The following is a 144,179-nucleotide window of genomic DNA, read 5'->3' as shown; positions in this document are numbered from 1 at the left end:
TCCTTACAACCAAATTTGAGGAAATTCATATGGAGGAAAATGAAATGTTTATGGACTTTTACACAAGATTAAATGACATTGTACACTCAATGTGGGGTCTTGGCGATAAAATCCCAGAAAGTAAAGTGTGTGCAAAGATACTACGCTCACTTCTTGAACGGTTCAACTCTAAGGTAACCGCAATCCAGGAACTTTGTGATACGGACAATATAAGGGTATAAGAACTAGTTGGTTCTTTACAAACCTATGAGTTAAAATTTAAAGCTCCTAAAAGTAAATCTATCACTCTTAAATCTTTTAAATGTATTTCTCAAGAAAAATTCGATTCTGAAGATGATATGGCTCTTTTAGCAAAAAAGTTTTACAAGATTTTCAAGAGTAAAAAGAGGGTTGATTTTCAAAAATCAAATGATAAGAAAGGATCAAAACCCAAATTTAAAACTTGAAAGTCTTTTAAAGATATTCAATGTTACAACTGCCAAGAATATGGGCATTTAGCAAACAAATGTCCTAAAAAGGACAAACCTAAAAAGAAGGGTATGTTAGTTACTTGGGAAAAATCGTCTGATTCTGAAACTTCTTCTGAATCAGAAGATTCTGAAACTAAGTTGGGCAGTGAAGTTAAAGCCTATATGACTCTAGCCAAATTCACTTTTTCAGATCATGATGATTCAACTAGCGAAGAAAATCTGAATAGTGATTATGAAAATGAAGATGATCTTCAAGACGCTTATAATGCCATATACAAGGAAAGTTGTAAAATTGCTGTTAAACTTAAACTTCAAAAAGAAAAGTTTTTTAAACTCAAAGCATGTTTTGAATCTCTTATTTTAAAAAAATCTCAAATTTCAGATTGTTTTGAAAAATTAAAATGCAATTTAGAATTCAAAACCTCCCTGGTTGAAAATCTGAAATCTGAAAATGAGAAACATAAAAATGAAGTATCTTCTCTTCTGAGTTTAAAGGATACATGGAGGTATGCCCAAGGAGATCCAAAGTTTGAAAAACTTTTATCCGAATCTAGAAAATGTGGCAACAGATCCCAGTTGGGCTATGATAAAAATGTTCCTCCTAAACAAAAGTATACTCCTCTTAAGTTTGTGAAAGGAGAGTCCTCTAACTCAAAAGGGAAAAATACTAGTCAAGGTTTTTCTAAAAATTCAAAAGCTTTTCAAAAACCTAAAAGCAGTTATGTCAACTTCAAATATCAGAACAGAAACCCACTAGCTGAAAAGATAGTTGATTTACTCAATGAGCTCTTAAAATCTAACTCAGTAGGTCATTCTTATAACAACAGACAGAAGAAGACCAACTATATTCCCAAACCCAAAACACTTCTGAAATGGGTTCCTAAGGTTGCCTGCTTGGTTGCCCACACCGCTTTCAAACCTACAAGTCATTCAAAGTGGTACCTAGATAGTGAATGCTCCATGCATATGACAGGCGACAAGGCTTTATTCACCGATCTTAAAGATATGATTGATGGGTCAGTTACGTTTGGTGATGGAAGCAATTGCAAGATAATTGGCCTAGATATGGTTCAACTCTATAATCTTCCCTTATTTAAGAGTGTTTGATATGTTGAGGGGCTAAAACACAACCTGTTAAGCATATCCCAAATATGCAATAACAACCATAGTGTGAAATTTTCCAATCAAGGTTGTGAAATCATAAACAAAAAGGGTTCTGTAATATTAACTAGTTGCAGAACTTCTGAAAACTGCTATATTGTAAGTGATGGTAGCTCATCTAATCAACAGTGCTACATGGTCCATACCGATGAGATAGAATTATGGCATAAACGCATTCGACATGTACACTATCGGAATTTATATAGATTGAGCAAAGGACAACTAATTAGAGGTCTACCAAAGTTGCAAAAAGTAGGCAAAATATGTGGTGAATGCCAGTATGGTAAACAAACTAGGAGCTCTCACAAAAAGTTGAACTCCAATACCACATCAAGACCACTCGAGCTGCTCCACATGGATCTTGTAGGACCAACCAGAACTGAGAGTCGAGGTGGCAAAATTTTCATCTTAGTTATCGTAGATGATTATACCAGATTCACTTGGGTTACATTTTTAAGGGACAAATCAGAAACCCTTGATGAAGTGAAAAAGATCATCAAACGAATCCAAATTGAAAAAGGTTCTCATGTTAGTAAGATTCGTAGTGATCATGGATCTGAGTTTGAAAATAGAAGTTTTGAAAAGTTCTGTAGCGATCAGGGAATATCGCATGAATTCTCTGCGCCCAAAACACCACAACAAAATGGAATTGTGGAGAGGAAAAATAGAGTGCGTCAAGAAATAAGAAACATAATGTTAAATAGCATGAAGCTCTCTAGAAATCTTTGGGCTGAAGCAGTGAATACCGCCTGCTATATTATTAACCGGGTTTATACTTGTAAATCTAATAATAAAACGGCTTACGAACTTTGGTTTGATAAGAAGCCTACTGTCAAATACTTTCGAGTTTTTGGCAGCAAGTGCTATATTTTACGTGACCGTGAAAATTTGAAAAAGTTTGACACAAAGAGTGATGAAGGGATCTTTTTAGGATACTCTTTAAACAGTCGTGCATATCATGTACTAAACAACAGGACCGGTGTGATTCAAGAGTCCATTAATGTGGTCATTGATAATCAATTGAATACACCTACCCCTAGTCCAGATTATGATGAAATTCTTTTACTTAACAAACCAAATAATTCATCAAAATCAAGTTAATTCTAAATTAAGGACTGTTAAAGATCATCCAACTGCTCAGATTCTTGAAAACCCTCTCACTGGTGTGCGCACTCTTAGACAATTAGAAGACATGTGTAACTACGTGTGTTTTACATCCAAATTGAACTGGCTAACGTAAAACAAGCTCTGTCTGACGAAAACTGGATAGTTGCCATGCAGGAAGAACTTAATCAATTTGTTCGTAATGATGTCTGGTATCTTGTTCCTAGACCTAAAGATAAACACATTATCGGAACAAAGTAGATTTTCAAAAATAAGTCTGATGAACTTGGAAATATAAGTCCAAATAAGGCAAGACTGGTTGCATAAGGGTACACTCAAATTGAAGGCATCGATTACGTTGAAACCTTTGCCCCAGTTGCTCGCCTTGAATCAATCAAAATTTTTATATCCATTGCATGCAATAGAAAATTTAAGATTTATCAAATGGATGTAAAGAGTACTTTTTTTAATGATGATTTACATGAAGAGGTATATGTTGAACAACCTAAAGGGTTTGAAGACCCTAAGTTTACTGATCATGTATACCGTCTTAAAAAGGCTCTCTATGGTCTAAAACAAGCTCCTAGAGCATGATATGAGAAATTGACTAAGTTTTTACTCAGTCATAATTTTCAAATGGGCAGTGTTGATAAGACGCTTTTTGTTAAGAAAAACAATAATGATGTTTTAATGGTTCAAATCTATGTTGATGATATTATTTATGGATCAACTTGTACTAACATGACTATTGAGTTTGCAGATTTAATAAAATCTAAGTTCAAGATGAGCATGGTTGGGGAATTACATTATTTCCTAGGGTTGCAAGTAAAACAACAACCTTATGGAATCTTTATTTCTCAAACCAAGTATGCTTTGAACTTGATTAAAAGGTTCGGATTTGAGAATGGTAAGAATTTTGATACTCCCATGAGTACATCTTTAAGACTCTCAAAAGACTCTACAGGTAAAGATGTAGATCCTAAATTGTATCGTAGCATGATTGGCAGTTTGCTTTATTTAACTGCTAGTAGACCTGATATAGCTTTCAATGCTGGTATTTGTGCTAGATATCAATATAATCATAAAGAATCTCATTTAACTGTTGTTAAGAGAATTATTAGATATGTTGCAAGTTCTATGCATTTGGGTCTTTGGTATCCATATGATACTAGTGTCCAGTTGGCTGGGTACTCAGATGCTAATTGGGCTGGTAATATTGATGATAGAAAATCAACCAGTGGTGGTTGTTTTTATATTGGAAATTGCTTGGTTTCTTAGTTTAGCAAGAAGTAAAGTTCTATATCACTCTCAACTGCTGAGGCTGAATACATTGCAGCTGGAAATGCATGTACTCAGCTTGTTTGGATGAAAAGTATGTTAAGCGATTATGGAATTACACAGGACTCAATGGTTTTATATTGCGATAATTTCAGTGCAATAAATATTTTTAAAAACCCAATCCAGCATTCACGTACCAAGCACATTGACATTAGGTATCATTACATCCGTGAATTAGTGGAAGAAAAAATAATATCTTTGGAATATATTCCTACCGAGACTCAACTTGCGAATATTTTCACAAAACCACTTGACAAAAGTAGGTTTAATAAATTAAAGTTTGATCTTCGTATGTGCAATTTAAATTGAATATTCTTGCATTATTGTATCATATTATATATATATATGTTTATTTTTCTTTTTGGTTGAATTTTAAAATTAGTTGTAAAATGTAATTTTTGGCCAGTACTCGACCAGCCGTCAGTATACACAACCAGTCTTGGTACGACCAGTCGTGGAACTTGTGAAATCACTTTAAATTGGAGAAAAGCTTCTACTTCTTCATTTCCATTTCACTCTCCAACAAGCCTAAGCACGACCGGTCGAACCCACCATCATTTTCCTTCAAAGTTAGTGGTTCTTTTACATTTTTCTTGTAGAATCTTTCTTATTGTATCTCATTTTTCACTCTTGTGCACTTTATTTAGTCTTTCAGTGCAAGATTGGTGTTTTTCCTTTCAAAAATCTGATCTATCAAAACCCATTCCATATTTTTTAAATCTAGTTGTTTTCTTGTATCTGGTATTGCAAATGGATCCCAAAGGGAAAAAGAAATCTTTCCGCAATACATCTTCTTCTAGATCAGGTCCTATCACACAATGCCATCTTCAGTCTCCCGAAAATGATCCATCCGATGTACGGGATTTGCGTATGCGCAATGTCATCGTTGAACGTCCAGTTGATCTTAACCACATTGCTCAATTTGGTATCCAACCTCTACTCTAATCTGTGGGTTGGGATAACATCTTACATTAGGGTGGGCCTGCATACCAGTCTATTGCTCAATCCATGTTAGCATGCATCTCTGATTTTTCATATGAGAATTTAACGTTTAAAATTGATACTAGGGAACGTCTATTTGAAGTAAATCAACATTTAATAGCTGGTCTCATAGAAATCCCTGTTAATGATGAGGGTATTCCCATTCATACATTATTTGAAAAACCCTCTGAATCAGAAAAATAGATGCTCACTAGAGATTTATGCAATATGGAAGTGTAATAGACCCATAAAGGAAATGCGCTCCCCTTAAGGTATTTGTTACCCAGATACAAGGTTCTTCATAGAATCTTTATCTCAAATCTATATCCGCGATCTGGCAACAAAATAGAACTAACTGCCTTTATGGTTCGTGTTTCGCATTGTGTCATTACTGTTGTAAAGATCTGTCTACCTTCCTTAATTTGTCATTCCATCATTTAGTTTCAAATCCATCCTGGTCATAGTGATCTTCCATTTGCCTATCTTATGACTGTTTTAGCTACTCACATGCTCGTGGCTTTACCTGTTGGAGAGGCCCCTATTCATCATCTTATTTTTAACAATGCAAATATTAACAAGATGAAATTGAGATTGGCTCCTGGCCAAGTGGATGTTGGTGGTAGTGGTACTGAAGCTGGGAATGAAGCAGAAGATGCTGGCAATCTTCCTGATGATATTGATATGAATGATATTCTTAATGAACTAGAATCTAACTCTGGTAATGATCCAAATTATCAGCCTTCTGACTTTGATGAGAGCTTGCATTCTCTACAAGAAGAGGTGGCTCAAATTCGTGTAACCCAAGCAACTCAATTTGCTTATATGCGTGAGTATATGCGGCGCCTTGCTAAGGGTTTACACAAAATAGATACATCTAATCCTGCTCCATCTTCTAGATCTCACTAAAAGTTTCTATCTGCTGGTCTGTAATAACTTTAATAATATTCTGCTCTTTCTAAGTTTGTAAGACTATTTTTATTTGTCTTTGGACTTGACTAGCCCATGTTCTATAGATTTATGCACCTTATTTCATACAGCTCCTAGAGCATGATATGAGAAATTGATTAAGTTTTTACTCAGTCATAATTTTCAAAATGGGTAGTGTGGATAAGACGCTTTTTGTTAATAAAAACAATAATATCCTGATCGTTCAAATCTATGTTGATGATATTATTTATGGATCAACTTGTACTATCTTGACTACTGAGTTTGCAGATTAGATGAAATCTAAGTTCGAAATGTGCATGGTTGGGGAATTAAAATTTTTCCTAGGGTTGCAAGTAAGAACAACAACCTTATGGAATCTTTATTTCTCAAACCAAGTATGCTAAAACTTGATTAAAAGGTTCGGATTTGAGAATGGTATAATTTTATACTCCCATGAGTACATCTTTAAGACTCTCAAAAAATTCTACAGGTAAAGATGTAGATCCTAAATTGAATCGTAGCATGATTGGCAGTTTGCTTTATTTAACGCTAGTAGACTAATAAGCTTTCAAGTTGTCGATTTGTTCTAAGATATCAATATAATCATAAAGAATCTCATTTAACTGCGCAGTTAAGAGGATTATTAGATATGTTGCAAGTTCTATGCATTTGGGTCTTTGGATCATAATACAGTGTATTGAAATGACTCGAGATGTAATATTAAATTTGATGAAAAATTCAACCAGTGGTGGTTGTTTTTATATTGGAAATTGCTTGGTTTCTTGGTTTAGCAAGAAGTAAAGTTCTATATCACTCTCAACTGCTGAGGCTGAATACATTGTAGCTGGAAATGCATGTACAACTGTTCAACAACAGCCACACAGAATGCTACTCCACTCCTAATATCCTCACACAGGGGATATTAGCGTTCACTAACAAAATAGGTTTCACAGGTTCACCTAAAACCTTCACAATTATGTCTTTTTAACTTAGGCTTATAGAATCCAAAAACCCACACTATCTGAGTTTTTTGGCTCTCCTCAGATAACCACACAATGAGATTTTTCTGGCGAATCTTAAACAAAAATCAAAATAATAGAAATTTTACATAAACGTAAAATACCTGGATTTCTCCTTTCGTAGCAACCCGGAAAAACCAATCGGAGTAGAAGTTCGAATCAACGTTCAATATCCAATACTCGCTAAAATGGTTCTAAGTTCTAATTGATTTTAAATTAAATCAAATGGGCATATCTATATTTGATTTTGATTCCAAGAAGAAGGAATACAGTAATTCCTCTTTTCAAATAAGATTGGAATATAGGAATAAAATCAAATAAACAAGATAACAAAAAGTGAATATTAATTATGCATAACGTAGCTTAAAATTAACAAAAACTTATCTCAGAATGGAGCTTTGATTTTCTTAAAGTGAGTTGTAAAACTCTGAGATTCATGTTCAATTTATAGTTGCAAAAATCACGTCTACGACTAGTCTTAAGAAAGCTTTGACTGGTTGTAACAACAACGGCATTTTGAAATTTTAAGCACGATCTTAAAAAATCGTTCTACGACTAGTTGTAGGGATTCTACGACTAGTCGTGGACCACCTATGACAGGTCATAGCTGACCCAGGACTGGTCGTAGGAAACATGATTTATATGCTATAGTTTGAGTCGTAGATACATGACCGGTTAAAGGTCGAGTCATGACCCTCCTACGACCGGTCAACTAGTTCTCAGGACTGGTCGTAGCTTAACCAAAAAAATTTTAAAAATCTTCAACAACTTAGGACTAGACATGGAATGTCTTGGACTGGTCAAACCAGTGCTAGGACTAGTCGAACAAGGTCCAGGACTAGTCTTAGAACAAACCAAAATCATCTATAAAGATTCATCTTGAATTATGTAACCAAAATGACCTACCCTAAGGTCAATCTAAGGTCTGTCATACCTGGAATATTAAGTACGAACATTGAACTTCATTCTTTTCAGATAATGGTTGACCTTTGAACCTTATGAAGCTTGAGATCTCTACTTGATGTAGCTTGATCTTGAGATCTTCTAAGACTTGAAATTAAACTTCATCTTGAGTTGCACTTGAGTCTTGAAATGTACTTGACTTTTGAAGTGTTTATCGATGTAGCTCTGAACATTGATGTTTACAGAAGTTGACAAAGTACATGGCTTGACTTGGCCTGAAGTAGTTTGTCGTTTTTGACATAAGCAATGTCTTTATAGAGTCAATGTGATGTCTTGAACAATGTCTTGAACATATTTATATCATCATACAAACACAAGACACAGATAGAGTTTTGGCACAACAAAATTTGACAACCAAAGGAGCATGAGACCATAGCACTTAGAAGGCTTGTGTTATTGCTGCCATTGCTTATGGATTGCTATTACTATGAGTTGCCTTTTGAGTAGCATTTTCTTTGTGATACCTGTGAGTGCTGCTACTCAGGGGGAGTAAGTTTAGATGTATGTGTGTGCTAGTTTGTCTATTAAAACTAGTGCATGATTCTTTGTTGAACATGTTGTACTTATCTTATTTTTTTTTGGAGTTTATTTTGTCACAAATTTGACAAAGAGGGAGATTGTAAGTGCTATGGTCTCATGCTCCTTTGGTTGTCAAATTTTGTTGTGCCAAAACTCTATCTGTGTCTTGTGTTTGTATGATGATATACATATGTTCACATTGTTCAAGACATCGCATCGACTCTATAAAGACATTGCTTATGTCAAGAACGACGAACTACTTCAAGCCAAGTCAAGCCATGCACTTTGTCAACTTCTGTAAACATTAATGTTCAGAGCTACATCAATAAATACTTCAAGACTCAAGTACATTTTAAGACTCAAGTGCAACTCAAGATGAAGTTTAATTTCAAGCTTTAGAAGATCTCAAGATCAAGCTACATCAAGTAGAGATCTCAAGCTTCATAAGGTTTAAAGGTCAACCATTATCTGAAAAGAATGAAGTTCAATGTTCATACTTAATGTTCCAGGTATGGTAGACCTTAGATTGACCTTAGGGTAGGTCATTTTGGTTACATAATTCAAGATGAATCTTTATAGATGATTTTGGTCTGCTCTAAGACTAGTCCCGGACCTTGTTCGACTCGTCCTAGCACTGGTTCGACCAATCCAAGACATTCCACGTCCAGTCCTAAGTTGTTGAAGATTTTTTTAAAAAATTTCGTTAAGCTACGACCAGTCCTGAGAACTGGTCGACCGGCGTAGGAGGGTCACGACTCGACCTTCGACCGGTCGTGTATCTACAACTCGAACTACAGCGTGCAAATCATGTTTCCTACGACCAGTCCTGGGTCAGCTACGACCGGTCGTAGGTGATCCACGACCAGTCGTAGAATCCCTATGACTAGTCGTAGAACGGTTTTTTAAGATTGTGCTTAAAATTTCAAAATGTCGTTGTTGCTACGACCGGTCGAAGCTTTCTCAAGACCAGTCGTAGACGTGATTTCTGCAACTATGAATTGAACACGAATTTCAGAGTTTTATAACTCACTTCAAGAAAATCAAAGCTCCATTCTGAGATAAGTTTGTGTTCATTTTAAGCTACATTGTGCATAATTAATATTCTCTTTTTGTTAGCTTGTTTATTTGATTTTATTCCTATATTCCAATCTTATTTGAAAAGAGGAATTACTATATTCCTTCTTCTTGGAATCTAAATCAAATATAGCCACGCCCATTTGATTTAATTTAAAATCAATTGTAACTTAGAACCATTTTAGTGAGTATTGGACATTGAACGTTTATTCGAACTTCTACTCCGATTGGTTCTTCCGGGTTGTTACGAAAGGAGAAATCCAAATATTTTACTTTTATGTAAAATTTCTATTCTTTTGGTTTTTATTTGAGATTCGCCAGAAAAATCTCATTATGTGGTTATCTAAGGAGAGCCAGAAAACTCAGATAGTGTGGGTTTTTGGATTGTGTAAGCCTAAGTTAAAAAGACACAATTGTGAAGGTTTTAGGTGAACCTGTGAAACCTATTTTGTTAGTAAATGCTAATATCCCCTGTGTGAGGATATTAGGAGTGGAGTAGCATTCTGTGTGGCTATTGTTGAACAGTTGGTGTACACACTGGCGAACCACTATAATTCTTTGTCTTGTGGTTTGAATGCTTGCTTAAGTGTTATATCTTTTATCATTCAGATTTGTGGAATGTATGTGTGGATGTGAATGTTGTAAAATTTACATTTCAAGCACAGTGGGAATGTTGTAATAATTTAGATTTAAATTCCTACAATTTATTTCAATTCCTTACTATTTATTCATTCCTCTCCGGTTTGAGTTTTTGATACAAAGGACGTTCTAGAAATAAGGTTGTCCTGCCATAAACCCTTGGTTTTTATGGTGTAAGGTTGTCCTTAGAACTGAATTCATATCAACCTCTCAATTCTTGTTTATTGAGGTTGCTTTTATTTCAGCATTGTGAATTGATTTATTTTATTTGGTTATCATATTCTTTTATTCCACTATTAAAGTTTTATTTTGGCATCGTCTTATTCACCCCCCCTCTAGGACGTATAGCTAGGTCATTTTAAACATATGTTACACACGAACAAACCTATTGAAGTACACTTGCACATACCATCATTCTATGGTGCATGAGTATGATCAATAACAACATGGTCAAGTAAATGAATTTCGTATGCTAGGAAATGGAACAGCATTAATCAAGATATTAAATCACATACTTCTATTAACCATAAAAACTAACATTACTAATATCATCCATAGTTATTATAATCATGAGCATTAATTATATTCAGAGTTACACCATATCCTTTGCAAGATAGATATTTCATTAGTGGTTTTGGCCCAACGTGATTTTCTTCTATTAAAACCGCATGGTTATACTCTAACTGGGCCTTATGGTTAATGAGTGGTGGTGACGCAAAGTACATGCACCAAGTGGTTATGAGATGAAAGGCATAGATATAACATATAGTAAATGAGCCACAGAATGGATGGTACTAGTGAAACTCATATAATGTAGAGGGCTTCACCTTCAAGTGGGGTGTTAGTAGAATGAATTTGCAAATAATTATAATAGTAGTTTTACAATGGTTTGGAAAGCATAGGTCAACCTTATAAGATACAGTGAGCCCTAAGTTGAACAACTTGGGTATATAATATACACATAAGAGTTAGTCATGGTTAGATGACGTGAATTTGTCTCATACAACGTAGTGGGTCCTACTTCCAAGTGGTAATGCAAGCAGATGGGTCCACACACAAACGTTACGGTGGGTCCCAACAAGTAGATAGTATAGGTAACTCACATAAATTGTGGTAGTGCAAGGAAGAACAGTTCAGATACACAAGACAGACGTGAGCGGGCTCCATCATCAAACTGTTTGGTTGGCAAAAAAATTGAACAGTGTGGATAAAATACGTACATAGAGTGGGTTCACAAGTGTTCAGAAGTTATACATTCAATTAACACTATTTCATATCGTCTGACTTATTTAGAAATTGGATGTAGGTCATTTTGTTTTAAAATTAGCTAGCCTAATGGATAAATGGTGAAATATGCAATACTTATATCAAGGTAGAGTCCATAATCAATTTGAGACACGTCTTAAGTTCACATACCGAAGAGGTTACACCATCAGCATAGTCCACGAGTCTGAGTAATCACATAATTCTCATATGCCCACATGGTCTTATGGCCATTCTATTATCAGAAGTCCATATGGTTGAGTGGCCACACAAATGTCACTCTACTAGTTATAATAAGGGACTTAAGGTTAGATGGTTATGTTCTTTCATTACATCATAGCTCACATAATAGGGCAACCGCTTTACTAAACTTTCACATGGTCAAGCGGCAAGTACCGCAATTTCATATAGTTTAGTATGTATACGATTACTATTATGATCTTGTGTCCACATTTCAAAATATCCAAACATAATCGAGCAATCATAATCCTACACACGAATACAAGGCTACACCAATTATGATAAGTCTTATACTACAACCACTTCACATGTTACATAGTTAATGACTCATATTCAGTGTTGCATGGTTAAGGGCCAAGAGCCACATTTCATCATACCATTTATAGTTTAGATATCACATCGCATAGAATCCAGGACCTTCATAGCATTAGCTTGGGTAACATAACCCTATATCACATTTGGTTTAGTGTACAACTTGGTCATATGTGATTTAGGTGGCGGTATTTATATCGATAAGCACAAACCTACATTGTTGAATGGCCATCAATGCCACTTGATTTCATACGGTTAGGTGGCCTTATACGTATTTCACATTCATACAATTAGATGACTACATATACTACATAAACTCCACCATTGCCTATGATTAGGTGGGTATTTATACATCAAATACCCACATGATTAATGGGCCAAACAAGTATATCACACCCTCACACCACTAGAGTCTACATATTTGTTATAATTAAACATGTTTAAGGGTTTAAACACAAATCACATGATCCTATTACTTGGGGCCACACTCTAACCAAAGTGCCAAGTGATCAAGGGCTGTCCACAATCAACCCATTTAAGGGATTAATCATCATTACTCCAAAAATTATAATACCTGTTCGTCATACATTCAACACATGGAGATTACAAACTCTTATTAAAGAGGCCCAATGGTTGGCTCAAACAAGGCTACCACTGATGGGCCCACATGGCATTCACTTAAAATGGGCCTTAACATTCTTGGGCCCACACATCAATGGAATTCACATGGGTCCTATGTGGTGGAGTCCATGGGGATTTCCCATGAGGTTGTGTTGTGTGTGACCCACCTAAAGTTATGATCCACTCCAGTAATTCGATGAAGTCGATGGATGGTATGGATATACATTGCATCATTAATCTCAGCCCTAGGAAAATTTTAGTGATAAGAGTTTGTTCCTTACTGTTTTAGGTGATACGATCTAGGTGGACTTTGGATCAGCTTGATTTTTGAAACCATACCATGCAATGGGCTGGTCAAGGATGATGAATGGACTCAATAAATCAGATACATCATGGTAGACCCAAAGGGAGTCTTTAATGGTAAATATTCAAATTCTACTATTCATGTGGTGCAGCCTACTTAAATTTTGGATCAGCTTTATTTTTTGGGCTCATGTACTAAAATGGTCTATCAAAGACAATGCACAGTGCAAATCTGATGTAGACATTACGTGGGCCTCTTGGCTTAAAATCAAGTCAATCTGTGGCTCATGTGGACCACACCACACACAAAAGCTGAGAGGGTTACCCTCCATTAAACATTCATACTCATTTGTTTGGTCACCAAGGTGTGGTTCACAAATCCAGCCCATCCATTATGTGTGTCCCACTTGGTTGAGGGTTCAGTCCAAGTTTCAGATGCATCCAAATTTCAAGTGGACGCCGGCAAGTGTTTTTATATGCATGGGCTCGCTCCGAGTTGTACAAACGGTTCAAGGTGATCAAAGTTACATGGATCCTAGAGTGATGTATTTATTATATCTACACTGTTAATCTATATTTAGAGATCATTTTAGAGAATTATCCAAAAATTAATCATATCCAAAGATTTTCTGGACCTTACCACAAATAGGAGTGAATATAATGATTTCACCATTAAACAATTTACAAGGCCCACCATAACGTTTATTTCCCTTTCAATCTGTTCATAAGGTCACAATGACCTGAATGAGGAAAAACAAATTTCGTATTGGTCCAAAACTCATATGACTCAAAAAGGGTTTCAATGGCAGACGTTCACCACTACTTTTTTTTGTAGTGCGGACCACCAGATATTTAGATTTATCTTATTTTTTCTTCTCAAGCCTTAAGACAAGCTCACCAAATGGATGGACGGTTTGGATATAACACATAACTCATGATCAGATTGATCCAGTTTTCTTTTTTTTTAATTATTAATTTTATTTTTTTTATGGTGTGGGCCACCTGAATTCCATGTATGGCTGATTTTTGGGGGTGACCCATTTTTAAAGGGGACCCATCAAGTGCACGGTGTAGATGGTCGAGATACATCAAGGTGGGGCCTATGTTGGGGCCCACTGTCCCTGCCTGTTCCAAGCAGTTGTTACTGCAACGTCCTTGGATGCTGGACGTCAGTAGCCAGGGGCGTCAGCCCCTTGGCTATATATTTATATATATATATATGTGTGTGTGTGTGTGTGTGTGTGTGTGTGTGTGTGTGTGTGTGGTTTTTTTTGTTTTAGTGTAGTTTTTCATAGGTGAGACCCACATTCTGACGATCCACTTCGACTACTGGTTTCTCCAACTCATAACAGGTCTAACGAGCCCAATATTCAATATTTTTTGACGTACAGAAACATCATAGTGGACCTTAACAAATTATTACTATTAAAACAATATTTTTGATAGTGTGGCCTACCAGAGATTTGGATTGGCTTCATTTTTCGGCTCAATGCCTAAAATGAGCTGGAAAATAGGATGGACGGTGTGGATCAGATACATACATCATGGGTGGGGCATGCTATGGTCCCACAGCCCCTTCCCTTTATTTAAGCAGCTGGACGCTGGCAATAACGTCCACTATTTTTTTTTTGGTGTTGTGTGCATGGCATGTGTTGTGCACATGTGTGGAATGGAGTATATGGCGTCATGCACACATGATACAACAATGATTCTTCACGGCGTATCTCACTAACGGAGTATCGTACAGATGCACGGGTTGTACCTCCATGATCGTGGCGACAGGGCAGTCGATATGAAATAGGTTTCAAGGTCTTGGGGTTCTGTTCAGTTAGGTGTGTACTATGAATGGCCAAATCAAGTCTAGCTAAGAGTGTCGATCATCGTGTACATAAGCATAGAAAGTCGTACGAAATAGACGGGGTCTTACAATTTGCTTTTGAAAATTTTATAAAACTTCTTGGCTAATAGTGTCATATCATCTTTAGAATTTTCACAATCAGAATTACTAGTATTATTTTGAGAAATATTTTTAGAAGACTTAAGGGCTATGTACTTACCTTTAGGAGCCTTGAAATTTAACTCGTAGGTTTGTAAAGAACCAACAAGCTCTTCAACCCTCATATTATCCGCATCATGAAGTTCCTGAATGGCAGTGACCTTAGAATTGAACCTATCAGGCAATGAGCGCAATATCTTTTGTACAAACTTTACTTTCTGGGATACTATCACCAAGACCCCACATAGAGTTGACTGTGTCTTTTAACTTAGTATAGAAGTCCATGAAAGTTTCACTTTCTTCCATATGTATTTCCTCAAACCGAGTGGTGAGGATTTGAAGTTTAGATTTCTTGACTATAGTCGTACCCTCGTGTGTCATTTCTAGAATGTCCTAGGCTTGCTTTGCAGTATCATAAGATATAATTCTTTTGAATTCATTCGGTGATAGTGCACAAGTGATTGCATTTAAAGCCTTTGCATTGGCACAACTCTCATTTTTCTGAAGTGTAGTCCATGAAAAATAAGGTGTAACTTTAATAGATTTAGTTCCATCAGTGCTTAGAACTTCAGTTGTGGGTGGGTTCCATCTAGTCATTGTGGCTTGCCACACACTCTCATCTATTGTAACACCCCGGTTCCCAGAACCCGAGTACACTACTCGTTTTCAAAAACCCGAGTGTTAACCCTTAAAGATAGCTAATTTCACGTAGATTTTTTTTCTTTTTTTAAAATCTTTTTATCAGAGTTAATGAACTAGTGGGATGGAAACAATTCAAGTATAAGGGGGAGTCCAATTATACATAACCAAGACATCAAGTGGTTACCCAAAAACTTATACAAACCAATGTCTTAACCTTTACAAAGATAACAGTATAAATTAAACACAATTAAAATCAGGAATGGAGAGTCGCAAGATCATCCGGCTCGTCCCATTCCACATGAACACCAACATAAGCATCCTCTACGTCTCCTGCACACTGAATATGGTTCGATAGGGTCAATGGCTATCCAATGAGGTATAACCCCTAAGATTTATCATACCATCAAGATAATTAACCATAATTATCAGAGAATGTATAACAAATATTATACAATGATTATCATGGAAGTCAGGTAAGGTTCATCAAATACGCATTCATTAAATAAATTACAGAAGATAATCTTGTTTAAATGCATGGATGTATGCACATCCTCATAGACCTGGGGATGCACATCCAGTTGGTAAAAAGTCACCCAAGGAGAACTAGCCACCTAGAAAAGTACTCAAAGGTATGCCTAAGGAGAAGCAGCCACCTGAAAAAGACTATGCAACAAGATCGCCCAAGGAGAACTAGCCACCTGAAAAAATACTCAAAGGTATGCCCAAGGAGAATTAACTACCCAGAAAAGACCATATAATATAGATTGCCAAAGGAGAATTAGTCACCCAGAAAAGTACACAAAGGTACACCCAAGGAGAACTAACCACTCAAAAAAGACCAAATAATATAGATCGCCCAAAGAGAATTAGTCACCCGAAAAAGTACACAAAGGTACACCCAAGGAGAACTAACCATCCAAAAAAGACCAAATAATATAGATCGCCTAAGGAGAATTAGTCACCTGAAAAAGTACACAAAGGTACACCCAATGAGAACTAACCACCCGGAAAAGACCATAATATATGCAATGAAAATGCATGATTATCTCAACCATTATTATTCTAATTTCAAACAATCATTTTAAGAAAGCTCGAAAGTCACTATGGGGGGTTTGTCACCCAGCATAGGCCGACAGCTCAGGCATAGTGTCTCATTCCACCATACCTGGCTCATGAGACTATTAAATAAGATATTTAAAGGTAACCTACACAACTAGTGGCCAATCGTAGTTCTACAAGTGCAACATACCACCGTAAGGTTATATAAAATAAAACATTAAAGCCTCAAAGGGCAAATATTCCATCAAAGCCACAAGGGCCGAATGTTCAATTTAATGATCCGATCAGAAGGGATTATTCCCTAAAAGCCACAGGGGCCCAAATGATTCATTAGATAGTAAATCCACACTAAACATTCCTTTTAGCCTATTAGACACAATGACCACTAATTCAAGGACCTTCAAGCATTCTATCAAGTAATCACATATAACAAATTAAATTACATCTAATATCGATAGCGCAACCAGGTTTGAAGCATTTATTTTAAATCAAAATAGAAGTATTTAAATCACATCGCATGTTTAAATATTGAATTTAATTCCAAATCATCAATCATTTATAAGAAATCAAATCAATAAGAGTGATGAATCACATTAAGCAATCAATAAGATAACTGAACAAAGATGAATGGACAAGCTAACTATTAAGATGAAGAAAAAGCTTGAAGGGTGATCCTCACCTTGAATGAGTGTCCTTCTTACTAATTTGGAATGTTCTTACGGGTGAATGTAAGGATCTTATTGGGACTCGTTGAAGGAAGGCGTGTTCTTCAAGTTAGACTATCTCAGGTGGTTTCCTGAGTAGAAGATTACAAATAACAGTGAACTGCCACCAAGTTGACTTGGTTGGGAAACTGGACGAGTCAACTCATGATTGAGTTGGGAGGAATTCTAACTGAAGTTAGTGGGTTCTTCAGCTTCATACCTTAGTGGAAGTTGTCTTTTATTAATAGTAAGATAGAGACCCGAGTCCTTATAGGGTGGATTTACAAGTTCCTAATTCACAATGATAAAATCAAATTCTATTCTAATTAATGTATGGGATATAACTGTTATGAGTTTATCATCACTTGTTTCAAAATCAGTTGAGTGAATGGTTGTTCCTCAAGGAGAGCTACTGTAAGTGGTACCTGGATAAGTCATTACAAGGTTTCAGTGAGTCGTTACTGAATCAACTAGGTTGGAATTCTTACCCAAGAAGTTATTTGGTTTAGAATCTCGGAAACTACTAGTTGTGGTATTTGGTCACTGGTTTTTTGGATTCGTAGAGGCACTTCAGGTCTCCACTAAAGAAGCTCTGATCGAGCTATTTCAGTGAGTTACTACAGAGTTAACTCAAGTGTTTGTAAAACGTACTCACCAATGAGTTAGGCGTAAAAATATGGCAGAGATGAATGTGGTTATACTAATTGTACTGGAGTTGGCCCTGCTTGATGGCATAACGAAGGTCAGATTCTGACCAGTCTAGATTGAATTCGAGAGTTGTGACTCGGCGTTTGGCTGAGTTACATGAAGGAGACTGATTCTGGGTTCACTTCAAATGCAATTGAGTCAGAAGTTTGGCATAGGTTAGGTGTTAGAGGAGATGAGATAAGAGAGCAAGGGAAACTGGGTGGCATAGCAGTTTACTTAAGTCAGCTACAACATTTCCAAGTCGACCAGGAGGTGGGTTTAAATCGCTGAGTGAAGCAGGGGCTGTTGAGGTGGAAGGAGCTTACTCTCCCTCCCAATCGCCTACTCTCTCAACTCGGACGGATAGGCAGAGGGCCCAACTATTACAACTACGGCGCTTCTGCCGCACTTGAACTCTCTCTCTCTCTCACTATCACTCTTCCTTTCCTTTCTCTGTATCTTCTTCTTATTTCTCTGTTGGAATGACCCGATGAAAACCCGGGACTCAGCTTGAATTGCAGCGACTCGAACCGAGTCGAGTCGGCTAGATGCGGCTGCTAGGTGCAGCACTTTCTTTCCTCTCTCTCTATCCTTCCCTTTTCAGAAAGGATGCCCTTAAAGGGTGCCTTTTATAAGGCTTTGTTAATCCTCTTCTAGAGGGTTCGGATGCGCCAACTAATCACAAGATTAGTTACGAGTTGTTTCTAATCCAAGTTGTGCATTTGGTTTATTTATCGCGTAATTGGTTAATCCTAGTAGACATGGTTTGCAAGGTCACCATATGTTGATACAAACAATCATCAAGTGTCGTGGGCCACCAAACGAATGCTCACCCATTGGTGATGGGTCTTCACAACTAAACGGAGAAGATAATCTAGCCGTTAATGGCAGATTATCAATGGATGGTCAATCTCTTGATCCAATGCACTTGAATAGTCTGGATTGGTCTTAAGATCTTTGTGGGACCCACTAGATGTATTGTCATTAACTTCTTAGTTAGATCCAAAACTTAGGTGAGCTGCAATCCCCTATATATTCAATAATCTGATAATTACATGTAGTTTAATGATCGTATTTCACCACAGTCGATCATCTACCAATTTATATGTCCCCAATGTCTTTTGGGTCGATCTAAACGATGGGTCCTGAGTAGATTAGTTGTGCATTGTAGTTTAGGAGTTTATTTACAACTAGGCTCTTTAGAATGTGATTTGCGGTGGATTTGTTGGTTCATGCTTCACAAACTAAAATGGATGGTTAGATTTATTCTAATTCGATTTAGGATGGTTGTAAGGTCATGAACAAGTTTAGGTGCATCTAAATAGTCAGTTTTGCATGATTCTTTAGTCATTTAATTCACAAACTATGATGTATCTAACCTGTTCAATCAAGTTATTTCAAGCAACTGTGCATCATCGCGGTTGTATGCTCAACTACGACATTCGCTCTAATAAGTAATGGTCAGATAGTCTGGTCTAAGGATGAAACTTCTTCAAATAATAAACTGAATGCTAGGACGAAGGCGAACGTTCTATTTAATTGGATTTGTGTTTATACTAATCCAAGTCTTCTTAGTGAAACCAAAGTATTGAAAAGTACGGAGTGTTACAATCTACCCCCCTTAAAGAGAATTTCGTCCCTAAAATTTAGTTCTTCTACCGCAAGTAGGAATAATCTAATTTGTGGTGTTTCTAAGAATTCACTATTTTTCATCAAGGTTGTGTATCTGCCTAAATGTATATGACTAACTAAAACTAAAATGGGGTTGTTACATCTATGGACATTAAAATGATCCTCATTCTGGCTTTCCAATAGGCATAATTAAAGCCATCAAAAGGTGGAGGCCTAGTAATTGAGAGGCTATCAAAATTTGACATCTTATAAGCTCAGATCGATTAGCTTAGGAAATGAATCCAAATAATAAAAAGGAGCTATTAGGCTTTGATACCACTTGAAAAGGCCAAGCTTAAAGTCCTAGAGGGGGGTGAATAGGACAAGGACTATGCCAAATTAAAAAATAAATGCAGAATACAAAGATAGATAACACAATCAAATAATAAAATAACATAAGTAAATAGCAACCTCAAATGTACTAGTCCTGAGAAGTTGATACAAACTGAGTTCTAAGGACAACCTAACACCAAAAACTAAAGGCTTATGGCAGGACTACCTTACTAAAACGTTTATAAGTATCAAAAACCCAAACCAATAAAGAGGCAAAGGAAATAAACTAAGTTATTACAACATTCACCACAAGTGCTTAAAGTAAATTACACCATTTACCACAAGTGCATAAAGTAAATTACAATATTCACACACATAAGCAAATACTATCATCCACCACAACTCCAGGAATTATAGTGGTCCGTTTGTGTGAACACCAACTATTAGAAAACAGCCACACAACTACTCCACACCTAATATCCACTCCCTCGGGATATTAACTTTCACTATGAAAAAGGTTTTCCAAGGTTCACCTTAAAACCTTCACAATTGTGTCTTTAGATGGGCTTACACAATTACAAAAACCCCATACTCTGAGATTTTTTGGATTACCTCAAACAAAACTAAAAATGAGATTTTCCTGGCACAACCTCATAAACCACAAAAGATAAACAAAGATTAAATGGTACTTATCTGAAAATTCTCATTTTGATGAAGCCCAATAGAACTAATCCGATGTAAACAAAGATGTTCAATGTCTAGTCTAACAAATGAAAGGTTCTAAATCTCAATGATTTTTAGATTAATTTAGCCTGGGCTAGCTTGATTTGATTTTGATCTCTAAAAGGGTAAAATCACGATTCCCTTCTTTAATAAAATAAAGTTGAATGGAGATCACAAAATCAAATACAAAAAGCTATTTAAGAGAATTTAAAATGAACACGATATAGCTTAAGAAATGCAGGAACTTATCTCTCAGAGTGATGGTTTGATATAGCTTGAAATGAATGAAAAACTCTGAGATTTGTCCTCAATTTATAGGTAAAAATACTGTTCACTCGACTGGTCTAAGGGTCGGTTCAACTGGTCGAAGGAACAACCAAATTTTAAAATTTCTGGTGCGATAAGATAAGGTCATTACTCGACTGGTCGAGTGGCCTGCTCAACTGGTCGAGCAATGCACTTGACTGGTCGAGTGGGACTAAAAAACCTTGTTGGACTTTGAGTCGAGCCTGCACGACTGGTCGAGCACTGTTCACTCAATTAGTCGAGTAGTCTCCACAACTGGTCGAGGGTCCAACAGAAAATTCTAAAAATTCACAACAAATCTTGGACTGGTCAAGCTAGAGCTTGGACTAGTCGAACAAAGACTAGGACTAGTCGAGGAAATGACTTATAAACTTATGAAATGACCCACATAGCATATGCAATGAATATGACTCAACCTATGGTCAATCTAGGGTCATCCATACCTTGTTTGTGAGTTTGAACAATTGAAACATCATTCGCTCGACTAACTCATACACTTGAAAATACTTAAAGCTTATCTTCAAATCTTGAACTTGAGCTAGAGTAAAGATTTGAGTTCTTGAGATTGTTTAAGGTACTGATCTTGAAGATTAAACTCGAACTTAAGCTTGAACTTGTACTTGTACTTAAGCTTGAAATCTTGAACTTCGACACTACTTCTTCAACTTGAATACATAGACAAGTTCTACGAAGATTTGGACAACTTTAAAGTGCACGAAGTCGATCAATTCATCTCATCAAAACATGATACAGATTCTAAATGATTTGGCACAACATAATTTGACAACTCTAGGTCCTAGATTTACAATATAGCATTACAAGGGCCTCGCATAGTATGCTTAGAACGAGATGCCATGATAGAAAATGACTAGATTTGCAAAAGAAATATTAATAATTGAAAGGAAAAGATGTAGGTCAGATTTCTATCAAAAACCCAACCAAATATAATTCTAAATTCAACAAAGATGATAAAGTTTACAATAATGCATAACAAGGAAGTTAAATCTAGAAGGAAACTCAAAAATATTCACTTACAAGAATACTAGAGTGATGGGTTGGCTGAAGGAATCCATGGGCTGACCAAAGAAGATGAGAATGGAACGAGGGTTTTAAAAAAAAATACCCAATATAAGCATTTGTGCATGGTTCAGCTAGCCTGAGTACGTCCTCAGCTGGCCAAACCAAGCGGGTAGCTCGGGGTTGGCCAAAAATATTTAAAAAATATTTAATATAAAATTTTAAAAAAATGACATGAATGCACATTATTCTATTAAAGAAATAACATAAAACAACAAATTGCAATATAGAATAATTAATTAAGTAACACTGCATAAACCAATATCATTTTTTAAATTCAAAAATCTGACACTATCAAGAGGTTTTGTCAGAATATCTGGAAGATGTTTTTCAGTATTAATATATTCAAGCATAACAGATTTGTTTTCAACTAATTCTCTAATATAGTGATATTGAATATCAATGTGCTTAGTGTGAGAATATTAAATATGATTTTTGGATATAGTTATTGCACTGGTATTATCACAGTATACATGCATTGTTTCTTAATCAATACCATAGTCTGCTAACATCCTTTTCATCCACATTAATTGCGTGCATGCATTTCCTATCATAATATATTCAGCTTCAGCAGTGGACAAAGATACTGAGCTTTGCTTCTTGCTCATCCAAGAGACAAGATAGTTTCCGATGTAAAAACATCTACCACTTGTGGATTTTCTATCATCTACATTACATGCCCAATCAGCATCAGTATATCCGGCAATTTGTAAAGATGTATCATGAGAATACCATAAACCTAAATTAACAGTACTGGCAACATATCTAATTATTCTTTTCACTGCAGCTAGATGAGATTCCTTAGGGTTAGATTAATATCTGGCACATACACCTACACTGAAAGAGATATCAAGCCTGCTAGCTGTTAAATATAAGAGACTACCAATCATACTACGGTAAAGATGAGGATTAATGCTTTTACCTGTGTCATCTTTAGATAATTTGAGTGTTGTAGCCATGGGAGTAGCAAAGTTTTTACCATTCTCAAACCCAAATTTCTTAGTTAAGTTTATCACATACTTGGTTTGAGATATGAAAATTCCATCTTCAAGTTGTTTCACTTGAAGTCCAAGAAAATAGTTCAGTTCTCCCACCATGCTCATCTTAAATTCTGATTTCATAGATTCTGTAAACTTAGAAGAAAGATCAGCATTCGTTGATCCATAAATAATATCATCTACATATATTTAAACAATCAACAGCTATTCATTAATTCTTTTGATGAGTAGAGTTTTATCAACACTACCATTTTAAAATTTAAACAGAGAAGAAATTTTGTTAATTTTTCATACCACACTCTACGAGCTTGTTTCAATCCATACAGGGCCTTCTTAAGACGGTATACATTGTTAGGAAGTTTAGGATCTTCGAAACCTTTAGGTTGTTCTTCATAAACTTCTTCATTTAGATCACCATTTAAGAAAGCACTTTTAACATCCATTTGATAAATTTTAAAGTTTTTATGACATGCAATGGAGATAAATAGTCTGATGCATTCGAGACGAGCGATTGGAGCAAAAGTTTCATCATAATCAACTCCTTCAATTTGGGTGTACCCTTGTACAACTAATCTCGCTTTGTTTCTTAAGATATTCCCAAATTCATCATATTTATTTTTAAATATCCATTTAGTTCCAATCATATATTTGTCAGATGGTCTAGGTACTAGATACCAAACATCATTTCTAAAAAATTGATTTAATTCTTCTTACATAGCTAAAATCCAATTTTCATTAGCTAAGGCTTCATTAACATTTAATGGTTCAATCTGGGAAGTGAAGCATATATGATTACAAATGTTTTCAACTTGTCTTCTAATTTGAACACCAGTGTAAGGGTTACCAAGAATTTGATTATTCGGATGGTCTTTGGCTATGTAAGAACCCGACTTTTTGAATCTCGAGAACCCAGGTGTTAACTAAGGATGCCACACACATGTAAACTTTTACAGTAATCAGAGTACGATGAATCTAAAAGCAACCATGATGAACCATTTCATAGCAAATCATATCTAAATCCTATTCCACTCAACTAGGGATTATTAATACAAACCATAAGATTCAAATGTTTTAAGAGCCACTAACTAGGAATGAAATAAATGCAACTATTGATTGAGCCCATAAAACTCTGTCGCTTCTTGGCGGGGCTCTTCTTTATAGAATTCTTCTCCCAATTCTGTGGGATCTGCACCCAAGTCCGCCCCATAAGCACCCCCATCTATACCCACATCATCTGTACGGTTATATATTCAAAGGATGCGTGGCCAGCTCAGTGGGAACCTCCCTCAAGATTACACACCACCACATTAACTAAGTATTGTTCCAGATAATAAAACAATCAAAACAATTCATAAATGTGATCTTATTTAAGTGCGTAGATGCATGAGTGCACATCAACTGGGGATGCACATCTAGTTGGATAAATGAATGGACCTTTCAAATAGTCAGTTCATTCATGCAAGAGAATGGGCCTTTCAAATAGTCAGCTCATTCAACTTGCAAGATAGTGGCCCTTTTAAACAGTCGGCTCACTTAGACATGAATGGGCCTTTCAAACAGTCAGCTCATTCATGCCTAGGGATGGGCCTTTCAACAGTTAGCTCATCCCTAATAGGGAAATGGACCTTTCAAATAGTCGGTCCATTCAGGCAAGAGAATCGGTCTTTCAAACAGTCGACTCATTCAACTTGCGAAGGAACAGGTCTTTCAAACAGTCGACACACTCAAGTAAGATAGTGGGCCTTTCAAACAATCGGCTCACTTAAGCAATGAATGGGTCTTTCAAACAGTCAGCTCATTCATGCTACGGGATGGACCTTTCAAACAGTCGGCTCATCCCTAATAAGGGAATGGACCTTTTAAACAGTCAGTCCATTCAAAAATATAAGTGTCATGAATGGATGATTAATCCTAGCCATTATTATTCTAATTTGCAAGTAGCCGATTTGGGTAGACAATCTAATAAGTGTAATGGTTCAAGGTTTACAAGCATGCATTTCATAATTATCCTTTAAGCATGAATTGACATATCACATATATATGTTTTCCACAAAATATTTATTGAGCATGTAATTAAATTCAATAACCAACGTAAATAGTTTTGAAGACAGAGTCACCAATTATTAGAGTTGAACTAACACATGAGTTAACATGGAAGAGGAAAGCTTAAGGGGTAGAATCCTCACCTTGGGAGTTGTTGCTCTTAGCGGTGCTGTTTGTGTCTGTGCTTCTTAAGGTGGAGCCCTATCTGCTCTCCCTATGATTAGAGTGAGGTGGTTGATATAAATTGGCTTTAAAAGGGAATTGCCTGTCTATTCAAGGACACAATCATGTCTTAGGTAACCGATTTAAACTTAATAATCCTTCAATGGTGGTTTATTTTTGACGAGACAACTTATTGTGTTCAAGGCGATTATAAAGAGATGATGGATCCACCCACACTTGGCTAGAGATCTAGCTTGCCATTTCTCATAAATGTTCTTGTCCATATGAACACAGTCGGATTAGTCCTACTTAATATTTTATGTATTTAATGGCCTACAAACTACCCATTGGAATAATGAGCCTTATGAGGTCTACCTGAAGGTTTAGCTCAAGTTAGGGGATGAGAAGCTGGGTGCTTGCTTCTGGAGGTGTTGCTGCTACCCTAGTTGGGCCGGGTTGGTGCAACCGAGTCAATTTAACTTGGTCGACTCGACTGGGATCAAACCAAGCCCCTCCCTAACTAGCCTTCTTCCTTCTTCCTTCTTTCCAACGGTGGTTGCTGGACTCAAGGTCTGGTCCGAAGAGCCGTCTAGGGTTGTGTTAATGGTCGAATACGCCCCTGGAATAACTGTAAACTTAAGTCAGCTTATGCGACTCGAGATGAGTCAACTCGGTCAGTTGTAACAGCACGACCCACCTCTGTTTGGCCGTGAATGGAGCTGACCTGGCCTAGGTTCTTTCCAGCGTGGGGCGACGAGGAGCTGATCAAACTCAGCAATGTTTGGACGGAGTTAAGTCTGACCAGAATGAGTCAGGACTTGTTCAGACTAGACCGATTCGGTCTAGGATCGTCGTGGGTTGGAAGGGATGGCATTAAATGGCCCGCACCAATCCTCCTTCTTTCTCTCCTATTTCCTCTCCTCTTTTCTCTCTTTCCTACCACGCTGCCTCCGGCCTACACTAACCTAACTCATTCTAGTTTGAACAGTCGACTTGGTGCAGTGCAGCACCAAGTTCAGTACCTACCTGTCCTCACTCTTCTTTCCCTTCTCTTTTCTCTCACTCTCTCTGTCTCTTTCTATTTTTCTCCCTCACAATGGTGTCTGCGGGCTGCACTGATCCAGCTCGATCCAATTTGGACGGTCGACTTGGTGCAGTGCGGCACTGGGTTTCACCTACACTTGGTTTTTCCTACTCTCTCTCCCTCTCTCTCTCTCTCTTCAAGTTTCGTGGTGAGAATCCCAAGGAGATAGGGCCCTATTTATAGGGCTAGGGTTATCCTACGGCCGCACTTATCCTCCCAACGGATGGTCCAGATTAGTGGGTCCATTTCAGGCTCTCTCCCTCTCTTTCTGTCTTACATGGAGGTGATCCATCAGTGAGATGGATCTTTCATATCCATGGCGCACCTGACGAGCCTCTTTGATCTGAGAATGGGCCCACTACATCATAGTGGGTTCTTTGGCAGAACGAGGAAGATGGTTGCCTGTTAATGGTGATTTTTTATTGATAATGAATCTTGTCAATCCAATCCACTTGGAGGGACCAGATGGGTCCTATGATCATTGTAGGGCCCACTAATCTCGTCCCTAATCGACATGCGATCATCACGTGAGATTTTCTCGCCGCGGCTCGTTTCTCGTACGGACGGAGGACTTCTCGCATATCTGCTAGGGTCGTTGTTGCCTTAATGCGAACGCTCGAGATTACCCTTGGAGTTTGGATGGGAGGCTCGAATTGAGCCAATGCGATTTCCCGAAAAGGAAAACAGTTGACCACCTTTTGCTGGTGGTAGAGTGTCTCCCTTTTCTCAGAGCTGGAAGAAGGGATGGGATTTGTGTTAAAAGGAGGGCTAGGATTCACGGGAGAGAATGGGCGCGGATTGCCAACGTGGCAGCCATACATTCCCTGTTTTGGGAGTTTACCGCACGAGCTTGCTTGGTTTTCTTGTACACACATACGCCTACATGAGGCTAAATGGACGATGTGGTTTTGGTCATCCGTGGCCCCCTTGTCCGATTGACGATTCGGATCAGAGGTCAAATCACCTAGGTGGGCCACCTGGTCATCCGATCATCAGGTACGTTTGAACCGTTCGCAGGTGGGAACAAAAAGGAAAGAATTTCTTCCTTTTTCTGGGACTTATCGGGTCAAAGGGGTTTTGACCCGAGTCCTTGGTCCGATGCACTGCTGGCGTGGTCCCTGCAATGCACAATCAACGTGCTATGGGGTCCACCTGGATGATCTTCATGGATCCGCTCCATCCATCTGATCATCTTGTGCATAAATGGCCATGATTATAAGAATGAGGCCGATCTAAAGGTCAAATGGACCGTTCTTAACGCCTGTGGTCCAATCCCTTGGTCTACACCGTTCGTTTTGACAGGTGAGCCACTCAGGCCAGCTTGACGTCATGTTGCTTAGGTGGGCCACATGGCCTTAGATATAAAAGTGATTTTAGCATGCTTTATTTGCCTATTGGGGTGTCATCTAATGGTTAAGTTCCTAAGAGTAAGTCTTTAGAGGTTCAATGTGAATTCTTGATTGATGCGATTGTCCAACCTAGGGTTCAATAGTGGATGGCCCGACCTACGGATGAGGATTCATCTAATGGTCAAGTATAGTTTAGATCATGTGAATGTTCAGTTGGACTAGATTTGTGTTTGTGTTAAGTGGAATTTTGTGGTAATGCTTGAGTACTGAAAGCGCGAGGCGTTACAGACTAGTCTATTCTCAATTGTATTTGATTTTGATGAAGGTGTTAATTAATTGAATATAATAACCTCATCATCGTGCTTATCAGCTGGAGTGATAGTTTGATCATCAATTATAACATTTATGGATTCTTGTATCACTCCATTCCTTTTATTTAGGACACGATATGCTCTACTGTTCAAAACATACCTTAGAAAAATATCTTCATCACTTTTTGCTTCAAAATTTCCCAATGTTCCATATCTCGTAAAATGAAACATTTACTTCCGAAAGTTTGGAAATATTTTACTGATGGTTTTTTGTTAGACCAGAGTTCATAAGCCATTTTATTTAAACCTGCTCTTACATATACTCAATTAATAATATAACAAGCAGTGTTGACAGCTTCAACCCATAAATTTTTTGCTAATTTTTTACTATTAAGCATAACAGTCCCCATTTCTTGTAGAACTCTCTTTTTCCTTTCAGCTATACCATATTTTTTTAGGAGTTCTAGGAGCAAAAAACTCATGTAATATTCCATGGTCATCACAAAACTTCTCAAAATTGTTGTTTTGAAACTCTGTTCCATGATTACTTCTTATCTTTTTCACTTCTTACCTTTTTCACAAGCAGTCCTTTTTCTATCTGGATGTGTTTAACTAACTTTTTCACATTCCAACCACATGTCCCCCATTTATTACTTGGTTTTATGAACATGATACTGCTTAATGTCCTATTTTACTCGTGTTTGTGTTGCAAGGTGAATTTAAGAGCTTGGATTGAAAAGGATGCTAAAAGTATGAATTTAATGCTCAAGAATCATTAAAACAAAGGATGGATCTTAGAAGACTAAAAATGAAGAATTCACATGTCAAAGATCCAAGAAAACCAAGTGAGGAATGAAGAGAATTGAAGACTTGAAGTGAAGAAAAAGAACCCTAAAAATCTGCTTGCTTCGACTAGTCTAAGCCCTCCTTCGACCAGTCTAAGGACCCTGCTTGACTAATCAAAAATTCTTCAACTTGAACTCCAGCAACATGCACTTTTAATTTCATGCGATCCTCAACCACTTAAAGACTTTCCTCGACCAGTCGAAGGTTTTCCTTAACTCGTCTAAGGTTACGTGGATAACACACGGACTGCTTAAATTTGAGGCTTTTTCCAACTCGGTGCGAAAGTTGGAGTTGCAAAACTATAAATAGGAGTCCCAAGGATGTTCCTAGGCATCTTCTAGGGTTTAAAGAGTGAAGCAAAAGGGTGGAGCCGCCGTCCAGGAGTTTTTCTTCTTCTTCCTTAGTTGATGTTTTGTTTAAGAGTCTTTAGTTTAATCATGTCTATGGTTGGCTAAACCTCTTAGCTAGGGCTAAGAGGTGAAGCTTATATCGTGATTGGGATGTTTGTTTTGTTTTGATTCATCTTTTGTTGAACTCTCTTAGATTCTAGTTTGATTATAAGGAATATTTTTAGTTTTTAATGGTTTATTGTGACAAATTACAATAGATCTGCGATAGCTTTGAATATCTTTTTTGTCTGATTTGAGATTGTGAAATTAGTAAGCTCATTGTTCACCATCGTCCCTTAAGCATGGTAGGATGATGGAATCCTTCCTAATCTTCACAATTCTCTTATGATTGGTTATGGGATTGGTAAATCCTGTTGTTTGCCTTGTCTCCTGGGCATCGTTAGGTGATGGAATCACTTCCAAATCCTCACAACTCTCATCCATTAATGATCAAATCCATGAGAAGTTTAGAGATATGACAAATCTCTTCTTACCAATTGGATAAGATAGGACTCTGATTCCAGTTGTGTCCTTGAATCAAGCAAGGTAGCATCCTGAGAACCTACAAGTGGATCCTTGGCACCCTAGTTACTACCTGTACATTTATAAGTTTCAATTACCTTATTCAAAATCACTTTCTCAAATATTTCAGAATTAGGTTTACATCTTCTTCTAGTTCTACTTCTAGTTGCTTTCAAAATTACCTATGAGATTAGTCCCTGTGGATTTGACCTCGATCTCACCGAGATTATTACTACATCGCGACCCTACACTTGGGGTTGTGAACAATCACTTCGACCCACCTAGTGACATAGTCTACTGCCAATAAGATGTAATTATTTTCAAAGGATTGGAGGAATGGTCCTATGAAATCGATGCCCCAACAATCAAATGCTTCAATGATAAGAATTGGGTTCAATGACATCATATTTTGACGAGACAATCCTCCTAATTTCTGACAACGCTTACAAGCTTTGCAAAACTCATGAGTGTCATAGTGGGCCAATAAAAGCCACACTACAGAATTTTGGCTGTGGTTTTTTATCAGAAAAGTGACCACCATAGGCCTGAGAGTAACAAAAGGAGATGACACTCTGGAGTTCATTGTCTGGCACACATTTCCTTAGAATTTAGTATGGGAAATATTTAAACAGATAAGGATCATCCCAAAAAAACTTGCGTACCTTGGCGAAGAATTATTTCTTATCTTGCGCAGTCCAATGTGTCGACATGAAACTTGTGGCAAGATAATTTGCAATGTTAGCAAACCAAGGTAATTGTGAAAATTTAAACAATTATTCATCAGGGAACATGTCATTTATTGGTGTTGGTTCAAGAGAATCAAGAACATCAAGCCTAGAGAGATAGTCAACCAGTACGTTCTCTACTCCCTTTTTGTCTCATATTTTTATATCAAATTCTTAGAGTAGAAGGATCCATCTTATCAAGCAAAGCTTAGCATCATTCTTAGAAAGAAGGTATTTCAGCACCGCATGATCATTGTAAATGATGATCTGGGATCTGATCAAGTAGGACCTAAATTTGTCCAAAGCGAACACTATGGCTAAGAGCTCCTTCTCCGTAGTAGAGTAGTTCACTTGGACAGAATTTAGAGTTATACTCGCATAGTAAATCACATAAGGCTTCTTCTCTTTTCTTTGGCCTAACACTGCCCAATAGCATAGTCAGACGCGTCGCACATAATCTTAAAAGGGATGCTCCAATCCGGTGGTTGCATGATAGGTGCGGTTGTCAACATGCTCTTGAGCTTAGTGAACGCTTCGTGGCATTGTTCAGTCCACTTGTATGGTGCATCTTTTTAAAGGAGATTACATAAAGGATGAGAGAGATGACTAAAGTCCTTTATGAATCGTCTATAGAATTTGGCATGTCCTAAGAAGGATCGCACAACATGTATGCTCTTGGGTGGTGGTAGAGCTGGGCTGAATCTGACCCGATCCGATCCAAACCAAAGGTTGAGATCGGGTCAGATCGAGTAGGCCCACTCAGATCCGATCATATATCGAGTCGAGTTCGGATCAATGGCCAATCCAGACCGATCCGATCTGATCCGCACAATGTTCATTCAACACTATTTCCTGTAATGTTGTCCACTTGAGATTGGGATATACCTCATTTTTGGTATAATACCATAAAATGATCTAGGAAAATAGATGGACAGCATGGATGAAATAAATACATCATGGTGGGTCCATATAGCACCGACCATCAGCCGTGGGCCGGTGGAAAGGGAGTAGCCAATCCCTCTCTCAGCTCATGACTCGAGGTGCATATCGAGCACCGAGCTTAGAGAGAGAGAGAGAGAGAAATGGAAATAGTTCTATGCAGTCAAGCTCACGTGAACTTCCCATGAGGTCGAGCTGTGTGGGCCTCACCATGATGCGTGTCGAACATCAACACCATGTATTTGATGGGTCCCCTTTAAATTATGGGATATCATAAAAATTCAGCCGTATACAAAACTCAAGTGGGCCATACCATCTAAAATCATGTGAAGACATTCCTAAAACATATGAAAGCACTTGGTGGGGCCCACCTAAAATTTGGATGCATCGAAAACTTGGTCTGACCCCTTATCCAAGTGGGACACACATAATGAATGGTCTAGATTTGTGAACCACACCTCAGTGGGCCCAAAAAATGATTATGAATATTTTAATGGGAGGGTAACCCGTAACTGAAGTTTAGACGTAAAGCTTTCACAGACTGGCAGGCCGTGGCTGGCAGGTGTACCAACGCACCAGGCCAACAGGCAACAAGTGATTTGATGTTAGCAACTTTTGTGGGTCCCATCATAAGGTATGTGTTATATCCAAACCGTCCATCCACTTGGCGGGCTCGTCTTAAGGCTTGAGTTAAAAAATAAGAAAAATCTAAAGATCAAGTGGACCATAATGCAAAAAAGCAGTGGGGTTAAACGTCTACCATTGAAACAGAGGATTCGATTCGAACCGTACCCAACCCGATCTAACTCGGTTTCCCTGACCGAGTCGGACTCGGTTCGGGTCAGACCAGCAGTGCAATGGATCAGATTGAGTCAGAGGACACGGACTCGGTCTCAGATCGGATCAAGTTTGGTTAGAGCATTGAAAGTTTCAGACCGAGTTGAGTTGGACCCAATCCGGTCCGACTCAACTCAATACCCACCTCTAGGTAGAGGTACGTTAGAGATAAGGTCAATTTTAGCCATGTTTACCTCAATTCCCTTGGACAAAATTATATGTCTAAGCACTATTCCCTTGGGAACCATGAAATAACATTTTTCTCAATTCAAAACCAAATTCTTCTCCTCACATCGCTTCAGTATATTTTTAAGATTTTCTAAATAGTTGCTAAAGGATGGACCAAAGATAGAGAAGTCGTCCATGAAGACCTCTAAATATTGCCCACCATGTCAAAAAAAATACTAAACATGCATCGCTAAAAAGTGGGAGGGGCATTACATAATTCAAATGGCATCCTTCGGTAAGTAAAGGTGTCAAAGGGACATGTGAATGTTGTCTTCTCTTGATCTTTAAGGGCTATCTTTATCTGATTGCAGCCCAAATATCCATCAAGGAAGCAATAATAAGAGCGACCGGTTAGCCTTTCTAAAATTTGACCAATGAAGGGCAAAGGAAAGTGGTCCTTCCTTATGATGGTATTCAACTTCTTGTAGTCAATACATATTCTCCAACCAGTAGTAACTCTAGTTGGCACGAGTTCGACGTCAGCCTTGGCTATGATAGTGATTCCAGACTTCTTAGGAACTACCTGATTTGGACTCACCCATTGACTGTCAGATATAGGGTATATGATGCCCACATCCAACAACTTAATTCCCACTTCTTTCATATTTAGATTGAGTGGACATAGTGGTTGTCAAGAGGTTTTCGCATTACCCTCAAGGTCCGCAAATCAAAGGATCAATTCTCATCGGGGCAATTCTTCAAATTGTGGCCTCCACCGGTTAACTTCAAGTAGTGGCGCAGAATCAAGTAAGGCATCTATCTCCTTAATCATGTCATCATCTAAATCAGGGGAGTAGGCCAAGCACATCTCTAGAGTGTCAGAGTGTAGAGTCAAAAGTGCTTTATCTTTTATGAAAGAATCTATCAAGTTAATGTCGTGGATATCATTAACATCCTCTTACTGTTTGCTCATGTGGAAAAAGATATTGAGCTCCAATGTCATATTTTTAAAAGATAAATTCATAATTCTATTCCTACAATTAATGATTGCATTTGATGTAGCAAGGAATGGACAAGCAAGAATGACGAAAATTTAAGTGCTCATATCTACGATGGGTTGAGTATCTAAGACAATAAAGTCTACTGGATAGTAAAATTTATCAACCTGGACTAACACATCCTCAATCATCCTTCTCGGTACACGAACTGAGCAATCAGCAAGTTGTATTGTGATCCGGGTGGGTTTTAATTCACTTAGACCCAATTATTCATACACCAAGAAGGGAATCAAATTAACACTCGCTCCCAAGTCAAGAAGTGCATGCTCAATCTAGTGATTCCCAATTATACAGGTAATAGTTAGGCTACCAAGATCTTTATATTTTTGTGGCACATCTTACTTGAAGATGACACTTACCTTTTTGTCAGAAAAATTTTCTTTTGAATGTTTTGTCATCTTTTAGTAGTGTATAGATCTTTCAAAATTTTGGCATATGAAGGGATTTGTTTCACAGCGTCCAGCAGAGGAATATTGACCTTTATTTTCTTAAGCACCTCCAGAATATCCTGTGAATTAGCTAGAGGTTTTAGTGCAATCAACCGCTTGGGGAATGGCGCAATCATCTTACTTTAAGGTTCTGATTCTAACCCATGTAGAGCATTGCTACATCTATCATTCTCATCTATTTCTAGGTCCTTAGGTTTTTCAGCCCTCACCAAAATAGATTTGTCAGTTGTCTTCCCACTCCTAAGAGTGGTGATAGACTTAGCTTGTTCCATTTGATTTGAAGAGCTTGGGTCACTTATTTCATATTGAGATTTTGTATTGGGGAGAGGCTGGGCCGGAAGGATATCTTTCTCCCCAATTGAATTTTTTGTCTCAAGCCCTTTTATGGCCTTTGTGAGCTCTTGAATGGCTTGTAGCATACCCTGATTAAAAAGCTCTTAATTTTAAATGCTTTAAGACTGGATCCTCTTGAGGTTTCCTTTGATTTAGAAATTGATTAAGGATCCCTTGAGGAGTAGTAGTTTGTCCATTCCTCCAACTGAAATTTGGATAGTTCTTCCAACTTGAGTTATATGTATTTTAGTTGGGTCCACTAAAAGGTCTTTAGTATTTATTCACGACATTCGATTGCTCATTCAATATCTCTTAAAAAATAGGAATTGTTGGACAATTTTCAGTTATATGTATGTTGCAAGCACAAATACCGTAAACAACTTCCTTAGTCAATTCGGGTTCTGCCTATTGCCTCGACTTTTCTTGTGAGTTTGGCCAATCTTGCATTTATATCGTCTTCCGCTTTTAAAACATAAATTCCTCCTATTTCCTTTTATTGAGTAGGCTTAGAAGTAGTGGTTCTTGAGGAGGTATCCCATGATTGCGCGTTTTCAGCGAGTTTATCAAAATAATCCCACGCATCATTGGTTTCTTTGTTCATGAATTCTCCATTACACATCATCTCCAAAAATTGGCGCATGGATGAGGTTAATCCCTCATAGAAAAAGCTCATTATCCTCCATGTTTCGTAGCCATGTTGTGGACATGAATTGAAAAGATTCTTAAATCGCTTCTAACATTGGAAGAAAGTCTTATCTTCTTTTTGCGCAAATTCATGATTGCTTTCCTTAAGGTATTTATTTTATGATATGGGAAGAACTTTTTAAGGAACTTCCTTGTCATTTTAGCCCATGTGCCAATGGACCTGGGTCTTAAGGAATGTAACCATGACTTAGCCTTCTCTTTTGAAGAGAAAGGAAACAATTTTAATCTTACCGTGTCTTCGCACATGTTTGGGAAGTGTAATGTAGATATGATCTCATCAAACTCTTTCATGTGCAAGTATGGACTTTCAGATTCTAGTCTATGAAACTTAGGAAGGAGTTGAATTACCCCCGGTTTAACATCCACAGTTCCTACATTAAATGGGAATTATACAAGAAGGTGTATCACCCAAGCTAGTTGTAAATAATCTCGTAGAGTACGAGGTGGGGGTGCATGATGCACCTCATTCTCATCTTAAGCTTCCTCAACTGGGTGTTGAGGTTGATGTACAACCAAAACTTCTACTGACTTAGAAGATCTCAAGTGATCTCTAATCCGGTGATGGATAGGCAACTCTTCAACTAATCCTCCTTCACTTAAGAGACGTTGAGTGTTGTCACGAACCCACTTGGGCATGAAACCCTCACAGCCCTTAAACAACTAAACTAAATTAAACCTAAAAAAAAGAAAAATAAATAAAGTAAATAAGAAATCTAGAAAAGATAAGAGAGAGTTGGATAGAAGTTACCTAATTAAGATTGCTATGTTAGGGTTCTACAAAACAGAAAATAAAGTTAGTTCTAGAAATAAATTTAAAAAATTCTAACCTAAAAACACAAGAGAAGAACTAATCCTAATCTTAAACAAATTCAAAAACTAATTAATCTCAGAAAAACACAGCCGTAGTCCTCGGCAACGAGACCAAAAACTTATTCACAACCCCAAGTGTAGGGTCACAATGTAGTAATAACTCGGTAAGACCGAGGTCGAATCCACAAGCACTAAACTTGTACATGTTTTGAAAATAATTAGAACTAGAACTAGAAAAAGATCTAAATCTAAATTTGAATAATTGAGAGTAATGGTGAATAATGTTGATTAAAACTTGTGAATTTAAAGGTGGGAACTAGGGTGTCAAGGAACACTTATAGCTATCAGGATGCTACCTTGCTTGATTCAATAAACATAATTGGAATTGAAGTCCTATCCTATCCAATTGGAAGATAAAGAAATTTAAACCAAATCTAAACTTTTCATTGACCTAATTCTCAATGGAAGAGAATTTTGATGATTGGAAGGGATTTCATCACCCTACCTTTCTTAGGAGACGATGGTGAACACTGAGATTTACCAATTTCACAACCTCAAAACAGGAAAAGAAGATATCCAAAGTTATCACAGCATCTATTGTAATTTGAGTCACAATAAATCATAGAAAACTGAAAATATTCCTTTAATATCAAACTATAAATCAATGAAGTTTAACATAAACAATAATTAAAGCAAGATAAACATCACAATACGCTACAAGCTTCACCACTTAGCCCTATCTAAGAGCTTAACTAGTTATAACTAACTCAAAAACATAAGAAAAATAAGAAAATCTACTAGAACCCATGAAGAAATCGAAGTAGAAGAACATCGTCGGTGCTCCACCTGGCCTCCAATCCCTTTCCAAACCTTAGAAGATGCTTTGAAGCATCCTAGGAACTCCTATTTATATTTGAGGAACTCCAACTTTCTCACCGAGTTGGAAAATCGGGAAACCACCTCAAATTTACGCAATCCGCGCAAAATTTGTGTAATCCTCGACTAGACGAGCATGAACTCAGGCTAGTCAAATTTCACGCAAATTTTAAAGACAATGTTGTTGGATTTTCACCCAAAGTTTCTTGGGCTAACCGAATTTCAAGCTTGGGCTAGCGAACCAAAACTCGGGCTAGTCGAATTTCCCGCAAAATTTTAGGATTCCTTTTCTTAACTTCAAATCTTTGATTCTCTTCATTCCTTACTTGGTTTCCTTGGATCTCCTTACTTAGTTTCCTTGGATCTTTAACATGTGAATTCTTCAATCTTAGTCTCGTAAGATCCATCCCTTACCTTGGTGATTCTTAAGCATCAAATCCATGCTTTTAACATTCTTTTCAATCTAAGCTCTCTGATTCATATCACAATAAAAACATGTATAAAATATACTCATTAAGCATTATCATATTCATAAAACCAAGATATAAATAGGGGAAAATATACAATATCTGACACTCAATGGTGAACAAGATGAACGAACTAGAATCTTAGTTCGATACATGTACAAGCGGATGTAGAGATCAGGTAGTTAGTTTACCATGATCGGGTGGTTTAAACTCAAAGTGTATGGTCAGATATCTTTACCTAGCAGTAAATAGTTGATTGAACGGTTGGTTATTATGAACAAGTGAGAATACTTGAATATATGATGATCTTGTCCTAAATATCAACGGTCAGATGACTTGATCTATAGATGAAGATTATTCTCAACGGTGAAGTTCAGGTTAGAGAATAGATGTAAGGTTAGGATAGGATAAATTGGTGACATACACATGTATATACTAAATTAAATTTTATAATAACACTCAAGAACTTTCAATACTCGGGTATTAAAAAGTTCAGGGTGTTACAAAATGTTAAGACTACATTTCTACATAGGGAACTAGAAGAGAAGATATACATAAAGTAACTTGAAAGGTTCGAGGTGCAGGGAAAGGAGAATTCAATTTACAGGTTAAAGAGGTCATTGTACGACCTGAAACAATCGCCTAGGGAGTGGTATAAGAAATTTGATTATTTAATGTTGAGTTAGCAGTTTATCAGAAGTGAATTCGATCATTATATCTAGTTCAGATCACTGAGTGACGTGAAATTTATGATTTTGGTGTTGTATATTGATAATATACTTATCGTCAACCATAGCATGTCTAAAATTAACTTATTAAAGGTTCAGTTATCCAAGACATTTGAGATAAAAGATCTGGGGGCTACAAAGAAGATTTTTTTCATTGATATACACATAAATAGTGAAAGGAGCGGGTTATGGTTGTCTTAGGAGGAATATCTTGAAAAGGTCTTAATTAAGTTTGGACTATAAAAGGATAAACCGGTTAGCACTCCCAATGTTGCTCACTTTTGTCTTTCTTCAGAGCTATGTCTTGAGTCAGAAGAAGAATAGTGGTATATGTCTTGTGTGCCCTACTTGAGCATGGTTGGCAGTCTTATGAATGTCATGGTCCATACAAGATCAGAAATGTCACATGTGATTGGCATTGTGAGCAGATACATGTCAAACCCTAGTAAGCAACATTGAGAAGCAGTGAAATGGTTACTTAGTTACATACGAGGTACGACAAATTACGTTTTAACATTTGAAAATTTTGAGAAAAACTTGTAGGCTATGTGGATGTAGCTAATGCAGGGAATGTGGATACTAAAAGGTTGACTTTCGGTTACTCATTTGTGTTAATGGGTAGAGTTGTCAGTTGGATGTCGAAGCTTCGGTCTGTGGTTACACTTTTCACAACTGAAGTTGAATATATCATAGTGACAAAGCATTCAAAGAAGTTGTTTGGTTGAAAGGGTTGATGTATTAGTTAGGGTTTTAGTAAGAAGTCATGCATGTGCATTATGACAGCGAGAGCATGATCAATTTGGCAAAGAACTCAGTGTGTCGCTCCCAGACTAAACACATTGATGTTCATTATCATTTTATCTGGTAGAAGCTAGAGGAATGAGGTGTTACTCTTAAGAAGATTCACACCAGTGAGAATTCAACGGACATGCTTACAAAGGTTGTTCCTATAAAGAAGTTCAAGTTTTACTAGACTTCTCTAGGCTTGGCAAAGAAGAAATGAAGACAAAGTGTGCATAAAGTGATGATGATATTACTATGAAGATTATTAGAGATGGTGATAGCAACTTGGAGCAATGGAGATGGAGGATTAAAGCCATGGTGGAGATTGTTGATCGAGTGCCTTTAATTATAGACTAGAGAAGGCAATTTTAAGTTCAACTGAAAATTCCATATTCGACACTATCACTCGTTGTGATGTTTTACACATTTTCAGTTCGACCGAATATGTGTGAGTTGGTCTGACCAAATGGAATACGTAAGTGCAGGTTTTATTTCCTAATATTGTTTGGGAGTATAGTGTCTCTCTTATTGCGATTAGGGTAATGTAGAAACGAGACTCAAGGGTTTTAAAGGGGATTTAAGGTTTTTTACTGTAAGTTATTCCATCTCTTATAACTTTCTAATTATAGTAGATTGATTGCCGCTTTGCGCCTTAGTTTTTTCCCATAAGGGTTTTACATGTAAAATCTTGTGTGTTCTATATGTTTTCTTAAATTTTTCTTTCTCTATTGCTTATTTGATTCTTATCTAAGGCTACATCCGCACCCAACAAGATAGTTTATAAATAACAATAAACACCATAATAGATAAGCAATGTGAATTCAAAAAACAAATCAAATGATACAATCATTTTATTTTATATCTTGAATCCCAAAAGCAAGCTGAAGAATTGAACCCAAGCAAGATTGGGGTCGATATTGCTGAGAATGTTGGTATAACTAAGCTTGAAGAAGCTCATGGGTGATTCAAATCAAGCTAAACTCATCGTTAAGGCTAAGCTCAACATTGCTGCAATTCAAGTCTAATTTAAACAAGATTTGTAGAATTTCATGTTAGCTTTGGACATTTCAAAATAATTGTAACATATTAACAATTTTAGGATATATAAAAATTTTATGTTATGCTTTTCAAAATAAATTTAAATTTCAAATGACATGAGCAATTTTGTTCCATTGATATTATATTCTAGCATATAATTATGGATGATTCTTAACTTATATAAACTGTGTTTCAGAATAATAAAAAAATGTAACCAAAGTCCTCAGTAATGGTGCCAAAAACTTGATTCATCCAGAAGGTTGACAACCCCAAGTGCAGGGCTGCGATGTACTTTAAACTCAGTGAGACTGAGATCGAATCCTTAGGGACTTATGTTGGTACATTCTCAAAATACTTAAAAACTAGAATTAAAACTAGAAGTAACTATGAAACTTCGAATTAAAGGAAAGTAATGATGGAAATGTAGATGTTGTAGAAAGAAAATTGATAAGATGAATACTGGAGTGCCAAGGATCCACTTCTAGCCATTCCTAATGCCTAATTCACTTGATTTACATAACATAGCTAGAATCAAAATCTTATTATATCCAACCGGTAATAGAGGGATTAATTTAAAATTCACAAACCAAAGTAAATTTGAACTTCAATTGTTTCACTTCCCAGATGAAGTACCAAGTTATCTATTGCGGGGAATCCAAAGTACCTATTGTGCCCTTAGTCTAAGATAAATCTATGAATTTTACAGATCAATCCCTTGCGAAATAGATAAGAAAATAGTCTTAGCTTTCCTAAGCATCCAAAGTACTTGGAATCAACAATAGATCAAAGTAAACTAAAGCTAAAGCTTTATTCAAACTAAAATCAATGGATTATTCAACATTCACACCATAAATCTTGAATCAATGTAAACTAAAACATTAAATAATAACAATGACCCCGTAGAAGCTCTGCCACCTCTTGCTCTCTCTCTCTCTCTCTCTCTCTCTCAAACCTTAAGTTGTGATTAGAATGACCTAAATCACCAATTTAAATAAGAAAATTCCACGCTGACTTTGCACCAATTTCAAACTTATATACTTTGGTTATGTTTCGGTCGCATTAATGAAGGCCTTCGGTCGCACCAAATCAAGCCAAAACTTCCTTCGCCTGTAGCCAAATTTCTCCAAAATTTGCACTGAATTCTGTCTCCTTTCGATCGAAACAAACCTACCTTCGGTGGGACCGAACATACCTTTGGTCACACTAAATGGTTGAGCCAAATTTGCCCTAGAAATCATTGTTTATTGTTGGACTATTCTTGGCACTTTCGGTCAAATCGAACATACCTCAGGTGGGACCGAACAATCTGTTATTTTTGTTATTTGACTGTGTGATTTTCAAAATTTTTCTTCACCTTTAGCACTTGGTTTTCTTGGATCTTTGGCACTTGAATTATTCAATATTGCCCTCTAAACATTCGATACTCCACTTGATCATCCTTTGAACTTTAAATTATTACATTAATCACCTTTTCGTCCTAGCTCTCTAAATTGAAATTGCGGTATAACTGCTTTAGTAGAAGTATGGAATTAGTCCAAGTGTCCAAGAGGGGGCTGAATAGGACTTTTCAAATTTTTATTTTCTTATAACACCAAACAATGCCTGACTTTAAGAAAGATAAGTAAGGCAAAGTAACTCTATGGCTTCCAAGCCAATAGAGGGTCCAAACACATAGGCTACTCAAGATTTACATGTAAAGCAACTAGCCTATGGAGATAGTGTATGTAAAAGTGTGTAGGATGTGATTCCTATCAATGATTAGACATATACTTTATCATGCATCATAATAATCATTTGATAGACATAAGCATAATTAGATCAATGCACAAAGAGCAATCCCAAAATAATCATATATAGTGGTTCGACTACTTGCCTACTCCACTCCCGGCTGACGCACTCTCCTGTAGTATACTAGATTTCACTATCCAATGGTTTTAAATCAGGTTAACCATGAACCTTCCCAACCTACACAAGTTAACTAAGGAGCCTACACAAGGCAACCTCAAATGCCTACACAAGGCAACACGTCCTACACAAGGATACAACTAGGAGCCTACACAAGGCAACCTATGCCTACACAAGGACAACGCGTCATACACAAGGACAACATATTCTCCCATTGGAGGCCTACGAAAGGTCTTGGTGAGTTTGTTAACTCAAACTTTGAATATCAATCCTACAAGAGAAAAAGGCTTCAGACTCAATGAATTCTATATACTTACAAGTAAGCAAGTGAGTCCCTTTCTCGCACAATCTGAAAGTGATCTCTTATTGACGAAGAGCTTTCAGCTCCCTTGAACCACAATCGCTTTTAATGCTTCGATCAATGCTCCAAGGTTATGAGGTTTAGGGTTTTGTTTGAACTTCTCTATTAAATAATATGATCTAAATACATAGAGGATATTCCCATGAGCTAAGAATTCAAGAGTTTCAGCACAATGATTTGCATATGAAGGGTACCACTGAAAACTCGATGAATGCTAGAGTTCATGATTCAATCCAAGCAATGTAGATATGAGTAAATGCTTGTGCAAAGGATTGAATGATGAACTTAATGAGAAAGAGAGAATGAGGATGTGGGTATTAACTCTTGCAAAAACTCTCTCAAACTCTCTTAAATTCTAGTTGCTTTTACAAGAGGCAAGCCATGTGTATTTATAAAGTTGAAATCCCAACGGTTAAAAAAGGGCAGAAATCCGTCATTGTCAATGCCATTGAAGGATATTCGATGCCATCGAAATTTGAATTTCGATGTCATCGAAACTTCTCCGATTACATTGACCTTTTACATAAGATATTTAGTTGGGTGTAGGTCTAATTCTATCTGATCTTATCGAGCACCCTTCGATGTCATCAACGTGCACTTCGATGTCATCGAGGGGTGATTCGATACCATCGGGATTCCTTTTAAAAAATACACAATGGTTGCTGGACAATTTTATCCCTTATTTGATGCAATCGATCAGTCCTTCGATGCAATCGAAATTTAAATTTCGATGCAATCGAACGGTCTTTGATGTGATCAAACATATTGGTTTTACCTGAAAAGCTTGCTGGATAAACTGGTCCTCATTTCGATGCCATCGATAACTTACTCTTGATGGTATCGAAGGAACTTCGATTACATCGAGGAGCACTTAGAGTATTTTTCATTCTAGAGGAAATAAGCCCAAGGTTGATTTAATCGAAGTGGGTTCGATGCTATTAAAACTTAAGTTTCGATGTCAGCGAACTGCATTCGATGCAATCGATAATTCCCAACATTTATTCAGTTTGTTGCTGGACTATGTGGGCTTGTTTTCGATGCAATTAAACCAAGTTCGATTCCATCAAAGATGTCCTCGATTGCATCTCAATGCAATATTTTACCTATTCAGTATATACTTCCTCTAATACTCAAAGTCCTAGCAACCTAATCTTACCAGAATATTTTCAAAGTAGTTAAGGGTAAGTTAGATTCTTTTGGGGGTATATACCTGTAAGGGTTTTTTTTTTTGGGTAGATGAGGCTTAGTTTACCTTTTAAACACAATCGTATGCCTTTATCTTGATGACTCTTGAGCTTGATGTCTTCATCTTGGGACTCACTTGATTGACTGACTCAATACTCATGCATATTGACAAACAAGGGCACTTTCATAAATCACCTCACATAGAAAAATTTATGTAATTATATCATCTTGACACATCTATGTGTATAAAATCAATACACAATTGAGGGTAAATTGCAATATTTCACATTCAACACCGAAGGAACATAGTGCACCATGTTCTCGTCATGTATCATCCTAACCAGCGGCGTAATGTGCTCAACATTCTCATCATAATTTAGCTCATTCTCATCCATGGTTCCAGATGGTTCAGGAGTATTCAGATGTTTTCAAAGTCATCGATGAATTGAGAGCCCTTCAACCAAACCTCCTTCACTTAAAAGCCGAAGCGTATGATCCCTTACCCTGTTAAGGTTGAACCACACACACAAAAGCTAAGTTCTAAACCTAACCCTAGAATTAAAAATCCTATGGCAATAAAAACAATCCTACAGAATAAATCACTAGAAGTAATTAGAAGAAGAGATGAACGAAGTTACCAGATTAGCTGGAATTAAAAGATCCTACAAAATAGAAAACAAAAAACATTGTTAGTATTCTAAAAAAATTTGGAAAAAACTTAAAAACTATAAATTCTGATATTTAAGACCCTAGAACTAAATAAATCCTAGGTTATAGCAAAAATTCAGAAACTAAACCATAATATATTCTCAGCGTAGCAAATTTCCCGGTAACGGTGACAAAAACTTGTTGAACAATCCCAAGTGTAGGACTGTGCAGTAGTAATAACTTGGTGAAACCGAGATCATTTCATAGGGGACTGTGGTTAAGAACATAATTAAAACTAAATAGATTGTCTACATTTTTAATCCAGAGGAAGAAAAAGAGGGCTTAAAAATAACTAAGGATCCAATCATCCCCACTTAACAAATTTTGAAACTAATTCATCTTCTTCAAGTCGATAACTCAACTAGAACCGGATTCTAACTCATTCTAATCAGAAAGTAACTTTGTAAAATCTATCACAAATATCTTACAAGATATATGAATCAAGATAGAATGATCTATCATAAAGATCTAGCCAATTAATCGTAAAGAATCAAAAGTATCTATTATACCCGAAGTTCACAATAATTCAATTGATTTTATATATTAATTCCTTCTCCAATCTAGAAATTCAATCAAAATAATCATAATTCAGCATTAAAAATCAATTACTTGAATAAAAAATGAATTCAATAAAAGAATTCATCAAGAGGTTCATCCATTAGCCTTAATTAAGAGGTTAGCCTAGCATGGCTAACATTTCAAAAAAAAAAACAAAAAAAACAAAGAACAATAAACAAACAAATAAATAAATAAATAACAAAGAACAACAAACCAGGAAGTGAGGATTAAAGAAGAAGAACAATGCTGAAAGAGCTTTACCTTTATTTGGTATTCCCCCCAAGACCCAATTCATCTGGAAAATCTTAAAACACCTCCTTATATAATAAATTTCCAAACCGACTTAAAATTTACACGGCGACACGAACCATTAATCGATCAATCAAGTTATCTAATTCCCAAAAATGTCCAACGACCGAATTTAAAAATCAGTTATATAGTCGATCGATCAAACTCCCTATGTCAATCGATCGAACATGGAAAATTTTGTCCAGCAAATTCTAGTCATAATTTTGAATTCCTTCGAGTGTTTCCCACGATCAATGGAGATGCATCAAGGAATCCTCAATCAATCGAGCCCTGTTTTTGATTGGTCAAACTCTGCTTTGATTTCTCCATTCAATGTTCATGTTCCCCAGTTGCTTTCCTCAGCCTCAATACTTGATTTCCTTAGATCTTCAATATTTTAGGTCTTCAATTTCAACTCCAATTCTTCCACTTTTCAAAGTGTATTCTTCAGAGCATTAATTTGACATTTTAAGCTTGTATTCAACTTTGGTTTCAAAATCATCCTACATGAAGAAAACATATCTAATTAGATTAATTTAACAGTTGGACGTAAGAAAAAACAGTGTATAAGAGAGGATAGATATGCAATATTCGAGTCTCAACTCCCCATAAACAAAAATCAGAGTAGCGTAGATCAATACAGCAAATATTAAGAGATAAGCAAGGATAACTAAACCATAAATCTATATGGAAAATATCCAAAAGAAAATGCATGAATCCAAAAGGTGCTCATAGTGACCCCACAAGCCATAAACAATCCAACATACAAACACAAAAAGGAAAAGGCTAAGAATTTATTAGCTCGAGCTCCTGTAGCTTAGCTAGGCTAGCACTACACCCTCTGATCACCTAACTCTCCACCAAGCTCTATTGAGACACCCTCGGGCTCCACCCCTCCATCTACGTGCATTAACTATTGCTATTAAATTTGAATCGTGAGTGGCCAACTTAGTGAAAAATCCCTTCAAGATTGCGCAATGACATATTAATCAAGTATAGTTTCAAATAGGAACACATACAACATGGTAACAATCATAATCAATTTTATTTAAATGCATGAATGCACATCATCCTAGGGATGCATATTCAGCTGGCTTTTAGGGATTAGTCACAAGAAAAAATACCTCTAGGTATGTGCATCAATAATGATTACCCGTCATACAATATAAATGGGGCTAGGAACCAGTGAAAGTAAATAATGTACATGCTACCACATTATCTAGCCTAAAAATAATTATGGCTAGCTGCCAATGAAAGTAAACATAATACATGCTCACAACGGCTAGCACACAAAAAGGGTTATTCAAACGATGGACTAAGAATTAGCAAAAATAAACAATGTATAGACTACTACAATATCTAGCCACCCGATAACGCCCTCATGCTATAGATGCATGATTAATCCAACCTTTAATAGTCTGATTAAAAAACAACCCATTTAAACAAACCTTTACAACTAAAGGCCAACCTTGATTCGACAAGTAGACCTTACCATCACCAATTCATATATAATCTCAAAAAATATATATAAAGGGGGTTCCTTCCAACAAAAGCCAACTAGGCATCAAGTCCATTCAAGGACAAAACAAAAGGAATTTCACCTAACAAAGCCAACTAGGGCACAATAATTTACATGGATGGTAAGTCTACAACTAATACCATTTAATCCATTCCACAGGATGGACAATAGTTCGATGTGCAAATTCAAGTGTGTCACAACCACACAAATCATGTATGAGCTACACAAAAGCATATTATAATGCATTTTCACGTAAATCCCATGAGTTAAGGATTGTATTCAAATGATTAAGCATTGTAAGGAGTGCACGTGTGTGAATCAACTCATGTGAAGGGCAAAACATGTTGTGTTCCTATATAGATTTATAAAATTAGGGATTCTTCCAAATAATCTTAAAATCATCACATGGAACCTAGATTGCAAGAGTTCTCATATTGTTCACAAGTTAGTCAACACGATTATTAGATATTGAGACTATCGCTAGATTAAAAATGTCGCAAGAAAGCTTGAAGGGTAGGTCTTCACTTTAAAATAAAAATTATTCAGTTTTGATGTGGCCTAGGCATAGAAAGTTTAGGGGAAAAGCTTCAATCCCTAGGTTAATGGCAAATGTATCGTTAATAGCTTGGATTTTATTCCAATCAAACTTCTAATAAGGATTTAGTATTTTACCTATATTGATTTGAACAATCCCTGAACTCGATTCGGAGAATAGGGCCTGAGCTCTACACAAAACCGGAGCTCACATGAAGTTGCACTCAAATACAACTCTTAGATGAGAATATGCAACATCTAATTGCTTGTCGGGACAACATGCATAAACCTTAATGTCAAGATTTATAAGCGGATGAACAGGGAAGATTTCTTACCCTACTTGCTTCAAGTTGCTAGAAATTATGAAAATTGCTACACATGCATGGCTAGATGACCTATCACCCAACTAGTCGGAAGTTATATGGTCTGCGATCGATGGTTTCCGGTCGAAGAAGACATGGGATGGCTCACACGATCCAAACTTAGAAAGGAACAGCTTAGAGCGGCAATCTGCTCCCTATCTCTTTTTATCTTCCCCTCACTCTCACACGCACACGCACACACGCGCACAAACACACACACACACACACACACTCTCTCTCTCTCTCTCTCTCTCTCTCTCTCTCTCTCTCTCTCTCCCCCTCTTTCTTTCTCTCTCACTATCTCCTTTAGTCTAAGAAATTAAAGAAATGGGTTGAATGGGCTTTTATAGACCTAAATAAAAGATTAGTAGTTCACAAGTATATTGATTTTCGGAGTCTGACAATCAGACCGATAGGGAGTGTTGGTCAAACCGACTAGAACTAACAGCTTTGTTGGTGGGACTAACAGAAAACTCTTTTCCCTGTTTTTTATTCTTCCAAGGTCGATCAAATTGACAGGCATGTCAGTTAAACTGACAGAGGTCTGGCTCAATTCAAAATGGAATTTTCTTCACTATCTTAGGATCCTAGGGTTTGATTTATGTGTCCCATTAGTTAATTGCTTAAATCGAACATTCTATTTAGTGCATATAGCATGGATTTCTTCTAACCGGATCTTAGGGTTTAAATGGACAGTGGATGCGATTATCTGATTCCCATAGGTGTTATAATATATATCGATCTGTTAGGGTATAGAGTTTAACTGGGTTACGGATTATTATGTTTAAGTTTTGGGCTCATAGCTCCTACGTCTTCGAGTTTACATGTGTGTGAGCACGTGTGACTATATATATATATAAATCTCTCATAACACCCGAGGACATCTAAACTCGAGTATGGGAGGCCAGGGTGTTACAAAGAGTGAGGTCATAAGGTCTAGGGATAACATCCACTATAGTGAGCTTTAGGAGAATAGTGCGAATATAAGGTATTCCACTGACGATCATACTTGTAAAGTTATAAAGTGCAAGATTGGTTTGCATAGTGCCCAGACCATCTGAACCTTTATGCGAACCACTTCCTCGTACTCCATGGCCTTCAAGCTCAGGAGGCATAGGCGTAAGTGTGGTCCATATTCCGTGTTAAGGGTGTGTTGTTTACATAGAGTGCAAACCATTCGAACCTCTGTGTGAACCACTTCCTCATACTCCTTGGCCTTAAAGCTCTGGAGGGATGGGCGCAAGTGTGGTCCATATCCCATGCTGAGAGTGTGAAGCATTAGGGCATGAGCTTTGGGTTTAGCAACAACACCTCCTTGTGAAGAAATAATTATCCTCCCAAGAATCTAAAGATTGATCCAGAAAATGACCCCTTGATGGGGTATTTATAAGTAAGCAAAATTCATGCTCCCTGCGATTAAAGTATTTGAGTGCCAGTCATGCTCTTCCATAATTTTTAAAATCGATTACCGGTCGCACTCTCTTACGGAAAACCCACTGACTGCCAGTTGCACTCTTTCATAAAAAAGATTAACTCACTACAGGTTGTGCTCTCATTAGTTAAGCCTTTTTCAAAATCTTCTTTTCCCAAAGTATCCTCATCAGTGCTCTTTATTAGGGCGTGTGACAATGACTTCACCAATTCAGTCATTTTCTCGTCTAAACACAAGCAACATCCTAAACGAACTTCACGCCCTTTCTAGTTAATTGGGTTAATGGAGAGATAATTCAAGAAAAGCATTTGATAAATCTTTTGTAATACCTAGCCGGACATTGAGTGGGCTACTCCCAATTCAACACTGCTTCCACCTTCGATGGATTTACTAACACACCTTCCTTGAAAACTACACAACCCAAAATTTTCATTTCCTTCGTCTAAAACTCATACTTTTCAAACTTAGCATATAACTGGTGCTCTTGTAGAGTTTGAAGAGAAACTCTAAAGATATTGATAATGCTCTTCCCGTGTCTTAGAATATATAAAAATATTATATATGAATACTCTGACAAACTGATCTAGGTGTGGCTTGGATATTGTAATCATCATGTCCATAAATACTATTGGTGCATTAGTTAATCCAAATGGCATCATGATAAACTCGCAATGGCATCACGATAAACTCATAGTGGCCTATGTTGGACCAAGGAAGACTTTTCCTTTTTCTTTTTAGTGTAATTCCCTTCATCTACACTCAAGTCATTGGACCAAGGAAGACAGCTTTAGGACCTTGCCATCTACGCCACTTTTTTAGATCATTGATGATTTTCTCTTTTATAAGTGTTTATGTGTTATAAATGCAATTTTCCTTTTACTCTTATGTTATTTTGATCAGTTAATCTATGTTATCGCAGTGAAAAAAAAAATCCTTTTCGGCTAAAATGAAAAAAACTGTTATGTTCTTGGTCATAGACCGCCATCTTGAATCTCCCTATCTATCTTAGCACTTGGGGTCAAAGGTGTTTAGTTTGAATTGAGCTGCATTAGGGTAACGTACATGTACCAATGACCAAATTACCAAATTTCAAGTCAAACAACTCTACAACATATAAATTTGTAGTTTTAGATGTGATTTTACATTGTTATCTATGATTTGCTCCATCTAAGTCTTTTTATTTCAATGAGGATGGTGAAACTTTGATGGGCCACTTAATGGACAAGGAGGATCTAATGCATGCTTGTCTCATTTATGGATCAGTTAGCACAAGTCTGGTCCACTTAGCAAAGTCCTGTATCGCGCATCCCGTCATTCTTCCAATTTTAAGATTCCAACTCTTGTATACATTTTCTTGCCTATTCTAAAATGAGAGATGCTTTGGTGCTCACGGGCAAGTAAGTTATAGTGCTTCTAGTTACTCGGCACTTAGATAGTCTAATCCATTGATCAGACTATTTACTGTTTGCACTGTACATTTCATGGCCTACAATATAAACATTGCAACACTCCGACAAAGATTAACCATTTGATCAATGGGCTTTAGTATAAATGGCCAAGATTGTTTATTTACACAAAAATAGGTCCAATTAATAATTTGTACATTCATCTATTAGGGCCAATCATGGATTGCTTATGATTCCAAAGAATTACTTTTATAGCCAATCATAGCCATTCCATCCATGACTTGGGAAAGGGACAACTACAGAAAATAAAGCCATATTAAGGATGATGAACCATGCAATCATTTTTATTTTTTCATGGTGGTCCATGAAATGTGTTATAAATTTAAAGATGGACGGTTCAAATTAGTCAAGAGGATTGCCGAAGTAAACATATGCAATTAGAAGCAATATAAATTAGGCATCCTTTGGCGCTATGGATTTAGAATAATTAGAAGCAATATAAATTAGGCATCCTTTGGCACTATGGATTTAGAATACCTAGATTGGAAATCCCCTGCATTTGGAATACCTCGGATTCATAATTCTCCAGTTGTGTTTGGCACCCTAGATTGGAAATCTCCTTAATCTAAAGTAGTTATGCACTTAAATTATATAGTATGTTTCGGGAGTTTGAATTTAATCACTAAATCAACTTTAATATCACTAATTAGTGTACATATGTGATGTTTGACATAATGACTATAATAAGCCTATTGAAATATATATTTTGACTAAAAATGATGAAATTCCAAGCCTCAAATGGGCCACAAGCATTAGATCACAACCGAGTGACTAACCAATGATTTTTAACTGTTGATTTACATGGACAATGTTTGGACTGTACAAATCATTCTATTAAAGTAATTTTAGTGATGTAGTTGACAATCTGATTGTTTTGGGATATCATCAATGAGCCACATGCACAATAGATTATTAGCCTAGTGAAATATATGCTACACATGTGGCTCTCTTCATTTAAAAATGAGCCAAAAAAGAAGAGGGTTGAAAATCCAATCAAAAGAAAGGGATTACAAAACTCACCAAAAGTAAGACTTTGTTTCACACCGTGGATTTGAAATACCTTGCATTAGAAATCCCCTGGATTTGAAATCAATCTTGGATATGTTGATATTATTGGGTACTCTAATGTTGACTGGGTAGGTTGCCCAATTGATAGAAATCTATCTTTGGCTATTGTACAATCGTTGGATGGAACTTGGCGACTTGGAGAAGCAAAAAGCAACCTGTTATGTCTAGATCAAGTGAAAAAATAGAATATTGGGCTATGGCCCATGGGACGTGAAATTTTGTGGTTGAGTCCATAACAGTAGAACTTGGATTCTCTATTTCCTCTGATAGCCCACTTTATTGTGATATTCAAGCTGCTAAACATATTGCCTTTGATTTAGTTCTCCATAAGAGGACCAAGCATATTGAGATATTCACTTCATTCAAGAGAAGATTTATTATGGTGTGTTGAGTACACCATTTGTCAAATCAACAAAACAACTAACAAATATCTTTACAAAGGCTCTCAGTTCTCTTATGCTACAAGACATGTTTGGCAAGTTAGGTATGATAGATATTTGTACACCAACTTGAAGGGGAGTGATGGAACATTTTTCTCATTATACAGGAAAAATGTGTAAGCTGAAAAAGGCCCTCTATGGCCTTGAGTAATGTCCAAGAGCATAATTTACGTGGTTCAATTCTATGGTTCTCTCATTTCGATTCAAGTGATGTCAGTCAAATCACACTATGTTTATTCATACTTGGCAAGAGAGTCGCACCATCATACTCATGTATGTGAATGATATTGTCATCACTGGGGGTGATTTAGAATTTATTAAATATAACAAGCAGATGATGGGCAAGGGGTTTGGCATCAATGATCTTAGTCCTCTACAATACTTTTTTGAGATATGAAGATGCCCTTAAACGAATGATGAAGAGGACTGAGATCCTTAATATCAAACTCCTTGTCAGGATTTGCTTAGTATGTTCAATAAATTCTAAGTCATCCCTAGTGATGACAATATCATCCATATACACGAGTACGATAGTGCGACCCTCTTGCCGATTATGAATAAATACAAGGTGATCTGACTGACATCGCTTTAATCCAAATGAGAGAACCGAAGAACTACACCGTGCAAACCATGTTATTCGAGATTGCTTAAGGTCATAGAGAGCTTTTTTTTCGGATTTGAAATTCTCCGATTATGTTTGACACCCTGGATTCAGAATCCCAAGTAATCTCAGAGTAGTTATGTATATTATATTTATAGGTGTTTGAATTTAATTATTAAATCAACTTTAATATCCAATGTATGTTTGTAATGTTTGACACAATAATTAATTGTAATAAACCCGTTGAAATATATACTTTGGCCGAAAATGATGAAATTCCTAGTCTTGGGTTGGGTACAAGCATAGGATCACTATTGAGTGCTAACCAATGATTTTTAGCAGTTTATTTACAAGGACAATGTTTGGACTACACAAATCATCCTATTAAAGTAATTTTAGTGATGCAGTTGATAATCTGATTGTTTTGACATATCATCAGTGGGCCATGTGCCCAATATATTAATAGCCCAGTGACACACATGTTACACATGTGACTCATGGGAGGATTTTAAATGAAATCCTAGCTTCCACCTTGGATTTCAAACCGTCTCTCAGGGCCAATTACTTTATGGTGCCAAATAGATATGGAATTTGAAATCCCCTCAAACCCACCCAAATCCATGGTGCCAAACGACCCTTAAAGATTTAAAATCTCCTAAATTTGAAATGCCCTCTAATCTATCTCGTCAAACAACCGATGAATTGACAAACCCTTAGATCCCTTCAAATCCCCAGATCCACGGTGTCAAAGAACCCCTTATAGCCCTGTAAGAGCATAAGAGCATTTTTCTCCTCAAATGAGAGTGTTGGCATAATTCCTGTAGGTAATTGACGCTTACTCAACAAAGCTACCTGCCATTGGTTGACTAGCACGTGGCATAACTTGCATCAAATCCACCCCATTCATCAAATACACTCCCTCATCTTCACCATGAAACCTAATAACCACGATGATCTAAAACTCAAGAAGGCCCACAACATAGCAAACAGTTGGGATGGGATTCCATCATTAGGCCTCATTTAGCACCGTGGATTTGAAATACCTAGGATTAGAAATCCACTGGATATGAAATACCTTAAATTTGGAATCCTCCGGTTGTGTTTAGCACCCTAGATTCAGAATCCCCAATAATCCAAAAGTAGCTATGCATAATATATTTACAGGGGTTTGAATTTAATTTCTAAATCAACTTTAATATCCTTAATTAGTGTACATATGTAATCTTGGACACAATGATTGTAATAAGCCCATTGAAATATAAACTTTGGGCGAAACTGATGAAATTCCAAGTCTTAGATGGGCCACAAGCATAAGATCACATCCAAGTGACTAACCAATGATTTTTAGCCGTTGATTTACAAGGACAATGTTTGGATTGCGCAGATCATCCTATTAAAGTAATTTTAGTGATGCAGTTAATAATTTGATTGTTTCGAGATATCATCAGTGGGCCACGTGCTTAAGGGCCTGTTTGGGAGCATGGATTTGGAACTCCTAGATTAGGAACCCCTTGGATTTGGAATCCTCTGTTGTGTTTGGCACCCTGGATTCAGAATCCCCTGTAATCCAAAAGTAACTATGCATAGTATATTTACAGGGGTTTGAATTTAATTACTAGATCAACTTTAATATCTCTAATTAGTATACATGTGTATATAATATTTGACACAATGGTTGTAATAAGCTCGTTGAAATATATACTTTGCTCAAAAATGATGAAATTCCAAGTCTCTAATGGGCCACAAGCATAAGATCACATTCTGACTAACCAATGATTTTTAATCATTGATTTACATGGATAGATTATCCTATTAAAGTAATTATAGCAATGCAATTGATAATCTAATTGTTTTGGGATATATTAGTGGGCCATGTGCCCAATAGATTAGTAGCCTGATGACACACTGTAGACACCCCACACCCCACCCAGGCTAGCAACTTTATAAGGCATGGATGATCTTAAGAAGCAGACCTGAACCCTACAACCTACCTAAGAAAACGCAATCAAACCTCAACCAAACCTAGGTCACCCTATTACCCATTTCTGAACTGCTTCCAACTACTTCCGAGCCACAACCAAGCCATCTTTAAACCCAAAAACCCAAACAAACTTTGGGCTATACCTAGAGCCCAAAATAAAGCCCACCAGCTGGAATTCAAAGTCAAAGGCGAGCGGTCGGTAATCCGATTACCGCCCTGCCTAGACAAATGTGCCCCTTTGAGCTACAGTTGTTCATCTCTCCTAAAGTCAACTCCTCCACAAACTTACCCCCAAACTTACCATGTTTGCCATCTTACCAAGCCCAAGGACTTATAAGAAAGCTGTAAGGCACGTATCCTAGACCATACCGTTCCTTAGGCTTCTGTGGTCCTTCTGGTCGATTTCCGGCAACCCGCGACCTGTGATCAGCATTTGCGCACGACCCTGAGTCGTATCCCGCATTACAGAGTTGGCTCAATCCGAGACTTGTACCCTAGCGATCGCGCCGTTGCCACCGTTCCGATGTCGTTTCTCGCGCGCCGAGGCGAAACCCAGGCCAGGAGATGTGGGCCCGCGTTCAGTTCGAGGAAAACGCCGCGCGTTGCAAATACCGAGAGAATCTCTATGACATGTCATATCAAATGTCGAGTACAACCATTCCATTCCCAAGTACAACAACCCCCCCCCCCCCCCCCCCAAAGTCAACTCTCTCTCCCTTACACAAGTACATCCACCCATCACCTTTCACCATCCCTCACCCATCACTCACCCATCTCTCTCTCTCTTATACCTCTCTCTCTCATCTCTCTCTCTCATTTTCCTTCCAAGCAACCCACAACCAATGCTTCATGAGAGAGCTAGGTGTGGCCCGCCTTCCTATCTCTCATCCCCACCCTTCAAAACTGATCTCGACCGTTGAATCATGTCCCATTGGAGCTAAGATGAGGAGGAGCCCAAGAAAAAGCAAATGGTGGGTGTTTTTAGTTTTGTTTATGTGGATTTGATCATTTGAGGGCCCACATATGGTGGGACCCATCTCAATGTATGCATTGTATAGGGAGGGCCCATAGTGGCGGGGTCCCTCCCTTTCTCAACCGTCTCTCTCTCTCTCTCCTACCTTTTTTCCTTGATTGCATGACCCACCTTTAGATATTATTCTCACCATCCAATCATGAGGCCCACCACGTTGCTGTCTATTTTTGGGATAGATTTGATGAGGGAAAAATACAAATATCAGATTGAGCCAACTGTGGTGGGCCACATACACGTGGGACCCACCAGACACCAGCGTTTCAACTAGGTTGTCCGTCCGCTAGACGTCCAGCAGTCCTAGGCGAAGAGAACACAAAAATACTAGCTCTGATTCAAAGAGCTGGTGGGCCACACCCACGTGGTCCCACCTTGATAATATAGGATTTTGTATCAAGACCGTCCAGCGTCCCTTCTGTTGGACGCTGGACTGGATAGTATATTTATATTATATTATATTAATGTTGTATTAATATATTATATACGTGTGGTGGGCCACTCCTACGTGGGACCCACCTTTTAAATGAGATCTACACCGTCCAGAGGTCTGGACGGTGGGCTGAACCTTAGTGTAAGCAATCTGCATCGTCCAGAGGTCTGGACAGTGGGCTGGCCTCTGAGGGTGCAATTTCAAGTCGTCCATCCTTGTGCCCCACCTTGATGTGAGATCCACACCGTCCAGCAGATCTGGACGGTGAGACCCACCTGAGATGTGAATTTTATCCACGCCGTGTACCTACTCGGTTGCAGCAGCAGCGGTTGCTGCTGATGTCAGCAAATGTGGGACCCACCTCTCTGGTGTGAGATCCACACCATCCACTATTGAGAGGACCATCGTGATGTATGGGTTACATTCAACCGTCCATCTATTCAGTGCCACGTGTGGGGTGAGTCCCATAGATGAGGTATGTGTTTTATTCAATCCGTCCATTGGACGGTGGTTGGGTGGGACCCTCTCTGATGTATGTGTACTCTATATGTATGTATAAGTCGTCCATCTGTTTCATCCACACGGTCCATTGCCTAGATGTGGGGCCTACCATGATGGATGTGTTGCATCCTCACCGTCTAGTTCCTGGACGGTGGGACGGTGGCATACCTCACACCTATAATATATTATAATATTATATGTTATATATTATAACATTATATTATATTATATATGTACATTTATGATATACATCTATTGCATTGCAGCCGTGAGACCCACGCACGTGTGGACTCCACCATGCTATGTGTACTTCATCAACACCGTCCAAATGGTGGGCCCCATATCAGCAGTTATAGCTGCTGCTTTGACACAGTAAGCTCTGTGGGTTCTTGCTCGAGCTATGTTGTATCCATCCATCCACACGTGTGAGGGCTACACGTGTGGGGCCTACCATGTAATGTATGGGATTAATCCACACCATCCACTGTGTGGGACAGTGTGACCTACTGGGATATTTGTGTCCCATCTCCACCGTCCAGTGATCTGGACAGTGGACCACACCTTGATGTATTTATTTCATCTATACCGTCCAGATTGTACTAGACGGTGCTGGACAATGTTTGGACGATACTAATTTACCTAGACAATGTTTGGCCAGTATCGATCATCATTCGTGGGCCATGTGTACAGTGATACTCATGTTACACCTACAATTTTTGAAATGATTTTTGGTGTGGCCCATATGAGTGAGGCCTACCTTGATATATTTGTGGCCGTCCGTGAGGCCCACCTTGATGTATTTATGGCCCATCCATGAATTTGTAGCCCATCCATGGGGCCCGACGTGTTATGTATGAGGCCCATCAGTGCGGCCCATTAATGTGGCCGACTTGATGTATGAGGCCCATCGGTGCGACCCATTGATGTGGCCGACTTGATGTATGAGGCCCATCGGTGCGACCCATTATGTGGCCGACTTAATGTATGAGGCCCATCGGTGCGACCCATTTATATGGCCGACTTGATGTATGAGGCCCATTAGTGCGGCACATTGTAACGTATTTTCAGCCCATTTGGTAAGGCCCGTTGAGATGTATTTAGGGCCATGGTTGAAGCCCAAAGTGATGTACTAAGGCCCATGGGTCGTGGCCCATTGAGATGTATTAATGGCCCATGTGTAGGGCCCACCTGTTTTGTATTTAAGGCCTGTGGAAGCAGCCCAATGTGACGCATTTATGGCCCTTGTGCCAAGGCCCATGGTGATGTATATTAGGCCCTTGTGAGAGGCCTTGGGCCCACTATATGTTCGGTTCTATGTGGGACACTCATTGGGAGCAATGTTGGTTAGATGTCCACATTGATGGGCAATGACGGTTAGATGTCCTCATTATGACCTTCCCTTAAGCCTTGTTAGGTCATTCTCATCGATGTCAATTTCCCGATTCTGATTATCGATCGATCCGATTGTCGTGACCGATTTACCGATTCTGATTATAGATCGATCCGATTGTCGTGACCGATTTACCGATTCTGATCATCGATCGATCCCGATTGTCGTAACTGATTTGCCGATTCTGATCATCGATCGATCCGATTGTCGTGACCGATTTTTCGATTCTGATTGTCAATCGATCCAATTGTCATGACCGATTTGCCGATTCTGATCATTAATCGATCCCGATTGTCGTGACCGATTTCCCGATTCTGATTATCGATCGATCCGATTGTCGTGGCCGATTTGTCGATTCTGATCATCGATCGATCTCGATTGTCGTGACTGATTTGCTGATTCTGATCATTGATCGATTTGATTGTCGTGACCGATTTGTCGATTCTGATTATCGATCGATCCGATTGTCATGACCGATTTGCCGATTCTGATTATCGATCGATCCCGATTGTCGTGACCGATTGCCAATTCCGATTAATATAACCGATTTACCAATTCTGAATATCGATCGATTTCAATTGTCGTGGCCGATTACCGATTTCGATTTACGTGACCGATTTGTCGACTCTGATTATCGATTGATCCCGATTATCGTGGCCAATTGTTGATTCCGATTGACATGATCGATTTGCCGATTCTGATTATCGATCAATTCTGATTATCATAGCCGATTCCGATTGTCATGACCAATTTGTCGATTTTGATTATCAATCGATCCCGATTGTCGAGGCCAAGTATCGAGGCCGACTCCGATTGTCGAGTCCGAGTGTTGATTTCGATTGTCGAGGCCGATTTCAATTGTCGAGGCCGATTGTCGAGACCTATATGGTGTATATGTGACTCGTAGTTAAGGCCCATTGTGATGTATGTTAGGCCCATGTAAAAGGCACATCGTGATGTGTATTAAGCTCTTGAGTCAGGCCCATGGTGTTGTATATTCGACCCTTGTGTGAGGTCATGGGCCCAGTATATGTTAGGATCAATGAGGCCATTCCTCGAGGACAATGTTGGTTAAATGTCCACATTATTGAGGTCGATTGTCGATGCCGATTATTGATACCGATTATGAGCATGTGACAGCATAGCATCATGATACATGCCTATACGCATCATCTGCATGTTTGTTATGAGACGTGGTTGATCATTGCATATGTCATTGAGCATGTTGTTATGAGACTCTCTAATAGGCGGAGGTTATCTCACATGAGTGCATGATATGCGTAGGATTGATGCATGACTGGATTGTATGACTCATGCATCTTGCATTATGATTACTATACGCCCTAGTGACATCAAGGCCGTAGCCTCCACAGGCATATCGTGGATAGCCAAACAGGACATCGAAAATTTGTTCTAGCATCAGGCTGCCATAGATGGCCCTAGGTGAAAATTCATAAACCCTCTTAGTACCAGAGGACACCCCAACGTTGAGACCGAATTGATACATAAGCGCCCAAGTGCCGAATATCAGGAGGCAACGTCTTCCAATATGTTGTGGTCGGTTGGGAGGGGGTGTGGCCTTACCCGCCCGAGCGTAAGGCGCATTGCTAGGCTGATTTTGACCAGCTCGTGAATGGGTCCGCTATTGATGTGTCAGATAGGTATTGGCAAACTATTGGCTAGGCAGATAGTGAGTTTTCTTACGCTCACTTGGACTGTACGGCTAGGAGAGTGGCAGTGCCATTTGGAGTGTACTAAACCCCGGTGATGATCCCAGAGATAAACAATACTGATATGTGGACTTATTGAGCAGGAGTTGTACACTCATTCATTCATTCATTCACTATCCACTTGGGCTGGTGGTGCGCAACTATTTGTTACGTGTACCTTCGTAATAGCCAGGATTTTGGTTGAGGCTCGCGACTAACCTGAGATCAGGAGTTTACCACATTGAGTCTAACTATCCAAATTTAGGTATGAGACTGGTTTGGATAGAATTCTCTTGTGATAAACCCCGTAGCTTGCGATACTACGTACTATCATCCCGACTTCGCACTCTAGCATGGTCATTCTATTCGCACCGCATATTGCATTACATTCGCGGCATATAACATTTTGGGTTACCTATGTTTTTGCATTTATATGGTTTAGATACGGCATTTGATATTTGACTCTTTATGACTCCTCATTTGTATAGTTGATCTCTATCACGTATTCTGATATTGTTTCTCATTTGTATAATTGATCTGTATCGTGTATTCTGATATTGTTCCTCATTTGTATAGTTGATCTGTATTGCGTATTCTAATATTATTTGACTCATGGACTTGTCAGTATTTTTACTTACTCTGATAACGTATGATTCATAACCTTGCGCCTATTTCGACATTGTATGATTATGACATTGCGTTGAATACTTGGCACTTACCTTGTGCATACACTTACACCACCCTTTAAGCTTTCTATAAGCTTATGCACAATAGATGCGTGCAAGTGATGTTAAGTTGCAGCAGTGTTGAGCTTGGAGCGTACAGCGGTCTTCTGAAGCTCGAATTTTGATTTATGTATTTTCCTTTCAGCATTGTACTTAAATGATTATATTAGTGGATATGTGATGATGATGTTACCTTTGTGAATTGGGTAATCTTGTGGTTATGCTTATTACGAGTTAAATATACAAAAAAAAAATCCTCCTTATAGAATCCCAGGATCGAAATCTGGCATCTGGACGCTAGGAGCTGAGATGGGGTACTATGGAGGCTGTCGGCACCGGATTCGACAATCGGAATTCCTGTGATTCCGATTTTCAGGTTTGGGGTGTGACAAAAACGCCACATGGCATTACCCTCTTCTTAACCAATCACAAGCTGCCACATCATCATTCACCCTCAAAAGTCCTTAGAATTACCAAAAGATCACCCCAAAAGGCTATAAATACCCTTCATTTCTGCTCATTTCTCATCAACCAACTATCAAACAAACTCCTACCAAGAGAAGGAGAGGAGAGGGAGAGAAGGAGAATGAGCAAGTGTGAGTGAGGAGTGTTCGAGTTTTCAAGTCTCTATCCTTCTAGCCTCCTCAACTACCCCTTAACTTTCTCACTTCCATTTGAACTAAACCTTCCAATCATAGTGCACCAAAACATCCAAGTCCTTTCAAGTGCAAGCCAAAGATCATATGTTCATTATTAATACTCACATCGCATCATTACTCCTCTTCTAAACCCCCCCGGGCCTCTAAATTACCATTGAACATATGCTCTGTGATTTGCCAGAACCCTGGATCCTGTCACATCAGAAATTCATGGTAGTCTAGTCCATATTCCATCATCATCATTATCTGTTTAACACTCCTCTAAACATTCTCCAGACGTATGCTCTGTGGTTTGCCGGATTCCGGACTTGGCCATATCAGAAATCCGAATTTGCCTAGTCCCATCTAATCTTATCATTTCATCACTTAAGAGTATTTTACCACATAAAGTAGAGACCGTACATCCGTACGGGTTGAGAGGGTGCTTAACACATTCCCTCTTTGTAACCGAGGTCCCTTGTTCAGAATCTCAAATCGCAGATCATGAGTCAATTTAAAGCATGAGAGTCTTCGGATTCTCTAGCTTTACATATTCTGCAGGTTCTAGTCAACTGCGGGATCTTGAGTTAAGTGGCTAGCGGTGACTCCAAGTCTATTGCATCATCAATCCAAATCAACAAAATCACCCCCACCATAAACATAAATCAGCGTGGGCACCGATTTCCCTGCGCTCACACACACATGTTACACATGCAACTCTTGTAAGGATTTTAGATGTAATCCAAGCTTTCACCTTGGATTTCAAACTCCATCTTTGAGGGAATTTAAAATCCCCTGGATTTTAAACCCCCTATTACTTTACGGTGCCAAACATATCAAGAGATTTAAAATCCCCTCAAATTCCCCCAAATCTATGGTGCCTAATAGCCCCTAATAGATTAATAGGCTGGTGACGCACTTGTTATATGTCACATGTGAGAGGTTTTATATAAAATCCTAATTTACCTTGAATTTTAAACCCCCTGGTTATGGGGATTTGGAATCCCTTAGATTTGAGAATCCCCATTACTTTATGGTGCCAAATAAACCATGACTTTCAAATCCCCTAAAATGTTTGGTATCATAAAATAACTGGGGTTTTCAAGTTCTCTCAAAGAGGGAGTTTAAAATCCAAGGTGGAAGCTAGGATTACATCTAAGATCCTTCTAAGAGTCACATGTGTAAAATTTGTTTCACTAGGCTACTATTTTATTGGGCACATCACCCCCCGCAGATATCCCAAAATAATCAGATTATGAACTACACAAAAATTACTTTAATATAATGATTTGTGCCATCCAAACATTGTTCTTGTAAATCCATAGTTAAAAATGGTTGGTTAGTCACTTGGATATGATCCCGTGCTTGTGGCCTATCTGAGAAATAGAATTTCATCATTTTCGCCCAAACATTACATAAATACAGTAATTAGGGATATTAAAGTTGATTTAATAATTAAATTCAAACCCCGTAAGGGGTCGTTTGGCACCATGGATTTGGGGGGATTTCAAATCCCCTGATTATTTGACAGCATAAAGTAACCAGGGGTTTCAAATCCCCTTAAAGAGGGGGTTTGAAATTCACAATGAGAGCTTGGATTACATCTAAAATCCTTTCGACAGTTGCATGTGTAACATGTGTGTCACCAAACTATTATTTAATTAGGCACATGACCCTCTAATAATATCCCAAAATAATTAGATTATCAATTGCATCACTATAATTACTTTAATATGATGATCAACACTGTCCAAACATTGTCCATGTAAATCAACGGTTAAAAATTGTTGATTAGTTACTCAGGACATGATCTTGTGCTTCTGGCCCTCCGGGACTTGGAATTTCATCATTTTCGAGCAAAACATACATTTCAGTGGGCTTATTACAACCATTGTGTCAAACATCACATACGTCACTAATTAGAGATATTAAAGTTAATTTAGTAATTAAATTCAAATCCCCATAAATATACCATGCATGACTACTTTTGGATTAAAGTTGATTACTAACACAATACAAGGATTTCAAATACAGGGTTCGAACCGGGGTTCTAAATCCATGCTCCCAAACAGGCATATAATGCATTGCTACTTTTGGAATCAAGGGGATTCCGAATCCAGGGTGCCAAACTCAAGTAAAGGATTCCAATTCCAAGGATATATCCAGGGAATTTGTAATTCAAGAGTATTTCAAATCTACGGCGCCAAACGGGGCCTTAGTTCTGTGTATGACCCACCGACATGTTTGCATTCCATCCAATCCACTCATCTGATTTTATTTATCATGATAAAAGTGTTAGTAAGAAATCAAAGTAAACCAGAACGCAAGTGGGCCATTACAAGATATTTGGAGGTTTTGCTTAATTTTAAACTGGATCAGTGTTGAATCAGCATGATTTCTGGGATGAAGGGGAAAAAACAATAAAATCCGGCGGTGTACCTGATGGACGAGGTGGATTTCAACGCACGTGTATTCGTTTTCCCATGTGAGAGAAAGTCACCCCGGGTAATTACCTACGCGAGCAGTTTTCCATTCCATTCTCAAAACCCCGGCATTATATTTGCACTCTCACAATTTAAAAATCTCGTTTCGGTCCTCAAAAAGACTCGAGAAGAAACCTCTCTCTCGAAACGAATACAGTTGAAGATGGGGTGCTGTAACAGCAAGACCGGGGGAGAATCGGCCGCGAACCGGATTTCACGGTGGCGATCGACCGGCATCGTCGCCTTCAGAGACTGCAAATTGAAGGTTTTTTTTTTCCTTTTAATTTTTTGTCATTTTTTCTTAGATTATCAACGTCTCTCTCTCCGAATAGGGATCTCTGTCTATGCTGCAAATGGAATTTATTTCAGTTTATTTGAATTTTGATTGAAATAAGATTTCTTGGGCCTCCTTCCCTCACTCCCTCCCTCTTTCGATCTCGAAAATCTTTTTTATTTTTAATTCCCCCTTTTCTTCAATGAGGACATGTTCAGCACTCCATGATACCACCTGAAATTGTAGTCCGTGGTTCCTCCATGGTACATAGGGCCAGCACCTATCATCGGCGCCATTCATCTGATATGCCTTGTCCTGGAGGGTGTAAGGGGCAATCATTATACCCATCAGATGGTTGCCTAATTTTCCTTCTGCAATGAAAACTGTTGGGCTTTTCAGTTTTGACCATTCATTTTCAGGCAGTGGTGGAGTTTCCACCAGATCGTCTGATTTTGCACCTCAGGCAATCCGTGGTAGGGCCCACTGGACAAGTGGTTTCAATCATGGAGGGTGGTTCCCTTTTACGGCAAGGGCCTGGTGACTCTGAATTTGGTTGGTTGCATGGACTATCAGTCTTCTCTCTCTGTCTCTGAGAAAAAGAAAATTTCCATGTTTTAGTCTCTCTCTGTAGTTAATAGTTCAAAACTTCAATTACGGTTTTTTACTTTGTTTTAGTTTCAAAGTTAATTTTTTTCAATTATTGATTTCATTGAAAATCAATTGTAAATTTATATTTAGCTGAAGAGAAAGTCTACTCATGCAACTACTTAAGCACATGTGCATGGCATCTAGGCGTTCATCAGGTGGGCCACACTGCTCTGTACTTCAATCACACTCTCATCATGTAATCCATTTTTAGGTGTTTGTTCCCAGTCTCAGGCTGTTCTGCACATCAGGAATCATACTCTCATCATGTAAGCCATTTTATAGGTGTCCGTGTACACTCCCAGACTGTTCTGCATGTCAGTTTCTTGCACATGTGTGCTGCTCTTCTGTCACAACGTTTGCCAATAGCCTTGGGAAATTTGATATAAAAATCCTCTGTTTTTTGTAGGCAAATTGATACAAATAGATGTTTTTTTTTTTTTTTTTTTTTTTATTTGACCATTTCACGTGTATTTTCTTTTTTCTATTTTTATTTGTTTCTTTAGGCCGCATTTGGTTGCATCAAATATCATGATATTTTATTAGTAATCATTTGGTGCAAAATATCGTGATAGTTGATGCAACCAAACACAACCTCAATTTTCTTTTCAATTTACAATTCTCATTTTAGTTTCACCATAATCTGTTTTAGAGAAGAAATTAGTCAGAAATATGGATCAAATACAGGTTCCGCATGTGAACTTATACAGGCAACCATTTCGAACTGTGTGTGTGTGGGAGGGTTGAGGATCACATACCGGCACCTTGTGAATGATCAAATATAACCCTGTTTAATGAGGGAGGGAGGGGATCATTTGCAGGTACCATATGTGAACTTTCACATACAACCAAATGGGCAGGATAATAGGGCTATGAAAAAGACTTTTTGTCAATAGATGGAGGGAGGAAGGGGATCCAATAAAGGCATAGGATGTGAAAATTAACATACTATCTTGTTTTCCCACTAAAACACCACATACTCAGGATATCGGAATTGTGTGAAAAATGTTTGACTCAATTGAGGGAGGGAAAGGATCCCATACAGTTATATAATGAGAAGTTTCCCAACCTTGTCTTTCTTGCCAACATGTCACATGTGTAGGATATTCAAGGTGTGCAAAAGGTTTCATTCAGTTTCACCTGGCACTGACAGCACCTAGTGTGAAAATCTTGTTGGTCCACTCATGGGGTTGGGGATCAAAATGTAGTGTTTGTGAACTTTCAGATAAGATCTTATCTTTTCCCACCAACATGTCATATGTGTAGGATATCTGATGCGTTTGGGGCCATGCACGAGCAAGCAATGCATTTGGACCAACCAAGCTGCTCAATGAAACATTAGGCCATTGGGATCAGATGATATAATAGACCAAGATCAGGCCAATCTAAGGGTTCTGTTCAAGGGTTTGATTAATCCAACCGTCTATATTGGAGATCTGGACCATCCAGCTGTTCGGATTGCATGTCTGGATTACATCAAGATCCAGACTAATTCAATTGGTCACTGAATCCTTATTGGACTGTATTGTCTACTCATCAAATCAGATCTCCGTGACAATGTTGTCAAAATAGTTATCATATTGCAAATTTTAATGGGGTTTGAATCGTACTGAATCTCAAATCATATTGTAAATTCTAATATTTTTATTTATTTATTTTTTTAAAATTTTTTCTGATTTTCTAAAAATATAAAAAAATCTGAAAAATATAAATATATCAGAAAATTAAAAGCTAATTGATCATCCATTTCCCATCAATACACACCAAGAAAAGCAGTGTTTTAAATAGCTTATGTAGCGTGTAGCGTCTGCCATGTAGTGTAGCTTAGCCTATATGCTACATCGGTCATGAAAATAGCTTAAGTCGCATATATATCCTATGCTGCATGCTAATTAGCGCACACTATAGGCTAGAGAGCCGCTGCTAGATGCTATGTAGCTTGTGCCTCTAGTTATTTTTCACTCAAACAATAAAATCAGTTAATCTTTCAATGATTGGTTACATTTTTCTATTTTCACTAAAAAAAATAGTTAATGTTTTCAATGATTTTAGTGAAATAATACAAGTATGCCAAATCAGTTCCATTGCTATTTCTTTATCTTCTTACTTATCTTTTCGCTGTTTTTCCCATTATATGTTGTGTTTGGTTGCACCAAATATCATGAAATTTCTAATTTGGTGCAAAATATCATGAAACATATGATATTTGGTGCAACCAAACACATCCTTGATTTAAAAACTAGAAGTAAGGTATAACTTATGCTACACGCTATGTAGCTTACACCTCACGCTGCGAATGAGTGAATGTTACACTACGTGCTGTTTGCTATTTAATACATTGAAGACAAGTAATACATGTTAGGATATTGGCAACTGAGAACTTGTATACAATATGCATTTCATTATCCTAGTTAGAAAAACGGCAAATGGCAAAAATACAGTATGGGAAATGTTCATGTTTACTTCGTTCTCGATCTTCAAAAATATGGCGACGAAGGAAAAAGAAGAAAAGAAAGGGAAATGCCAAAAGTTTGGAAAATGAAAAGTTCGTGTTTAGTATGGTTTAAGCTAAAAAAAAGCAGAGTGAAAAAAATGGCTACATATGTGCGTGCGTGGCGGGGGGGAAGGGAATTAAAATAGAAAAATTTTAAGTAAAATCATTAGAATTTTTATATGTATGCAAAATAATATTCTTTGCCTCTCCCATCCTTCCGTTTCATGTAATCCTCTCATACAAATTAATCCGTCTTTTTTAAAAAAGTTTCACCTTGTACTCAATTTTATTGATGGTGGTGACCACCAGTTTTTATTTTTAAATTGTCCCCTAAAGCTTTTTTTTTTTTAAATAAATAAATAAATAAAGTGGTTTATTGAAAAAAATGTGTTTAATTCAGTTTGCCAAAAAAAGGAGATTTTTTTTTTCTTGTCTTTTGAAAAATATGGAGTTTTAAATGTTTGATCAATTATATGAGTTTTTTTAAATATAAAAAATAGAGTTAAAAGTGGAGTTTTGCTAACTAGGATCGTGATCAAAGTATTCCATCATTGTAATGGTAGCCGTAACGGCCACCGCCGTTACCGTTATGACATGGGCCATAATGGCCACTTCGGCCTTTTCTTTTTCTCTTTTGAAAAAATCTGTTTCAGCCCCGTTGAACAATCTTAATTGTTGATTCTTTTTTCTTTTTTCCTTTTCAAATTATGGTGGGTGCACCAGGCCCATGCAAGAATGTAACGCAAGGGCAACAATTGAGGGCTACTTTAGTGGGCCCTCCCCATAAGAAATTAATTTAATATCATGTGAGCCAATGGCCCATGTATCTAACCGTTGTTTTACAAACACTTTTTTTTTTTTTTTTGTTGAAATAGGACCATTGGATATTTTTCATTCTTCACCGTCTAATAAATGTCCACTGATCTGATAGTTGGATGATGAAATAAGCATAATTTTGGCCAAATACATCAGCGGGATGCATGTCAATTGATTGCATGAATTTGAGGCCGATTTGGGGCATTGAGTGGTCCCTTAAATTAACCCCAAATCGGGGACACTATTCATCTGAATTCAGTTTCAAGTTTTTCTTAGAATTTATTGGGGGAAATGATGTCAAATGGTTAGGGATATGCATTAGTGGGATGGGTGCTGTAGCTTGCATGAATTTGGGGCTGATTTGAGGGCATTTGAGTGGGCCCCAAATTGATGACACTATTCAACAAAATTTAATTATATATTTTTTCTTTTTTTTGGGGGGGGGGGGTGTTGAATGCTTAGGGATATGCCTTAGTAGGATGAATGCCATATATGCATGAATTTCGGGATTATTTGGGGGCATTGGAGTGGCCCTGTAAATCGATGACATTATGCATCTGAATTTAATTTAATTTCAATTTTCTTAAAATTTCTTGAGGGAATGATGCCAAGTGCTTAGGGATGTGCATTAGTTGGATGAGTGCTATAATTTGCATGAATTATGGGCCAATTTGGGATTAGTCTAAGCTTGTCAGGTTAGTAAAGATAGGCCGAGACAAAATTCTTACCAAAGAGTGGCTTGTTACACCATAAAAATGTTCTAAACCACAAAAGAATACATATTTGGAATCCTCTAAACGTTTATGATTTTTCCATATTTTTTAGAGAATTTTTAGCATAAAAAATTTGACCGTTCCAGTCGCAACGAGTGTTATGCCAAGTGTTACGGTTATGGCACACCTTGCTTCAAAAACATACATGAATACTTTAATAGTTTTACCTTTCTTCAATGTGGAATCATGTCAGAAAAAAGTGCCATTTGATTCTATTAATTGAAGAAAAAGATATATATATATATATATATATATATATATATATATATATATATATATATATATATATATATATATCTCAAGACAAAAATAAGGATATTTGATAGGCTGAGGGTCTTTTACATATTTTAAAAGCAAAAGGGTGAAAAATGAAGAAAAAAAACATGTAATTTTGGGCCTTGTCAAAGCAATTATCTTACAAATAGTATGACAGCTCCATATGATTTATATGGTTCGGTTATGTGTTTTCTTTTTTTTTTTTGTTTTTTTTTTTTTGTTTTTTTTGGGATTTCTGATTTGAATCTACAATTCATATCATGTGGTGTGTGATCCGATATGAATCGTGCAATTCATATTGCAAATTGCTTGATTTTGATAACACTGCTTCCTTGTTCATTATATAGCCAATAAAAGGCAATTGGATGAATTGTGGGCCCCAAAAGTCTATATGGAATGTCATAAATATTTCTTTATGCAACTATGCATGTATCTGTATGGATTGTGCACCCCTCAAGTCCATAGAGTAGTGTAGAAAGTCCATACATAGGGCTTACAATAGATTACTTTAGGATTTGAAGTCTTTAAATGGTTATTAAGTTTCCTTTTTCTTTCCTTAAAATTTGGAGTCCAAATGTCTTTTAAAATTTGATTTATGGTTATCTTTAGTCCTAATGTAGAAAAGGCATATGCAAACACCTGGTATGCAAGCCATGCTACTATTACATGGTGCTTCTTTAGGGGGGTGGGGCCCGTGGGGGAGGGTTAAAATGTACCATATGCAAACTTGTAATATAGTTCTGTCTTTTCCACCAACATATCACGTGTAGGGTTTCTGATGCATTAAGAGCAATATGGGTGCAATCAAAGGATGCATCCAGGCCAAACAAGCTTGCTAATTAAAGATCAAACCATTTGGATAGAGTGGTATATAGGCCCAATTAGGCAATAAAAAACTTCCAATTAAAGATCTTATAGATACTATGGGGCAATCAACTGATGGTGAGGATCTGCCCAATCGTAGGCACCTCCAAGTTAAGCACAAATATCACACACAAAGTAGAAAATACAATCTATAAATGTTTTTATTCAATTTAAAGGTGCCTTGATACTACACATCTCAGGCCTTTATATAAGTTTTGAAATGTACATATAAGGAAAACTCATAATGTCATTGACAACCAATGACTTATTACAAATATGGAAAGAAAATAAAAGGGATAAGAATGCATTTAAGAATATTTGATTAATGGATTACTCATAGCTAGTTGATTGATTTGCTAGCTAACTACCTAAATAGGCTAGCGCCCAAATACGAGGCTTGGGCCTCCTTATTGATCGGCCAACTATTGGGCTTGGGTTTAATGGGCCTAGGCCTGACCCATGGATTGTGGGCTAAGATCAACTTGCATTAGTCCTCCCTACTTCAAAGAACTCGACTCTAGTAAGTTAATGACCTAATATTGCTCATAGAGGTTAGTATTCATACGTTGGAAGTCCGTAGCTGTGATCCATGTAGCATTGGAAAGAGGCCTTCCTTGCCAATGGATGAGAAGCTTCTAACAAACACCTTGGCGTGTGGAGATGCTTTGGTCATCGAGAACATCAACGATCGTGTCTGTAGGTGGCGAAATGGTTGGAAATGTGATGGCTTGTTCTTTGATATCATCGTCAGTATGATGCTCATGATAGATGAAAAGATCTTCCACATTAAAAGTAGAACTAATAGGTAAATTTGGTAGGGGATCTAAAACATAAGCATTGTCACCAATCTTCGTTATGATTATGAACGGTCCCACATTGCGAGGATGAAGCTTCTTCGAGGTATCGGGGGCTAATGTTGGATGGTCTAAACTAGAATGCATGTGTGAACACAAAAATTATCTAGCGAAATAAACTAAGAAAATCGATTGAAATATTCAACATTCCGCATCATAGTAAAGATAATAACAAAGGAAACATGCAATGGTTAAAGACCATCATCACAATCCTGCGGTATCGTATTCAAATCATGCGTGGATTAGATTCGGCGAGGGATGGGACCTCCCGATCTTGCATGGTTTCAATCCAACAGTCAATGCAGCTTCTCTAGTCTAGGAAATCAAAGAATTTATGGAATAGGGACGATTGGAAAATCTGAGAGAGTTGGGATCAATTCTCAAATTTTCAGGGTAAGGGGACTTCAAAGAATCTAATTGTAAACAGTAGCAATCAAATAATACCAGGCATAAAAAAAGAACAAGAAGGTTGGGGGGTTAGAAATAGAGTTTAGAAGAAAGGAAGAGATTAGGGGAAGAGAAGAAATTACTATAGAGAGAAAGGGGAAGAAGGCACCAAGCTTTCATTAAAAAAAAAAATCATTTGGTTTAGGGTAGAAAACACCCTATTTATAAAATTTGGATTAAAAAATGGCTAAACTACCCTAATATATATTAAAAACGTGCAAAACAAAGCTTTCTGAAAAAATCCCGTGTAACAGATCGGTCTTCTAACTCATCCTACACGCGTGTCCTCCTAATGTGGGGCCTTCAATTAATCCAGGAACATGTGTAAGGTCTTCAAAATCCTCATTGCTTGTGCCGCGAACCATCATCGAGCCATAAGGATGTATTTGTCGGCCGCCTTCGTCTTTGATAAACTTTGAAGGGTCTGAAGTCCTCATCAACTCCCCTTGGGTGAGAAGAACTCGACTCCGATGAGTTAAGACTTTTGTGTGTCTCGAGAAGGTCTGGATCAATCTGCTGCAGTTCCGCTTCTGTAAGCCACGTGGAATTGGATGGTAGTTTGTTCTTTGACAAGGTACCTTTGAAAGCTCCCATCTCGTGTGGAAACAATCTCCTCATTCACTATCCATTCAATCTCTTCCTTACGGTCAATTGATGGTGGAAGGGGTGGAGTGGGTTGAGAAGTAAACTATCTTTGTTTTGCCTCATAGAATTCCTTGTCATAGGTAGAGTATCTTTGTTTTGCCTCATTCAGTTTCTCAATGAAATAGGCAACATGATGACCCTCTTGACTCAGGACTTCACCTATACTAACACCAGATGCATCACATGCAACTTCAAAAGACTTTAGAAAAGTCAGGAAGGCGCATGATGGGAGCTTCGACCATCTTGCCCTTGATTTCTTTGAAAGCCTTAGCCGCATCTTTCGACTACATGAATTCTCCCTTCTTCATACACTTTGTAATGGGAGCCATAATCGTGCTAAAACTCCTAATGAACCGACGATAGAATGTGGCTAAGCCATGAAAGCTTCTCACCTCATGGATGTTCCTCGGTTCTGGCCAATCAACTATGACCTTGACTTTCTTTGGGTCTGCACGCATCCCTTTTGCTGACACTATAAACCCTAAGAACACAACCTGATTGGACATGAATGAACACTTCTTAAGGTTAGCGTATAATTTCTCCACCCTAGGGACGCTACAAACCAACTTAAAATGTTCAAGGTGTGATTCTCTAGTGGTGCTATAGATCAGGATATCAGGATATCGTCGAAGGACACCACTAAGAATTTTCCCATGAACATTTTCAAGACCCGGGTCATCACTCGCATGAAAGTGCTGGGTGCGTTAGTCAAGCCAAAGGGCATGACCAACCACTCATATAACCCATCATTCGTCTTGAAGGCTGTCTTCCATTCATTATCGGGGCGTATACGGATTTGGTGATATCCACTCTTGAGATCTATTTTGGAGAAAATGGTGGACTTAGCCATCATGTCTAACATGTCATTAAGCCTAGGTATGAGAAACCTATACTTGACCATGATTTTGTTGATGGCTCTACTGTCTACACACATGCGCCAAGTGCCGTCTTTCTTAGGTATCAATAAAGCGGGTACGGCACACAGGTTCATGCTCTCCTGGATGAAACCCTTTCGTATGAGCTCATCTACCTGCTTCTTCAACTCTGCATGCTTTGTAGGGTTCATCCTATAGTGAGGAAGGTTTGGTAGAGTTGACCCGGGGACAAGATTAATGACATGCTGGATGTCCCTCATGGGTGACAACTCATCCGGCAAATCCTCAGGGAATACATCTCTGTACTCCTTTAAGACCGGGGCTACCTCGTGGGGTAACTCTACTGGTACCTTTGGTGTAGCCTCTCTAGCCATTAAGGCATACACCGTCAAATCCTCCTCAGTCTCTCTTTTAAACTCTTTAGCTGTGGTGATGTGGAGAGGCATGTGTGGATTTCCTCACTTCTTTAGGCTCACTAGCCTTCTTGCCTTTCTTCTGTGTAGTATTTTGTGGTGGCATATGATTAATTTTGATCTTCTTGCCATTATGCATGTAGGTGCATGCATTAGAACGGCCGTAGATTGTGATGTCATTATTGAATAACCACGGTCTGCGTAGGATGATGTGACCTACATCCATGGGCAACCCATCACACTGCATGGACTCCTTATAAGACCCGAACTCGATGGGTACAAGACATTGATGGGCGACAGGAAGGGAAGTCTTGTCTACCCATGAGACTTTGTATGGGTCAGGGTGAGGGGTGGCCTCTAACTTTAGACGACCTAAGGTGTTAGTGGAAGTTACATTCTGACAACTCCCACTATCCATTATCACCTTACAATTTTTCTCGCCACACTTGGCGATCGTGTAGAAGATAGTGTTGCGACCCTAGTCAACACTACTTTTAGTCTGGGCTAGCACACATCTGACAACTGCTAGTGTGACATCATCACCCACCTCATCCTCATCACTTACTGATCTTATGGGCTGATATTCTTCAACTTCAGTGTCGCCCTGATCATACTCGTTATCCTGGGAATCGCCTATGACTAAGGCTTTTCCTTTGCTCTTAGTGGGACACTGATTTGCAAAATGGTCAATGCTCCCACATTCGTAGCATCACACATTCTGTCCTCCACCTTGGACTAGCACCAAGGACGTTTTTTTCCCTTGTCATCCCTAGGCCTAGGTGGAACATTTGTAATGCAGGGACATTTTCACACCGGGCTCGAGTGGGGTAGCCCGTGGGATGTGGGGACACTTGGGGTGGGAGACTCATGTGATTTGGGGCCCACGGGGGAGGTCTCGTGTTCGATACTCCTCACCGGGGGTGATTAATGTAGGGGCATTTCACACCGGGCTCGAGTGGGGTAGCTTGTGGGATGCGGGGACACACTCGGGGTGGGTGGCCCATGCGATTTGGGGCCCACAAGCCCACAAGGGGGGTTTGGCCGAGGTCCTAACTTATGAGACGTGGGGCTTGGGCTATGAGATAAAGGGATTAATTTGCCATACTCTAACAGTTCGAGCTTTTAGAGCAAGTAGTTAATTGTCCTGCATCAAATTGGTATCAAAGCGGGAGGTCTCGTGTTCGAGACTCCTCACCGGGGGTGATTAATGCAGGGGCATTTTCACACCAAGCTCGAGTAGGGTAGCCTATGGGATGCAGGGACACACTTGGGATGGGTGACCCATGTGATTTGGGGCCCATGGGAGAGGTCTCGTGTTCGAGACTCCTTACCAGGGGTGATTAATGCAGGGGCATTTCACACCGGGCTCGAGTGGGGTAGCCCATGGGATGTGGGGACACACCCGGGGTGGGCGGTCCATGCGATTTGGGGCCCACGAGCTCATGAGGGGGGGTTCGGCCGAGGTCCTAACCCATGAGATGTGGGGCTTGGGCTATGAGATAAAGGGATTAATTCGCCATACTCTAACAGTTTGAGCTTTTAGAGCAAGTGGTTAATTGTCCTGCAACAATTCGCCTACGCCCTGGGTTGATTACCAATGTTGGGTCTAGTTCATTGAGAACCAGTCCTAACATTAGAGTCTTGAGAATCGAACCGTTTTGTGACAAGAGTCTCCAAATACTTACCTAATTCCTGCACCACTTGGTACATCTCGTCCAAATCTGTCACGGGACGAGCCCAAAGCTCACACTGAAGATCCAATCGAAGGCTCGTCTTGAAACGCTTGAGTGTTATTAGAGGGTCTTCCTCAATGTCACACCGCATCATGGATTCCTCAAATTTTACGATGTATTCCGTGACAGGCATGGATCCTTGGTGTAAAGATTGCTATTGTTCTAGGACCTTTTGTTGATAAGAGAGGGAGGTACTTCTCTCTTAGCATAGCTTTCATCTTGCTTCATTGGGTAACGGGAGCTCCTCCCACCCGTTCAATCCTATGTATTGGTCCAATACATCTTCGCTTGCTCCACAAGTTACATTTTGGCAAATTGCACTTGTTGGTTCTCTGACATCTCATGCCACTCAAAATAGTGGTCCATGTCAGCTAACCAATCAAGGAATGCCTTGGGGTTAACGCGACCATCAAAGCTCGGGGCATAAATCCTAACATTCTTCATGGTCCTCTCGTTAGGATCAAAGCGGTCCTGATATGCTTGTTCTCTACCCATATGCTCGCCATTGGTGAGGGTTTGTCTAAGGGCTAGCTCCTCACCAACACCACTTGCCTGCGACTGCACATCTCCCCCAACAGTGGGGTTCTCCCTTCGGTGGCAGTCAGTTTTCGTTCGATATTTTTGTTGGATTTCTCTATGGCAGTTATCTTTTGGAGTAATTAAGAGAGGTGATCGGTTAATCGCTCGTTGCTCATGATGGGGTGTCGGCCAAAACCCCTACCTCTTCTAGTGGGCATATACCAAAAACTCGAACACGATTTTCCTAAGCTTGACTCTAAGGTTTGAACAGACCTCCATATGGATGTATGATCCTATATCTATATGATATATGAATTCTGCAAAATTTCAGATTTAACTAGAATGAAAACACAAATATGGAAATTCATATTTATATCTCACGGTATTGTGAATCTGAAAAATTAGGTTCGCAATTTCCGTGGGATGTAGATCTAGAATTATCTAGACGATCCTAGATGAGAAAATAGATGATCCTAAGTTCAGATAACTCGATCTGACAAAAACCATGCAAAACCTAAAGCTTTGATACCAATTTGATGCAGGACGGTCTAAACTAGAATGCATGTGTGAGCACATAAATTATCCACAGAAATAAACTAAGAAAATCAATTGAAATATTCAACATTTCACATCATAGTAAAGATAATAACAAAGGAAACATGCAATGGTTGAAGACCATCATCACAATCCTGCAGTACCGTATTCAAATCATGCGTGGATTGGATCCAACGAGGGATGAGGCTTCCTGATCTTGCATGGTTTCAATCCAACAGTCAATGCAGCCTCTCTAGTCTAGGAAATCGAAGGATTTCTGGAATATGGACGGCTGGAAAATCTGAGAGGGTTGGGATCAACTTTTAGATTTTCTGGGTAAGAGCACTTCAAAGAATTTAATTGTAAACAGTAGCAATCAAAGAATACTAGGCATAGAAAGAGAAGAAAGTTGGAGGGTTAGAAACAGAATGTAGAAGAAGGGAAGAAATTAGGGGAAGAGAAGAAATTACTGCAGAGAGAAAGGGGAAGGAGGCACCAAGCTTTCATTAAAAAAACATCATTTGGTTTGGAGTAGAAAACACCCTATTTATAAAATTCGGATTAAAAAAAGACTAAACTACCCCTACATTAAAAAAAACACCCAAAACAAAGCTTTCTAAAAAAATCCTGTGTAACAGATCAGTCTTTTAACTCATCCTACACGTGTGTCCTCCTAATGTGGGGCCTTCAATTAATCCAGGGACACGTGTAAGGTCTTCAAAATCCTCATTGGTTGTGCCACGAACCATCATCGACCAATAAAGATGTATTCGTCGGCTGCTTTCGTCTTCAATAAACTTTGAAGGGTCTGATGTCCTCATCAGGGGAAATCGTTCATGATGAATACGGGCCATAACCATGTCACCTTCTACAAATTCAACAAAATGACGTCTTCTATCTGCATGTTGCTTATAACTTTCATTACTTGCGGTGATATTGCGTCAAACTTCGTCATGCACTTGCTGCATATGGCGGATGAAGTCATCAACTTTTGCGCTTGGTCTTGACTCTACGTGCAGAGGAACCGATTCGACTGGAAGACGCGGTTGTATTCCGGTTACTGCTTCAAAAGGTGACCTTGTGAACTTGTCGACTCGGTTATTATAAGCAAATTCAGTCGTGGGTATTACTAGGCCCCGTGTAGCTATATGATTGTGGACAAGACACCATAATAACTTGACCAAGCTATGGTTGACCACTTCCGTTTGACCATCGGTCAAATGGTAGTAGGCACTAGAGAATTGAAGCTTGGTTTTCATTGCTGCCCAGGTAATTTTTCAGAAATAACTCATGAACTTGGTATCACAATCATACACAATTGTCTTCAGAAGCCCATGAAGACGAACAATCTCTCGAAAGAATAATTGAGTGATCTTGAAAGCGTCTACTATATTCTAACATGGTGTGAAATGAGCAATCTTTGAAGATTGATCAACCATCACAAATATTGAATCAACTTTTCCAGCGGTCTTTGGCAAACCTAGGACGAAGTTCATGTCGAGATCTTCCCACGGACCACGTGGGATCAATAATAGTTGATTCAATCAACTTTTTTATTTTTATTTTTATTTTTATTTTAACCCTTAGCAAGTTGGCAAACCCTGCATAACTTGCAGATCTTTGCAACATTTGATTTTATGCGGGGCCAAAAGTATTTATCTCCAACGATAGCTAGGGTCTTATCACGGCCTAAGTGACCACTACACCCATCGGCGTATAACTCCCTCACAAAATACTCACGAATGGACATATTGGGTAGGCAAAGTTGTGTTCCCTAGAACAAGTAGCCATCATCATGAATGCTGAAATGTGGGTGTCTTGCAAGCTCTCCACTAAAAATGTTTGTATAAATACGTTCGAAATCCTTGTTGTTAGTATACTCGCTCTGTACCTCTTCAAAACCTGGAATAGTGACCGACAATAATTACAATAGGTGCGTGTGATGGCTTAATGCATCAACAACCCGATTGTCCTTGCGAGCCTTGTGACGGATGACAAAAGAAAACTCCTAAAGGTAAGCGCTCCATGTAACAGGACGAGTAGGTACTTGAGTGCTTCATGATCAGAGTATAGGACAAACTCTCCCTCTATAAAATAATGGCGCCAATGCCGTAGAGTTTAAGCAACAACATAAAACTCCAAGTCATTAGTGGGGTATCGTTGCTTCTCATTGGAAAGCTTTTCGCTAAAGAAGGCTATTGGATAGCCTTCTTAGTTGAGAACTTCACCAATGCCAATGTTGGAAGCATCACAACTCATGTCAAATACCTTCTCAAAGTCCGGAAGGTGCATAACCGGAGCTTCGATCATCTTTTGTTTGATCCTATCAAATGCTCTTTTCGTTGCACTTGTTCATCGAAACTCTCTCTGTTTCATGCAATCAGTAATTAGAGCCATGATACTTTTGAGTTCCGCACAAAACGTCTGTAAAATGTGGGAGGCCATGAAAATTATGAACTTTAGAGATAGTGGTAGGTGTTGGCCAATTAACAATGGCTTTCACCTTGGCGGGGGTCCACCTCTACACCTTACAATGTACAGTGTACCCTAAACCACTGCTATACTCATGAAGGTACACCTTTTTAGGTTGATGTAAAACCACCCTCATTGAAGGACTTTAAAGATAAGACTCATGTGATTGATGTCCTCCTTCCTTGACTTACTGTAGATAAGAATATCGTCAAAATAAATAATGACAAACTTACCAATAGAAGAGTGCAACAATTGAGTCATGATGTGCATAAAAGTGTTAGGTGCATTTGTGAAACTGAATGGCATGACTAGCTACTCATAAAGGCCATCATTCATCTTAAATGCCGTCTTTCATTCATCATTAGGTCGGATGTGAATATGGTTGTATCTACTGTGAAGATCAATCTTGGAGAAGATGTTAGAATCTAGCATATCATCAAGCCAAGAAATGGGGAAGTGGTACTTCACTGTGATTTTATTAATAACTCAGTTTTCTATATACATACGTTAATTTCCATCATTCTTGGGAATAAGGAGGGCTGGTACCGCAAATGAGCTTAGGCTCTCTCGGATGCAGCCTTTTTTAAGCAACTCATCCTGACGTTTCAACTCGACGTGCTCGGTAAGACTCATCCAATATGCTGGTAAGTTAGGTAAAGATGCTCCCTGAACTAAATCTATAGCGTGCTAAATATCCCGTAACGGAGGTAACTCCTCAGGCAAATTATCAGGGGCCAAATCTAAGAAGTTTTGCAGTATATATTTGACTTCATTAGGAATATGCTCATCTTGGTCGGTCAGTAACAGGCTCTCACACTTGTTTTGTGAATAGAGTGAATATTACTCATTTCTCCTTGCTCTCTTCCTTGAACTTCCACATGGTGAGGACACGAGAGTTAGGGAGAGCAGCCGATGTCGATGATGGGGGTGTAGATGAAGGAGGTGACATAGGTTATAATGGGCGAAGGTGGATTCGATGATAATGCCATAAGAATGTATACATGTTGGCCTTACTGTCCTTTTGTACCTTCCGATAAAAAAAGCCAGGTTGATCGAGAAGGATGTGGATGACATTCATCGAAATTATGTCACACCAAATATCATCCTTATATATGCCAATTTTAAAGGACACCAAACATGATGCAGGGACATGTGATGACCTAACCCTAGATGCATGTATAATCAGGATGGCGAGATTCAAATAAATAATTAATCAACCAACTGTTTTCAATCAAAGGGATTAGGCAGATCTCACCATAGAGTTGAGATCATTCTGTCAGGATCATGCCCCTTAGCATAAAATCACATAAATAGTAAAAAGGGAGGACCTAGGTATATGAGGACATCTTGGATCTAGCATAAGTCAGTCCACGATCAATTTTGGATCTGATTCTACTGACTAGCCATCCCTCTTTTCCATTTAAACCAAAAGGGAATTCCAGAGGAACGAAAGGGATGAAGAAGGGAGGGTTCGAGATGAAGAAAGTACAGATCATTTGTCATTAAAAGAAAAGAAGGTGGATGATTCTTACATTTTCCTACACCTCGAAGATCTAGGAAGAAGGAAACCTGAAACCGGGGTGGAATCTTCAACACCCAAGGGCTAATCTTGAAACCCTAATCTCTTTGATATAAGAGGAAAAAAACATACGAATTCTTATTCATTCTATCAAAATAGGGTTTCTCACAGTGTATATATGAGCCATGGAAAAAGTAAAAGTGCACTAAAGCCCCTGAAAACAAGGAAAATAACAAAAATACGAAAAAAGTAAAAAGTGCACTAAAGCCCCTGAAAATAAGGAAAAGAAAAAAAAAGCCTAAAACTAAATACACCTGCACGACAGGGTGTGAAATCCAGCCCATGGGCCTGAGGTCAGGGTGCGGTCATGCTGCTCTTGCACTCGTAGCGGGTCCAATGGACCCAACGTCCATCCACATCAACTCCTTCGCTCTGCTACTCTGTCGGCGACGTCTCCTCCTCAGGTATACTCTAATGGGTGTACCACTGATGTCTGCTTCAATTCTCCTTGGGTGGGAAGAATTCGCCATTAGCGAAAGTGAACTCCTGTATCTCTTGAGCAAATTGGGGTCGATGCGCTGTAGCTCTGTCTATGTGATCCAAGAGTTATCTGTAACGGGCCTGTTCCTCCATTCGACTAGGAATTTTTGGAAACCCCTGGAGCGAGTGGAAACTACCTTGGAGTCTAGAATTTCCTCTATCTCGTTTCTTCTCTGTGTAGGTGGAAGAGAAGGTAAGATGGGTACAGGAAGGTTAGGCTATGGCCAAGGTCCATATATAGGGGGGTTTGGGAAGAAACAGGGGAACTAGTAGATAGAGGTGATGGCTCGTGATAGGGAGCTAGATCTTCCACATTAAATGTGAAACTGATGCCCATTGTAGTAGGGATATCAACAACATAAGCATTAGATCCCAACCTTTTCACAATTTTAAGTGGGCCTATGCTGCGGGCATGAAGCTTCTTCACGAATCTAGGTGGAAACCTATTAGACCTAATATGAAACTATGATGTCATCTTCAGGTTAAAATTCCCTAAATCTCCTGTGCGTGTCAGCAAAAAGTTCATAATGTTCATTACTTGAATTAATCTTCCTCTTGATCTCGCTATGCAATGCATGTATATGCTAGGTGAAGGACTCTCCTAACTCTGAAGGACGCTGTGGGGTAGCCATGGGGATCAAATCTATGGGGGCTCGGGATTTAAGACCTAAAACAATTTCAAACGAGCTCATTCTTGTGGACTTGTTCACTGAATAATTATACGTGAACTCTGTTGTGGAAAGAATAATGTCCCAGGTCCTGTGGTGGTCTCCAACCAGACATCTCAACAAATTCCTTAGGCTACGGTTCACAACCTCTGTTTGACCATCCGACTGGGAATGATATGCTGAAGAAAACTGGAGTCTCTTACCCAAAAGATGCTAGAGAGTCGTCCAAAAATAACTAGTGAACCTAGTATTTCTGTCAGACACGATGGATCTAAGTACTCGATGAAGTCGCACAACGTTGTTTAACCTCGTTCAGCTTCTCACTAAAAAAGGCCACATGATGTCCCTCTTGGCTTAACACTCCACCTATGGCAATTCTTAATGCGTCACATGCTACCTCAAAGACTTTGGTAAAGTCAAGTAGACGCATGACTGACACTTCTGTCATCTTCTTCTTAATTTTTGAGAAAGCCTATGCTACGGCTTTAGTCCATCGAAACTCCCCTTTTCATATGCAATCTGTGATGGGAGCCATAATCGTGCTAAATCCATGGATGAACCGTCGATAGAACGTAGCTAGGCCGTGAAAGCTTCGCACATCGTGTATTGTACTTGGCTCAGGCCAATTGACAATGGCCTTGACTTTCGCAGGGTCTGCAGACATACCCTCTGACGATATGATGAACCCTAGGAAGATAACTCGGGAGGTCAAGAAGGAACACTTCTTAAGGTTCACATAGAGCTTTTCTGCGCGCAGGGCGTTTCAGACTTGCCTCAAGTGTTCGATGTGCTGTCCAGGGGACGTACTATAGATCAGTGTTCGAAATATCGGTATCGCGTTACGTATTGCATTCTTGGGATACGGATATGTATCAGTTATCTTAGGGGATATATCGGTTGTATCGGGTAATGTATCGCTGTTGTTGGAAACATGGGGAAACATTGGGAAATTGGTTGAATTTTTCGATGAAACTTCGGTGATTGTTAAAAAAGACATCAATACACACTTATAGATCAAAACATTACAAAAAAGAAGTACACATAATAGGTTTTCTTTGTCTGGGGTCCTAATCTATGCGTTGTCAACTGAATTGATGCAAGTATATTCAATGTCTATTCATATAATTTATAAATGTAAGAAGACGTGTGGAAACACAAGCAATACATTCAAAAGCAAAAGAAGAATCACTAGATTAGGTTACAGACATGTTTCATGTGATGTTTGAACACAAAGATTGCAACCAATTTGCGAGAAATTGGGAAATTTTAATTTTTTTTTTCAATTTTTTGCAACTCGGCCCATCTCCTGCAAATCTCGAAATCGAATTTATAACAATTTGACACTAATTTAACATGATTTACAGACAATAAGAGCATCGAAATTCGAAAATGCTCACTAGATCGAACATGTGGGATATATCACACTACTTGTGCGTTTCGTATCGCACTGGTGGGATACAAGTTATATCGTGGGATGTATCGGCCAATATCGTCGATATTTAAAACAGTGCTATAGATGAGGATATCATCGAAGTACACAACTAAAAACTTGCCCATAAAGGGTCACAACACCTGGGTTATCACTCTCATAAACGTACTTGGGGCATTGGTTAATCCAAAGGGCATAACCAGCCACTCGTACAACCTGTCCTTCGTCTTGAAGGCAGTCTTCTATTCATCTCCCGGGCGAACATGAATTTGGTGATAACCACTCTTGAGGTCAATTTTCAAAAAGATAGTAGAGGTGGCCGGCATGTTAAGCATGCCATTAAGCCTCGGGATGGGAAATTGATACTTGATAGTGATCTTGTTTATGGCTCTACTATTGATACACATGCGCCACGTGCCGTCTTTCTTGGGCTTAAGAAGTGCGAGCACGACGCACGGGCTCAGACTCTCACGAATGAATCCCTTTTTAAGCAATTCATCCACCTGGCTCTTCAACTCAGCATGCTTGGTAAGGTTTATTCTGTAGTAAGGGAGGTTTGGTAAGGTCGCCCCTGGGATAAGATCTATCGCATGCTGAATGTCTCGCATCGGTGGAAGCTCGTCTGGAAGGTACTCAGGGAAGATATCCCGGAACTCCTTTAGGACCGGACGAGCCTCCTTGGGTATCCCCATAGCAACCTCGGGTGTATTCTCCCTAGCCAATAGGCCGTACACCATAGTCCCCGCCTTGGTCTCTCCCTCAAACTCCTTAGCATATATGATGTGGAGAGACTTCGATCGAGGCGCCCTTTGACTCTTAAAACCACTTGGGGACGCAAGATCTTTCACTTCTGTGGACAATTTGGGAGGGAGCGGGTTCAAGACAAGTTTCTTTCCTTCATGCTTAAACACATAATTATTCGTACGCTCGAATATTGTGACATCTTTGTTATAGAGGCATGGCCTTTCCAAATGATATGACCAATGTCCATCGTGACCACATCACACCATAACTTGTCCTTGTATGGTCCAAACTCAATCGGAATAAGGCATCGCTGGGTCACAGGGAGGGATGTCGTATTCACCCAAGAAACTCTGTAGGGGTTGGGGTGAGGGACTGGTTTCTACCCCAGGCGACTCAAAGTAATTGGGGAAACTACATTCTCACAGCTCCCGCTGTCTATGATCACTTTGTAGCTCTTTTCTCCACTCTTGGCGTAAGTGTGGAAAATGGTGGTTCTGCACCAATCTTTGCTTTTCTTCACCTGGGTCAAGGTGCATCTCACCATTGCAAGTGGGTTAGTCTCCACATTATCATCCTCGACATCACTAGCCGGCTCAAGGGATGTTATAATAATCTCCTCATCATCCTGGTTACCATTAACTTTATCTACCACTTCTTTTGTGGGGTGTTCAGAAACAAAGGCAATGCGCCCACTCTTATTTGAACACTCCGCGTCGATGTGACCTATGCCACCACAGCGGTAGCATTGCCTTGGCATTGTGGGCCTAGTACTTGGTCCAGTTGCGTTGTTACATCGATTTCTGTTGACTGGCTGGGTACCAGGTTGAGCTCTGGGTTGATTTTCGACCTGGGGTCTCGCTCCCTGCGGAGCTACTCTAGGCACAGTAGGTCGAAAATCAATCCCCCTTACATTGGACTAGCGCACTCGGTGCTCCAGTTCCTGCACCACCTGCTAAGCATGTTCCAGATTGGTATCCATGTGAAGTGTGAGCTCCCGCTAAAGCTCAGGCCTGAGGCCCAAACAAAAACGGGAGAAAACCACAGTATGGTCCTCATCCACATCGCACCTTATCATATATTCATCGAACTTGGCGATATATTCCGTCACTGTCATGGATCCTTGGCGCAAAGTGTGCAATTGATCTAACAACCTCTGCCTATAAGAAAGGGGAACATACTTCTCTCCTAACATCTCTTTCTTTCAAAAGAGAATTGAACCCTCTTCGGATCGCTCACGGCGATGCTCCACATTTCCCCAATATAGTTTTGCCTCGCCCACCAATTTCATCCTGGCGAACTTGACCCGTCGTGGGTTTGGCAGACCGTGCCACTCAAAGAAGTGGTCCATGTTTACTAACCAATCGGAAAAAACTTTGGGGTCCAATCACCCATCAAAACTGGGGGCGTCAACCTTGATGCCCTTCATGACCATAGTGATAGGGTCCTCGTGCTCATGGTGTCTCCGAGCTTGCTGAGGATGCACCCCACCATAGCCCTCCCATTGGGTGGGAAGCACAGGATCACGATTGTGTATGAGTGGTAATGGATATACCCCATCTTGTCCGTTGGGCGTGACCTACGCCTAAACCATCTATAGGCGGATCAGGGCCCACAACTTGGGACTGATTGACAACCCTAGTGTTGGGGGTTGCCTGGGCACCATCTACAGTGACGGTTGGAATAACAACCTCTAAACGCATAACTCTCTCTTCTAGATGCGTGAATCTACCAACCTGATGCGTAAACTGCTGCGCGATATCATCCCTTAAGGTTCGAAACTGTTGATCCATTCTCTTAGTTAGGCCCTCCATAGCCTTGGGAAATTGATCAGAATCCATGGTGTAGTGGAGACCAAATCTATGACCAGAGCGCATGGGCATACACTAGGAATGACAAGTGAATGGTTTGAAATCTATGTGTGCGAAGGGGTATGAGCAATGATACCAATGCAATACAACTACCCTATATGGCCTAGATCTATATGGGGACTCAATAAAACCTAGGAAAAAGGGCTAACTAAACTTAATAAAATGTCCCATTTGCAGAGTCGGTACGCGGGTCGAGTTGCGTGGTCAGCTCATCGGGGGTGCAGGGGGCGGCGCATCCTTGACCGGGGTTTGGGGTGGAGTGCCTGAAAGCTCTACGATTTTTTACGATTTTGGTTAAGGGGTTCTTTAGAAAATTTTCACCAAAAAGAGGGATTGTCGACAAACTGACTTATGCTAAAATTTAGACTCTGATACTAAAAATTGATGCAGGGACATGTGATGGCCTAACCCTAGATGCATGTATAATCAGGATGACGAGATTCAAATAAATAATTTAATCAACCAACTGTTTTCAATCAAAGGGATTAGGCAAATCTCAATACAGAGATGAGATCATTCTATCAGGATTATGCCCCTTAGCATAAAATCACCTAAATAGTAAAAAGGGAGGACCTAGGGATATGAGGATATCCCAAATCTAGCATAAGTCAATCTATGGTCAAGTTTGGATATGATTCCACTGACTAGCCATCCATCCCTCTTTTCTGTTTAAACCAAAAGGGAATGTTCAGAGTAATGAAAGGGATGAAGAAGGGAGGGTTCAAGATGAAGAAAGTACAAATCCTTTATCATCAAAAGAAAAGAAGGTGGATGATTCTTACATTTTCTTGCACCTCGAAGATCTAGGAAGAAGGAAACCTGAAACCGGGAATCCTTAACACTCAAGGGCCAATCCTAAAACCCTAATCTCTTTGATATATGAGAAAAAAACATACGAATTCTTATTCATTTTATCAAAATAAGGTTTCTCACAGTGCATATATAAGTTATGGAAAAAGTAAAAGTGCACTAAAGCCCATGAAAACAAGGAAAAGAACAAAAAAAATGCCTAAAACTAAAAATGCCTGCACGACAGGGTGTGAAATTTGACCCATGGGCCTGCGGTCAAGGTGCGGTCATGCCGCTCCTGCACTCGTAACGCATCAGAAAATGGGTCCAATGGACCCAACATCCATCCACATCAACTCCTCCGCTCTGGTACTCTGTCGATGACACCTCCCCCTTTAGTACACTCTAAAGGGTGCACCACTGATGTTCGCATCAAAACACATTTGAGTCACGAGGATTACAGTGTCGTCGACCGAAGCATCCTTATATGGTTTTGGGTGCCTTTCAGTTGACAACTAGAGCTTCTCAATCACCTATTGTGATACGATGTTCATTGCACTGCCGCCATCGATGATCATGTTACATAACCAACCTTGGCATTTTACCTGTGAACAGAAAATAGTGGTCCATCGCCAGTCTCTCTTCCCTTCATTGGTGGTAAGGAGGCGGCGTATGATAAGAGTAGGGCCTTTAACCCCAACCTCAACCGCAGTTTCAACAGGAGGGTCTTCTAACTGTGATATTGGCTCTACAGAGGGTTGTTCCATTTCGATGTGCTCATCGTAATACTTAGGATCGTTCGGGTAGTGGGGGTCGTCATCATTACCACAGTAATGGAGGTTCCCGCCTTGTGGGCACTTATTAGAAAAGTGTCCTATTTGTCTGCAATGATAACAATCAATACCCAGTCATTCTTGCCCGAGGGGATGATTAGAATTAGGGCCTTGCTCACTGGTGTTATGTTCTTGTAGCTCTGGTTGCGTTTGGTTTGAATTTTGTGGCAGAGGGCATTACAAAGGTTGTGGATGCCTTATGAGAGGAGTCTGCATCTATGGGCGCAACTGAAAAGGGTGGGGAGGTGGTTGGTAGCCCTATGGTGGAGTCTGGTTAAAATGTGGATCTGGACCGCTTGTTGAGCCTTTTGATGAACGTCATCAACTGACTTGAAATCATACATGACCATCTTGCATTGGATTTCTTGGCGTAACCTTGCCTGATAGTAGTTAGCCATTACACGGTCTGTCTCTGCAAGCATACAATGGATAGAAAGCTCGTTGAACTTCTCAGTGTAGTCATTCATTGATAAAGTTCCCTATTTGAATGCAATGAGCTCCTGGAGAAGAGTGTCCATGTAATCTAAAGGCAAATACTTACTTTCTAACTTCTCCCTCGTGTCAGCCCACCTGGTGATAGCAGGACTACCCGTGATCAAATTGTTATTGTCAATGCTTCACCACCAAATTCTTGCTAGGCCCTTTGACTTGACCTTGACAATGCCACTCGTTGGATATCATCTATGTCGTATCATGCAAAATAATCCTCAAGATTGTAAATCAATTAACAAAAGCCTTTGCATCAAGACGACCTGCGAAGTTCGGAACTTCTTGTACTTTTTTGGTGATATCATCTTTCTTAGGCATCTCTATCGTGGTGTCATGGGCTCTCTCTGCAAAGAGACGTTTCACAAAATCATAAACAGACTCCCAAGGACCTGTACTGTTTTGATTCATCAAAGGTTCTGTTTGGAACCCATGTTGTGGATTTAGGTCACCATCAGGATCTCTGATGGGATATGGTTGCTATCCATGCTGTTTTCCACGTAGTTGGTCAATAACGGTTTCCAGGTTGGCTACCCTTGCGAATAGCTTGGTGATGCAATTGTCTTGCTGTTGATCGGTAACCCTCTCTCGATAGATGTTACCATTACAGGTAGATATCATGATGTTGGAAAGTAATCTACAAACTATATGGTGGTTTCTGGATTCGAACAGAAGATTGCTAATTGGCTAGGATTCTAGACTTTAATGGTTTGAAATAAGCTGGATTAGGACTGTTAATGGTTTCTAATGGGTTGGAATATGGCTGATTTTTGGGGGTTTTAATGGGCTGAAATGGGATTGATTTTAGGGTTTTAATGGATTGGAATGGGGCTGATTTTTGGGAATTTTAATGGGTTGGAGTGGGGTTGATTTTGAGGGTTTTAATAAGCTGGAATAGGGCTGAATTTTTATTTATTTATTTATTTCGGGGGGTGGGTGGGTTGGTTTTGGAAGGGTTTAATGGGCTAGAATTGGAGGGTAGATAGCTGCCAAAATTTTGGCAGTCTCCCCTTGTCAATTGGACTTTTGGCCTTTGTAAAAGTAAAGAAAAAAAGGTGAATGGGATAGGAGGGGTGGATGCAATAAAGAAAATAAAGGAGATGATGCAAAATTTTATGATTAAAGAACCTGGAAACAAAATATCGAGATTGTTGTTGATTTATGACTTCAACCTAGCCGTTGAGACCCGCTCTGATACCAAATTGGGGTTGCCGGCTGATGGGGAGGGTCCACCCAAGCATAGGCACCTTTAACTTAAGCACAAGAATCACACATAAAGTAGAAAGAGGCAATTTATAATTTCTTTAATTCAATTCAAAGGTGCCCTGATACTATTCATCCTAGGCTCTTATATAAGCTTTGAAACATACATATAAGGAAAACTCATAATGTTATTGACAACCAATGACTTATTACAAATATGGAAAAAAAAAATTAAAGAGATAAGAATGCATTTAAGAATATTTGACTAATAGATTATTCATAGCTTGCTGATTGATTTTCCTAGCTAGCTACCTAAATAGGTAAAAGGAGGCTTGGGCCTCCTTGTTGATGGGCTAATTGTTGGGCTTTGGGCTTAATGGGCCTTGGCTTGGCCCATGGATTGTGGGCCTAGATCAGCCTGCATCATATTGCCATCTAGTTCGAAGATTTGAACCATCCAATTGTTCCGATTGCAAACCTAGGGCACATCAAGATCATATTGATTTAATTGTTAATTTTGAATAGATGAAGGGCTAGATGACAAGCAAGCTTACTGATGAAAAATCAAACCATCTTGATCGGGTGGTATATTAGGCCCATGGTTGACTATTGGTATCAAGGGACATATTGGCCCGGCCAAAAAACAATACAATATAGGCGATATTGGCCCGCATCGGTCAATTTTTTTTTAAAGCCAAAGACTTCAGGGGCCTATTTGGATTCATGGAAAGTAATGAAAATATTGTTTCCCATGAAACTCAATTTCCATTGTTTGTCAAGCCTTTGTGGGAATTTGTGGGAAATGCCATTTCCCACTTTCTATATTTGTTGGAAAATAAACAAATTTATTTTCGTACCTCCACCCCTAAGGGCTTTTTTGGATTGCCAGAATGTGGTGTAGATGCGTAATGATTACTCTTTCCATGTATTGTCAGCGTAATTGGATGTAAACCCACCGTACGTTGTAAACCGCGGTAATGGTCCACTTCGCCATCATAGATGGCAACTGTCCACCAAATGTCGTTTGGACAGTGGCCTCCATGACCATTGTAAATCGGACGGATGAAACCTACACAGCGACAGAAATTAGGGTAATGGTAAAGGCAGTAGACAGAGGAGAGAGTCCTAATAACCACAGTCCACCTGCAGATGGTGTTCTTGGAATGGTGGAGTTGCTCCAAACCATACCTGAACACTGACACAAAATCTTCAACGGGGAAACAGAGGTATGATTCCTGTGAGAATAAGATGTCCAAACACCCCAAAACTCTTCAGCCTGGGGTCAAATTGCTCAAAACTCTCCACGATTGTGCTAAATGCATTGTAAAAGAGAGATGTGAGATTATCGGTAGTGGAAGCTATACAGATTTGTGTGCTAGCAACAGGTGATGGTGTGAAGTTGGTGAGATGGCATTTCGTACAATCTGTAATACGTGTATGGCATTTAGCTCATCGCCACGTCTTCCTCCCACCCAATCGCTAGCAGAGGGTGGAGAAGGAAGGTGTGGAGATGTTGTAGACGTCTCTACACGCTTGTTGGAGCCGATAATGGCATAACAGATCTACAGGACAGCTGCCATGGATGGACTGGTTGGAAGTTCAATGCGAATGCAAGCGCTGTGAAAGGTATAAGAAAGAGGCACTGCATGTGTAGAAAGGTGGCTAGTATACCTTTGATCATTGTTGCTATCAAAGGTCATCTTGCGTTGCATATGAAATCCAGAGGTGAATCCCTTCAGGATTCAGCAAAAATGCGGTTGAATACTGCGATGGGATGGCTCTGTTGTCAAGCCTCAAAACAGAGCATGCGGCGGCTTCTATCCAATCACCTAATAAAGCTAATAATTACAGCATTTACCAAAAAATACTTCCATTTACAGCCATCCAAACAGGCCCAAGAAAAATGGGGGTTGAGTGCACCCATTTATTATAGGCAAAAATGGAAAGAAAAAGAAACCAAGAAAAAGAAAAAAAAAAAGGAGTTACCAATGGTCATAAATTTGACTGTTGGGAATTATGCATTTGATCGCATATGCGCATATGGAGGATGTTTGCTTTTATTCTAGTTGTTTTGGCCCAACCATTCCTTTCGGCGTACTGACCAAATAACATGCTATTGCACAGACTTTTCCCAGCGAAGTTCTTGAGTTGGATGGATCTGTACGAACACTTGATTTAACACACAATAAAATAGGTACAATCTTCTGTCCGTCCATTTGTTTGGTTGCTTTTGAGTGATTATTATTTAGAAAATTCAAACTGGTGAGGGCCCATTTGGATGCACCCTCAAAAGGGATGTTTGACGCCTCAACAACATTTTGAGCCAAACCCCAGTTTGGGTTGTGCGTTTGCAATCGCAAATCCCATCTCATCCCCATGGCCCCGCCTGGCAAAATAGTACTAAACCAACTCGATCAAAACCAACCCAATTGGTTTCCATCGAGTCAACTGAAAAAGCATGCGTGAAGTGGAAACCCCTTTTTGCAGATGTGTGTTCAAACAGGCCCCCTAAAGTAAATTTATTCTGAGTCTGGTGCCTATGTTAATTTGAACCATCTCTCATGCACCCTATGCATTTACCTCTTTTGAAAATTTCATCTCTCGCAACCGCATTTGTCTTCTAAATGATTCAACATCATATTGCATTTTTCAAGAAAAGAAAGTTTAAATAGGAATTCTTTGCTTCCTTTACTATTCAAATGATTGGCTTCAAGAGGTTGTTTTCTTTTAAAAGACTTGTTTCTATGGTGCTCATGTTGTTCTGGTAATGTTTTGCTTCTACAGTTGATGTTCCCCTGGAAATCAGTAAATTAATCAATATGCAGCGTCTGGTGAGAGAACTTCACATCATTACATGTTTACCTACGTGTTTAAATTACATGGATCTATATGTTACATGCTTTCTAGTAGACCTTTTATGTGGGACTCGACGTTCCCATGTGTATAAGAATGTAAAGATGGAGTAACTAATATAGTGACTGTTTTTTTTTGGATAAGATTGTAAAGATGGAGGAACTAATAGAGTGGCTATTATTTTTCAGGTTTTAGCTGATAACCTAATTGAGCGCCTTCCAATGAACTTGGGGAAACTTCAGTCTCTTAAAGTCCTCACTCTTGATAACAATCGGATTACTACCTTGCCTGATGAATGTAATATTCTGTGTAAATAAATAGACTCCTGCAAGCAAGAGTCAGATTTTGCCTAGTTATCCCACTTGTGCCCCACTAGGCACACAATAAATCTGGGCTGTCATCAAGTACGTGCCAGTGCCACTATGTATGAGCTGTGGCCCCGAATGTCTGGCCGGTCAAGTCATTAGGTGGATGGCATGTTTATGTGGAATGTGTACCATCTTTCAGTTCATTTTACTATCTATTTTACGTACATGTGTAGCCCACCTGATGACCAGATTAGCATGGCTTTAGGTCCATAGAGTATCTGCAGTAATGCCTCCCTGATCAACAGTCAGTATCTTGCACAAATGCTACATGTTAAAAAGCTTGACTCAAAACAAAAGGCTCTTGCGAGTAGCCCTCACGTGTCTATAATAAATAAGAAGCTATCATTTATAATCTGTCATCTGATCATGAAAATTTAATTGCCCCCACTCGTACCATGTTTGTTTCCACTCTCTCTCTCTCTCTCTCTCTCTCTCTCTCTCTCTCTCTCTGTTGTACATATCTAAGCTTTCTGAGGTCTTTAATTCTTTTTCTGCTGTTTTTTTTTTTGTTGGTTTTAACTTTTAACTACATTCATTTGTTGTGTCCAGTGGGCTTGCTTGTCAGGCTTGAGCGATTATCCATCTCAGGGAACTTATTAGCGTGCTTTCCCGAAACAATAGGGAGCCTGCGCAATGTGAGTATGCATTACTTCAACAAATTTAAACATGACGCATTTCCAATTATTCCTTATCTTCTTCAATTGGAGATTATGATTTGCATAGTATGCTGAATAATAGGATGTCATCCATTTGTATTGATTGTAGAAAGCTAGAGTATTTGATTTGTTAAACAATTGTGCTAATCTTGAGGGCCTATGAGAAGCTACAATGAGAGAGAGAGAGAGAGATGCTTATGGTATGTTGAATGGGGCTTACAGGCCTTATTACGCCTTATTTAATTATCAACCTTTCAACATTTCCCCCCAAGCTGGATCATAATGAGGCTAGGTTGTCATAAGGGCTAACATAATCAAACCTAAGAAAGAAAGAAATTATTTTCTAACATGATCAAACCTAAGAAAGAAATTCTTCTCTAACACCCCCCCACCTTCAAACTTAAGGTGCTCTGAAAAGAGGAACATGAGTTTGGAGAGGCATATAAAGGATTTTGTTAAAGTAGGATATAAAAAAGTAGCACGTGTGGAGACGAGTGGCGTTGCTGTCATGAGAGGTGAACTAGCGGATGATAAGTGGAGGCGATGAGACCACCAATACCTTCAAGCAAACAGGCACTTCTGCAACTATAGTGATGTGAGCCATCGGAATAACTATCTGGCACAAATGAGTTTGGATCAACTATCTAGCTTAACTAAGGTTGGCCAGCTGCCTAACACAATCATAAATCCGAACAACTATCTAGATTTCGGAATAAATATGAATGGACCAACTGTTCAATATAAACAACGAGTTTGGATCAACTATCCAACTCAACCAAGGCTGGGCCAACTAGCCAACACAATCATAAGTCCAGACAACTATCCGAAAAAATAAAGTATCGACTGACTTTTGATGCAGGACAATTAACCACTTGCTTTAAAAGCTCAAACTATTAGAGCATGGCGAATTAATCCTTTTATCTCATAGCCCAGGCCCCACATCTCATGGGTTAGGACCTCGGCCGAACCTCCCTCGTGGGCCCCAAATTACATGGGTACCGCCTCACACGGGCTGCCCACCCTGAGTGTGTCCCCGCATCCCACAGGCTACCTCACTCAAGCCCAGTGTTAAATGCGCATTAATCACCCTTGGTGAGGAGTCTCGAACACGAGACCTCCCCCATGGGCCCCGCCCACCCCGAGTGTGCCCCTGCATCCCACAGGCGACCCCACTCGAGCCTGGTGTGAAAATGCCCCTGCATTAACTTTCCAATATAAACAATAAGTCCAAGCCAACTGCTCAGAGTAAACAAGCCTAGTACAATAATAAATCTAAGCCAAGGCTGGGACAATTACTCGGTCCAAACAAGCCTGGACCAATTGTCCGGTGTATAAACGGGTCTGGGCCAACTACCCGGTACATAAATGAGTCACGCCAACTATCCTGAATAAATATTGGTCACATCACACATCTTGGCAAGGAGAGCTTGAAATGAAGAAGCTGGTAAGTCGTTGAATGAGGAGGTGGAGAAGTGGCGACTGTATGTCACATAGTAAGAGACAATCTGGTCAAATACCTCTTAACTAGACAATAGAAAAATCAGCAAGGGCTTCAACCAAACATCAAAAGAGACTTCAAATCTAGCTACACATGAACCGGATCACCAAAAAATTCAGCCGATCAACAAAGGAGCTTCAAATCCAGCAATGCAAATTTAAAACTTTAAAAATTCCAGCCGCAAGCCACCACCTCTTACGAATCACAATGAGTCAGTGAGGAAAAGACCTCACAACTTTCAAGGCAAAAAAAGAATTAAAAAGAAGAATGATAGGTGAAGGGAAAATGGTTGATAAGAAGCTGTTGTTGTATAGGCAAGGAAATAGGGAAAGAGGAAAGAAAGAAGAGAAGATTAGGTAGGGAAGGAAGGGAAACACCACTAGTTGAGAAAGAATAAAAGAATAAAACTCATAAGCAGAAGAAGAAGATGAAAAGGAAGGAAAGAAAGAAAAAGAAAAGAAAAAGAAAAAGGAAGGAAAGAGGAGAACCACCGAGGATTAGGAAGGGAAAAAAAAACCCAAAAATCTATGCTAATAGAAAAAATCAGCAAATCCTAGCCAAGGCAATACAAAAATCTGCTTCAAGCCTTCAATAGAAAAATCCAGCAAATCCTAGCCAAGGCTACATGAAAATATTTTTCAACAGGAAAAATCCATCAAACCCTAGCCAAGGCGACACAAAAATCTGCTTCAATATAAAACATCTAGCAACCTTTCCGAGGTAACACAAACATTTGCTTCAATAGAAAAAATCCAGTAACAAATCTACTTCAATAGGAAAAATCCAACAAATCTTGGTCAAGGCAACACAAAAATCAGCAAGTAGTTTAGAAAAATCTTCAAAAAAAAAGAAAAAAGAAAAAAAGAATTGAAGAATAAGAAAAAAAAAAAGAAAAAGAAAGGAAAAGAAGAAGAAAACTAGAAGAAGAAGAAGAAGAAGAAACCCTAGGAGCACTTAGGCTCTGATACCATGTTAAGTGGCTACATTCTGTTGATCTTGAGGACCTATGAGAAGCTACAATGAGAAGGAGAAGAAAGATGGAAGAGAGAAACAATGAGAGAGAGAGAGAGAGAGAGAGAGAGAGAGAGAGAGTAAGAACATGAGATGCTTAGGGAGAGAGAGAGAGAGTAAGAACATGAGATGCTTAGGGTCTATTGAAACTCCAACCCTCTACTCTTATTTATAATAGTATAAACGCGAATGGGGTGTATGGGCCTTATTACATGGAGTTGGGCCCAATGGGCCTTATTCAATTATCAACCTTTCAACATGATAGAAGAATCACATAAGAGTTGTCAGAGGTGGTCCCTTTTTTGTTATAAATATCTTGGACTTTCTATGCATGAGTCCCACTGCCCGTGATAATATGAACAATGAAAATTTCATTTTATCAATATAAACTTGTAATTGGATGGGAATGATATTCAGTGTAATAGTATGCGAAGGTGAATCTTACAAAGTGTTAGTGAAATCTGTTCTCTGTGTTTAGTTCAGCCTGCAACAGGCTTAATGCTTCATGTTCTAAGAGTTACTTTTGATGGTATGAGCTGAGATGCTTCCTGAGAAGGGAGAGGAGCTGTGCACCCTTGTCTAAGGGTTCTTTAGTTTGGCAGAATATTATGTTGTTGGATATTGGAGCGCATGGAGAATCGTAATTAGTCATTGGAAGTGACTCAAAATTTGAAAACTTGGTGCATCCTAATATGTGAACTGGTCAAAGGTCAAGAAACAATGGTGGTGGGAAAGGCGCCACAATCCATTACTAGAAAAGAAGAAGATAATGGGTTATGGATGTCTCAAAACATGCGAAGAATTAGACTACACAAGCCACGAAAGCAACATATGCAGTTCTATGGACTACTCAAAGAGAGGAAAAAAAATCATAAGCTATCCTCTGAAAGAGTCGCACATCCAACGCTAGCCTTTTATATGCTCTACAATAGAGAAAACTCTGCTAACTAGGGAAAAGATTAAAATACCATACTTAAAACTTATTCACATACAATCATTAGAAGGGTAGCTTGGTCAACCCACTGCCTCATTAAACGTAAAACAAATGCAAATATCAGAATCTAACTTGCGTATGATCCTGGAGACCCAGTCGTATGAGCATGTATGTTTTCTTCTTCATGTGTACCAAGCCCACATGGGGACTGTAAATATGTTTTATCTCAGAAATGATTTAGATATTGTATGCTTTATTCTTCATGTGTCCTGGAAGTCTTAATTTGGCTTAGGGTCAACCAGACTATAGTTGCATGAAGCATGAAGTGGCAATAGATTTTGTTGTAGGAGTGGGGAAGTGTCTGTTTCAAAATGATAGCAAGTATAAATGGCTAAGAAACGGGAGCGTGAGTTCAAAGTGCAATTTGAAGTGGGAGCACCACCTAGTTTTAAGGCTCCTGCAACTTAGCATTGGTGTTGCATGTGTATTAACTGCATTCCACTAAAGACGATGTCGGGAGACTTGGGACATGGATGAGTGTGTTGAGGGGATGTGGTTGGTTATGTCTCCTAGTCTATGATTTATATATATGTCATGGTGGTGATACCTGTATATGGTGTTAGGTCGATTTTATGCATGAAATTGAAGTTTCAGAAGTGATATGATACAAATGTGGTACCTTTAAGGGTCATTTGGATTTGGGGTATTCGTATGACCTAGATATTAAATTACCAGGTATTGTAATTCCTAAGTAATGCAGTTGCTGGCAATTATGATTTTTCTACTTGTCTAAAACCTTGTGGTAGGGCATCTCCTAGAAGTTGTAATGTTTGTGTTTCGCTAGCTTATAAAGTGAAATCAAAAGTGGTGTTTTGTTTGTTTTTTAAGAAGCGTCCATGCTGAAAAAACAAGTGTGGCCCAGTAATTCAAGGGATCAAACTCAAATTTTAACTACTAATTGTAGAATTGTGTGATCAAACTTATGAGTCTAGATGTTGACGACGTGTTATATTTGCACTCTTGTGGTGCATGAGTATAAATGACTGGATTAAAGCTTATGAATCAATGGTTTCCATATGGATGGTTTTGAATCGACTTATACTTCATCAGATGGATGATTAGAGGTAATGGCATCCCATAAAGCAAAGTGATCAGACCATGTTAGTCCATGTGATTAGTGGACTAGAGATGGGCAATTAGGTGAAGCAACGGTCCACATTCAATGTGAAAAGGAAAGAGATAAGAGAGAGAATGTGGGAGAAGGGAGTTGTATTCGTATCTACCCTCTTCCTTGTAATCATTTATTTATATAAGAGTTTAGGTGGAAAAACCTAATTACAATAGGATACATGAAAGGATAAGAGACCATATGTTAGATCCTAAGACTAATCCTAATTAGATGCTAAGACTAATCCTATATAAGATACATTGCAGGTGTATAGGAATGTGTACACGACCAACACTCCCCCTCAAGCTGGCGTATGGATATCATTCATGCCGAGCTTGATATCGATGGTCTTGAGGTGCGATGTTAATGTGGCTTTGGTGAAGATATCTGCTAACTGATCTTCTGAACGAACAAAAGGCAACATTGGTGAAGATATTTGCTAATTGATCTTTTGAACGAACAAAAGGCGTATATAGTAGCTTGGCGGCCAATTTTTCTCAAACGAAGTGATGGTCGACTTTAATGTGCTTTGTGCGATTGTAGAAGATCGTGTTAAATGCAATATGGATGGCTGCTTGATTATAGTAGTGTATTGGAATTGTGGAAGATGTCATGAATCCCATATCTTGAAGGATGCCATTCACCCATAGTAGTTCACAAGTTGCATGGCTAGTGCGTGGTATTCGGCCTTGGTAGAGGAGCGAGTAACAATGGATTGTTTCTTACTTTTCCAAGTAGCTAGATTTCCTCTTACGAATGTGTACTACCCTTTAGTGGAGCGTTAATCAGAGGAGTAGATAGCCCAATCAACATCACAAAAAACTGCCTATATTCAGGTGACCATGATTTGAGTAGAGAAGACCATGACCAAGTGTAGCTTTCAAGTAACGAGTATTCGATAAAATGCTTTAAGATGATGCTGACAAGGTTGTTGCATAAACTAGCTTATAATTTCGACATCATAAGATGTTTGGACACGTAAAGCTGAGATAAATAAGACGACTGATTAGTCAACAATGCATGCCCAGATTATAAACTTCGTTTGATCGTCTCTCATGTAACTTGTGATTTGCTTCAAGAGGCATGTCAACAGAGCGAGCACCAAGTAAACTTGCCTTAGAAGATCAAGCACATACGTTAGGACAAGAAGATTTTGGTTCAAATTGTTGAAGTATGGTGGTGCTAGAAAAGAACAAGAGTTTTCTTTCATCGAGAGTAGACCTCGAGTTCTTTGGTTGGGGTGGTGCTTGGTTCATCTTCAATCCAAGACTCATCTATGACAGGAAGAGGAAAATGTGCAAGATGTGTACTGTCTCATGAATTGAAATAAGGAATATTTAAAAAAAAATATCACATCCTTAGAAATATACCATTTTCGAGTTACAAGACGGTAGCATTTGTATTCCTTCTGAGAGTGAATGCCCTAAGAATACACATTTTATTGATTATGGGTCTGAGCTTGGTGGATGAGATGGTCCAAGAATGTGGACAAAGTAGATGCACCCAAATGCTTTTGGTGGTAATGTGAATAGAGGTGCATGAGGTTGCAAAACCTATAATGGGTATTTACCCTTGAGGACATTGGTCGAAGTCCGATTGATTATGTATGCTGTAAGAGAAATGGCTTCATCCTAATATGTTTTAGGTACTAACATGCTAATTAGTAATGACCGGGTGACCTAGAGTAAGTGTTGATTTTTACGTTCATCTACTCCATTATGTTGTGATTTATAAGGGCACAAACTTTGAAATTCTATGCCATGATCTACAAAATGTTTTTGTAAATCATGTTGTAAATATTCAAGGGCATTGTCAGATCAAAATGTTTTAATTTTAATATTATATTGGGTAGAAATCATTTGATGAAATATCTTTTTAATCAATAGGACTGCATGAGCTTGTAGATCCTATAATGATTATTTGCCCTTGAGGACATTGGTCAGAGTCTTGGTGGTAATACTTAATTACAATAGGATACTTGAAAGGATGAGAGACAATACAAAATTAGATACTAAGACTAATCCTAATTAGATACTAAGACAAATCCAATATAAGATACATTGCAGGTGTATGGGAATGTGTACACCCACTAACACAATGGATAATGATAAAAATTTTAAAGCTTGCTTAAGCAGGTGTTTGGTGCATGCACATCTAAGAGTCACCCCATCATGTGGACACATGGGATCTATTGGTCAAGTACACCACCGGTTGGATTGGATGGTTCAGATCAATGAACATGGCAATCTAGTTTCAAGATGTGTTTTAGCACACTATCACCATAATTTCGCCCGAGATATGGAACGTGAGATATTGGAACTTGGTGGTGGCAATTCTCGCGAAAATCCATCATTTATTTGGAAAATCAGAATCACCATCTTTTGAGGTATTTAGATGCTTAATGGGCATCCTAACTTCTAGCTATTGCAATTCCCCATAGCCCCCAATCCAAATGACCTTTTGGAGTATCCTTATGTCATTGTTCCTAAGTCATCTGTTATTCAAATATTAATGGCTTCACATTGGAAAGAAATCAGACAATTAGTGTACTCAATAATATGTTGATTTTCCTCGGTTGGGCGTGAAGTCAAGTGTGATGGTTGTGCTTATCGTTTGGTCTGGAAAACTAGGACCGTCCTAGTTCCAGCATGAATCATCCTAATTATCGACTTGGGGCTTGATTGATTGAACCCCTTAAGTCTCTGACACAAGAACGAAGACAAGTATATTTTAAGAAAAATTATAAACAAATCTTTTTTTTTTTGGCATCGCTTGGTCGACCCTTGGTTATAGGATCCTTCTACCTAAGTGCCGCTCCATCCTCAAATCCCCACTTCAGACTGTCGCTCCAGTTCCCACTTCCTACCTATTTATACTTGTTTGTGTTTTAAAGGAGAACTTTCCCGCTCCCGTACCCGAATTTGTTGTCGCTTTGCTTCATGCTTCATGCTTCATGCTATTATAGGTTGAGTCAACCTAATGATTGAGTCCCGATCCAAGCCTTGGTTTGTAAACTATTTATGCTTGTTAGAAGTGCATGATACCATAGATCAGTAAGCTTGACCAGTGGGTTCTGCTTCAAGACTGCTCGTATAGAGGCTTTGATCATGATGTGAAATAGAAACTTTTGACATGTGTACATGGTTTTGGGGGTGTTGCAATAGACTGTGAGGGCATCAATGACTTGTTCTCTATTGAAGAATACAATCAAACATAAGACTAAAAACTGTAGTTGATAGTGAGGCATAGGTAAAATGCACGCTAAAAGAGGATCAAACTAAACATTTATTGGAATGAGGCGATTATGATACCTTCTTATATCTGTCAGAATGTCACATGTATTTGTACCTTCCCATGAGTCTCTTTCGATGGGGTGAATGATGACAAGTATTTGTACAGGGGGGAAGTCTTGCTCGTGTTCTACTTTTGATTCCATATGTAATAGTTCAGGGTGGGTTCAGATGAACTGGTGACTTGAAATAAAGTAATTAGTGCAATAAACTCGACATGACCAAATCATAGTTGCATTCCTTGGTATGTGTATTTGTGGACTGGGCTCCAAGGTGCAGTTACATTACTTTCAAGTTGGACTTGGAAAAGAGTATGCTGCAATTTGGGTACTTAGTATTATGAATGCTAGAAAACTTTGTAAAAAATTTCCATTTCCTCTCGATTAAAGTGAAGTTATTTGAAATTCAATTGTGTATCCAAAATGCAGCCTTAAGTGGGTATTCCACCACGTGCTTTTTTGGGTGTGGTTGGCACAACCACAAACTAACCTGTGGTAAACTTCTTTGGAGGGCGGATTCAGTGTTTATTTGATGCAGGGATGAACGTGATGGGGTTGATCACCGTCTTTCTCAAGGATAACTACTTCGAATCCATGAAGCTTTCTCTGGACTCCTCATAGAGACTTCTCGAATCCATGAGGAAAAAGCAAGAAAATAGATTCATGAAAATTTGTAAATTGATTGATGTCTAATGTGTATATGTCTATTACACCATTAATATAGGAAAAAAAAAACCAAAATTCCTAATTACCAAAAATTGCAAAATTCCAACTCTAATAAAAATCCTAATTCTAATAAAACTCTTCTAAAGCCTAATTTCTAAAAATAAAAATTCTAAGTAAACTTTTGCTAGAAGTGTCATAGCATGATTACAAGTTATTTCTAAAAAGAAAAAAAAAATCTAAAAACTCTAAAAATAAAAATATATATTAAAAAATCGGAATTACTAAAAATAGTAAGTTTTTTTAAAATTTTGTTTTTTAGCTGAAAGTGCGCGTTTTCTGGCGAAATGGACAAATGCAACCTACGTTGTGGGTCGGTTCACCTCGGATGGCCCGTTTCAATAAAGACTGATAGGTTGCGCGTCCCGTAATGATACCCAAATCAAAAGTTATGATCAATTTACGGTCCACATTCTTTTGGTCCAACCATGCTAGGAATCTATCTGTGCCATGTCTTACATCAAACCCCTCCACTTAAAAAAAAATCGTCCTCGAGTTACTCAAGGGACTTATCTTATGATTCTCAATTAACTTCTGACGCCGATCTTTATTAGTCCATTTCTTGTACTTGGCATTAGGCTCTTGAGCTGACACAATACATGTACTCACAGTCTCCTTGTCTTGACTCATGCTCTCCTTGACTTAACTAGTATGGATCAGTTCCTTCAATTGTGCTTGCAAGATCTCACATTTTTCCTGATAATGTGGGCAATTAGGTAGACTTGTCCCTGAAACAAGATCAATGTGGTTTTGTATATCTCATATGGGAGGTAATTTATTAGGAAGTTCATTGAGCACAATCGCCTTGAACTCCTGCAATACCGGTTTCGAATCCTTTGGGATGTTCACAGGCTCCATATATTTTTTCTTTTCAATTAATGCATCTACATATCCTGTTTCCTCATATTGTTTAACGAAATCATATTTGGGTACGAGAGACTATTTCTCAACTTTAGAAGTCTTGGGTTGGTTTTTTATTCCCATAGGGACGAGGATAATCTTTCTATTGCCTTTAATAAATATAAATACGTTATCCCGACCTCTATGCGTAGCATTAATATTATTTTGCCATGGTCGACGAAGTAACATATGACAAGCTTCCATGTTGACTACGTCACAAAGTACTTGATCCTTGTAATTTTTACCAATTGAAAACGAGACAATGCATTGTTCGGTTACCTCTGTTTTGTTGACCTCCTTGATTCATCCAATCGTGTACGGAGATGAGTACCTTTCTGTTTTCATTTGCAGCTTTTCCACTATTGTTTTCGACACGAAATTCTCACCGCTTCTAACATCGATGATCACGTTACAGACTTTTTGGTTTATAGTGCACCTTATTCGAAAGATGTTGTGCCGCCGTAAATCTATCTCTACCTTTGACATGTACAACGGCTTCTTCATAATTAAGGTGGTGGCCTGCGATTCACCATCATTGGGTGGTGCTCTACGGAAATCGGTGTTATGTCGTACAACTACCACGGGTGATTGAGCCTTAGCTTGGGCTCAGGGCGGAATTAGCACATCCGCATCTGTAATATGATTGAGGGTTGCCTGCGGCCCTTGTATGGTCACCTGACTCTTCTGGTGGAAAGCTTCCATTATTTCCAAAAGATAACGCATCCTTGGATCACCGTCCACAGGATTTTGGTTCATACCTTCGTTATTTGCCATCGGTCCGAGGGGAGTTCTCGCTCTGATACCAATTGACGCAAGATGAACGTGACGAGGTTGATCACCGTCTTCCTCAAGGATAACTACTTTGAATCCACGAAGCTTCTCTAGTCTCCTCACAGAGACTTCTCGAATCCACGAGGAAAAAGCAAGAAAATAGAAATAATATTCATAAAAATTCGTAAATTGATTGATGTCTAATGTGTATAGGTCTATTACACCATTAATATAGAAAAAAAAAACCGAAATTCATAATTACCAAAAATAGCAAAATTCCAACTCTAATAAAAATCCCAATTCTAAGAAAACTCTTCTAAAGCCTAATTTCTAAAAATAAAAATTCCAAATAAACTTTTGCTAGAAGAGTTCGAGCATGATTACACGTTATTTCTAAAAAGAAAAAAAAAAAAAAAAATCTAAAATCTCTAAAAATAAATAAAAATAAAATTAGAATTACTAAAAATAATATTTTTTCTTAAATTTTCATTTTTGAGCTGAAAGTGCACGTTTTCTGGTGAAACGGACAGATGCGACCTACTTTGTGGGTCAGTTCACCTCGGATGGGCCGTTTAAATAAAGATTGATAGGTTGTGTGTCCCGTAACGATACCTGGATCAAAGGTTATGATCAATTTATGGTCCACCTTCTTTTGGTCCAACCATGCTAGGAATGTATCTGTGCCACGTCCTACATCACTATTGTGTAAGATGGAGATTCATTTCAAGTTTAAGAAAAGTGGGTCTTCACAACTCCTACGGTCTTGATTGAAATTTGCTTGAGGAACCGGACAAGAAGGGTGCTGCTGGTAGGGATCTGTAGACCTAGTTTGGTTGACCACAGGATCAATATGGAGTGCTTGGAGGTCTAAGTGTGTACGAGGCGAAAAAATCAAAGTGCCGTTCTCTAAGGCATGCGTCAAATTGGGGTGCGCGTTAGGATCGCCTACACGAGTGCACAAAATTTTGGGGTATTACAATTTACAACCTGTTTGATAAAAACTTATTTTTGGCACTTATCACTGAAATGGGCTATTTCAGTGATTTTCTCTTGTTCATATCGTTTGGCAAATCCAAATAATTAAGTACTTAATTTGGATTTTCACTGAAACAATGGCTTTTTTTTCCCCCCAGCTTACCTCCATTGACTTAACAATTGAGGCTAAATGCTGCAACTGGTGGTGCATTATTATTATTATTATTATTATTATTATTTTTATTTTTTTTCCACTTTTGACTATAATATCCCCCATATAATTTCAAAATGATGATTTTACCCTTCCTCAAATAATAACCTTGATTCATAATGCATGGTTCACATCAAAGATGGCACCCTATATGATGAATGGTCCACATAAGGTGGGCCCCACATGATGGATGGCTCACATCAAATGTGGGCCCCTCATGATGGATGGCCCACATCAAAGTGTGGCTCTGCACGATGGACGACCCCCATCAAGTGGGCCCCACATGATGGATGACCCACGATGGACGACCTGCATCAAGTGTGCCCCACATGATGGATGACCCACGATGGACGACCTGCATCAAGTGTGCCCCACATAAGGGACAATCCACATCAAGGTTGGCCCCCATATAATGGACAATCCACATCAAAGGTCGGTCATAATGATGAATGGCCCACATCCAAGGTGATCCGCGCATGGACAGACGTTCTTGGCTAAGGAGATGGACTCCTAAGTAACTGACACTTGGCCAAATTCGGTGGCATGGCAATAGCAGGTTTTATATCATATTCTATAAAAGAAAAAAATTGAGACAATCAGGGCAAATATGACAAATTGCTAATTTTTAGACATTTGTGGTTTGTGTTTACCAAACAAGGTTTTTTTTTTTTTTTTTTTTTTTTTAAATTTATAATTGTGAAAAAAAGTGCTTAGTTTTTAGATATCATGATTTTTCGAGGCAAACTACCAAACAAAAATTTCAATACTTGTAAGTACTACACTTTTTTTGCACTTTTAAGTTTTTAGCACTTAATTTTCAGAGCTTATTTTTTAATTTATCAAACGGCACCTAACACTTTCCTCTTAACTCTTTGTTTCTTTCTCATGTAATTTGAATTTTGTGCATGAAAATATTCACATTTCATTGAACTTTGGTTTGTGTTTTGCTATTGCGTAAGGTGGTATGACATAAATGGACCCATCTTTAGATGCTTTCTGCTTGTGACACCATTTCTAGATAAATTTCGAGATGGGAGGTCCTTCTATTTCTAAAGAGGGATTAATTAGTGTCCTATGCTTTTAGAAGCTATGAAAGCATACTGATGTAGGATGGGTAAGAGGACTCAATGGAGGGTTAGAATCGCACAAATTCGGGCCAAAGGGGTCCAATTGGGCAAAAATGGCCTAAACATGCACTATGGCTTCTGATGGCCATAACTTTGTGACTGGTTATTCGTTTCGCGCATACAATATACTGTTGGAAACCTATTGACGAGCTGTACACATTGCCCAATCACCCAAGGTTTATCGGTCCCAAACGGCTTCGCAAAATTGTATCGTTTTAGGAGTCAAATGAGGGTTTTTAGTTAAAACTTGCTACTTCTAGTAAGTTATGTTTTTTCTTTTTCTAAGGTCCTAAATAGTCTAGCTGTGGTCCAGAGTCCTTGCTTTGGTCATTTATGAGTTGCTTACGAGTTTGAATAGGTTTAGGCCATTTTCACTATTTTTACTATTTTGAGTAAGTTTCCTATTTTGAGTTGAATTAAGAGTCTTGGGTTCTTTTGATTATATAAGGCTATCATGTACATTGTAGAGAGCACTTTCAACAATAAATATCACTTTTATTTCTCATTTTTCAGACTTCAGAGATTTCTCCCCTTGTGGGTTCAAGGGCTATTTTAAAGAAGAAGACAGTGATCTCCTCTTTATCCATGCAACTACCACGTTATGTAATCTGGTTTCTTTGTCAATGCAGTTATTGCTGTTAAATGTGTCGAATAACAAGCTAAAGTCCCTCCCAGAATCAATTGGTAGCTGTTTCAACCTGGAAGAATTGCAAGCAAATGGTACTTGTCCTGCTTTTTCGGAACTTCTGATCATGGGATTGTTTTGGGCTTGAGCACGTGTATTCTAACTATTTGATATGTCACCTCTGGTGCTGATTTTTGAGCTGCATATATTACTGTCTTTGATGATTTGTGTTACTCAGCTGCTAACTTTTGTTGCATGAATATAAAATTCATGTTAACCTCTGTAATTTTGCAATGGTGGAATATCTAGCGCTTTATATTGTTTAGATATGATAAAGTTGATTGCACTTAAGAGGCACTAATCCTTCCAATTATTACTCTGTAGTATTGTTATTGTTAGGTGCTTGTGAAATGCATAATGACATATTTCTGACTGTTAGTTGTTTCTCTCGATCTCCCTTTCATGCGATATTGGTGCTTGAGGTTGACTAGGGTGGCCTGAAAGAAGTATTAGTTGTCCACTAAGTGACTCAGTTAAAGTTAATCAGATAATTGCCTGAATTTTGATGAAAGTAGAAAATATCACATGGCTCCAAGAGGCTTAGGAATGATAATGTTTAATTAATCGATAATATTTTATTGGACGTTCTATGGTGTGGTCTTACCAATGAGCTATGGTTTAATAGAAATTGATGCTTACCTATATGTCTATGCATGTGTCTATATATGTATATATCTATGCATGTGTCTATATATGTATATATCAGGGTATTCCATAAAGGTAATGGTGGCTGTAACAGCCACCGCCATTGTGATATGGGCTGGAATGGTCGTTCTGGGCTTTTGTTTTTTAAACATTTCGCCTCCACAAAGGACTATTCCGGGCCATTTTTTTCCATTTACGGCCCCGTAACACCTAACAGTGTTACCACCATACTGTTACTGCTTTGCCATACCTTGTACATATACACGTATATGTCTATATGTGCATATGTGATATATGCACAGGGGTATGCGTCCTTAAATTTGATGCAGCCCAAGAGTAGCCACAATATGAGATAAAATGATGGAGAGCAGATTTAGATGGTTTCTCTATCTGCTATGAAAACCAGAGAAGGCTCCAATAAGGAAGGAACTTTGATTAGGGTTGAAAAGACTGAAAGGAGGATGTCACTTACAGAGGATATAGATGGTAATGATTTGAGAAGAGGATTTGTAATCCCGACCCAACTAGCTAGGGCAGACTTGTTCTGTTTACTGATGATGATGCTATTTTGTAACAAACAAAGCATCTTCAACAATTTTTGACCAAGTGGAAGAGTGATAAAGATGCTTGAAAGTACACATAGGGTGACAAAGCTGCACCAGATTGTTCTTGAAATAGACGGGGATTGGAAGGGAAATAATGACTGAATCTTTTGGAGTTCCTCTGATTTGTCTTCAACATATTAATGATGCTAATTCGGATAGCCAACCAATGTTTTAAATATCGTTATCGCGTAATGTATCACACCTTTGGGATACATATAAATATCGGTTATCGCATGGGATATATCGGTTGAATCGCATAATGTATCGTTGTTGTTGAGAAACATGGGAACATTGAGAAATTGGTCGAATGTTTCAATGAAACTTCAGGGATTGTTGTAAAAGACATCAATACACACTTAGAAATAAAAACATTACAAAATGAGTGCACATAATAGGGGTTTCCTTTGTATGGGGTCCTAATACATGTGCTTTCCAATTGAACCGATGCAAGTATATTCAAAGTCTATTCATACAATTTATAAACGTAAGAAGACATGTATGGAAACACAATCAGTACATTCAAAAGTGAAAGAAAAATCACTAGATTAGGTTACATACATGTTTAATTTTGTATTTGGATACAAAGATTACAACTACTTTGTGAGAAATTGGGATTTTTTTTTTTCTCAATTTTCCACAACCCATCTCCCCCAAATCTTGAAATCGAAGTTCTAATCTATAATTTTTCATGGAAAACATGAAGAATCATAGATTTGTAACCATTTGACACTAGTTTAATGTGATTTACAACAAAAACATGGATCAAAAATTGAAAATGCACACTGGATCGAACAGGTGGGATATATCGGCACTCCTTGTGCGTTTTGTATCGCACAAGTGGGATACAAGATATATCGTGGGATATATCGGTTGGTATCTTCGATATTTAAAACACCGTAGCCAATTGAGGGATCTTCAACAATTTTGACCAAGTTAAAGACGGATTGAAATGCTTGAAAGTACAAATCGGGCTAGAAAGCTGCATCAGATGTTCTTTAAATAGACTAGAATTGAAAGGGAATTAATGACTGAATTTTTTGGAGTTCCTCTGATTTTTCTTTTTTTGGAATGATTTTCAGATTTTTTTCAAGGTTGATGATGGTTTTCTCATTCAGCATATTATAATGTCTCTTGGTATGATGTCCATTGAAGGGCCGTTACCATTCCGAGATTGTAATTCCCATCAGTCACATTGGATGGGGGTTATGATATCGATGATTAAAGACTTCTCTAATTGATATGAGGGGAAGAAAAATCTGTCTTGGGTATGGGCCTATAAGAGTTTCTTTGTAAACAATGAAGTCACCCCCAAAAAACAAGAAAATCAAAGGCCAGCTTCAAAACCTCTGTTTGGTTTTCCAATTACAATGGTAAGTAGCTGTAAATGAGTAATGATTATTTACTCTTGTAATTGTGTGGTGACATCACATACATTTGACTGCAATGATGATTTTGCTACAATGTTTGTTTCACCCAGAAATCCTTGTAAAAGTGGTTGTTTTATAATGTGAAAATGTAATGATTACAATTTACTTTACCTACTTCCTTTACAAGTGTATTTGACTCTCGATTTACGAGGCACAATTCCTGTTTAAACAAACACCTGGTAATGATAATGATGGCTCATTTACTTTGCATTTCATAAGAAATTGGAAAACCAAACAGGCCCTAATAGTCACTAGTGATTAACAGTCTCATGACGACAATCATATCATCCAAGCTTTGTTATCAACATATCAATAGTATCAGAGCACGAATGCCTTTGTCATTGTCAATTTGTGCTTCTGCGCTGGTTTTCATAAATAAATCATGTTTCCATGGCTGTGCTTTGGATTCACTTCACCGAGTTTTGTCCCTGTTGTCAGAATTCTTCCAACAATAACACCTTGATTTCACCTTGCAACTTTGTATCTCATCACTATTTTAAGGTTGGCAATTTTTTGGGCTGCTTTGATGTCTTCTACTTCTATTTGTCAACTTTGATACCATTCACCTCTGCAACATAATTGATGCCGATCATTATCATTGTATTGCCGTTCATCGTCTTCGATTTGTGCTTACCAATCATCAACTCTAATCCATGCTTCATGATTCACACGCCATCGGCCATCTAGTGACGTTATCCTCACTTTCTGGTAAAGTCCATTAATTGCTGGGGCTGTACATCAATGACCATTGTCTCCTTGACCAAAAGTTCTCTCCGTTTGAGGGATTGAGAAACACTCTTTCTCACGAGAGGAGAGGATAGTTAAAGAGGGTAGGTGAAAATAAATAAAACTGATTAGCAAGGAGAGGTAAAGGGAGCTGTTTTAGGAAAAGTGGGCTGAAATTTTTCCTGTTCTTTTGGTGCTTCTCGAGTGCACTTGGTACAGTGCACCTTACTCCCAAAACCAATTCAAACCGAAGCGTTTGTCTAAGCTCAAGATCCAGATTGGCTCTCTTGAAGTCCTGAGCCAGCACAAGAAAGTTTTTTTTTTTTTTTTTTTTTCAACTTGTGCGGATTTATTCTGACTCTTTGAGATCTGTTTGAACTGGGTTGTATGTGGAATCAAGAAGCACACATCGCGATTGCCAAGCCTCAACCTCCCAAGCAATTGATTAACAAAACTTGTTGACTCTGATTGGTACAACTCATGGTTAGACTCAAAGCCAACCATTTAGATTCATTTGATGCATGGAAATGGTGTTTGTGATGGATGGTAATAAATGGAGTACCTAATGTAGAAAAACTAAATGATTCAAACTTTGATGTGGAAAAGCAAATGGGTTATTTGCTTAGAAAGACTAAGCTACTTGCTAAAATATAATAAGTCAAATCTTGGAGATTGACCATCTAAAGATAAAAAGAAAAAGGATATGAAAAATAGGTATAAACTATCTTGTTGCCTTTCATGGAGGACCACATAATCAAGGTTCTGAAAAACTATGAAACAACCAAGAATAGGATGGAAGAATTGGCTAAAAAATATGAAACTATTTATGATGCCTATGTCCAACTCAAGATATAACTATGAAAGAGAGAATGTGACCGAGCATGTTGAAGGACCTTGCTATTACTGGGAGGTCCGGGACTATCAATTCTCGAGTGTATGCAGGCCTCAAACGTCCTGGGTAGTCTTCCACCATCGTGGAAGATCATGGTCATTGCTCTCTAGTGCTTTTGTAAATCTTTGACTATGAATTACCTATCTTCCTTCCCTGTTGGCTTTAGAATAGGGGTGTATAGAAAAAGAAAGTTGAAGAATTAGTAGCACACCATGATCCTGAATGAAATGAAAGTAAACATTTTGTTATAAGTCAAATAAACATTTCCAAAGTAGAGGCAACAAACATCATCCCTATAAGAAACAAATCAATAAAATTAAAGGAGTTTGTTTCAAATGCAAAAACCTGGGCACTTTAAAAGTAATGATAAAAAGGAAAACACGAAATGGTTTGCATGGTCTCCAAATGATTACTAATGTACCATGGTCTTAAGTGTCGGTGGGCAATTCATCAGCGACTCAACACATAGCAAGACCAAAGGACAAGTTTTGTCTTGGGATGGGAATCTATAGCATTCTAGGGGGGTTGACAAACATCAGCTAGGATGGCAGAATAAGAAGCCTATCTAGCTAGATGTGTCTAGACCGGCCTTTTTCTAGACAGTTGTGTCTAGAATAACCTATCTAGAAACAACTTTGGTGGTCATCAAACAGATCCTTAACTAGACGTGTCCTACTCGATGAGTGTATTGCAGATTTGGCAAGAATATCTTCATTTTGGGCCTCACATTATGAATGTCCATAATCTCAACTAGGTGAGCCATATTGGCTGTCAACCTCTTTAATCTATCACTCATCGCCTGATAGGCCAGAAGTGATGGCTACTGGCCCCAAACCCTGCCCATGAATGCTGTCATGAACACTAGATCCAGGTCATACATCCAATGACGAACCATTTTTACACCAATGGTCCACACCCAATGTACTCACGGTCCACCCACATGCCCTCATCTTTGGCTATATACACACCAAGTGGGGCCCACTTGATAAACAGCCTTCACACTTTGTTTCAAATATTTGTACCAGTGTTTTCAATGGTATCAATGGATGTATTGTACTCTTGGGATACGGAAACATATTGGGTTTCACATGAGAAATATCGGATGTGTCGCGTAAATGTATCATTGTTTTTGGGAAACATTTGGAAATTGGCTGAAATTTTAAATGGAACTTTAGGGGATGTTAAAAAGGCATCATTACACACTTAAAAGATTACAAAAATCAAGCACAATAAGTTTTCTTTGTAGTACTGAACTATGCGCTATCATATAGAAGTGATGCACTTGTATTAAAAATCAGTTCATATAAAATAATAAATAAATAATCACTAATACTTCTATAATTCATATCAGAGCATATTCAATGTACTAAATGCTGATGCTAGATCTGTTCTACATTATATGGTACATTTATTTAAAAATATATTTTTAATTTTTAATTTTTTAACAAATTAAACTAATTTTTGAAAATAAATAAACAAGTATGGCTGATGTTAAGATCAATATACACTCATAAATGCAAAATATTAGGTGTACATAACATCTAGTTAATCTAATTATTTTTAATTAGTTTTCAACATTTTTAAAATAAGAATATTTAAAAAAAATTCAAAAAGTTCCATCCATTTGTAGATCAGCCTCTAAGCACTCTAATGTTATTTTTTCAACCTCTAGTTGTAAGCATGGTGTGTTGTAATGGCCGTTATGGGGTTGTAAAGGCCCCTACACATAAAGTAGACAGTGGCAATCATTTCACGTTATGAGGTCATGATGGCCGTAACGGCTGTTACGGAAAAAAAGACCCATGTTGGCTGTTACGGGCCTTGTAACGGTGCTTCTGCCCTCCATAAAGGCCGTTATGGGGTTGATACATGTTTTATTTTTATTTTTTTTCAATAGAAAAAAGAGACCGTAATGGCAGTTACGGTGGTCGTAATAGCCGTTACAGCCCGTATCGTAAAGGTAACGGTGGTGGCCATTATGGCCGCTGTTACCGTTATGAAATACCTTGATTGCAAGTTAAATGGTGAAATGGAGGAAATTTCAGATATCTCCAAATTTCCCCCAAATTTCTCATTTTCAAAAATCGTAGGTCAAAACCCTTGATCGATCATGCAAAACATGCAAAGTCGTGAATTATGAACTTCATTCCATTGATTCCAAGTAATTTAAATATTAACAAAAAAAAAAAAAAACTGTTAAAAAAAACTCACCAATTTGAGTTCTGGTATTGCATGCTTTCTGCTTTTGATTTCTGCCACCAAATCCCATTTTTTCTCCAAACAATTGAAAAGGAGTGATTGCAATTTCCCTAAGAATGTAATGAAAAAAAAAATTTCAGAAAAAAGCAGTTTTTTAAAGACTTGTGGCTATTTTTCCAATATTTTTGCAAAGGGGATTGATGCACTTAAGGTATTGTCAATACATTGCAATACATAGCGGGACATCGCGAATATTGTGATATATTGACAGATACTGGGAAGTTTCCCAACTAATGCTGCAGTATTGTATCAATACTGTGCGATATCGATAATATTGGCTAATATATCAGCCAATGTTATCAATACTGCAATCATTGATTTGTACAAGATATTCTGCATAATTTGATTCACGTTGAGATTAGCCTACTCCCCCAGAGATAAAAAGAAGAAGAAAAGAAATACTTTTGTACTCTGGCAGAATATGATAGTTTATACATGCTCAAAAGCATCCAGTTGGCATACATGTTTCATCAGGCGTGCCTACTACATAGATGAACTGGCCCAAAATTCATCAGCTTGCCCTGCATGTATTGACAGTTTACTGCTTTCAGAAAGTATGTTTCTGACAATAGTATGGTTTGCCCAGTTTGTATGGGTTCATAAACATTATCTAAGCCTTTTCCCAACTGATGTGGTTGGCAATTTGTGTTGGTTCATAACTTCATATTCTTTAGTAAAAGTACATGTCCATGAACATGATTGTAACAGAAGACGAATTGCATTAAATTCGGAAATGCTCAACAGCTGTATTTGCAACTGGCAACAATAAACTAGTATCAACATGAATTACCATCCAGGTGTAAAAGGTCCATAATGTATATGCTTGATATTGAGCATCATAGGATGCACATTCTCATGTTATCTTCATTCTAATCCCCAGACAAGAAAGAAAAAAATTTGATAGTTTTCTTGAGGCACCATTGCTATCAATGCCATGCCCACACATTAGAAAATTGAAACAGCAGTGATAAGTGCTAAATACATTAAACATTAGATGTAAATCCTGACCGCATGTCTCCTTGAACCCCTTTTCCTCTATGCAGAGTTTTGCACCATAACTTTAATTCCGTAAGAAAGATCCAGCAACACATTAATTCAAGGATATTGGAAGGAGATGAATTGGGTAGTTTAAACACGGTTAACTGATTCTTGAGAATGTAACTAGATTCTAGCTTGCTCAAGAATCAGAATAAAACACCAGTTCTGTTTAAACTAAAATACATTGGTCCACCTCCTGCCTTCTGTAATACATCCTGATTAAATCAGTGCATTAGGGGGAGTGCTAGTAAGTGGGATTTGAAGGTTTGGGTGAGGGAACACTGCTGGCATGGCTGGTTCTCCGTCTTGGCGGTTCGGAGAGAGGTGGCATTGGGATTAAGTTGGGTTTTCTCCAGGGTGTATGGCCTAAACCAACCTGCTCTTTGCCCTCTGCTATGGATCGAACCGAGTTCAGTTCATGATAGGTGGTAGTTGCCATGGTCAATGTTGTCAAATAACATATGCGATCGTGTGCGATTGCATATGCGTGTGCGCATATGCGATCGCGGTCGCATATTTTTTTTCTCTCGCATTTTAAAAAAAAAATAATCAGAAAAATCAAAATAAATTATTATATGTCATTGGGACATGAAATACATTTAATTTAAGTAAAAATAAAATAAAACCAATTACATACATATGATACATTTACAAATTACAATATAGTTAACTTCTTAACAATTAACATCTAACAAATATGAAATATCCATATTCAACATTCAACACGACATGATATATAATATATCAAGTTATCAACAATGAACAACATCAAATTCAACACACTTAAGACTTAGTAAATATTAAACAAAATTAAGAAGTTATGTATTTATTATTTATCTAATCAATAATCATATACATTGATCTAGTAGCCATTGTGGCATATCACCACCAGGTCCACCACCACCACCACCACCACCATCATCATCATCATCATCATTCGAGTCATCTCCTTCTTTCACATACATTTCTTCTTCTTCCGTTTCTTCATCATCTATACATACTAATACTTCATCAACATCCAATGGTGGATGATCTTGAGCTTGATCATCATTATCACCATCTCCTTCTTCAATCTCCTCAATCTCATCAACGGGTTAATGGCTACTACTCGCCCCCCGGCTCCCCCCCGTCCTTCGCCTTCGAGTGGTACTACCTTCACCAGGTGTCAATCCGTATGCGGCATCTTCAACTTGTGCCCATGTCAGCTCCTCTCCAACAAATACAGGGTCCTCGGTCTCTACAAGCCACTCGTTATCTGCATCCAACTTACCTAAGCAGATAGGGTCAAAGAAACCGGGCTTTTTTTTTTCCTACTTTGGAATTGTTCTCGCAATTTTTTATTGTATTGTTCTCGCAATTTTTTATTGTATTGAATGAAAACCAAGCCGTTGAGCTTTTTTTGCTCAAGGCGATTCCTTTTCTTGGTATGAATCTGCAAGAAAGCAAGCGCATTTGGCATTAGCTATTTAAGTAATTAATTTAGCTTAGGCCACTAAAAAATTAAAGTTTACAAACAAACAAATGACAATTATTAAACAATCTAAACTTACCGCCTCGAACGTGCTCCAATTGCGCTCGCAACCATTGGCAGAACACGTGAGTTCAAGAATCTTCATAGCCAGCTTCTTTAGAGCTGGATCCTTCCTGTTCGGGTCCACTCCATAGGCAGCCCACCAGTCAGCTGAGAAAAACAGTTTACGTAGGTTAGAGTCTTAGAGACACTTTGTAGAAAAACTATTTGTAAGAGTTCAGTACATAGTTGATACTTGACAGTACACTAACATTCATAAAGTACAGTACTTACTGGGTAATTTCATTGTCCGACGTCTTATTACGAAATCCCTTGAGAATATCCCTTCACTTTTTGTGTAGAAGTCCAACAAACTTGAGATCTTGTCCTGTTCTCCTCTATCTAGAATCATTCTTTCCAAGACATCAATAAATCCAACCATATGCATAGTTAGTGCTTCTGCTGGATCAGCAGAAGCGAATAAACAGGCTTGGTTAAGGATGTAAGCAGCCGAATATAATGGAGATGACATTTGGCTGCCCCATCTTTTATCTATAATATCTAAAATTGGTTTGTAATCACGGTCTTTATAGTTAAAATGGTCTATGATCTTATTTTTGGCCCTCTCCATCGCATCATATATGTAGCCCATTGTGGGCTTCTCATCCCCGTCCACCAATCTCAATACAGTGACTAAGGGCTCGGATGATTTTAGCGCCTTTATCACTTGAGTCCAAAAACTTTGAGAAAGAATTGTTTGTTGAACCCATTTCCTCTCAACCTTCTTTGACTAAGGCCCACTTGTAAAATCGGCCGACACTACAAAGCTTATAAGTTCTGATTTCTTTGCATGTAGCCTCTGTAATGTTAAAAAGGCTGTAGCGAAACGGGTGACTGCTGGACGTAGCAAGTTACCCCCAATGTGTTTTCTCATTCGACTGAGAAGAAGGGCGTGTTTGTACATAAAGACTGTGATTCTTCTAGCCCTTACAATCACATTTATAAATAATCTACTTATATTTTCTAACATAAGATCAATATAATGGGCCGCACAGGGGGTCCAAAATAAACATTGTCTCTTCTCCATAAGAAGACGACCGATCATTACATACGGGACTACGTTATCTGTAATTACTTGTACAACATAGTCCTCACCTATTTCTTCAACTACACTATCTGGTAAGTTAAACAAATATTCTCCTGTATGTGAATGACCCGACACATCCACTGACTTCAAGAACATTGTCCCAGCTGGACAATTTACCAAAAGGTTAATGAGAGACTGACCGGATCTATCGGTCCATCCATCGGCCATTAATGAACAACCATATATTTTCCATGATTCCCTATATTCAGCTATGAAGGATTGTGTATATTCAACTTCAGTTTTTAGGCATGTCTCCCTCATTTCATGATATGAAAGAGGTTTAAGCCCAGGTCGAAATTGACCTATAACCTCAACCATTACTTTGAAGCTTCTCGATTTAACGGCGTTGAAAGCAATGCCGGTTTGGTAAAACTACTTAGCAATATATTGAATTGTGGTTTTCCTATCTTTTTGTTTATATTGGTTCTCTAAAGTTGTTTGAGCCGGCCCTTTCCCTCTACCCCTTTGGTCGATCACATCCTCGGGGTGTGGTTTACACCATCTATCCATGGGCCCATGTCCTCGGGCTCTTTTCGATGGTTGGACTTGTGGTTTAGACTGGCCTGTTGAAGTAGGGGGAGTGGGACTAGCTTCATCTACATTAACTACATTTATATCTTTGTATGCATCTTGTTCCAGATATTCCTCTTGACGTAGGGCACTATCGCATTTCTTTCTTGATTGTTTTTCGTTTTTCCATATACTCCACGATCTCCCTTTGGATTTCTGGAGTAATTTTGTCGCATGCTTTTGCATTTGACCCCGGTAAATGTGCAAGGTGTTGCTTGTGCCTTGCAATGCCACCGGAACTCACATACCCACATAACTTACATACTATGTGAGTCTTTTCGATAGCACTACGGTAGTGCCCATACTTCCAACCCGGGTCATTCGACTTGGGTTTTAAAGAGGAAGATTGGGAAGAAGACATTATGATGGTGGATGGTGGTGTGTGTATTATTGATTGCCACTTGCTAGTAGCCTAGAACTAAAAAGTAACTACTAACTATAAACTAGAAAGTAAACTACAAATAAAAACTAAACTAAAGTAAAATAAGAGACTAAGAACTAAGAAGTAAGATCTAAGAGAGTAAGTAAGAGTAAAGAGACTAAAGAGATGAGACTTGAGAGAGAGAGAGAGAGAGAGAGAGAGAGAGAGAGAGAGAGAGAGAGTTACACTTACACACACACACACTTATACACTTTACACCTTTACACTAGTAGTAGTAGTAGTCTAGTAGAGGGAGAGAGGGAGTTGAGTTACACACTTACACTTGTAGAAAGGGAGAAGAAGAGGGAAAAGAAAATGAGAAAAAGAGAGAGAGTTGAGTTACACTTGTAGAAAGAGGAGAGAGAGAGAGAGAGAGAGAGAGAGAGAGAGAGAGAGAGAGAGAGAGATTTACACACAAACAAAATTAAAATTACAAATCTACAAGAGGTTCTAACTTCCAACTTTCAACTTCCAAATTCTTGTCTAAGTTGTCTTCTCTTCACCTTTGTCCCTTGACTTGAGTATTGATTTTGAATTCTTGTTGTAACTTGTACTTGTAAGTTGTAAGTCGTAACTTGTAACTTGTAAGTAACAAAGTAACAAATCAATTAACAAACAAACTAAAAAAGAAAAAAATGATAGAAGTTGTTGGAAACTTAGAAGTTAGAACTTAGAAAACTTAGAACTTGAATATTATGAAATATGAAACTCTAAATGAAAATGAGATAGAAAGAGAGATAGAAAGAGAGAGTGATGTTATGTATGTTCCCTTGATTGAACTAGAAAGTAGAAACTAGAAAGAGAGTTCAATCAATTCAGTGGATGGAGATTGGAGAGGAGTCTTGACTCTTGAATCTTCTTGATTCTTGAATATGGATGTATCATGTATCTTGATTCTTGATTCTTGTACCCTTCCTTGATTGTTGATTGTTGATTCTTGAAAGTTGAAAGAAAAGAAATACGGAAATGGAATATGGATGGAGAGGAGTGGATGTAGATTGTAGAGTGCTTAGAAGTTAGAATTAGAAATATGTAAGAGAGGATGTAAGAGAACAAAATAGAGAATAGAGAGAGAGAGTTTGATTTTGCATGTAGGAATGCTTAGAATACATATTTATAGAGAAAAACTCCGGATTAAAAAAAAAAAGGTCAAAAAACGGTCAGAAATATATTATCGTTGGCCATTATGCGATCACATATGCAGTATACGATCGCATAAATCGCATATGCGATTGCATATGCTGGCACATGTGGCATATGCGATCGCATATGTGTAGTGATCGCATATGCCACTGCCGCATATGCGATCTCCCCTGCAATATGCGCATATGCGATCGCATATGCGAATGTGCGATCACACATGACAACACTGGCCATGGTGCATGGGGGGCACTTCAATGTGGTCCAATTTTCCCAAGCTCAACAGGGACCACATCTCAACCAGCATAAAAGCTTTTCTGATTGGGTTCAAAGGCATGAGCTTGTGGACTTGCCAATTGGAGGAGTCTAATTCCCATGGTCTAATGGCCAACAGAGGGTAGTTATGTCGAAGGTTGATAGATTTTTGGTGTCTCCCTTGTGGGTGGAGAGGTTCCTGCTGGTGCATCAGAGGGATCTCCCTAGACTGGTCTCTGATCATTGCTGGGTCATCTTGGAGGTTGATGAAGAAAACTGGGCCCCAAACCCTTCTGGTTCGATCTCGCATGGCAGAAGGTGGGAGGGTTTTCACGAGTTGGTGATGGTTTGGGGGTCCTCCTTTGCAGTGGTTTTAAGAGCTTTAGGCTCTTCCAGACGTGTAAGATGTTTGAAGAGAAGCTCAAGTGAGGGAGAAAGAAGTACTCGGACATCAGGAATTAGAAATGGATAATATTCTTCAGATATCCAAGAGCTAGATATGCTAAAGAAGAGGGAGGGGGAGTTATTGGAGGGTGAAAAGCTGCATGGGAAAAGCTATGATTGGACTGCAAAAAGTCAGTGCATTCCCTAGTCTTAGTTTAGTTAGCATCAGGGACATCCATTATTATTATTATTATTCCATCTGGGATCTCTGCATTTGTTTTCTTTCATGACTGACCACATAACAGCTAAGATCACCCAGCCTGAGCCTTACATTATGATAATGAGAAATGCTCCAGTGATCTTAGTGCACTAGAAGGTTTAATGCTACTAGTTAAAATGGGACACTTAGTACAATCCATTGTTCCAGACTGTTCATTAGTTCCAACACAAATTTCATGGTCTACCTTGTACACATCACACCCATCTGTAAATAATAACCATTTGATCAATGGCCTTTAATATGAACGGTCATGATTGTTTACTAAAAAATAGGTCCAATAAATAATTTGATCCATTTGTTTATTAGGGCCCACCATGGAGTTCTTACGACACTAAAGAACTGATTTTGTTAGGCAATCATAAACATACCATCCCTGGCTTGGAAAAGGGACAGGTGCAGAAATTAAGGCCCAATCAAGGTGGGTTGGATCATCCGATCATTGTGACTTTCATAACCATCCTCATCATATGAAATAGTCAAAAATTACAAGCCATGATTAATGTACTCAAAACTATTTGTCCCTCCCCACAAAATATGTGCTGCACTATTGTCATTGACATGACAAATCTATTTAGCACTCTGAAGCCCATATCCTATTTTACTCAGTGTTGAAGGAAGAGTATAACCTTTCAGGACTGTTTTCTTTCACAATCCTCTTACAGTTCCACAACTGATTGTGTTTGGGAACCAGTAGTACTGAATACTTGAAAATTCACACACCAACAAGGCAATCATTCAAGCTGTTGGCCAGTCAGAAGTACGGACTCAAAATTCCACTTGTATATAAAACTGACTGGGTCAATATTTGACTCAACATGTTTTATATACATGTTTCAAGGAATTTCCATTGACTTGGCTGAGTTTTACTCAGGAATCTAACAACGGATGTTGGAATATAGTGTAAGTTGTTGAAGACTGTCAATATGAGTTGGTTGATGTCATGACACTCTCACACTATACTCATTTCAACATGCAAATAAGATGAGTGCTTTTGTATTTGATCCTCTATTTCAAGAGAAACTTCCTCTTCTGGTTCCATCTAAGTATTCTAAGACAATGTTTCATTTTTGCACTAGGTTTTCTTAAATTTCTTTTTTCTCTTGTTTCTTTCTTAAATTTTGACTCATCATCTCAGGGAACTCCATTGAAGATCTGCCTTCATCAATTTGCAGTCTCGTTAACCTCAAGTCCCTTTGCTTAAACAACAACAATGTCCATCAGGTACGAATTCTAAACCATTTTAGCCTTGGTGATCATCGTGTGGCCAATCAATGGTATTTTTGAGAGGATTGTTGATCATCACATCACTAACCATCATCATCATAGGCTTTTACACTTACCAAGGCTAAGGGCCTTAGATAGGAATGACCGTCGAAACAGGATTGGTAAATACAAACCCAAATAGCTGGGACATGCTATGACGACGATGGCATTACTTAATGAATAGGTGCATGCAATCTTTCCCCACAGGCAGCCAATAGACCATTTCTTCCCAAAAGGCAAGTGTTACTTCTGTTATCATCACAGTTTAAAATATCCACAAATTGGTACTAGGGAAAGGGGCTTTTTTTCTTTTGAAAAACAATCCACAAACATGCTCCAGAAAAATAAATAAATAAATTCTTTTGGTCGGGTCCTGCAAATAGTGATTAATTTAACCCAAAAAATAAAAAAAATCTGAGGATCAGTCTATAAACTTCCTCTGGAACTTACACAATGTAACCCTCCCAAACTCACAGGCGTGGTTTTTTTTTTTTTTTTTGGGACACTTCAGGGCTGTCTCTGTAGCATATGATGGGTTGCCATTATCCCTGGGGTCACATCAGTTTCCCCCCATGTTGGAGAAATTTGTCTTTTGCAAGTCCAATGCTTCATATATAATATGGTCAACATAGTTCCTCATCATGCTTTGTAGATCATCACATGCGATCTGTATATTCTATAAGTGAGACTTTTTTGTCCACTTTCCATCTTTTCCCCAACTATGGTCGGTAGCATCCTCATATTCTATAAGTGAGACTTATCTGTCAGCATCAAGCTTTTGTAGATCATCACATGTGATCTGTATATTCTATAAGCAAGAATTTTTTTTCCACCTTTCTTCTTTTCCGCAAATGTGATTGATAATATCCTCATATCTTAATTATCTTCATCTGTAGAGTTACTTCTATCCTACCCATCCCTCTTCTTTATGGTCGTCAACAGGTACTTTTATCCATGGATGCCCAAGGCACTGAGCTCAATTTTAATGTCTTTGTCCTATATTTAAACCTGTTTAAAAATTGGTTCAGGTTGGATACCTAATCGGGTACCCTGCTGGTACTGCCTGCCTATTTAGTTTTAATATTAGTATTATATATATTTATGGGATTTTTCCATATAGCCGCTTGCCATTTCGGCTATGGATCGAAAACTTCCCACTTTAAAAACATTTCTCAAAACCTGCCTATAGTTTTCACTGTTAGACATAAACCGCTTCCTGTTACTTACCTATATGATGGGGTTTTGTATTTTTGTATTGACAAAATTGCCCTCACTTTGCCACACTTGGCAATCTCCCCTCATGATGTTGGATTCATGGGCGTGTCACCCTAACCCCCGAAGGTATGTGGGGCCCATCTTGTTGTTTGTAAGAAATCCATCCGGTGCAGCTCATTTTATGATATGGGCCCAAAACTGAGGCAAATCCAATGCTTAAAGTGGTCCCCACAATGGCCCCAAGAATTTTCAATGGTAGGTGTTCATTCCCCACTGTTTCTTGTCGTTTGGCCCACTAGAGCTTGATATTGGCCTCATTTTTTGGCTCATGGCATAAAATGAGCTAGTAAAACAGATGGACGGGGTGGATTTGTCACAAACATCTTGTGACCCCACGAATGTTTCAACAATGGCCATTTAATCCCCACTGTTTCATGTTCGTTTGGCCCACTTGAGCTTTGGATCAGCGTTGAATTTTTTTTCCCATGTCCTAAAATGAGGTGGCAAAACAGATGGACAGAGTGGAATTGTCATAAACATCATGGTGGGCCCCGCCTATTGTCGAGCAACTCTCACCCTTTGGACTTAAATGTCCGCCAAACCTTTAGCTCCCCGTTGATTCACGTTGATTGTTGTGCTAACCTAACCTTGACCATATGTGGGGCCCACTTAATGTTTGTGAGAAATCCACCGTAAAAAGAGAAGCAAATTAAAAGCTCAAAATGGGCCCTAGGATGGCCCCAAGATATTTCAAAGGTGGGCTTTCCATCCCACTGTTTCCTGTCGTAGGGCTCAGTGGAGCTTGGTATTGGCCTCATTTTTGGGCCCATACCATAAAATAAGTTGGCAAACTAGATGGGTGGGTGGATTTGTCAAAAACATGATGTTGCTCCAAGAACGTTTCAATGACGGGTGTTTAATTCCCAATATTTCATATTCGTTTGGCCAACTTGAGTTTTAGATCGACCTTGTTTTTGGGCATGGGCCCTAAAATGGGGTGGCAAAATAGATGGACGGAGTGGATTTGTCATAAACATCATGGTGGGCCCAACCTACAGTCGAGCAACCCCCTCCCTCTAGACTTAAATGTCCACCAAGCCTCTAGCTTACACATTGATTGATGTTGATTACCGTGCCGTGCCAACCTAACTCCAACCATACGTGGGGCCCACCTTGATGTTTGTGAGAAATCTAACCTGTCCATATGCTTTTCCAGCTCATTTTAAGGCATCAGCCCAAAAAATGAGGTAGATCCAAAGCTCAAAATTGCACCAAGATGTTTCAATGGTGGGTGTTCAATATCATTGTTTCCTGTCTTGTGGCCCACTTAAGCTACAAGTCTACATCATTTTGTTGGCTCGTTCCCTAAAATGTGCTGGAAAAACAGATGGACGAAGTGGGTTTGTCAAAAACACCATGTGGCCCCACAAATATTTCAATGGTGGACAATCAATCCCCACTCTTTTCTATTTTTGGCGCACTTGAGCTTTCGCCCATGCACTAAAATCAAATGGATGGGGTGGATTTGTCATTTTTAGGCCCGCGCCCTAAAATTATGCAATGCATCTGTTGTACTTGCATTCCGATACAATCTACTGTCCAGTGGCAAAGGAAAAGGTTGATGGAGATTGTCTAAATCAGACTCGGATTGCGGGGAGCGGATTACGTGCCTCCCCAACTTCACCTAAGATGGTGTGACCCTTACTTTGGGGCCCACTTTGATGTATTTGTTGTATATCCATGCCTCCCATTTGTTTTTCCAGATCATTTTATGGCATGGGCCCAAAAATGAAGAAGATCCAAATCTCAAGTGGGTCATACTATAGGAAATAGTGGTGATTGAATGCCTTACCATTAAAAACTTCCTAGGCCCCACCGTAATGTTTCCATAATGTTTATTTGCCATCTAACCTGTTGATAAGATTGCATAAACTTGGATGAAGAGGAAAACAAATTTCAGCTCGATCCAAAACTTTTGTGGCCCATTAATGGTCAATCACCACTATTTCTTTGGTATGGTCCACTCGAGAATTGGATCTGCTTCATTTCATTTTTGAGCTCATGCCCTAAAATGATCTAGCAAAACGGATGGACGTGGATATAGAATACATACATCAAGTTGGGCCCCACGGTAAGGGCCACACCTAATCCGCTCCGCGGATTGTGTAGTGTAGAACACGAGACCGAAGTCGGTACTATGTTGACATGCAAAGTTTTGTAGGTCCTACCAAGATGTATGTGTTATATACCCACTGTCCATCCATTTTGCTACATCATTTTAGGGCATGAGCCCAAAAATGAGGCATATCCAAAGCTCAAGTGGACCACACCATAGAAAACAATGGGGATTGAACGCCTACCATTGAAAACTTCTTGGGGGCCACAATAGTTTTGGATCAAGCTGATATTTGTGTTTTCCCTCCATCCAAGTCTGTGTGACCTTATGAACAGGTTGGATGGAAAATAAGCATCATGGTGGGCCCTAGGAAGGTTTCAATGTAGACATCATTGTCCCCATTGCTTTTTGTGGTGTGGTCCACTTCAGCTTCGGGTCTACCTGATTTTTAGGTTCATGCCCTAAAATGGTCTGGAAAAATGGATATAACTCATACATCATGTTGGGCCCACAAAACTTTGCCACATCAACATAGTACCAATGTCTATGTTGTGTTCTATACTATATAAGCCGAGTTTGTTTGAATCGTGGTATTGTGTGGATGAACATCAAGCTAAATACAACACTGATATATCAATCTTGTCTGTCTGATAGATGGCCTTAAAAGTACAGTAAGTAGAAAAGAAAAGGTCAACTGCATGCCCTTATTAGCTAAATTCATGGCTATATATATATATATATATATATGTATGTATGTATGTATGTATGTATGTATATTTGTGATGGGTGTGATTTTGACAATCTTGATCCATCCCTACCATGTGGACAGCGGATGTTAGTTCAAAAAGGACGTTGATGCAATTACCAACGTTCACGTGGACTGCACCTATCTTCATGCAAAGATGTTCATGTGAACCCCACCTATCCTCATGCAATGACTTTCATGCAATTTATAGTATTGTCATTTGGCAAAGGTAAAACCATGAGAAGGGGTCAAACATTAATATTTGTGCTCAACCAAGGGTAAAACTGACTTTTTTGTAGTTAATGGCTCCATCTATCAAGTATCCGTTAGTGTAAGCGGCTGGAAGACACATATGAAATAAGTAGGCGGGTTTTGGGAGACTGTTTAAAAGCAAGAGGTTTTTGGTCTATAGCTGAGAAGGCATGTAGCTACATCCTTTATCTGCAAGAAAGGAGGAAAATTAATAAGAAAATATTCAAGAAATATATCAAATTTGAAGTAAGAAAATTTAAGATTACTAGAGAGAGAGAGAGAGAGAGAGAGAGAGAGAGAGAGAGAGAGAGATGTTCACTTAACTCTTTTCCTTAATTGTTGCTTCACGGGCTTTTCAATTGAAGTCCTTGATCTTCCAAGCTTGATATCTTTTTAGGCGGTCACCATCATCAAACTCATCAAATCAATGGTTTGGATCATCAAACATGACAATGGGTTGAACGGCTATACAACTTATCCTACAAAGCGTTGGGAATATATTGTAGCAAACTTGAAGGACGAATAATACCGTGTTTGCCATAACGGGGCTCACTAATGCAATCCAGCTTTCGAGTGAATGTGAATTTGATTCTCAAATTGCTAGAGTAGATGAGTAAACACGCCACACAAGTATTTGAATAGAGGGATAAAAAAATTACTCATATAAAGATCTTGCACTAGTTACAAGTAAAATAAAAATTCACCAAACTTAGAAACAGTGTTATTAAGCACATCATAGAATCTTTATTAAATCTTTAATTGGGATTTCCAAACGATGAGATTGGTTCTAGATCAATCAAATATATCTGAAATTGGAACTCAAGTAGCAAGGACTATATGCACAAATATTTTTCGAAATAGTAAATGACCTGATCATAAGGATGCATAATAAGTTTTCTTTGATAGGGTGCCAAATCTGTAGTTTGACAAAAATGTTTCAATCATATAGTAAAAGAGTTCATATAATTTATAAGTCGCACAATATAAGTACTGGTGATTTAAGTATTGGTAATGGTATTGATGCATGTATCACACCTTTAGCATATGGAAACGTATTGGTATCGCATGAGGAAATATCTCATGTATCACAAAATTGCATCACTATTTTTAGGAAACATTGGGAAATTGATCGAATTAAAACGATATTATTACACACTTAGAAGATCACAAGTCACATGTACACATAATACGTTTCCTTTGTATAGGGTCCTAAATAATGTGTTGTTTGATAGAAATGATGTAGTTATATCTGATATTAGTTCTTATCATTTATACATCATAGAAGACGTATGAAAACACAATCACTACCTTAAAAAACCAAAAGAACTAAAAATATACCTTTGTCGTCATTACACTTGTGTGGTTGAGCCTTAGACCCACTTGTGCTAGTGTTCTCAATATCGATACTATCGGTCGATATTATCGGTACCGCGCTCTAGTGATATAAAACCCTTAGGAAGATAACTAAGAAAAAAAAATAATCATGGAATACTTGGTATCAATTGATATATCTCACAATATCACTAAATATTGTTCGATATCGCTAAATATCGTGTGATATCGATGAAATTATCACTTTTATCGGGATTTTTTCAGGATATTTCGCTATACAACACCTACCCGGTCACGACTGGGATGTTGGGAGACTCGGGATAGTGTAAATAACCAAAACAATTGGGAAAAAAGAGAGGCAAACTTTCAACAAGGTGGATTTGATACTTGTAGAAGAGATTGCCCTGATCGGAAGCTTCATTTGGTGGGGCCATTCAAATCGAAGCGTTGCACCGTTCGTAGGTGAGTGCAAACAGAATTTCCGAGTTTGTCTTGAGCTAACCCAATCGAAACGCAAGTGATTTCAGTATCGTGCTCAGAAAAAATCCAAAGAAATCCCGAGATTTAGGAGGCATTTGGGGTTTTAGGGTTCTAGCCTTCCAAAATCCTCTTTGGCTTTCAATATAAGCTTCTGAGCCCATTTTATGGGCGTGGATCGAGTTAGCTCGAGATGAACTATCCTATCAGGGGTTTTGTAGGGTCCACCATGATTTATGTGTTTTATCTACACTGTCCATCCATTTTGATAGGTCATTTTAGGGCATGATCCCAAAAAGTAGGGAGATATAAGGCTCAAGTGGACCACACCACAGGAAGTCGTGGTGGCAATGATGTCCACCATTGGCGCTTTCCTAGGGTCCACCATGATGTGGATTTTCCATCCAATCTGTTTATAAGGTCTGACAGACCTGTATGAAGGGAAAACATAAATATTAGCTTGATCCAAAACTTCTACAGTCCCCAATTTTTTTAATGGTCGCCATTCAATGACCACTGTTTCATGTGGTGTGGTCCACCTTTTATTTGGATTTGCCTCATTTTTTGACCCATTCCCTAAAATGATTTGTCAAAATGAGTTGACGGTGTGGATACACCGTATCACAACAAGGTGGCCTCACGGTCAGGGTCCCACCCAATTCACTAGTTGGCCCAACGATGTGGGTTTAGGGATGCAGATTGCGTACGTAAGTAAACTCTTTGGGGCGCACCTTGATATATCTACTATATATCCACGCCGTCCATATGTTTGGACTGCTTATTTTATAGCATGGTCCCAAAAAATGAAGCATATACATGTTTCAAGTGGACCACACTACAAGAAACAGTGTTCGTTGATCTCCCACCATTAAAAACTTCCTAAGGTCCACCATAATGGTTATTGACCATCCAACCTGTTGATAAGTTCACACAGACTTGGATGAAAGGGAAAAAACAATATTAGCTTGATCAAAAAATTTTGTGGCCCAGAAAAGGTTTTTCATGGTCAATAACCATTGTTTTGTGTGGAGCGGCCATGACCACTTGAAATTTGCATCTGCCTTATTTTTGGGACAAACCCCTAAAACTATGTGGCAAAACAGATGGACAACGTGGATATACCGTGCATGCATCAAGGTGGGCTCTATTGTCAAGGTCCCACCCATTTCGCTGGTTCTGTGTCGCATGAGACCCGGACGCGTATTTCTTGCCAAACCTTTCGCAGGAAGTTCAAGCGCTGGGATGCTAGGTGGGGCCCACCATGATGTTTGTGAGAAATTCACTCCGTCCATCCGTTTTCCAGATCATTTTAGGAAATGAGGTAAAAAATAAAGTGGATCCAAAACTCAAGGCATCCATATGAGAGGGAAAACTAGGGAAAGATTTGCCTACCGTTGAAACCTTCCTGGGCTCCACCTTGATATCATCCAAACTACTTATAAGGTCATTCCTACTGGGATGAAGTGAAGACACAAAAAGCTTAGCCTGATACAAAATTTTTGTGGCCATACAAATGTTTCAATAGTGGTCACTTAATCCCCACTATTTCCTCTCGTATGGCTGCCTTGAGTTTTGGATCCACCTGATTTTTGACCTCATATCCTAAAATATCAGGAAAAACGGATGGACGGAGTGGATTTCTCACATACATAACGGTGGGCCCCACCTAACATCCCTAGGAACTTAATGTGAGTGGCTTTAGCAGGAAATCCATGTCCGTGAGACCCCGACCTCACCCAAGACAGTGCGGTGCGGCCCTTACTATGTGGTTACTGTGGGGCCCACCTTGATGTATGTATTATGTATCCATGCTGTCCATCCATTTTTCCATATCGTTTTAGGGCATTATTCCAAAAATGAAGTAGATTTAATTATTAGGTGGACTATAAGAATAAGTGGTTATTGACCGTTAATGGGGTACAAAAGTTTTGGATCAAGCTGATAATTTTTTCCCTTCATCTAGGCTCATGTGACCTAATCAAGAAATTGAATGGTAAATAAACACTACGGAAACATTAAGGTGCGCCTGAAGAAGTTTTTAATGGTAGGACAGTCAATCACCACTGTTTCTTATGGTGTGGTCCACCTGATAATTGGATCTGCTTCATTTTTGAGATAATGCCCTAAAATGATTTGGAAAAATAGATGGACAGCATGGATACATATTACACACATTTATAAATATTATGCATCATATTTGAATATAGTTGTATTAGTTTAATCAGATAACGTATAGCTTAGGACCCTATACAAATGAAACCTATTATGTGCACTTCTTTTTTGAAATTTTTTTAATTTAGAAATGTGTATTAAGGTAATTTTTAATAATCCCTGAAGCTTTATTGAAAAATTCAGTCATTTTCACAATGTTTCCCAAAAAATGCGATAAATTACGAGATACAAACGATATAATCCCGTGCAATAACCGATACGTATTTGTATCCCAAGGTTGTAATACATTGCGTGATACCAATATTTCGAACATTGCCTAGCACTAAGTGGCGGCTCAAAGTCATCATCTCTAGCCCCTAGGGGTGGCCATAGTATTTCTTGTCTGAGAATCGTCAATTCTTTGCCTATGAGAGAGAGAGAGAGAGAGAGAGAGAGAGAGAGAGAGAGAGAGAGACCCATAATATGACCATAATATGTTTATTATATAAATCCTAAAAACAAAAGGTACGGCAGAGGAGCACCCAAATAATATACTCTCACCCAAACATAGTGACAAGTTGTGTTCTCAGCAATTTCTCCGCCTGGAAATTTCTCAAGAGATTTTCAAGTCATGAGGTTTTTCTTGGGATATTATTGGAAAAATCTCATCAAAAATAGAAATATTTATTGTTAATTCATCATCATTATCATTATCTAAGCCTCGTCCTAATTAATTGTGGTCAACAGAAGGGACCGAAGGGTGCAACACAAGAGGTCACCCATCATAGTACTACTATGATGGTCAACCATGATAGTACTATCTGCGGAGTTCTCATTTGTAGGGCTGTCAATGGTCCAGGTTCGAATCGGGGCCAAGGTTAGTCCAAGCCGGTCTCGCATAGGGCTGAAGAACAAGCCTGTGACGGGCCAAAATGGATAGGCCTGAGCCCAACCCTGTAAGTTAATAACTGGTCCAACCCGAGTTTTGTCGTAGCCCTTAGAATTGGAATAGTCATAGAGGAAAATGATAATTGCTATTAAGAAGGGGAAATGCTCCAATGCTCTCAGAGCATTATAAGTTATAGTGTTCCTAGTTGCTTTGGGACATGTAGGCAATCCAATCCATTGATCTAGACTATTCATTGGAATTGGAGCTCATTTGATGGGCTAGCATGCAAATATCATGCTGATTTGAGAAATGCTATCCATTTGATCAATGCATTTAATGTGGACAGTCTAGACCATTTACAAAAAAATGAACCCAATCAAGAATTTAATCCATCTATTTATTAGGACCCTTCATGGATTGCTTATCATTCAAAAGAATCACTTTTGCCAGGTAGCCTAACCATCCCATCCATGCATTGGAAAAGGATGGCTATAGTAAAAACACCAAATGAAGGACATATTAGATCATCCAATCAGTGCGATTTCTCCATGCTAGCCCATGAAATGTATCATGAACTTAATGTACAATTATGATTAATTAATTGGACTGTTCAAGTAAACCAATGCAATTAGGAGCACTCAACATTCCAAATTTCGGCAATATTATTGATAGTCTCATCGATATTATTGGTATCACCATGTTAGCGATATTGAAACAACTGGAAGCATAAAAATTTTCAAATATTGTCACTATTTTTTTTTATTATATTGGCTATACTTGGCGATATTATTGATATTAGTGATACTTTGAGAAGAATCCCTCATAAAAGTTTCCTAGTATCAGTGATACCATTGATAATATTCCCGATACTAGGAACCTCATTCTTTGGCTCATGCCCTAAAATAATCTCTCCAAATGGATGAACGATGTGGATACAACACATACATCATGGTGGGGCCCACAGTTAGGGTCCCACCCACATTGTTGCTCCATCTGTGCAGTTTGGGTGGATGCCTGGATCACTAGTTTCGCGCGGATTGGGTGGATCCCTGGTGGTTCCATGTGGAGCCCACTGTGATGTATGTGCCTTACATCCACACTGTCCATCCATTTTGAACGATAATTTTAGGGCATGATCCTAAAAATGAAGCGGATCCAAATTGTATGTGGATCATAACACAGGAAACAGTAATGATTGAATCCCCATCAATAAAACTTCATGGGGTCTACCAGAATGTTTATTTGCCATCCAACCTGTTGGTAAGGTCACAAAGACCTGGATGAATGGTGTGGATACAACACATACATTGTGGTGAGGCCCACAATCAGGGTCTCACCCACAACGCTATTCCATCCCGCATGGATTAGGTAGCACCCTAACCAGGGTGTACGTGGATTGGGATGGGGATTTCTTGCGAAAGCCTTTGGCAGGAAGTTCTTGCGCTAGGATGCTAGGTGGGGCCCATTGTGATGTTTGTGAGAAATCCACTCCGTTCATCCGTTTTGAGAGCTCATTTTAGGACATGCGACCAAAATTGAGGTAGATCCAAAACACAAGTGGACTGCATGAGAGGGAAAATTGGGGAAATGATTTCTTACTATTAAATCCTTCCTGGACTCCACTTTGATGTTTATATGCCATCTAAATCGTTTATAAGGTCATTCCCACTAGGACGAAGTGAAAGTACAAAAAAATTTAGCATGATACAAAACTTTTAGGGCCACATGAATGTTTCAAAGGTGGTCACTGAATCCCCACTGTTTCCTCTCGTGCGGATCGCTCGAGTTTTGGATCCACTTCATTTTTGGTCGCATGTCCTAAAATGAGCTCTCAAAATGGATGAACGGGGTGGATTTCTCACAAACATTACAGTGGGATCTGCCCATCATCCCAATACAAAAACTCCCTGAATCCGCGGGACCCTATCGACACTGCCTATAGCGAGGTGGTTGGACAGTGCTTTGTTGGCCACACCATGATGTATGTGTTATATCCATGCCATTAATTAATTTTTTCAGATTATTTTAGTGCATGATCCGAAAAATGAGGCAAATCCAAATCTCAAGTGGACCACACAATGAAAACTATTGTGATTGAATGCCCACCATTAAAAACTTCCTAGGGCCCACTATAATGTGTATTTGCCATCCAACCTGTTGATAAGGTCACAAAGGCTTGGATGAAGTGAAAACATGAATATCAACTTCATTTAAACGTTTTGTGGCCCCTAAAAAGTTTTTAATGGTGATCGTTAAATCACCAAACTTTTTATGTGGTGTGGTCCACCTTAGATTTAGATCTACCTCATTTTGGGCTTGTTCCCTAAAATGAGTTGGCAAAATGGATGGACAGTGTGGATAAAACACATACATCATGGTGGAGCCTACAAAGCACCATTCAGTAGCGAGTTGCTACTTGCATTCACATTCCTTTACATGGGGAGACGTGGGAAGTTTATCAATCCAGTCACATTATTGATGGATATATATTACAATTTCTTCTTCTTCTTCTTCTTCTTCTTTTTTTTTTGTTTTTTTGTTTTTTTTTTCATACATGTCTTGATACATTTATAAATATTATGCATTCAATTTGAATATAATTGCATTAGTTTAGTTAGTCAACACAGCTTAGGTCCCTTTATGAAGGAAACCTATTATGTGCACTTTTTTTAGATGTTATGATTTAAAAGTATTTATTAAGCTCTTTTTTAACAATCCCTTAAGTTTTATTGAAAAATTCAACAAATTTCCCAATGTTTCGCAATGTTTCCCAAAAAGTGCGATAAATTATTTGATACAAACAATGTATCCCGTGTGATAGCGGATACATATCTGTATCCCAAGGGTGCGATACATAGCGCAATACCGATATTTCAAACATTGCATTTAAGTGAAAAATGAGGAAATTGGTAAAATCCTAAATTTTCCATTTTTATATTAGGAAGTGAACGTTCTTCATTGTTATGTAATGAGGAAATTTTATATATTAATTTGTATTGGCCAATCTATTGATTAGCTACAATTTATGGTGGTGTGTGTGTGTGTGTGTGTGTGTGTGTGTGTGTGTGTGTGTGTGTGTGTGTGTGTGTGTGTGTATATTTACAACACATGGTTGCCCCTATAAAATGGAAACTTATCATGTGTAGTTGTTTTGTACAAATTTTGATTTCTACATGTGTAAACATGTCTTTTAACATCTCCAGAAGTTTCAATGAAAAATTTCACATTTTTTCCAATGTTTCTCTCAGATAGGCTTATTTTTCTGACTATTAGCGTTATCGATGTGTGTTTTTATATGCCTGGTTATCGATATATCTAACGATACTGATACTGTGAACACTAGGAGCACTGGAGAATTTCCCAATAATAAGTTGTTTAATTTAAATTGTCTATTAAATATTAAAAAAATACATTGAAAAAAAGATCGGTGGAACTTTTCAATATACCCTTGAAAACCATAAACGGGCCGAGCTGAACTTAGGCTAGGCTAATGGGCGTTTATACATAGCTCAAGCTCGACTTGATTAATAAATGGGCTTCAGTTTTAGGCCTGAGTTGGGCCCTTGGTGCAAGCATGTCAGCCCAAATCCAGCGCGAAGTGGGCCAACCCCAATGGGCTAGCCCGGCCCATTGACAGCCCTACTCATCTGATATAAATTATAAATAAATTTAAAACTAGGATAAATATTTATGAACAAAATTTTAAGTTTTTTACTAATTTTCAAGTTAATACAACAATAATATTAGGATAAGATCGTGATTAAAACGTGATACTTTAAAATCTACTGAGATTTTGAAAATCTTGCGATAATATCATTTAAATAGTGTCGCGGTATTTTCAAAATCTTTATGATATTTGTCACACCGCACCCAAATAATAATATCCCATTTTTGAATGTATAAAACAGAAGTGTATACACTTGCACTCTCTCTCTCTCTCTCTCTCTCTCTCTCTCTCTCTCTCTCAAGTTACAAAACTAGAACAAAAGGTGAATAATTATTCTTCTAAAAGCATTAACTGAAGGGAACTTCAATTTAGATAACAATTTCAAGCCATGGTCTATATGTATGGCCTTTATGTCCCATATGAACCTTGATACAATCTGAAACAAGCTTTTAGAATAAAGCCCATCCTACAATCCTTTTGGCCTATGTTTGTTGCCAAATTTAATTCAAATTCACTTGTAATAAAAGAAGATTACAAACTAATCATGGAAAGCTAAGAAAAAGAGTCCAAAGAGAGGTCCAAAAAACTATTAAATAGGGTGTATACACAACCATGTTGCCTAAGCGCTGTGCAATTTATACAAAACCCTAAAATTCTGTTATGATGTGGCATGGTTTTAAAAATCATCCAATATAACTTAGCATTGTTCTTGTCGTGTTGTTATTCCATCAATTAGTAAAGAAAGCTGGGCATTTGGAAATAAAGAAAGTTGCTTTTCTATCTATTCCTTTTCTTGAGAAAAAGTTGAAAAGTACATTGTTCATCAATGCTCATTTTTGTTGGATGACTAACATGATACCTGTCCACCACCCCCCTCACCACATGGGCCCCATAAGTGTTTTTAGTATCATTATAGACGCATGTATCGCACCACCCTTGGGATACTGAAACATATTGGGTATCGCATTGGAAATGTCTCATGTATGTCTTAATGTATTGTTGTTTTTGGGAAACATTGGAGAATTGCTCAAAATTTACAATGAAACTCCAGGTGACATTAAAAAAAGACCTTGTTACACACTTTGAACTCAAAAGATCACAAAAAAGGACATATAATAAGTTTTCTTTGTATAGGGTCCTAAGCTATGTGTTTCCTGACAGAAGTGATGCAACTATATTCAAAACCAGTTTATATAATTTATAAATCATAGAAGACATGTATGAAAATACAACCAATACATTTAAAAGCCACATCTGTCTTCCAATGTATAGTGTATTTATTTTTTTTTAAATTTTTTGAATACTTTTACAATTAAAAATAATAATTTATGTTTGAAAGTAAATAAATGAGCATGGCTAATGTTGAGATTGGCATACACATAAATACATAAATATAAGGCATCAATAACATTTGGTCAATGTGTGTGTGTGTGTGTGTGTGTGTGTGTGTGTGTATCGATATTTTAATTTAAAAATATATTTTTAATAAAAAATATATTTTAAAAAAAATCAAAAAAGTTCCATTAGTCTATAAATCAGCCTCCAAGCACCCTCAAATGATTTTTTATTTTATTTTATTTTATTTTATTTTATTTTATTTTTTTAAAGATGAATTATATTAAAAACCCAAAAAAGAGAAGAAACTCAGAGAAAAGAAGTAAAACAGAAGGAAAGAAAGCAGAAAGAAAAGAAACTGAGCCATGGAGTTATTCATTTTGGCAGTTATGGCATAAGTTTGATGCTAGCTGCCATCCTGACACAACCCTCCTTTTCCGGGCTGGGGACCAGCAATGAGAGCATAAAGAACTCCCACAGGCACATCGTAATAGTCTATTACATTGGTTGATTACAATCAAGCGCTGTCTAATAGTCTATTACATAGGTTGATTACAATCAACAAGTTGGGGAAGGAAAATTTTTGTTTTGCTAACATATAATGTAGTTTTGGTTAGCATAATATTACTAATGCATTTATAGTTTTGAAATCTTGACATTCATTCCTGACATAAGAAATCATCTATGTAATTGTGCAATTTTGTTGGACAGATTCCTCATAATTTACTGAGAGACTGCAAAGCCCTGCAGAATGTCTCTCTTCATGGCAATCCCATTTCAATGGATCAGTTCCAACAGGTAACTAATCATCCCGCCCTTGTGAATTCTATGCAACAATTAGACTCTCTTCTCAGAAAAAATGGTGTTGCACACCTGTGAAGCACATAATATATATATATATATATATATATATATAAATAAAATTTACACCTTATATATAAATATAATTTACATATAATCATATGCTTTTTACGTTCTGGTATTTTACAGTAACATATCTAAGAATTATTTTGTAGCATGTTGGCACAGACATATCTTTTATGGGCTGGTACAGACATATCAGGATGTTGGGTTTCATGCATTTGTCAGTGTTGGAATTGTACTCTGGAGTGTTTGGAATGTTTGTCAAATCATTGGTTTTCTTTATCAATGTTATATATTTCTTCATACTTCTACATGTTTTACTCATTTGTTGTGTAGATGGATGGATTCCAAGAGTTTGAAGCCCGGAGGAAAAAGAAGTTTGACAAGCAGATTGATTCAAATGTGATGATTGGCTCAACTGGTCTTGATGAGGGAGTTGATTTGTGACAGTTCCCCTCCGACACTCATACTCTTTACGGTATGTTCTCTACTTGGTTCTCCATGAGGTGTTTTTTTTTTTTTTTTTTAATTTAGTTATTTTCATTTTTATCTCTGAGTTCATAAAGCCTATGATACCATCTGATATTTTTTAAGTTCCAAGGTCTTATTGAATCTTTGAGTACTCAATTTGGTTTCATGATCTCCAGAGCCGAATGTATGGGTGTTTTGGGTTTTCTAACAAAATTTTAAACTCCAATCTCCAAAATGCTCAGCACCATTATACCGAAAATATGCAAAATATGCTTACCTCTTTTCGTTACAGTTTTGCATGTGCCTATGTGCATTTATCCATCCAGGCTTGCTATGTAAGAAAGGATACTCTACTTCTTATGAACGTTTTTATGGTTGACACATATTGGACGCACATTGGATGCATATTCAACATATTCAACCAAACCTTTATGTTTCTTTTTCTTTTTAGGGATTATACATGTTATATTTGTATAGTTTAATTGCATTCCCATTATAATGGATAACTTGTGTGGGAAATGTTAGTGTCAGGAGCTTCTTAAGGAACCTTCTGTTGAAACTCCATGATCAGCCCTTCCCCATTGAGGCTGTGATTCAAGCTGTTCATCTGATGGGCCCCACCTTGGATTGGTGATGGTCCTAAAGTTTCTCTTGTCAAGTAAGCTTGACCATGCTATTGGAAGACTTTCTTTTGCCATTGTATGTGCATCACTGCTTGCTCCTATTTATTATCCATAAATTTGCAGGTCAATTGATGATTGGTGCAAATTTTGACCCATGAACAATTGATGGAGCAATTTGTGGTGGATCCTGCATATGAATGGTTCGGATCATGGTTACATCATGTGGCAGAGTGCGCACATGCACAAACACTTTTGTCCATGAAAGAATGTGCCATTGGACATTGTCATAGGAGAGATTCCTTTGTTTGCACTGGGATACAGGAGTGTGTATAAAACTCTGAGTCTCTTGCTTTTGGGCCGGAATTATCTGCACCCTACCTAAGAGTGGGTTCCCATCTATTTGATTCCTATGTACATTTGAGAATTTGGTTCCTGCACGTGAAACTTGGGAACACATTCTCGTGTTGCCATGTGTACACTATTTTCTTTATCATAAAAGTGCATTTAGGACCACAATCCTGACAAGCTGTAATTGAGGAAAACTCAGGAATGAGATGTTTCTTGGTCTTGAATTCAGGCTTGTTGCATGGTGAGAGTGGGCAGTTGGTTCATAATTTTGTCAAACAACGAGGTTTTACATAAAACCATTGGTTTACATTAATTTTCACAGCAACATGTTTTCACCATCTTTTGTGTCTGCAGTGTGCTTGAGGAAGCTTGGCAGTGGAAAAGAATAAGAAAAGAAAAGAAAAACAAAAACAGGAGGCCTTCTTGAATTTGGGGGTGGTATATTTTGTGTATTCATGTTTTTTTTTTTTCATCTTCTCTCGCACTGTTCAATATTTACAATCATGCATATTATATCCAGTATTCATGTATTTTGTTTCAAATACAGAATAAAATTATTCACACAAAGTTAAAGACTGTTATAAATGGTTGTTTCCTGTTCTTGTCTGTCGTAAGGATGAATGTATATGCATGGACATTTTTGTAGTTACATTGCATGAATCTTTCCAATTTTTTAGTTGTGTCATTAGCATGCTTTCAAATGGAGGAATGCTAACACTGGCATTGGTATGGTAGTCCAGACTGTTGATATCCATCGCAAACGCAAGATACAATCCTTCACCTGAAAACAAGGACTGTCAACTCGAGGTGAGCTAGAACCCATAATCAACAGTCGAAACTGACTAATTGGATTGTAATTGCCCAAGATACAATCCTTCACCTGAAAACAAGGACTGTCAACTCGAGGTGAGCTAGAACCCATAATCAACAGTCGAAACTGACTAATTGGATTGTAGTTGCCCAATCACAATGAATTTTGGCCTTAGCACATCCCTGTGATGACCAACCAGATCACCAATGCTGATCTCCTTAAATGTCTGTGCAATGTTTCAAAAGCCAGATCAAACCGGACTAGCGTATAACCTATGGCCTCCTACTAAAAAAGCGGCCTTCCCACTTTAGCAAAGCTTTCTTGTTACGCAAGGCCTGCTCATTCAACTAGGTATTTCTTAGTGTGGAGTCCATGTATTAACTCTTTTCTTACGGAGATTTGGGTTTAGAGTTAGAGATCCAAACTCGTACTATTAAGTCTTCGTAGGAGCCTCCAGCGGGAGTATTCATTGCTAGTTCTTGTGTAGGACTGGTGAGGAGTTTGAGATCCAAACTCGGTAAGACCTTGTGCAGGCAACTGACGAGTGTGCATGTGTGTAGATTCTTGTGTAGGATGTCAAGGTTAATGGTGAACCTGTTTAAAACCGTATGTGATGGTGAAATCTGGTACACTTGAGTTTGAATGCGACAGTCGAGAGTGGAGTAGGCAAGTAGCTGAATCACCATAAATCGTGTGCAATGTATTGAATGTGATTGTATATGCTTATGCTCATGTTGAATCTTTATGAATGCCTTGTTAAAATGCAGTTTACATGTTTGTATCATTGCTTACATGGATTCTATTGTCTCATTCTATAGACTTATTCATATCGTTATATCTTGATTAGTCTATTAGTCATACACATCTCAGAATTTGCGTTAGTGGTTTATTAAGCCTTATATTAGAAATTTAAAACGGTCCTATTCACACCTCCTCCAAGACTTAGCCATAGCTTCCGGCTCCTGTCATAGCAGCTGGACTGCAATTTCACTATATGGCATTCACACTGCAACAAAATGGCATGATAGAGAGGAGATATCATATTCTTAGAAAGGAGTGGCAATGGGCCAGGATTGGGCGGTTCAGGTTAGGCCCGACCGCAGCCCCACTCTTGAGAGCCAAGGCCTGTGACCAGCATGTTCCTAGCACAGTAGGTCCAAGGTTGAACCTGAAAAAATTAGTTTTGCCTAGCCTTGACCTGACCCGATTTGGTCCGGCTTAGAAATTGATAAAATCCCTATTTCCCACTTAAATGTTCTTAATATATATATATATCCATCGACAAGTCGGCTACACATGCACATAGAAATAATCATTTTAGAGGAACGAAACCAACAATTGACATTCAAGATGGATGGATTGCCAAACAAGGGATTGGAATGACATGCTCATGGGGTATAACGCACGTAAATTAAATTCAAGTCCGATCAGGCTGGGCTGGTCTTAGTTGGGCTAAACTATCTTAAGCCCAAGCCCGTCCCAAAAAATGATTGCCCCAGCATGCATATGAGGCCCAAGCTCAACCTAAAGCCGGGTCAGGTTGCCCACTATCATCCCTTATTCTTAGATGTGGTGAAAGCTATTATGTTCCATGAAAACAATTAAGCATTTTCTAGACAAATGAACTACTAATAGCACTTTATAGTTTGAGTCGAGTAGTTTCCACACTAGTTATGAAGGCTTCATAGAAGATACATAAGATACCTATGTATGAAGAACTCAAAAAAATGGATTGAGTTTATTTCCATGATATAACATTTGTGACAGACAAATATCCACAAGGAAGAAAAGGCCCAAAAACATGGTTGAGTTTATGAGATGTTACATATTTAAGATAGTGGACGGTATATAATCCAATTACGAGGATTTTGATACCTCTACGGTTCATGAAGATAGCTGGAGCACCTAAGTTTCAATCATTGAATTGAATTGCAACATATTGCATAAGGCAAAACCGCAATGAGGTTGGAAAGAGCTATAATTGATGAAAGGAGCTTAACCCATATTAGCAGGAACTGTTATACTAGGGTTAGTAATGGGTTGGGCCAAGGTTGGCCTTAGAGTTTGGGTTTTAGCAACAAACACTTTGGAAATAAGGGTTTCTTCAAAATTTAATTTCATAATTTAACAGGACTTTGTCTATATCAACCCATATTTCTCAAAAAGGGTGAAAATCTACTTTATAATCATGCTTAAAGTAGATAATCATCGTTGATTGTTGATACCACTGATCTCCAAACGTAGAGCGTCTCTCTAAGATATATCTTAGATGAGGAGTGTGGAGAGCTATCGTCTGAATCTTGGTAGGGGACGAACAAACCTAAGCTACCCTTGAAACGGACTCTACATATTGAAATTACGTGGAATAGGATACCATGCTATCTGCGGAAGCTTAGCGTAGCTATAAAATGGTGGCTATGTCATACAGGGGGTGAGTAGGTCCAATTAAAATTTATTCTTTAAAATTCATTTGCTTAAACTAATATACTACTTCAAACTAAATAAAACAATTAACACTGAGACTTCCAAGCTAATAGTGGTTTCAATCACATAGACTACAATAAATATACCAATGAACCAACTAGTCTATAATTGATAGTGTACATGTGTGTGGGATGTGCTAACCATTCAAATCTTAGCATTCATCTAATCATGTATATATATAATTCAGTAATAAATCACATAAGCATAATTAGAAAAGTACACAAATGACAATCACAAACACAAGCATGTATAGTGGTTTGGTTTCCCTACTCCACTTTCGGCGACGCATTCTTCTTGAGTGTACTGGATTTTACTATCGGAAGTTTTAAATTAGGTTCACTCTAACCTTTACAGCCTTACACAAGGACTGCAGTCCTATATAATAACCTATCTAATGTACACTCCTGCCGGAGGCTCTTGCAAAAGACTATAGTTGGTTTTCAATCGGCTAACAATAACCTTAGTTCTAGTCCAAGGTCCTACGTTCACTCCCGCTGGAGGCTCTGCGGATACTAACACGTACGCACTTGTGTCCGGTTAATTTGGCCTTACACAAGAGTCTAGGTCTTACATAGAATCTATTGAGTTTAGGTTACAAACTTTTACCATCAATCCTACACAAAGAAAGAGAGTCTGGACTTACTAGTTGACAGTTGTCGAATTAATCTCATTTGATCCGTTATCTCGGGTTACGTGATCGATGCTCCCCCATACTTCAATCAGCTCCCATTTCTTCCTTAATCATTGATGCCAATGCTTCAGCTTGAAGATCAAATACCTTGCATGCGATGCTCCATTGAGGCGGCCAAGGTGATGAGAGGTTGGGTGAATTTCCTACAATACATGCGAAGGTTGTAGTTCCTAGGGAATTTATCTAGATTGGTGTTTTAAAGGATTTAGACGCAAATTTTACTATAGATTCAAATCTAATATCTAGAACAAGGTAGAGATCAAGTTATCTTCTACAACGAGGTTGGAATCCTCTTTCAAGTGATGAATCACAAGGAAGATGACTTGTATCTCATGGACTTAGAGATTATGAATGTGAGATATGAATGGGGAATCTCCTAAGCTTTTATTACATATAAAACCCATCATTTTGCCCAACAACCAAATGCCCTTCCATAAGAAACCGATTTACAACTGCTATAAAATGGCTACTTAATGGTCATATCAATGTCCTTCGATAAGATCGAATAGTCCATCGATCCCATCAAGAAAATCTAGGAGTTTATCTATTAGGTTCCTAGGCTGATTCTTCGATTGGATCAAGTGATCCTTTGATTCCATCAAGTTCCATTACCAACTTGTCGATGGGATCGATGACCAATCGAAAATTGCTGTTTTGAGAATATGATTTCATAGCAGCTTTGCACCTCTTATAGCCTTTGTATATTATGTTCCAATTTTGGTTTAAAGGCTAAGGAATGATTAACACGGTTTACCTATAGAGTTAGGATCATCTATAGGTTCAAGAGTTATTTTTTTTTATGAAGGTTAGGGTCACAAAGGAACCTCATATACATGTTCTTCACTTTCTTGATGCTCTAGTCTTCGTGTGTCTTCAATTTTCAGCTTTCAAGGGTTCAACTAACTCCTTGACATAAAGACATACATGATTGACATATTAGGTGCATAAATCAGTGTACTAACAATCTCCCCCTTTTTCAATTACATGACAAAAACCTAACTTAGAAAATGTCATTGATATCATTGTTCGTATCAATGACATACCAAAATAATTATAAATAGTACAAATGAAATTACAGATGATTTACAACTCGATACAAACAAGACATGTAGCACTTGCATTGCTCCCCCTATCTTCGTCAATCCCTAAAACAAATAAAACTTGCAAAATAGAATTCATTGTTTCAGTGTGACATGATCTTTCTCCTCCTTTTTGTCAATATTTGACAGAGCCAGTTCCATAGATATACCAATAAAAATATAATATGAAAAAGTTATGTAAGTCATACATGTTACTATAAGCACATATTAACAGGGGAATATGGTGCATGTAAACATTAAAAACAAGGAGCATGCATATTATGGTCATTCAAAAGATATACGAATCGAATTAGGAATGATTAATGATAATACAAGTTAAAAACATATAATATCAAAATTAAAGAACTTCAAAGCTTAAATTATCTAAACAAATGAGGCTATAATCATTGAATTTACCAATTAAGCACATAATGAGGTTAAAATCCTTATATTTTCTTACAGTGTCACACAATTGAGGCTTAATCCTCTGATTTATCATTTAAGCCCATAGGGACCTTCTAGGGTCACCTATCTAAGGTGTTATGGTCTCCCAATTCTCCAGGGAGGGAATCAGTGGTGGAGACTCTTAAGACACGTAAGTGGGTAAGGTCTTCAATACTAGAAGAGTATCCTAAATTGGATGTGGACTCATCCATATCATCCCATATTGCTGCCATAGCCTTGCCTTTGGATTTTACTTTATTAAGGCAATCGGTGTCAATATGTTCGTAACCCTCACAGTTGTAACATTAGACTAGCTTAAGTTGTTTAACAGATTTGCCATTATGATTTTCAACTGCCTTGTCCCTCTTGTCACAACTCTTTCCTCTATTCAATTTGATGAATTTCTTGAATTTTCTTTTGAAATATTCATCATTATCTTTATCATCACACTATCAGATTCAACAATCTTATGCCAATGTGAATGACTATGAGATGATTTAGTACAGTTATTTTTTTACTTTAGAGGAGGTCTTAAAGTGTAGTTTATAGGTTTGTAGGGAATGTAAGAGTTCTTCTACATTCATCTCATCTATATTCATATGCTCTTCTATCAAGGTTATTTTGAGAGTGAACCTATTTAGAAGGGATCTAAGTATTTTTCTACATATACGACCATTTGGGATCCTTTCTCCTAAACTCCACATGGAATTACAAATATCGTTAAGTTTATAATAAAACTCCATAAAAGTTTCAGACTATTCCATTCTTATATTTTCGAATTGGGTCATTAAGAGCTGAAGCTTTAATCTTTTTAATGCGCTAGTTCCCTCATGAGAGACTTTTAGTATGTTCCACGCTTCCTTACCCATTTCATAATACAAATATGTTTAAGTTCATTGGAAGAAACCGCATAGTAAATAGCATTGAGAGCTTTAGCATCATAGGTATACCGTGCTCTTTCATCAACGCTCCATTTAGATTGGTCTTTGTGAGTGTCAATGGTTCTACCATCAACTATGACTTGTTCCATGTGCATAGTCCATCATTATTTGACAATTACAAAAATTATCAAGTCAAGGGATCTCAAGAAAATACTCATTTTAGCCTTCCAATATGCAGAGTTAGACTTGTCAAAATAAAGCGGTTGTGTGGCATCACAATCCTCTTGGGTAGACATCATTCTTAAGCTCATTAGATCAACCCAAGGCAGTTAAACCCTTCAAGAGCTACTCACTCTGATACCAATTAAAATTGCATTGAATATGATACCACGACTATGCTGGCTATCATACATGGGGAGTGATTAGGGCCAATTAAATTTTATGCCTTTTATATCCAATTAATTACTTAAATTAATATGGCAATTCAAACTAAGTAAAGCAATTAACACTAAGACTTCCAATCCAATGGTGAGTCCAATCACATAGACTATAAAAGATATGTCAATTAAGCAACTAGTCTATAAATGATAGTGTATGTGTGTGTGTGTGATGTGTTAATTATCAACTCTTAGCATTTATATAATCATGCATACATATAATTCACTAATAAATCATATAAGCATAATTAGAAAAGTGCACAAATAACAATCTCAAACACAAGCATGTATAGTGATTTAGTTTTCCTACTCTACTCTTCGCAAACGCACTCTCCCTGAGTGTACCGGATTTCACTGTTAGAAGTTTTAAATCAGGTTCACCTCTAACCTTTACAACCATACATAAGGACCACGATTCTATAGAAGAACTTATTTAGCATATGATCTTGCCGGAGGCTCATGCAAGAGACTTTAGTTGGCTTTCAATCGGCTAATCAATAACCTCAGTCCTAATCCAAGGACCTATGTTCACTCCTATCAGAGGCTCCCACAGAGACTAACATGTATACACCTGTGTTCAGTTAGTTCGAGCCTACACAAGAACCTATGTCTTGTTGAGGCATAAAAAATGAATTAAAAAGGAAAATTAAAAGATGATGCATGGGAAAAATGTAAAGAAAATGAAGAAGAAGAAGGAAATTTATAGTGTTTACATAGACTTGCGTAAACCATGTTGGTTGCGCGGGACCGTGCAAAAGCTATGATGGGTTGCGTGCCCTTGCATAACATGAATATGGTCAAGATGATTCGGATAATGGAAATCTGATGAAAAGTGGGCCCCACGGCACAGATATCAAGGGTTCGCATGTGTGGAGGCCTATAAATACCCCACTCCCTCTCTCATTTGGAAACATTTGAAGATTTGAAAGAAGATTAGAACTCTAGAGAAGAAGAGAAATATGAAGGTATTAAGAAGAAAAGGAAGGAAGAAGAAAGAGGAGACATTATGCTAGACCGCACAACAACATGGTGTTGCGCGGGCTCGTGCAACACCCTATTGTTGTGTGGCAGTAAATATGAAGGGTCCAGAATGCTATCGAAATGATTGGATGAAATCGGGTCTTCTCTCCATATAGGAATATGAGCTCAAGAAGGAGACCATATCCGCACAATATTCCTCTCAATAAGATGACTAAATCACAAGCCGAAATGCCGCCGGATTTGATATCCAGATTTGATATTTAAACTCTTTCAATTCTTGTATTCTAGATAATCTATCTTAGAATCAAGAGAAACCAAATGATGTACATGAACTCAGAATGAATAGATATGATAATCGTTCTCTTTTTATTTTCTTTTTGTTATGATTAAATAAGATAATTTTCCAAACCAAATGCATTTGTTTCTTGTCGAAACA

General features: G+C 38.4%; 1 protein-coding gene across 2 annotated transcripts; it reads left to right on the top strand.

Annotated features, from left to right (window-relative positions):
• The first annotated feature begins 63,061 nt into the window (after positions 1–63,061).
• Positions 63,062–136,536, top strand: LOC131228600 (plant intracellular Ras-group-related LRR protein 7). Of its 2 annotated transcripts, XR_009163017.1 has the most exons (11): positions 63,062–63,271; positions 89,844–89,913; positions 90,504–90,550; positions 90,761–90,869; positions 91,490–91,575; positions 104,833–104,923; positions 119,323–119,408; positions 134,341–134,427; positions 134,830–134,971; positions 135,490–135,622; positions 136,290–136,536. XR_009163017.1 is itself a non-coding variant. In XM_058224366.1 (10 exons), exons 1-9 carry the CDS (start codon positions 63,170–63,172, stop codon positions 134,938–134,940), a joined length of 789 nt encoding a protein of 262 aa, XP_058080349.1. In that variant the 5' UTR covers positions 63,062–63,169; the 3' UTR covers positions 134,941–134,971; positions 136,290–136,536. The 2 variants fall into 2 exon arrangements, 1 of the variants encoding a protein (XP_058080349.1); XM_058224366.1 differs by lacking the exon at positions 135,490–135,622.
• Positions 136,537–144,179: the final 7,643 nt, after the last annotated feature.

Source organism: Magnolia sinica, chromosome 16 (assembly GCF_029962835.1).
Source record: "Magnolia sinica isolate HGM2019 chromosome 16, MsV1, whole genome shotgun sequence".
NCBI lineage: Eukaryota > Viridiplantae > Streptophyta > Magnoliopsida > Magnoliales > Magnoliaceae > Magnolia > Magnolia sinica.
Note: the sequence above shows the minus strand (reverse complement) of the source record. Positions and strands in the feature narration are given on the sequence as shown.

Bases quoted from the DNA above. Each gene is read 5' to 3' on its own strand.
- LOC131228600 (XM_058224366.1), top strand. From the start codon at position 63,170: ATGGGGTGCTGTAACAGCAAGACCGGGGGAGAATCGGCCGCGAACCGG. The intron at 90,551-90,760 runs GTGAGAGAACTT...ATTATTTTTCAG, and splicing joins TAATCAATATGCAGCGTCTG to GTTTTAGCTGATAACCTAAT. The intron at 91,576-104,832 runs GTGAGTATGCAT...TTGTCAATGCAG, and splicing joins CAATAGGGAGCCTGCGCAAT to TTATTGCTGTTAAATGTGTC.